At 40.2% G+C, this 144,179-nt stretch overlaps 2 protein-coding genes across 2 annotated transcripts in view; one reads left to right on the top strand and one right to left on the bottom strand.

Annotated features, from left to right (window-relative positions):
- The window catches only part of GPR65 (G protein-coupled receptor 65), a gene marked incomplete at both ends in the record, with an annotated part of 1,038 nt that extends 863 nt beyond the window's left edge, over window positions 1–175 (top strand). The window contains one exon of the mRNA XM_080345493.1: window positions 1–175. This exon is cut by the window's left edge and continues 863 nt beyond it. Within this exon, the coding sequence (XP_080201619.1) occupies window positions 1–175 (175 nt within the window).
- A 69,782-nt stretch (window positions 176–69,957) lies between these two features.
- KCNK10 (potassium two pore domain channel subfamily K member 10) lies at window positions 69,958–131,989 on the bottom strand (the record flags this gene model as incomplete). Its single annotated transcript, XM_080345238.1, has 7 exons — window positions 69,958–70,587; window positions 72,607–72,749; window positions 75,844–76,030; window positions 96,342–96,502; window positions 99,709–99,826; window positions 108,447–108,775; window positions 131,938–131,989. 7 exons carry the CDS (start codon window positions 131,987–131,989, stop codon window positions 69,958–69,960), a joined length of 1,620 nt encoding a protein of 539 aa, XP_080201364.1.
- Between the last annotated feature and the right edge of the window lie 12,190 nt (window positions 131,990–144,179).

The raw sequence follows: 144,179 nt of genomic DNA, 5'->3' as shown, positions 1-144,179 counted from the left end.
TGTGAGTGAGACTGCACAAACAGACATACTGAATTTGCTCAGGTGTTGCTTGTGCCTACAAAAGCGTGAGAGAGACCAAGAGAAAGACCATGCTGTGTGCAGTTCTGCTACAAAGAGCAGTGCACTGATCACCTACAGAACTTCCTGTGAAATGGAGACTATCAGAAATACCTGAGAGAGCATGTTCAAAGAAAAATTGGATAACCTAAAGGGGAAAGAAAGAAAAATTCTTCCAGTGTGTACCTATAAAATACCCCAGTAGTCACATATACTAATCTAAGTGAAAAAGGTAGCTGGAGCTAATAAGAACATATTGCAGGGTCAACGAAATCAATGGAGCGTCAAAGTGTATCTTTAAATCAGGCATGATACATAAATCAGTGTCAACAAACAAATGTACAGTCAAGAAAAATGACCATGGTATGCTGAAAAAATTACTGAGGTTCCCCCTCAGAACTGCCTCGTGTCGCAGCGTGCTGGGCACGCATGTAACCCAGCTGTAGGAAGGCTGAAGTCCTCTTAACCTGGTCATTTGTTTTGCAGTTTTAACAGAAGCCTAAAACTTAGCTGGGAATGAGCCTTATGTGTGATTTGTTTTGTTTTGTTTTGTTTTTAATCAGTACTGTGAAAGAAATTAAAAAAGTACGCACACACGGAGATCACTCAAATGATTGACAAAGGAGTGAACAGAGGGTGGTACATATTCTCTCTAATATCACGGTGTAATTTATGCTGCTGTGATGGTTGCTGTGTTTCAGTAATGACTCAAATTTTCCTTCAGCAGACCCCTGACATTAGCCAGTTCTTAAAATTGTTTACTTCATGTAGACAGGTACTTACCTACTCTTAATATTTCAGCTTTTGTTCTCTGTAGTAATTATGTGTTCTAATTGTATTGAGTTTGTGTGGCATGGTTTTGGTAGCCAGGGGGCTACTGTGAGAAGCTTCTAGAAGCTTCCCCCATATCTAATAGAGCCAATTCCAGCCATCTCCAAGACAGACCTGCCCCTGGCCAAGGCCGAGCCCATCAGCAATGGTGGTAGCACCTCTGCAATAACATATTTAAGAAGGAGAGGGGCAAACTGTGCAAGACCAACGGCAGCTGGAGAGAGGAGTGAGAATGTGTGAAACAACTCTTCAGACACCAGGGTCAGTGAAGAAGGAGGGCAGGAGGTGCTCCAGGCGCTGAAGCAGAGATTCCCCTGCAGCCTGTGATGCAGCCCATGGTGGGGCCAGCTCCTGCAGCCTTTGGAGGTCCCTGGTGGAGCAGAGACCCACCTGCTCCCTGGGGAGGACCCTGTGCCAGCAGGTGGATACCCAAAAGAGGTGTGACCATGTGGGAAGCCCACACTGGAGCAGTCTCCCGGCAGGACCTGTGTCCTCATGGAGAGAGGAGCCCAGGCTGGAGCAGGTTTGCTGGCAGGACTTGTGACCCCATGGGGACCCAGGCTGGAGCAGTCTGTTCCTGAAGGACTGCACCCCATGGGAGGGACCCACACTGGAGCAGGGGAAGTGTGAGGAGTCCCTCCCCTGAGGAGGAGGGAGCGGCAGACACCACGTGTGATGAACTGACCACAACCCCCGTTCCCCGGCCCCTGTGACACTGGGAGAGAGGTCAGGAAAATCGGGAGTGAAGTTGAGCCCAGGAAGAAGGGAGGGGTGAGGGGAAGATGTTTGAAGATTTGATTTTATTTCTCATTAACCTACTCTGATTTGATTCATAATTAATTAAACTAATTTCCCCAAGTCTGTTTTACCTCTGATGGTAATTGATGAGTGATCTCTCCCTGTCCTTATCTCAACCCATGAGCCTTTCATCATATTTTCTCTCCCCTGTCTGGCTGAAGAGGGGACTGATAGAGCAGCTTTGGTGGGCATCTGGTGTCAAGCCAGAATCAGCCCACCACACTAATGTGTAACCGTGTGTCATGTGGTTTCATTACAATATCAATATTGGGTGTCAGACCGTTGAAGTTTCATTACCTCAAGTATACATAAAGAAGCAAATTCTAGCCACAGGAGTTTTAACTCGGATGGGGAAAGGGAAGGATTGATAGGTGAGGTTTCATGTCTTCACAATTTCAAAGGACCCACTGTCAGCCTTGCTTATTAAGACTGAAATCTGGAGTGTGTTTACATTTGCAGAGCCAATTGAGCAACGAAGTTTCTATCCATTTTCTTAACTGCACATAGAGGCCTCAGCTAGAGAGGTTCCAGGGCTCTCAGTCTGACAGACTGACAAAACAACAACCAACTAACCAAACAAACAAAAAACCCAACCAAACAAACACGCAAAACCACACAAGCCATACTAACAAACCAGCAAAGAACACAAATCTACCAACAAACAGTAAGAGTGGCAGCAGAAGAACCAACATTTGAAAAGGGTTGAATTTAGCACAAAACAAAAGTGTATCTAACTCAGGGACCTGGTCCTGCACAGGCTCTGAAGAGCTGCATGGCTCCCTGAACAGCTGCAGGCACTCTGAAAAGAGTTAAAGCCTTTTCACTTCTGTTCAGTTGGCAGTAAGAATCTTTGTTTGCCGTGGTTGTCCAGTTTCATAGGGAACACATTTTATTTTTTACATCAAAAAGTCCCGCTGTACCATGTCTGTTTAGAGGAGACTTTGACCAGCACTTTCTCAGCACACTTCTAGGTCTGACATAATACTTGAAGGACGAGCACACAGTGGTTACAAGCATTATGGAAGTTCTTATGAGAAGATCTCTCTGTGTATAGGTTGTAAATTTCTCCATTACAAGCAGCCGCTTTCATTGTTTTCCCGAGTTCCCGTTTGTGTCTATTTATACTTTCAATTAATTTCACATTCTGAGAGGGGTACTTGAAAGGGTGAGGGGTCTGGGCTTGTTCAACTTGGAGAAGAGGCTTTGAGGGACCTAGTGTCAACCTTGCAGTACCTACAAGAAAGATATTGAGAAGATGGACCCAAGCTCTTCACAAGAGTACATAACGGGAGGAGAAGAACTCATGCACGTAACTTGAAGCAAGAAGAGTCAGAGCTGATATAAGGAAAACTTTGAATTATGAAGACTGCAAAGTAGTGGGGCAGGTTGCAACAAGAGGTTCTGCATGTTCTGTCCTGTCAGGACAGAACTGGACAATCTCCGAGCAACCTGGTGTCGCCTCATAGCCTTCCTTCCTACGATCAGAAGGTTGGACTAGAGACTTCCTGAGATCCATTTCAACCAGAACTGTCCTGTGATTATATGAACTCTTATAAATGTGTATGTCACTATTCTGGTTGTTGCCTTCTCCTCAAAAAAAAGAAAAAAAAAAAAACAAACAACAAAAACAAAACAACGTATTGTATGTTCCCTTCCCCTCTTTCTTTCCATTAATCCACTTTCTGGATTTTGGTTTGGTTTTTAGTTTTTGGTTTTTGTGGGTTTGTTTGTTTGTTTGGGTTTTTTTGTTTTGTCTTGTTTTGTTTTTTGTAACACTTTCTTATATATTATGAAGGAAAAAGTATGCAAGCAGCAGCAATGCAAATTACATCACCATAGATTTGTTCTCGTGCTGATCTATGTATTTTGCAACAGAATGTGAAATTTCACTGTACCACTGGAATAAAAGCAGAACCAAGCAACACTGTAACTTCATGGAAAAAAGAATTCAGTGGTGTATTTCTAGACCTTTCATATGCCAGGAAGATTGGAAAGTTAATTCTGTTTGTTTGGGGTTATTAAAAAATTTATTTCAAATAAAGAATAATGAAAAGTAAAACTAAGCAACAAAAGTGAGTCAAATGTAACTTGTATGTCAGAGAGTGGTGAGAGGTTGCTGCTCTGCAAGGAACAGGGAGCCAGGAGCTATGGGTGACAGGCATGCAGGCTGTGCAGCATCCCCACCAAGAAGCCGTGCAGCCCCACAGCAGCCCAGCAAGGCACACAGAGCAGGTCTGGAGATGGTAACCAGTGTTGGCCAACAGCTCTGTGACCACCAGTCAAATCCATATTGACAAAACGCTTCTGAGGTCAAGCCAGGAAGCCCAGTCAGCAAGGCAAGGTCAGGATCAGTGCAGTACTGTGTCGGCACTGGCCTCTGCACAGGTGGCCAAAGCCCCAGGAGGCAGAAGAGACCACAGACTCTGTTAGGAAACTCAGGGCTGTGACTCTGTGCAAAGAGCTTAATTTCCACAAAATTTCACCCTAAGATTTTATACTTTTTATTTTTCCACCATTGCTAATGAAAGCCTGAGCTTAGATCGGTTTACATTGGTATGTGAGGAAGTTCTTTTGACAGCATCATTTCCCGTAGTACCTGCCTGCATTCTAGGGTCCTGTCACTTTATGATACTAAAATGTAAGTACCTAATCCTTTAGACTGTTCTGAAATGCTCAGTTTATGTGTTGAAATCACAGCCCTCTGCAGAAATGAGGAAGCTTTTAGTTTTGAAGACTGCAATGTCTTGTTATTCAATCATTTGTGTATTCACCTCATTATTCTTACACAGCTAAAAATTTACACTTTTTTTCATTCTCTCTCCAAAGTTGTTTGTCCTAGCTGGACCAAATTTACCATATGTAAGTGAACATCTATGTTATTTTTAAAATTACATGGTTTTACAGGGGACATCCTTCTCCCTAGGCAGAAAAAACATAGTGAAAAATAAATGTCTTCATCCAGGCTCCAATCCACACTGCATTTTACTATTGTTGAATATTCCACTTAGGATTCCTGATGGCTCTGCAGGCAAAAAACAAGTGCAAATTCACAGGAACTCTTCCTAAAGAAAGGGCATTCCTTATAGAACAGAGTTTATGAAATCCAATGGTCTGCTTAATGGCAAGAAGAAATGCATGCATTCAAATTCCAGTTTTCCTCACAGACAATGCTTAAAAGCATTAATGTATGACCTAAGCAAGTCACTGTAGTTCCTGTCTTGCTTGCTAATCTATACTACAAGAATATGGATAATTAAAAGGGCTGTGATAATAGTTTAGTTAATATCCACAGAGTATGAAATGCTAGTGCCAAATTATATTGTTGTCAGCATAATAACAGCAGAGGTGAATTTATATGTTAATAATTCACTTACAGCAGAATCTATCTTCCAAAAATCCAGCGAAGATACAGATCAGCTTCCTAAGTTTGGAGCTTTTCATTGAACTGTGGTGACCTAACTGGTGGAATTTCAGACTTAATTGAATCTGTTTTTTTCTAGAATCTCAGCCACAATCTGCATCACTGCATTCATGATGTGGATCATTATTTTTTTCTGATGTAGCTACACATCAGCTTTGCTTTCTTAGTGTGAGTGGGGTCGGTCCTGACTCACATGGTCATAAAGCTAACAGACTCTTGCCTAGCCTTTTTTTTTGAGTCTCTAACATGTCTGACTTCAGAGCCATTGAGATTGCAGAAGGGAAGTGTGAATTTGAGTTATAAGGTCAATATATTCCACTTCCTGTTTCCATTCAAGGAGAATGAGACTACTAAAATAATTCTGATTAGTGACGATCTTTAGCAATGTCACTCCTAATTGAATGCCAGTAAAGAAGGGAGCATTTGGGATAGTTTAGCCATGTGCCACTTTCCGTATTACTTAACAGTGTCATCAGTGTCATCATCTGTCTAGTTCTCTGTTTTCTAAGGTGGTAAAAGAACAAATGGTTCATTTGCTCCCCACCTCCTTACAGCATAGAGAGAGAACACGGGTGGGAGCATTAGGGCGCTTTGGACCAGCACGACCACAGCAGCAGAGCTGCTTGCACACAACAGGTCTGCAGGGAAGGAAAGCACAGTGCGGCTCTGAGCTCAGCAGGGGTCAGGTCAGTGGTATCTGCGTAGCTGCTGCTCCCACAGGCCAGGACTGCCAGCTCCTGGGGTTTTCCTTCTTCATGAGATGGCAGCTCCTCGTGGTCCCACAGCCCTGTGAGATGACAGCTTCTTGTGGTCACAGAGCCCTGTGTGATGGCAGCGTGTCCCTGCGAAAGGCCACCTGCTCTGCCACACCTGTCCCCCATGGCACTGATCCAACGTACCATCTGATAAGTGGTGCTCTGGCACTGATAAAGGGAAAGAGACCAAAACACCTTGTGCGTATCATAAAAGTTTTTATTTTATTGCTGCACCACAATGGCTGTGTTACTGATAAATCACTAGCCTAAGTCAACACAGGTTTTGGCTGCTCACCTATGAATTAAAAGTAACCAAGCAATTTCACCTGAATCTTCTAATATCCTAGAAAGACATAAAGTCTATTCTGGACTGAGGCTTTCAGAAAAAAACAAACAAACAAACAAACACACCACCAACAATAAGAAAAAACAAACAGGAAACAGTAAAGAAACTACTGTACCAAATGACACGTTAAAAGCCTGATACAGGTGAATGACAAAGACGCTGCCCCGGCCACAGTCAGGTCCTCACCTGTGCCAACCCAGAGGCACTGCCAGCAGAGTGTGTCACCCACAGCCTCTATCCAGCCTGTGTACAGCAGAGCTGGAACATGTGTCCCATAGCATCTCTCACTAAACATCAGAGTGTACACATATATACTGGTCACACCACTAGTGTGGAGTGGGAATGACAAAGCAGTGGGAGGTGTGAAACTCCTGACAAAAAAAAAAAAAAGTGGGAAAATAGGTCAAATGCTTTTTTGTTCTATTTTTAGATTAACTTTGAGTATTTTAGTGATGGGAGTACAGGCTTCTTTAAATGGAGTACAAGAAAATTTGAAGAAAAAAAAAAAGGCTTATAACAGCTGAGGTAGCTCTCAGGACCTGTTACTTTAAATATAGTATTTTTATAAATGTTATTGCTATAGCAACTGCTTGGTTAAGGAAAAAAGATTATTTTCCATTGTTTTGTTTTCTTGTTAAAGTCAAAATCCATTGCTAGATGAACAATTGAGGTGGTGACAGATTGGGTAAAGCACACCTAGCTACTATACTAGTGTACAATCATATATAAATATTTATATAAACATCACATTTAGTTTTATCTTCATTACATATGAAAGTAAACAAGATAGGGGTGCAGCTCATGCTTTATCATGGTTTTCTCTGTGGCTCTTCAGATCATCTAGATGTGTCACATTACCTTTCAGATGAGATACTGAAGTTCATTTATCACAAGCAATGACTTTCACAAGCTTTTCCCAAGAGCTGGTCCTAATATCCCCAAATTCGTGCTATATTCCATCCCAGCTGAAGCTTTATTTTGATTTCTTGTAGAACCTTGACCTTACCTGTCATTTCTTGCTATTTGAAAGCTTCCTCCCTTTTAGCAGCAGATGTTTAAAGTAATGCCTGGCTTTTTCCCACCCCACTCTACAAATACACCCAGGAACAATATTATTTCAAATTTCTAGCATTTTAGCACAGTTCATTTGTGTCTCAATCCCAGCCCTATCTCAGGAGTACTGGAAAAGAGAAGTATTGGAAAAATTGTTGCCTCAATTTCCCTCATCTGATAGCTGGTACGTTAGCAGATGTCACAGCAAGTTCTAAATCCAGAATGTTACAGTCTAAAGGAAAGGTCTGTACATTGTCTCCTGTTTGACATACTTAATTATACGTGTGAGGAAACAGTGTGAGGAGAATGCAGTTCATCCCGTAAACATAGCATGAGCAGAGTCCCTTAGGCTCACGTCCTTAAATGAAATAAACTGATTGAGGAGACGCAACTGATGAGATTGTCTCCTCCAGGGAAGCTGCAGAGATTAGCAACTCCAATGGACACAAAGAGAGAAGGTAGATTTGGAAAAGACAACTCCAGTGAAAATGTGTCCTCCCCTCGCACTCCCTTGAACAGGCTGCCTCAGATGGAAAACTGAGCCAAAGCGGTACAGCACCCACCTCAGGTCACCCTACTGGCTCCACAGCTCATACAGTCTCTTCCACTTCAGCTTTCCACAGTCCATCCAGACACACAACACATGAGTTCTGGGTGTGAGAGTGGGCAGCCAGTTGCCTCAGGACACAGCTCTTCCCTGCTGTTTTCCTCTCCTTCCCTTGACATCCCACTGTTCCTAGTAATATGCTAGTTTGAGGCACCAGTTCTCACATATGACATCTCCAGGGTCCCACGAAGTGAGCTGGCTTATGGCGACTCCTCTTCTGACATATCTTTTCACCCTAGGAGACTCAAGGACTTCTGAATGGGAAGATAAAAAGCCCTAATTCATAAAGGGCAAGAGGAACTCTAACTATGCTAAATATCTATAAAGCAGTTCCTGAGATTCACTGTGAACACATGGCTTCACCCATCTTCTTTGCTTGTCCTCGTGGAGTGCAACACAATAAATAATCCTCAGTAAACTAAAGTTTCTGTTCCTTCTCAGAATGCAGCACAGCAGAAAAACCCAGAAAAGGTCAAACTGTTGATGACTGCCAACGTATTTGTGATAATCTCACGCAGGCAGAAGTGAGATTTCCTTCCTGGCCTGCAGAGAATGAGCACATGTTGCTGTCAGGCAGTTCAGTCAGCATACGCAAACCTACTACAGGTTCTGTGTAGTGTAACCAACCTAAGAAAATGCTCCATACTGAGATGTTGTGCAGGGAAACAATACTGCATCGGTAGTACCAGAAATGTGTGAAATACAGAATGTAATTTCTTGGATGCCTGTTTTAATGTGGTCAGTGGCCAGTCTTCCTTCGCCACCTGTATGGCTGTTGTTGCACAATGCAGTCTCTCAGTCCAGTCCCCGCAATACTGTGGCACATCATAACGTAAGCAGTAAAATACTAAAATGTATTCTGAAGGCACTGCCAGTGACTCAAGATTTAATGTTGCATTGAAATTTGCAGCTGTTGTAATTACCTATGTTCTGTTTGAGAAGCACATTTCATCACTAAGTCTAGTGTTCACACTTGGAGAATGATTTACTTTTGTGGAAAGCAGGAAATAAATTTAGGCAGGAGCATTTAGCAGTTTAAAATTAGCTCCATTTGGAAAGGAAAAAAATCAGTCCTGAAGATTTTTGATCCGTATTACACCACTACTAGATTCAAAATTGGACTTTAGATAAACATGGCATATGCAGTTGCAAAAAGAACTAGAAATGTTTGTAAGCAGTAAGCCATACCAAGGGAAGGCAAGGGAAATAACTTTATTTGAGAAAAAAAAGATTCTTCCTGTCTCACTGTTATTTATACATGTGATTTCTTCAGAATTTTTTCATGTGGTTATTTGAAAGTCACAGCTCTTGTATCTGGAGGTTCTTATGTATTTTCCCTTACCCGTTCTTGGGTTTATGTTTCACTGCACAAAGTCTTGGCAAATTGAATTTTACACGCCTAAAAGTGGGAGAGGGGAAAAAGGATCTAAAATACAGTATCTTTTAAATGTCATTATTTTTATTTAAAATCTTAACAGTGATTTGCTATGCATTTTTAAAAGTTAATATTCAGTTTGCTTCTTCACTGTAACAGAAAACAACCCATAAAGGGTGTTAGGGTAGAGATAATAGAAAAGTGTAACTTCAACAATGATTTGGTAGCTATGAAAAGTTTTGCAGACTACAAATTCCCGCTCAGTCACTCAGGTCAAACTAAAAGAACCTGGGAAATGAAGTTAACTGGAAGCCTTTTGCAAAAAAAATTGCTAACTTGTACATGTAGGTTTATCTTTTCTTTGTTATGCATTCATTTTAATTCATTTCAGGCGTATTGCAAGCGAAACCACTTCTGGATATTTCTTTGGTTTTTATCCAATTATGTAATTTATTTATTTTAGCAATTCATTCAGAGAAACCAGGACCAAGAAAAAAGTGAACACTTTAATGACTGCAGTGAGAGGTAATAGGAATCCCTGTGCTGGATACGTATTATTTTCTGGAAAATGCCTGCCTTCCTGTCACCTCAGCAAATTCATTTTTCCTTAAATGCTTGATCTTTTCTCTTCAAGTATTATGTAACATTTTCACTCAAAGAAATGCAGCAAAATATTACAGAGACCATTCAATTGTATTTGCAGTAGTCTGAAATGGGTGAGCTGAGAGACTGTCCTCACTAGGTGGCGATTTTGGTCTGTTTAGCCAGGCTTTGTGGAAAAGCAGGAAAAAGAAAAAAAATCTGTTTCTTACACAGAAGAAAAGGGAGTCTGGAAACAGAGGTGGCAATTGGGCGCCGAGTTTCCATGAAGCTGGGGCGAGCTGTTGGGCAAGACAGCCCAGAGCTGCAGCAGCTGTTGGGGGGTGAATCATCAGACCCAGGAGCTCGAAACAAAAGCCCTAAAACCCCTGTGAGCTTTCTTGCAGCCTGCATTTATTATCAGCTGGTTAGTCCTTACTTTTCTTTGTAACAACTTTTTTTGTTTAATTGTGTCTCCTTTCTTCCCAGTATTTATTCCTGTATACATGTGTATGTACACATGCAAGCAACAGGCATCTATATTGCTAAACAAAGCAGGCTCTTCCAGCCTCCAGCCTGACGGCCCCTTCATTCCTGAACTCCAGCCACCAGCCTTTTTCTTCTCATGTCCTAGCCAAGCTCTGTTCTTGGGACTGGCACCAGTTCCAGGCTACCACCCTGCTCAGAGCTGCTGCAATGCTCCCCTGTGTCTGCCAAAACACCATATTCGCTTTATCACACCAGCATACATATGACACGTTTCACGAGCAGTTCACACTCATCCAGTGATCAGTCAGCTCCTCTCCTTGGGCATTTATAGCATAGGAATTCCTAAAGCTACAACTCTCTAATTGCCTGACATCGGAGTACTCTTTGTATTACTGAACACCCCCCTACAAAGAGATGCATGCTTTACCTTTTTATTTCTTTGCAGACATTTACTTCTCTGCAGTAACACAAATTATTTTCTTCTGCATACCCTGGTGAGACCACACCTGGAATATTGTGTCCAGTTTCAGAAGGACAGGGAACTGCTGGAGAGAGTCCAGCACAGGCCAAGGAAGATGAAGGGAGTGGAGCATCTCCCTTATGAGGAAAGGCTGAGGGAGCTGGGGCTCTTTAGCTTGGAGGAGACTGAGGGGTGACCTCATTAATGTTTGCAGATATATAAAGGGTGAGTGTCACGAGGATGGAGCCAGGCTCTTCTTGGTGACAACCAATGATAGGACAAGGGGTAATGGGTTCAAACTGGAACACAAAAGGTTCCACTTAAATTTGAGAAGAAACTTCTTCTCAGTGAGGGTGACAGAGCACTGGAACAGGCTGCCCAGAGGGGTTGTGGAGTCTCCTACTCTGGAGACATTCAAAACCTGCCTGGACGCCTTCCTGTGTAACCTCATCTGGGTGTTCCTGCTCTGGCAGGGGGATTGGACTAGATGATCTTTCTAGGTCCTTTCCAATCCCTAACGTTCTGTGATTCTGTGATCAGACATTTCAGTTGCTGCACTAGAGACATGTTCTTTCACATAATTTCTTTAATCCCTGCAGCATCCAAACTCATATCCTAAACAATACTAGTTCTTCCCCAATCTCACCCAGGAGCCCACATTAAAATAAAGTTTTTTCAAGTGCTTTATTTATCCTGCTTATCCTGTTAACTCCATTACCAGCTGTTGTGGGTTAACTCTGGTAGGCAGCTCCACCCCACGCAGCCAATAGCTCATGTTCCCCCAGTGGTGTGGGGAAGAGAATCGTAAGGGTAGAAGTGAAAAAAAGTAATGAATTGAGATAAAGACAGTTTAACAGGGAAAGCAAAAGCCACAGACACAAACAAAGCAAAATAAGGAATCCATTCATCAGTCCCCATCAGCAGGCAGATGTTCAGCCATCCCTGGAACAGCAGCGTCAATCATGTAACAGCCACCTCGAAAGACAAACACCATCACTCCAAACATTCCCCACTTCCTTCTTCTTCCCCCAGCTTTATATGCTGAGCATGATGTCATACAACCTGGGATATCCCTTTGGTCAGTTGGGGTCAGCTGTCCCAGCTGTGTCCCCTCCCAGCTCCATGTGCACCCCCAGCTGCTCGCTGGCAGGGAGCTGTGACAGCCAAAAAGGCCTTGACTGTGTGAGCACTGCTCAGCAGTAACTTAAACATCCCTCTGTTATCAACACTGTTTTCATGACACGTCCAAAACCTGGCACCATACAAGCTCCTGTGAAGAAAATGGACTCTATCCCAGCGCAAACCAGCACACTAGCCCAGTTAGAGTTTCAAGCTGATGCCACTACATTCTTCTCCTCCCATAACAACAATCAATATTTCTTTATCTTTTGCTATATTCATGGTTTTCTTCTTTCTGCCTCTTAAAACCACAAAGAAAAAAAAATACAAGCTTCTTTCATTACAACCCCTAGTTCAGTACCCCACACATTTGTGTGTCCTCAGATTGCTTAAATGCATCTGCTCCTTGTATTTGTGTTTTCCATAAAGCTTGCCATTGCTTTAAAACACAGACGCTATTTTGTTTTATTGCTTTGTCATTACTACCCGCAGACTAAACCCGTTTTCACATTTTCAGACAAATTAAGGAAATCAAGAATTAAAACAAGGAAATAGAGGCTTTTTGAGTTCTTCTATTTATTCTTCCCCTTCAAGGACTTTGAAAAATGTCCTTCATCCTTCCTTTTTGCAATCTAGGAACAGTAATCTGTGCCAGAGCGGAACACAAGAAGGATGCATGTTCTCTCCTCAATTAGTATTGACTTTGTTGTGGTCTAGAATTGTAAACAATGCCAACAACACTTATCAGCAACAAAAATAGAACTAATCAATCATGGGTCAGGAGGACCAGCGGTACATTCAGCTTCTGGGTGTATAAATCCTTCGCAAGGGAACATGATTTCAGCTTCAGGCTCTGTAACTGCAAGACTCTTTGAAGTGCTGGAACTAGGTTTAGTTTTTAATATCAGAATATATTTTGGTAATGTTCTCAATAGCTCCCACCAACACTTTTATAATTATTATTGTCATTATTATTATAATCAACATCATCACCATTATCATTTCCCACTAACACAACCGTTTTTCAAGAACAAGTAGTTTTGTAATTCACCAAAAGAAAACCTGACATCCCAGTCATTTTCACTCTATGCCATTGAAGATGGAATGAGAAAATTTGTGCCAGAAAGTTTTGTCAATAAAGGAAGCTATCTGAAATTTCTGGTGTTGTAGGAATATGATCAAATGAAACAGATATTTAAGTAAAGTACAGGCTTGATCCTGTGGAGAGCTGTCTGTTTATGTAATTAGCAATAGCAATAGCTGTAATTGCTATTCATACTAAGCCACATACAGGACTTTTCATGAAGGTGGAGTCTTATCTGCTAGGCCAGAGTCATTCTGTAATTCTGGGATGTTGTTTTGCCCTTTTCTGGTGTCAGGCATCACTTCTTGAGGGCGCCCTGCACACATTCAGCAGGAGAACAGCGTGTGCAGATTACATGCACAGTCACAGACACCTAAGACTACTGGAAGATACTTTGCAGAGAATCACCTCAGCCAAGAAAATTCCTGAATTATGGGAAACCATGACTAGATAGATTGTGTATTGCATGACCAGCCTTACCTAACCGGTATTATGTCATCTTAAACATCGGTCAGCAGCACAGTTTCTATTTTCTAATGAATATAAAAACATAGATTGTAATGGCCATTCTTTCCCAAATACCAATTTTTCTACTATATTCATTATTAGCAAGCTGCTGCCATCAATAGCATTTGAATTACCAGTGACTGCACCAGACAGTAAAGAAAGGCTATAGCTGTGCTAGTCAGTCACCACATGTGGATATAAACCTCCCATAGCAAATATTTGAATAAGATTAGTCTGGATACAGTGCAGTGAGTAGTCCATTTATATGTGCTAAATATATGATGCTAATACCAAGTATTACAGAAAACCGGTGCCAAGCAGATGATACAGAGGTCTGAAAATAACCTTTTTGTCCCAAGATAGTTGTATTTCTTTCTTGCTATCAGCCATTTGTGGAAAAATATTAAGTTTACTATGAGGTGCTAACCCACAAAGGTGCTTACAAAGAGGGAGTTGAAGGAATCTTCATCTTAGCACAGAATGAGAGAGTACCATTGTCTTCAACCTGGCTTTCATTTTTCTATTGATGCCACTTGAGAATTCACATAAAACATTGCAGCTATTAGAAATTATGAGTACATAGTGACTTTAACTATAGTGTGCACCAGTTCAATAAATTATTTCAGCTAAGTGTAAAAATAAAATTGTGTTTCCCTTGGGTGTGACAAGAGTGCTTGCCTTGCAGGGATTCATCTATCTATAAAAACACTCTGTTCAAAACTGAATATGAATATACAATGTTTCTTAAAAAAGCCCAGCATATTCTTATTCTAAAAAGACCTTAACTCCCTTGGTGATTGCTGTATCTTGTGAAAAAATAGCAGGGTGTCTGATCAAGCCAATTGAAGACATAAATTATGGGATGAGAGGAAATCAATATTTTATTAGAAGCTCAAGGCTTACTATGATGAAACTTGCAGACATTTGCCTTTCTGTTTATAGGTAAATCATTAGATATCCTAAAATAGACAAGGTTGCTAGACAGCCGATTTTGTCAGCTTGCGGCAATGGGGATAATAATGTAGCCATAAAGGAAGAAGGTACAGAATGGGGAATGTAGCTATAAAAATTCCCTTGAAAGGAGAAGGAAGAAGGCACAAAATGCGACTATACAACCAACATGCATCTGTCTCCTGCTTTCAGAGCTTATACTACTGTTGACAGTGTGCAAAGGTATTAAATATAGCCTATTTTACAGTGCTGTTTTTAATTACAAGCTGGTTCTGAGTGGTTCTGAGCATCTGAGACTCCAGCTAAATTCTGTTTTCCAAGAAACTGAGACATCCTCAGACTCCTGTTAAGTCATTAATTATAGCTTATCCAGAAGCTTTGAAGAGCAGGATCCAAGACAGCATGGTGCTAACGGGAACTGAGGCTGCTGGGCCCCCACCGACAGGTGCTGGAGACCTTGCAGGAGCGGGCTCATGCTACCTGCACCGAGGAAAGCACAGCTCGTGAGCTCTTTCTGTGAACCTTAGGGAAAGAGATGTCAATGTGCACAAGCCCTGTGCCAGACTTAAGCCTCTTAAACCACAGTGTACCCTTGGGCCCCAACACAGGCTTCTGCGGCTATCCTTTGGGTGCAGGTGTCTTTTTAGCCATATTCCAAATATATTTCTCTCTTCCCTCAAGCTGTCTCTTTGCAGGTAGATACGGTGGTAAAGAAAAAAACCTCGTAGGGCTCTGGAAGGCTGTTGAAATGACCATTTACATATTTGTCCTAACAAACCCCCACTGTTGATTGAAATACACGTGATGAATTCTGATATTTCTCACTTGCAGATCAAAGGAAAACAAGAAAATGTAATTTTAAGTGGAAAGACTCAGTTAAGGGGACTTCCTGGAAACTTACACTGTCACCCAGAACTGAATTTTACCTGAAACCCCCTGCAGAGGGTACATCAAGAATATGTCTTTCTCAAACCCAGACTCATCTATTAGTGTAATTTGTAAATTGAACAGAAATCAGATTAGAGAAGTGATTAATAGTAACTGTAGTAAGGTATATTACTTATTTCTTTTTCTCATCTTGTCTCACCTTGTAAATTTTTTTTCATGGAGCAACTTCCTTCCCAAGATCAATATCAGTGTACAAAAGGCATAAACTAGCTCCTGTCAGACTGTGAGGAAAGATTCCTGGTGACCTTGGTTGAGATCTGGGCTCCATCCTGTTTCACAGAAGGAGTAGCACTTATGTTATTTGTAACAGCAAGTTCAGATTTAAATAGAAAATAGTATTTAACCAGCGTGATTCACTTTTCCAAAACAGTGTCATTGTTAAAGGTTTCATTTGGTTAAGCTTCTTTTTTGAAGTACGTCAAGTATTACTACATTGTTTTGAAAACACTATATTGCAAATCTAACTGTGATCTTCAGCATTACCAAGAGCTGCCTTCTTCATGCAAATTCTGGCATTCCCATACAAATCACCACTTCTGCAGATGATACGGTACAGCACATTCTGCCATCAATAAGCTTGTCACCTCACTGTCACTGCAGAATGACTTTTTTGACTAGTAACTGTGGGCGTCTGCTAAGCCATATCAGTCAACCCAAAATAAACATAGGCACCATAACCAGTCATACCTGAACACTTTACATAGTTTGACACTCTGGCATACTATTCTGCAAGTAAATTGCTGCCCTGGGCTACTCCTGTGCAGCCACAGTGCTGGTGCTCACTCCAGGATACGCAGCGCTGAGAGCACACCTGCCTTCCCAGCTGAATTATTTTGGTAATTGCTGGTGATTGCTCAGAGGGCCAAATTGCAGGCTGTTCCTGCTGGCGAGAAATTAGCCCCATTGCTCTGTCCCAGTGTAAACCAGTGTGCGTGATGCGAACCTCACCCGAATCCATCTGCTTGGATGCATCTTTTTCCATCTGCCACCATGCTCTCTGTGGGACATTGTCTCAGAATTATGAATCATCCTCTCTAGGCTCTCAATATCCAACTGTAACAGATGGATGTAACATATATTCCATAATAACCATTCTGGATATGGGTGCCCTTTGTTATGTTAATGAGTTAATAAGAAAAGAGCCAACAAGCTGACATTACTAGATTACTGACCTTTCAGGTAAAAAAGGCTAAAGCCTAAGTCTGCATTAGTAACACAAGAGAAGGCAGACCTGTGAAATAATGCATTTCCTCTTGGTTTGACTGGAAATCAATATGGGAGGTATAATCCAAATCTTTGTTAATACCACTAAATATGGCAGAGTAATTCTGAGAGAGATCAAGTCTAAAGAACAACACTAAGGCAAATAAATGGGATGTTCAACAGCTATGACTTTTTGGCAACACACCAGTGAAGGGAGAGATTTTAATTTATTAGTAAGGAAGCACAGATGAGCCCACAATAGGACAGAAGCATATCTCTGCTGCTTGTTTGGTATGATAATATCAACTCCAGGTCAGGTTTTAAAAGAAGTGAATTTCTTTGAGCAGCACAGTCTAAATTTCACAGAAACTATCTAGGGACTACAAAACTATACTGTGTGTCCCAAGGATTCCTTATATTTGATTGCTCCAAAAGAAAGCTGAAGAGTAATTTGATCACTTTCTTAGGTGTTTAGACATTGAAAAAGTGTGTGCAACAGCAGGCAGCTTCTTTGTCTGGCTAGCCAGAAAGACATTGCAGGACAAGTGGCTCAGAAGGAGCAGTTTGACAGTCACATGTGAAAAAGGCCAACTTTTCTTGTGACAAACATGTATAAACAGTGGTAAGTTTCCTAGGTAGCAGCACCATCACTTGGAGTCTCTAAAATTATGTGACAGTTTCAAAAAAATCTATAATCCATCTTTTCCATTTTTTGTAATACATTATAGGCTGAAAGATAGGGGGGCTGAGGCATTTCAGGATCAGAGAGCACCAGGGGGATCCCAGGCCTCTGACTCATTGTCTGAGCTCCCAAATCTCTGGCAGTACTGGCAGCTGCTCCTTGGGCTACCAGGTTTTCTCTCAGACTGGATATTTCTGTTGGATGTGACAAGTTGGGTTTGTACTGGCATCCAGATATGTGCCGTGAATATAACAGTTTTCAGTTCCTTTGAGGATTAACATTTCTTCAGTTACTTTGCTGATATTTTCATTGGTGATAGGATTTTTCCTGTCAAGACCCCAAAACTTTCAAAGGAACCGGTTGCTGTACATTTACTTGATGGTTTCTATAACACTTTGGTGCTGGTAGTGGCAAGGCCGGTCTGCATTTTATGTAAGCGAATTATTTCTGAAGACACTTGCCCATCTAACTTCAGAGGATGGAGGACATTGCCAGACCCACAGCTTCCTTGCCGTGTATGTATTGATGGCATTTCCATAAGAATCTACAGTTTTAGGTCCTTGCTTCCATGCAAACACAAAACCAACTTACTCTGAATATTGAAAATCAGGTCTAAAATGTGCTTTTGTGCTATGACTGTGGTGAGACCTAGACTCAATTAATTTCTTATTCTTTATAAGTGAGAGAGTTCATTCTCATCATTTAACAGATTGTAGCTAAACCATTTATTTTGTTTTCTGTAATCTCTTGTTTGCTTTTAATTCCACAGTGGCTAATTAAGATTCATAAGCAAATTCAGAAATGAGACAAATTCAGTAGAATTAACTGATACAACAATAATAACAGATATTTGTACAATGCCCCTTTTAGTTATGATTATCACTTACACTGTGTAATTCCAGGCTATTAAAAAATGCTTGCTATGCATTTATTTAAGACTTGTACTAATGGCTCTAAGCACTGTGTCATCATTAATAGCAATAATAATTAGATCTATGAACCATTAAAGGAATCACTTCTGCAGTAGTTCATGTTTTTCCTTCACCTGTAAATCTGAATCTCCCTATGCTTTGCCATTGCTGGCAATTAGCAGCACTAGCTAATTAAGCAAACCCAAAATACAGCTTTTGGCTGACCCATCAGTGAAAATCTGCTTTGTGGTAGAAGCCTAGATAGTGAGGGACCTTGTTTCCTTTGAGATTGCTCTTAATGGCACATGGGCCCAGAGAAAGACCTACCTTTTGTAAAGACACTTCAACATCATAAAGCAAAGGGACATATGCTGGCAAGACAGTATCTCTCCTTGTGTTCAAAGTACTTTCTCCTCATAATTCATCTATTAGGACACAGAAAGAAGCAGCTGGTTGCTATCAATTATATACTAAAGGAGAAGGAAAAACCTGGCTTTGCCACTATTTCCATTACCTACAGTCACTGTTCTTCAAATGTATTGCGCATGTGCAGGTGGTAGGAGATAATTGATCTTCATTTAGTTTCAAGGTAATAGCTTTCAAAGTTTCCCTGGAGACAGCACTATCGTGATGGATTCGTTCATTGAACAACCATGAGACATGTAACATGTTTCAATTAAAAAAAATTCCCCCTTAACCTGCAGTTCTTCACCCCTCTTTCAAAATCCAGTGAAATATCTTTTGGTAGAAATAAGGTAGTTTCATACATGTAGACATGTATGCACACATCTGTTCAACATTTGATGCAAGACCACCATTAGTTAAACTATGCTGGACATTAAAGAAGTAAAAGAGTCAGTTTCAGCCTTGCTGCAATGAGATGTAAATCCAGATCATGTTTATTCATGCTCTGAATTTGCTTTGAGTACTTCAAGGTTTAGTCCTTGTTATTTGTAGGATTAATTTTGAGATATCCCGTTGATGGAAAAGGGTGTTAATTATTGTTATATCTTACTATATTTAGGTTTACAGAAGAAAGAAATATAGTTGATATTAACCTTAAAATGTGCAAAGGGACAGAGTTGTTTTAAAGTTGTGATGTGAAGGCCAAAAAAGTATCAGCACAGAAGTATGTAACCCCAAGGGAGTTTGGGAGCATGTGTGAAATTCACTGCAGTTTGAAAACAACTCTTGTAGCAACAAACATTTCAGGACACTGCTATGAGTTTAAAAAGGAATTTCAGTCTAACAAGAAATGGTGTTACTATTTCTATATATCCACGTTGACAGACTTGAGCCACATTCAGCTTTTTTTGCCCTATAGACTCCAGCATAAATGCATCAAAATTCTTTATGAAAAACAATTTAATTATCACTTCCACAAAGTAGATCTGACACACTATAGACAGACAGATGAAGATTTCAGGACTGGAAAGACTAAGAACCGGAGTCATTTGCAGTACCTCATTCATTATCTGTATTCAGAAATTCAGTCCATGACTCAGATAGTTAGATTTGCCCTGATGCTCTCAGGCAATGGAGAGAATGGAGACTCCCCCACTCCAGGCTAAATGCTGCTGTTCCCCTGTGCCCCCGGAGAGGCAGTGAATTGGTGACATGGTTATGGGTTTGTTGCAAAGTTTGTACAAAATCTGTAAACATAATCAAAGCTGACTGTTCTGAAAAGAGAATAATTGCCAAATTGAATTGGAAAACAGATTGTTATAATTAATTCACTTGGATGATACTTCAGTATATAAGCATGACAAAATGACTCTTCATTCAGGAACATGGATGTGACTGTGTCTTCCGATTCTTTATCTGTTCCACCGTAACTGAGCATGAATAATGTACACTGGAAGCCAAATGTTACCCCAACTAATGGCATTAAGAATGAACGAACGTCTATTTGTGTAGCTGAACTATTGCTGAACCCGCAGACTTACGTAATTCTTGTTGCTAAGAGGCCCATTAGCATTGTATAATGACATGCAAATGGGTAAGACTTGTTCTGAATGAGAAATAGTAGACAAAAAAAAGCACTACATATCAAAATACACATCTAGAAAGCTCTTTGATTTCTGGTGGGGGGTTCTTAGCCAAATCATTGTACAAGTCACTTCATGTAACTGTGCCTCTGTCCTTGCTCCTTTCTTTTTCTGTTAAGGCAAATAATTCTCCCCTGTAAATTAACAAAATACATAGTTTGTATTTGATAATGATTAGGTAATAATGATTACTAAGATGAACAAGACTAACTTTAAAATTATAGATTGGGTCAAAATGAATCTTTACATTTTTACATCAACAGAAGACAACAATAGCAGGTAACAAGGCTCCCTGTTCTACCTCTCTCTCCTTGCCCAGGACAAATATTTAAAGATCCCAAAATGCTCCACAGAATGAATTAATCATTTCCATTTTGAAGAGGGAGAAACTTAAGACACACTAGACAATTCATGTAAAGTCATATGGTCGATCCTGTATTTCAATAATTTTCTTCCAGCATCATATGCTTTTTAATTTCTAGCTTTCAGCCCTCTACACAGCTGCATGGTCTTTTAATCCACAATTATGGTTGTACACACTCCCTTTTGTATCACTCATATCCACACACAAATGTATATTAATACTTCATTTTCTTCCTCTGCCATGTGTGTATGCAGATAATACTTAGTTTTGGTGAGAAAACTACAATTTCATAATGTGAAATGTTTACAACTTTCAAATATATAGACAGAAAATTATTCACAACCCTAAAAGCTCCTGACTATTTTTAATTAAATATTGAAAAGCAGAGTTATAGTAATGCTACTAAGCAACCTAGCTAACAAAAACAACTATGAAAAATCCTTCCAACACTTTAAAAATTGTATTACTTACCCTCCTTATTAATAAGTGTTGATTATTAATTTTAAATAAAGCAATGGAAGGGAAAGAGCCAAGGCAGCCTGCTATCAGCCTCTTTACACTAATGGTTTGGAAGATACTGTTAGTATGCTCATACCCCTTCACTGAAGAATCAAATTATTTCAGCTTTCATAAAGATAGCATTCAACTAAATTACTGGAGGTGCCCTTTACCGCTTGGTGCATCGCCAGTTACCAAATGCCATTACTTTCAAATGCAATGAAATGTTTTGGTACCACAAGGTTAAAGAGAAAACCTATTTGCAATGAATGAAAGGGCAGAAAATGTCACATATGGAAACAGAAAGACAGATTGAATAGTTACAGCAGAAGTCAGAGGTTCAAAGCATAGATGAGCTGTTTCCCCAGTAAGGTTGCTGGCTGTGAATTAAATGGGATATTCACCTTAGATTCAGGAGAATCTGCACAGTAAAGGATTTTGAATTGTGTGCTAAATATTTTATGCAGGCTCCTGTGAAGGAGAGGAAAGGTTAAGTATTACTTTTATATGACATTATGTTTAAAACATGTCAGAGCAAAAACTTTTAGTAGAAAGTGGTGTGCTGTGTCAGGTCAATCTTTCCGTATCTAAATAATGCCCTTTAAACGTATGGATATTATTGGGTTTGGGGGGAGTGTGAAACAGCCATGATCTGTCACATTCACAGGTTTACATTCAAATACTGTAGTCTATAGGTAAGAATTACCTTCGAGAAGAAGTCTGCCTTCTGTTATTTCACGTGTCCTTATTGTAGTAGGCATTTTGCAATCTAAACTAAAATCAATTCAGATTAAAAGCAGTCATAAAGTCTAAAGTCAAGTTTGCATGAAAAAGAGTCCCAGCTTGAAATACAGATGTAAGTCTTGAGTACACAACAACAGAACCTACTACAAATGGTCATCATCTTAGACAGAATTAAATTATTATGTGTATAGAAAATACTGGTGGTTGTACATGTATACACTTTGCCTATCAAATCCAAGAAACTCCACTGACATCAGAAGAGGCTTTCCAAGTATGTTCTCCATGATCTGTCTACAATTGTAACCACTAACAAAATAAAAGTATCAAGTGCATAGTCAGAAATCAACTGTTCAAATCATTAAAAACAATTAAACCAGGTTATCTTATTTCTCATCACCCTCAAAACTTGGGTCTGTAGGACAGCTGTAGATTTTCTCCTTTATCGTCATTTTAGCTGTACAAGGGCCTACTCCTCAGCACTCTCATCCATTTGTCATTTCATTTTCCTCCAGCTAGTGATTTATGCTTTCCCTTCTGGCTAATAGTATCTGATTTCAATTACTTTACTTCCTTGGAAGTCCAGTTCTTACAATGAACTGAGAAATTGCCATTTTCTTTATTACCCTGGTCATTTTATTTTAACACAAACATCTCTTGTATCATGGCAACTTAGAAAGGCTTGTACCTGCTGTCTGAAATTGCCTCAGCTATACATTCCACCATTCACATTCCCTTTTATGTTAGTTTTCTTCTTTTCAGACTCCTGAAACCCTTTTAAAAACTCTACTTCCAAAGACAGCTTTCTGTGACACATAAACATGTGAAAACCTTTCCATGTCAGTTAAAAAAATGTCAGGATAGTAGAAATGTACGACCAAAAGAGAACATACGAGCTCCAAACCTTGGCTGAACAGTAGGGGATGCAGAAACAGCCATGGAGTACCTATTCCCTCTTACTCCCACACACCATAAAACATCTCCCCAAACTCATCTAACAGCCTCAAGCCTTTAATAAAATACCCACAGCCACAACTTCAACAACAGATGGAGAAAGCAGGTGAACTCAAGGACATTCTTACTGCTCCAGGTCCTTTCCAAGCAGGGAAGTTGTAAGACAGAACAGATCCAAGGCTGTGATCCCATCCTACGCAGGCTTTGGGGAAACCATGAAGACATGAAGCACAGACCAGCCAGCTCCTGCCACTTGGAGATCGAGAAAACTTCCCATCAAACTCCAGCCACAAACAGGATTGTTCAATCAATTTGTTGTGGGGATTTTTATTTATTTTTTTTAAGTTTGCAGCACATTTCTAATTGTGTATATGAAATGTACTAATTAGAAGACTTCATCATCTTATACACAGTATCATATGAAACCTAGTTCCCCTGCAGGCAGTGCTGGTCATTATTTATACCTGTCAGCACTGAAGGTGTATTTTATTAATATACAGTTAAATGGGAGTCTCCACTGGAATAAACTGCAATCGCTTGCCATATATCTGGAAAACCCGTGACCCATGTTGGGAGGTGCTCTACATTCAGGTTAATTTACTTGACTGAAAGAGCATGTTCAAGCAGCTCCACAGTGCTACTTACCTACAACGCAAAAAATTCATGAGGCTGCTTTCATTCAGAACAAGGTAAGCTGACTTTGAATGGCTGAAGTCCTTCAGTGTCCATCCTGAATGACAGCTTTTCCACCAAGCGGGACAGCTTTTCCACCAGGCGGCACAGCTTGCTATGAGAGGATATTTCAGCACAGAAAAGCAGATAGAAATATGGAGACATGGTAACTGAGGGATCTGCAGTAGGGGTATTCAAAGAAGAATGAGGAGAGGCCAGTCCAGCCTTGCTCTCCAGTTAAACATGTAATGAGGGTGTATCTTAACCAAGCAAATCCTGCTTACTAATACATCACTTAACACAGCAAGCTGAGAGCTTATTTTTTAAGCCTTGTACCCATAACAGTGGCTCTCACAACCGAAGAAAAGAGGAGTGGAAAAAGTGGCCAGTTTGCCGAGCTATGAAGAAACAGATACAAAAGTACTGCCTCGTATAAAATCCTCAGATGTACAGGTAAAAAGGCTTAAAACAGGAGAGGAACATTTCAGAAGCAAAATAATTTGTCCTCTTAAATCCTTCATATGCTTTTGACAATCTCCCCAAGAAGACATTTCACACTCTAGAAGCAAAAGAGATTTATGCATGTGTATAGTTTCGATAAAGCTTTTAAGGGTGTAGGAGCAGCTAATATTTTGAGACTCGAACTGAACAAAAATAAAAATAAAATTAAAAATAAAAATAAAATTATTAACATCATCCCTGCCTTTCTAGAAGGAAGAAGAGATAAAACCAGTGGGATGCAAACTGTACATGTCAGAATTTCTCTCTATAAACAAAGCTACTTGTGCAGAAGGCTGGGCTTCATCCCTCTCAGAAGTCAGTGCTTAGTATTATTAATTATCTACACACTAAAGATAGGCTTTATGTGATTAGAACTGAAGTCCAGAATCAAGCAGAAAGTGAAGGCTGTCAGTGAGATGCAGATCTATTATTAAGTGCTCCTGAGCTGCCTGCCATACCTCTGAGACCTGCTGATGTTTCTAGCCGCTCCTCCTTCCCCAGGGATGTAAATCTGGGATATGTTCCTGAAACCAGAGAAACAGCAGGAGAGCTAAGGCTGTACTATGGGCATGGAGAATCAGACCTGCCTTTCAAAGAGCTATTCTGGAAACAGCAACCTTGAACCGCAGCAGATGAGGTGATAAAGTACAAAACCTTCAGCAACAGTAGAGGGAACAAAGGAAGCTACAGACAAAGCACTTTCCTCTTTCTGTAAGATTACCAGTTTTTTATATCTGCTTTTATATGAAAAAAAAAAATCTTCTTTTGAATTATGAATTTTAAAAACACGGTGAAAGATAGCAGAATTTTTTGCTTTTACCAAAGCCAGTTATTTGCTCCAGCTGGATGTTAGGTGATTTCAAAGTCTCCTTTACAAAAATATTTGAAAGGATGGGGAAAGCACCTGTAAGTGAACCAGAGCTTCGAACCAAAAATCAAAACTGTAAGATATAATGGTTTCCTTACATATACAGCCATCATTAAAGGGATAAGAGAGTTTGCCTATTGGAAGACATCTGATTTCTGTTTTACTCAAAGGTAATTTTTTCAAAGAATAAGAACTTGTCATATTTGCTACATCAAAATAGAGACATCCTATAACACTTCTTTTCTGTATCTATTGAAAAACTAAAATCCATTGGAGCCAGTGAGAATTCAAGAAGAAAGGAGTTGGGTATAAATCTCTGAGTCTTTTCTTTCCATACTCCCTGCTGATATTGGTGGTCATTATATATAATAATTCTCTCTAATCTTTGTAGTGTTTTTAAACAATTTCAGAGGGTTATCTCTGCCTGTATTTTTAATAAGGAAGGGAGATCATCACGCATGAGGAGACATATCTTTAAGTAACCAGGAAAACAAAGGCACCTGGCTAGGCACCAGTTAATTGATGGGAATATAATCTGTAATTGTTGCACAAAAATTCTAATAATTTCCCTTCTTTCTTTCCATCCTTCAGGAGAAGGGCAGCCAAACAATCTGGCAATCCCTGGGTGTATTAACTGATGCCCTTGGAAGCCCAAGGACCTAATGGCTGTGGCACAGAGAGCTGGAACCATTAGGCCTTACTTTAATAATATATCACATAAACCTATAGCATTCCTATTGCCAGATCACTTCAGCTCCCTGTGCAGTCATTTATTTGTACATTAATTCTGGGACCAAAATGGGAGTAAAATATCTCACAAGGGGCACCGAAACTTAATTCATCAGTGTTTATAAAACCATTTGAGACATGGAGATGAAAGCTTATACTTTAAGTGTATAAATACATATTATTTTCATAACCATTCACAAGGACTGATTTCCCACTGCCTCTTCTATTACGCTTGTATTTCAGTTGCTTTGTTAATGGTCCTCAGCAGATTCAGTCTCAGCCTTTTTCCCATGTGTGCCATGAGAGACACTTAAATACTGGATATTTTTCCACGGACACTAGGAGCAGTCCTTTTCTTGATGCATCGTATTACTGCCATGGAGCTAGATGGTTAATGTTATTATTGTAATCTTTCTGCCAACTACTGATTGACAGCAGCAAGGGTTGTGTTCAAATATAAAGGGATTACTAATAAAATGCCAGCTGGAGTATCTGCACGGAAACCCAGGGAAAAGAAAACTCAGTTTTCTGCCTTGACTTTATCTTAGCCAAGCAAATCAGTTGGCTTAACAATATTATCTTAAAGGGAGGAAAGAAAGAAAAAAAAATAAATAAGAAAGCAATGCACAACATCTAATTCCTCAAGTATGAAAATATCAGGCAACCCTGCTCACTAGGGCAGGTGTTTGCCCAGCCCAGTGCTTTCCCCTGCAAAGACATTGCAGCTCCAGGTGCCTATATTCACAGCTCTTGCTGCAGCTCTCATAAGTGTCAAGAGCTCAGGGTAAAGGCATTTTTGGCTGCCTACGTAACGACTGTATCCTAGTCTGCCCGTGTCCCAGAACAGGTGCAAGCTCAAGACAGCTTTAACTCACTATAATGGAGAGTCCACTCTCCGGGTCCTACTATTTTCACAACCTTTCTGCTAGGATAGATAATAAAAATGCCTAAATCTATTCTTACTCAGTAAAATGCCATAATTTGCAGGGTGAGGGGTGATCCTGGCATATATTTGTCTGATGGTGAGTTGCTGTGCCCCAGAATGTTCATACATTCAGTTGAGGAATAGGAAAGAGCAAATGGTCGACAGAGATAGGTGGACATAATCCTTCCTTGGATTGTTTTGTCTGCCTTAACTTGATTTTAAATCTGTCCTGAGGTTGTTGGCTCTTTCCTAATTCTTCCACACTTTATCATAAAGTGACACAACAGCCAAAATAGTATGGGCAAGCTTATTTCACATGGTACCTCAAGAATTCATTGGATCTGATTTCTGGTCCATCCTGGCTCAAGCTGCATCTGAATCAGCAAACTGGAAGTCAAAGTCTTGTTTTCTAGGCATTACTAGTCTTTTGAGTCATCCACCTCCTGGTTTATCATGGAAAATAATTATTCATTGTCACTATGATTGTTCTGATCCATAATCAAGGAAGATCAATCCTGACAGATGGTCTGGGACTGTCTAGATACAGATAAACACCACACAAGATTATTAAACTCCCTGTGCTGTACCCTTTAGTATTATGAAAGGATTATTCAAAACTATATAATAATCCAACAAACAAGAAAGTGAGACTCACCTCAGCATTACTTGCTGCCAAAAGAATATGTTAAAGATATTGAAGAGTTCAGACATTCTGAAATTACGGAGAAAAATTACACCTTTCTGGACCAGTATTCTTCAGAACAAAAAGGCTAAGGGACCATTTCTTAACAGGGCAAAAACTCATCAAGAAAAAAATAGTGTTTGAACAAAGGCTATATGGTGCTACTAGGAGCCTTTTTAGTGTTTTGAATCGTGATTTGTACAACATGCTAACACTTTATAGGGGTCTTGTTTGCCTTTCTAAAGAGTAGCCAGGAGACATCTGGTCAAAATTAACTACAGTCATCCTTAATTTAGGTCTGAGGCAGAAAACCACCATCAAAAATTACTGAAAAATTTTTATTCCATCAAAAGAAAAAACTAATTCCTGAGCTGTTGAAAATCCTATCTACTTTTCTCATTTCTCTACAATGCAGCATTTGTGTTTAATATGACTAGGTTTAGTTTGTGGTTGATATTTTTTCATGAGTGTCCAGAGCTCCAGCTGGGCTCCAACAGAGGTGCAGTATCCATCCTTCGTAGAAAACAAGAACTCATTTGAATCAATTGTGCGTCATCACTTCTGTAATTTCTGCATTCCGAGTAACCTAACCTTCGTAGTTAAACCCTGACGCCCTCAAGGTTGCACCCATATGTTACTGGAAAGGCAATTTACTCTGGATTAGGAAAAAGGGTCTCCTATTTCACCTGTGACCCCTCCGTCACAAGGTGTTAGTACCGGCTGTGCAGCATTCATGATTGCGTGGAGCTGGAGGCTGAGCAGGTGCCTCGCAGCTGCTCCAGGCCCCTGAACATGCTGACGGGCAGGGACAAGATTGTGGAACAGTCTTTTGCAAAAAAGCCTCAGAACATTTAGTGTTTTAGTTTTCTCCTCACCATTGTGCTGAAAATCTGTATCTTTAATTTTCTGTTTCTGTGGAACAGTTATAAAGCAGGCAGGTGAAAGAGTCAGAAATCAGATACCCTTTTAACACACTGCTGTGGAAACTCGCAGGCTAGTGTTTCAGATCTAAATTATATAATGAACTTAAATGGTAAGAACAAAATAGCAGCTTTCAACCCAGCAAAACACAAAGAAAATTATGTTTATGTGACCATTTTGTTTCTCCACAAAGCTACCACTGGCGCCTGACTGGAAGGTGAATAATATGCTTAAATACTACAGTGACGAACATGGGGAGAAACCTATAAAGGATGGAAAAAATGAAGCACAGGCCTCCCAAGAATGTGCATGCAACTCCTGCCCAGTGCAATAGAAGGTTTCATAGACTATAAGAGATGGGTGAGGGGATCTCCACCTACCTTCTAGACCAGATATCCTCATGAAAGAGCCCATGGCATCATTCAGAATTATTACCAAAATGAAAGAACAACTTTTTATTACTGCAAGTATTTCTTCTGCTTCAAGAGTAAGACCAGTGGAAGAAAGCAGATGTTTGTGCTGTTTACCATGCTTACCTGCATCTGTGCTGCCTGTACTACAGGTAGCCAGTAGCTGAACCAGAATTAGGTCTTAGGTCTCTTGACAGCTGGGTCACCCTCCAAGAAAGCCCATCTCAAAGATTTTCCAGATATGAATGGTCACTTCCCAAGGGCTGAATACTTGCAGATGTTATTGAAACCAGGCCTTCACATGTTGAATATTCTTATTTGGATTATTCCAAATTTGCTATTGCATATCACTTCCCAGTTTTGCACACTAAATATGCTGCACTTTGCAAAATTGAGACGTTGAGGAACTTTCTACACTTTGGTTTGTAAGAAATACAAAACTACATTGATTTAACATATCTGCTTCAGCTAAACAATAAAATTCACTTTTCAGTTTCACCCATGGCTAAGGCTCATTTTTGTGAAAATTCAATAAACATGAAATTGATACTATTTTGCAGAAACATTATGAAGTGGAGAGATGGAAATTTCACACCAAAAGCTACTTTCATGGTGAATGTTTCACCCAGCTCTCCTTTCAGAAAAACAATGTATTACTAAAAAAGTGTCTAAGGGGATCCAGGAAATTGGAGGATTTTATTCCTCTTAAAAATAGGGGGCAAAAACTCTCTATAAAATGTTCATAATTCTGCATTCAAGCATTTTTGACAGAATCATTCTTACTGCTTCTTAGACCAGTGGATTAAGTGACTTCCAGTATCCCTTATAATTATGTTAATCTTATGCAATTTGCATATAATAATGCTGTGATTACTAATAATGCCATGAAAACAATTACTAGTTTGGTAATCTATACAGGAATCTACAAATCTGATTATCTAACAAATGAAAGTATTTAGCAAAGCAACCTGATAGGCTTTTCAACTTTAACCTAAAACTACACCTTTTTGTCTCTTACAGAAAGAGAACTTAAAACATTTTTCCTCTTTTATTCTAAAGTGACATCTTCAGAATGTGCCTCTCTGGTGTCATGTACCATTGAAGTCTTGATCTCACATCTGTTAAAGTTAATACTTGTCTTACAACTGATTTCAATGAGATTTGTCTCTGATAATCTATAATGATTGTTACTTGCTAATTTTTTACCAGTTTGTTTAAAATCATAAAGTACTGTGCTGCCAAAAGTATCATTAAATGTAAAATAAGCTTGATTTCCCTAATACCACCACCAAAATGTCTCCTATAAACCAGCAACCATCACACACAAACTCAGATATTTGTCTCCATTTATCACATTTATTGCCCTTAAACAGAGACAGAGAGAAGGGCAGACAAAGTGATGTCTATTATGATCTTTATGTTTCCTGCAAATTCCCTGCTTCCAACACTTAAATAATTTATCTCTGTGCCCCAGATATCGTGAAAAATCTCCTATTAAAGTCTATTGCATATTTTGCCAAGGACTTGAAATACTATCTGGAATTACACAGCTGCAGGTGAGGATGGTGTTGTTCATTAGTCTTCAACTGAGCCCAGGGGCACTGAAGTTGCTGGGAAATCTGCCATCAAATTCAAGTGGGCAGCTTCACCCCAATGGTTTCATAAAGCTTCTTGCAGAAGTAGGGCCTATTACTGCTTAACAAGTAATTTACATGCAACTCATTTGTAATTGTGTGGCACACTATCTTCTAGTCTATCAGACACTTCCTCCCTTAACAGGATTTTCCCCTCAATTTAAATAGAGACAAATTGAATATTACATTAACTTTTTTTTTTTTTTTTTAATGACTTTTTTTGGGGGGGCAAAGAAAACTGAATTTTAGTCTATGGAACCCAGACAATTGAATCATCTGACAATTTCAGGAGAAAAAAATGCTGAACTAACCCTGCTGTAGATTGTTGAGCTGAGTACTTATGTATTTGTAGGTGCCAGGACGATAGAATGTATAATGCAGCATTCAGATTTAAGGATTTTTCTTCTCTTTAAGCATTGCTATAAGAGGATCTCTTGTCTATTTAGTGCCAGGAGTCTACTTATGAGTGGTCCCCATTTCCATGCTCCTTTGAACCTGTCTTGCTGGCTTTTTGCACTGGCAGAAGACAAATGTATACAGAACATAAATGGAGATAAGAAGAGGGCAGGAAAAACACTGAGCAATTATGGGAATTTTCACAGGAAAAAACATTTACTTGCATGTACCTACCAAAAATATATTTCTGCTCTTGCTTACACTGTTCAGTTCCCTGTAATCTGAGCTTCACATTAAAAACATTTCAGCTTGGCCAGATGTATTTTGCCATAAACAAACAGCCACCGTGACAACCATGTTAGTTATTGCAATGCTTTTAACTTTTAGAGATGGGCAGAGAAAGCTTCATTTGCCTTTTACAATTGATTTGATACTTCTTCTATTTGGTTTTGCAGCCACTGAATCAAATCTTTGGGACTATTTTCATTTTAGTCCAACTTAACTGACCATGGTCCTACCAGAAATTAAATTCCGTCTTTTGTTTTCAATGTGCAAAAACAAAGCAAAGTATTACAAAGTAGGAGGCATATAGGAGGTACATTTAACTACCAGATAACTCTTTTGTTATTCTACATGAATAGCATTGATGGTCCAGCTTTAAGCAGCGCTCTGGTGCTGTGGCTGTGATTCAGAGGCAGCTTGCATGGTGAGCAGCATGGCGATGGGTCACTCTCTGAGGGAGCTCCAAGAAACACCTACATGGTGCAGAAAATGGTGAGTCAGATGTCAGCAGCTTCCCTCTGAAATACCACAAAACAAACGCCTTATTATGGTGCAAGACCGATGGATTAAAAGTTAAGTAAAAGCTTGAGCTAGATTATTTCAGATCATATAGCTGTTATACCCATTGCAGCCCAATGTTATAACTGGCCTGTACTGTGAGCTGTTATATAGCGTTTGGCTCAGTCAGAGGTTATGTCCAGGGACTGATGATTCTCAAGCCTTTTGGATGATGGGAATGCCCGCTGCAGGTATTGTGTGAGCACAGTGTGCTTGGGTGTCTTGCTGTGACATGGTTAGGCACTGGTCTGTGTGTCATCACCACATAGCACAGGAGGGAAACAGGATTTCAGGATTTTAAACTTGAGGTTTATGAAGGTGTGGTGTGGTGGGCTGCACCATTCCCAAGGTATAAGGTGAATCTGAGGTATGAGCACCTTGTTTTTGAACAAAGATTGTTTTGTCTAATATCTCTTGCATTGTTTCACATAACATGGATGCACCCGTGGGCACGCCTGTCCCCTGCAGAAGCAGGAATAACAAGTGCAAATGCCTGGAGCAAGCTCCCACTCTAATGACTATGTTATTCCACAGATTGCCCCTTGTAGTCTCAAACAGTTGTCTCCTTGCTCACAGCCTGCCAATTGTTGGGCCATGTGGCTGTTTGTCCCAACTCCAAACCACCTAAAAATAGGTCCAGCATGAAACTCAGTTGCAGGGTTTTGAGACACCACATTTCACAGCTACTCCTGCCATTACAGATGTAGAAGAGCCATCCAGCTTGGTTTCCGTCATGAACTTCATAGACTCCCAAAGTGGGGGTGGCAAGAAATATTATTCATCCATCTGAGGGAAATGAGGGCCTAAATTTCAAGGGTCTTTGACACTGACAGTCTAGGAGAATCCGGGCCCCATCCTTCACACATTTCTGCTCACATAACCTGCACACTGTAGCTGTGTTTACTGTAGTGATTTTCTTATGACCACTGAGGTAGGATGAGAGAAAGGAAAATAAAAGATCATGTTTAAGTGTTTGCATCAAATAATCCAGCTCTGTTTTAATTTGCTGGTTTACATATGCCTACTAGAGACTTTTTGGTGGCAAACACTCCTTTGGACAGGCTGCAGTCTTGACCTCTAGTAGTGTTTGTAACATGTGAAAAGATCACGATTAGCCCAAGTATTCTCCAAGGAGATTTTTTCATATATTGCTGCTTTTGCTTGCACTCTGTGGCAACCTACACTATAAATCTCATGTAACATATGTACGGACAGAATATGACTCCCGTAACTAACTTCACACACTCAGCTGCTTATTTATTGCATCACACATAAATTGAAGCCTGAAAATTATTCAGTAAGGAAACCTACATATCTAATAATTAACAGGCCCATGACTTTGCAGTCTGTCAGTCAATAATTCAGGGAAAGTGGAACTCCTCGAATTATTATTCAGTGAAAAGCCTGTTGCCTTCACTGCATACAGGAATTTTTTAGTGTCACACAGCTTGAATGGAGGAGTAGACATTTTTACTCCTGTTTTCTCTTACACAGACTCTTCTCCTGCGCTCATTCACAAGGTATTTCTGTAAGCCAGTCTCAAAATGTCTGCAGGGAAAATGTTTCTTCAATAGCAATGTTTTTTTGCTGTAAGACTATACCAAATTAATTTGCAGGTGACAGTGGGAAGGGTAGATCAGAGCTGAAACAGAAAAAGCAACACAGAAATGTAAGTGCCTAATATTTGTAAATAGAAATTATTCAAAGTAATTATTTTTCTAGCAGCTTCTTACATCAAGAAAAGAGATTTAATAAAAAGACCTGTAACCAAAATAAAGGCTTTTACAGCATCATCCAGCCACTGGCTATGCTTTCTTTTCTGTGGTGAGAACACGCATGAATAGTTTAATGTGCCTGTCACAGACTGTTTGTGTTTAATGTACCTTTGAAACATACTGCACGATTCATTCATAAAGTCAACACATTCATGTGGACTTTCTTCTGGGTCTTTCATTACCTGAATCTGGTACATCTTGTCTAAACATAAATGTTGTGTGACACTTCCATTTAGAACTGAAGGTGAAACTCCTCTTTGCTTCACCAAACTCGCGTTGCATTTCTGTCTTAAAATAAGCATAGCTTTTAGTTCACTGCATTCTATCTTCAGGCAATTATACTTAATGATTTCAAGATATTGAACTGCATTGATTCAAGACATTGGTTTTGATTTTGCTCTCCATGGAGTGCCTGTCTATATCCAGTTGTGCCGTAGCACCTGGTAAAGGGATTTCCTGCATGCTTACTGTTCTTTAATGACCTTTAATTAAAATTAATTTTCAATTTTTCAAAATACTGCCCTGTCTCACAGACCCTGCCATTAGGATTGTTGATCTCAACGATTCTGCCCATAGTTCAGTCTCCAAATCCTAAGAAAGCACCAAATCTGCAAAGCATCGTACAAAAATGGAGAAAGACAAATGCATCTCACACTCTCATTGAAGAAACAAAAATGAAATTATGGGAGCCAGAACTCAGGTTTGTTGAAGTGAGCAAGAGAAAAACTGCTCTTTCAGTATACCCATTTGTGTATCAAAAAGACTTTCAGTTTCCTTTGAATGGATTATTAAATTATCCATTTGCCCAGCATCCAGGAGGTTCTCAGCTGGCTACCTTCAAGTTGGCAGAGGCAGGCATGTACAGGCTGTTTCCATAGTGGTCTTCCATAAAAGAAATTCTCACAATAATCTTCCTATTAATCAGGATTTTATTATCTCACAAGTCATACAGATTGTCATCATTCTAGACACCAGAAAGATTACAGATGACACAAGATGTGAGTGGGCAGGATGGGGACAAAACAGCTAGAATAAAACAGAATGAACTTTGCAAACCAGACATATTTGGCTGCTGTACATTTGTGCTTTTAATATTTGTCAGGAACACAATTCAGCCTTCTACTAAATGTTGGCAGTTTGGTATGTGGAGTCTCATTACAGCTTCAGTCATGACCCAACTGCTTTAGTCATGCAACAAGTTTAGATACATGCTGTTGCTCATTTGTTTTCCTTTGACAGCAATGTAAAGAAGGTATATAGGCCCAAAGACATCCTTCTTCTTTCACTGCCTCCACAGTTTCCTTTGTCAGGAAAGCCCAAGAACTGTTCTGATTCATCAGGTGCTGAATACTCTGTGTGTGTGTGTCCTTCAAATCATTATTACATTTACACTTGACAGGGAATTAGGTGGTACAAGGTTCACTATCAGTTATAGGTCCTATTATGTTACAGGAATCCTCATCTGCTAAAATCCCTGTTGACCAGCATCATTACCTCTAGTAGTACTTTTCCTCTGTGCAAGTTAAATAACTGTCCATTGTCTGCCATGTATTTTTGCACCTTAGGAAGTCATCCACATTATTCTAATTCTCTCTCTGAGAGTACAAGCAAAAAAGCAGTTTCGATGGGCAACAGAAGCTGGACAAGCATTCCACTAAATCAAAGATGCCACTACTGCATGATGTTGAAAAGCAGAAAATGGTTAATTATGATAATATTTGCCCTGATGTGCAGAAGAATTAGAGTTATTCATTGAAAGTGGGTGAATAAGTGTCTCACACTATAAGGCTGGGTATTGCAAAACTAAACTATTCAAAACAAAAGCCAGGCACTGTATGGGAACAGTTCACGGAGGGACTGTTTGTTTTTATTAAAAAGGAATTAGTGATAAAGACATCAGGCATCACACAGCCTTCAGACCAGAATAAAGTAGTAAAATAGTCACCTAGCAAATAAGAGGTAGCTTGATTTAATAACAATGTATCAATGCAATACATAAGTGACAGCGAAGCCTGTGGACAAGATATACAATCAGTCGATTTTAGGAAAATATGACCTTCTAGACTCAAGCCAGTCAGCAAATATCAACAAACTCTGGACTTCATGCACCCCGTCCCCCAGCCCCACCACCATTTTCAGACTGAATCCAGCTTAAAGTGTGCTTTAAAAAGGAAAGTGAGGTCCTTGGAATTTGTTTTTCCCTCCTACCCATTGTTTTGGATTGTTCCTTTATGTGGGAAACCTACAATTGATGCAACTGTGACAGACATGCAAAATGCTGTATCTGCAGGGCAGGTACCTGGTATTGAGCCTGACCCACCTTATCCACAAGTCTTCTGTCTGTGTCACTGCACACTGGAGTGGAAAGGAGGGTCTTATCAGCAGATGTTGACAGACCGTCTCCAAAACCAAAACTTTCTATAGAAGAGACTGGACTCAGTCCAAGTTCAGGCAGCTACTGCTTCCCAGGAAGATATCTGCCATACGTCCTAGAAGGAAAGGTGGGGTAGAAGTTGAGGAGCTGCTCACTATGGGGCCTTGGGCGCCTCCATCCCTGTTAGAGGCTGTTCCCAGCAGCAGCCGCAGTGCAGTGGGGACACAGCCTGAGCGGATACAGTTGATTACCCATTTAATCAGGTCTGCTGCAGAAAGACAGAGAGCAACCAGTTTCATTCAAAGCAGGCAAATGAGGCTTGACCAAGTCCCAAGAAGGGCACACGATTAGAAAAGCAAGGTTGAGCGGACCAAGCAGCACTATAAATGGTGGATACGACACGTGCTTGGCTTTGTGAGAGACGGTGACTCTCAGCATACGGTTTGAGTGTGTATGAAAGACGGTCCTTAACACATGACGTAAGTGTGGAAGGCTGAGCTATTGTGAATTATTTGTCTCAAAGCTTGCTCGCTAAAATAATATGCTTAAGGCTTGCTTGTTCAGAAAAAATGCTTGCTCATGCTGCTTGCTTAATTGGGCCTGCTGTAAAGGCCTAAATACAGTGAATTAAAGTGCAAAATGCATGATGACTGTGAATTGCTAAAACTCAAAGAATGCTTGAAGCTTATGTAAGCCCAAGTGAAGCTCCAGCGATATCAGCCGCCAACATCTGCAACGAAGCCTTCAGTGTGCTCAGGCAACACCTACCACCAAATGCCATAAAATGACCAAGTTATGACTTGCAAGTGTGGCCATCCACCACCAGGACCAACACCTGTCACCTGGGACTGGGGCACCTGAGACCCGAGCGCTGCCAACACCTATCGGGAACTGGACTCTGATACCGGCACGACCCGAGACCAGCAAACTGCCCAGTGTTACCGAGACCTGAGACCTGCAAACTACCAGCACTACTGAGGCCTGAAACCTGAGAGCTGCCCCACAGGAGACAATGTTTGGATCCCTGGCGGTGAGTATCTCTTGCTTATCTTCTTGCATGCTTGCTTAACTTTCCTCCTAATTTCTCCCCCTTTGTCTCTGTTGCTCTAGCTTTAGGTGTGAAAATGAAATAAATTTACTCTGTCTGTTAAAAATAAAATTAGATTGTTTAGCGGCAACTGACCTCGTTTGTGTCTTAATCTCACTCTTGGAATAATTTTTGAACCTTCCTGAGTCAAAATTGGACCGGGACCCCACAGGCTTGCAATTGCAGGTTGAGGCACACAGCATTTCCTAAGGCAGTGTAAATACAGCTTCCAACACCAGCAAGAGTTCACAGAGTACCCAACCCAAGGTATTTTTATTCTACATTGGCATTACAGTTCTTCAGAGCTGCGATTTTATGATTCATCTAGATTGACTGTTATAATGGCAGATCTTTTAAATTAGTACAGTTTGTTTGCACTGAAGAACTGGGAACAGTCATGTGAAGGAACCTACAAGCACAATATGTGATTTTTCCTACATTCATGCCAATTCAAACAGATGTATCCATCCTGCGCTACCCATTAACATTTTAAGTGACAGAAAATATCATTTGCTGACATACAGAGAATATATAATTAACAGCTGGCTAGTAAAAGAAACAGCTCACTGAAGAACATGTTGAAAGTAAACTGCTAATAAATACATTCAGAAGCATACAGTAGTATATTAACTCATTTATGTGATCCACAGGGAACTATGATTTGCCATAATGAGATACCTTCAGGATTTTTTGTTTGTTTTCATTTACCTGGCACACTGCTACAATCAAATGGCAATAAGGAGGACTTCAGAATATAAATTCCTGACCAGTTAAATGGTGTTTAAATCATGAACTTAACCACGCATTTATTAAAGTTCTGTCTTCAGTGCCCCAGTGCTGCAAGCTGGCAAGACAAAACCATATTCCATCTCATATGGTTTCTACTGGGAGACTTTGAATATGATTATTAGGGATTGGGGGAGGCACAAGAATTAATGCTGTAATGAAATCCACCAATTTATTATAAGCAGAGAAACAAAGATCTTTTTTTTGTTGTTTTTACACTGAGGAATAACTTAATGGAAATATCTATTCCATTTGCAGTGTTTTCCATTAGAAAGTCAGCATTTATGTTCAGATATTTCACTAAACCTACAGGAGCTGCTGTCAGATACTGTAAGGGCAGAGGAACATACAATATAGGTAAGCATAGTTTTATATTGTGGATAGCTGTAAAAACTTGCTGTAGTATTTAATTCTGCAAAATTTTAAGAACATATGCTTGCATTTTAAATTTGTAAACATGAAAAACCCTCTGTGTTCAGCAATGCACTGATCCTAACGTACCGTTGAAAGATTTCCATACACGTAGTTGCTTTCCTACTTTGAACAGCACGTGTGTTCTCCAGCAGTAAGCCAGGCCCTACCTTACTGAAAGAGCAATAATAGATTTTTCCTGTGTTCAGTCTATGTTTAAGAATCTAAATCTTAGTGACATTTTCTAACACAGTTGCATTCATAAGGATTAAACTGCAAAGTATCTTGTAAGCATGTTATAGACATGAACAGTAATTTAACAGCTAGAAACAGGTATTTAGAAAGAATTATAAAAAACAATAAGCAATTTATTAGATTTCATAAGCTATCTCAATATGAAATGTCACTGAAATCTCCTTGATCTTTTATCTTTTTCTGCTAGCTATAGATATTTAGGAATATTCTCCTGTCTTTCCTTCCTTTCCTTCTGGTTTTCACAAAATTAAATCCTTCAAACGAAAGTAGCATGAGTTATAAAAGAGTGATAATTATTATTCACAAGAAAATTGTCCCCTCACATAGTATGTATCCACTTTTTGATGTGTAAACAGGGAACTTTTAAGGTTTGAACATCACTGTAGAAAGATGGGAACCTAAGTATCTCTAAACTTGCTGTCAGTGGATCCAAATTCTCTGCAACTTGGCCATTGTGGAAGTATTTGCACACATTGAAACTAATAGCAAACCTATTAAAACACGCTTGTCCAGTGGTCTCCAAGCAGAGCTCAGAAGGGTGAGGTAGTGAACAACCATTCTCTACACATCTGCCATGTCAATGCTGGTGCCTGCTGAAATGGCTGTCTTTTGATGGAGTTAGAACAAGCCAGAAAAGGTGAAACCTAGGAGAAAATGTCAGAAGCCTTCATTGAGAAGCTAAACACGGACAAGAGTGTGTGTAAAAATGGCACTAATAAAAAACGAGATTCAAGTATGTTCAGCATCCGAGGACATTTGCAATTGCTGCTGTGCTACAAAATACATGGTTCAGGTTCATCTTGCCCTGAAATGCAGCTTCTCTTGTGTTTCCTGCCTTTGCTGCAGATTTTGTTTTTCACATAGCAGATTGTGTTGATCTGAAGAAACCAGAAAGCATCTTGAAAGAAGTGGTCACAGCAAAAGAAAGCTGCGGTGTGGAAACAGACATCAAAAAAAGACTTTAAGACACGTTTTCTTTTCTCCTTTCCTGTACAGTCTCAGCTGAAGTTACAAACATGACAAAAAAAAAGCAGGAGCTTCCAGTATCTGTTTTCAGAAAAGGGTGTTGGCTGCAAATCTGGATTCCTTTGTTCAGAGAAAGAGAAAATTTAGGAACAATCGAAGCATCACTGCAATATTGATTATCAAATCATCCATCTGAAACATGCAGCTCTATTATGGAGTACTGCAGAGAAATGGGCTTACTGAGGGAACAACAGAGGCAGACGGTCAGTGTTCAGTGATGGATGGGGAATGCAGCTCAAGAAGCTGACAAAGAGCTACCTATTGTCATAGTCAACTACTTGATTCTTTACCTGACAATGGAATTATTTTTCAAAAAGAAATTAGGGCAAAAAGGAGCCTTGAAATACATACTGTGCATTTTTTTAAACTGTTAATTTTACCTGATTCTAGATTTTTTCTTTTAATCAACAAACTATTGGCTTAGGATTGCAACTGAAACAGCCTGGTAAAATATGTCTCCACAATCCACAAAGATCAATGGTTAAAAGGACTGAAAAACTTCATTTTTCATCTACTTCTTCTGGCTAAGAGAAAAGAAAAATCAGGAAAGAAACATCACAATCTTCCTTTGTACCAAACTTCCATTAAAGTCACTGTTACCTGCCAGTAACAAGACTATTACTACTGATGCTTATATTTAATGTTTTCTACATTTCTGATGTTGTTTCAGGCCTGTATTTTTTTACTTATAGTCAGATGCTCCTTCTCAATGAGAGCTCAGAGTAGAACAGTGCTGACCACATGTCAGCAACATCAGATGAGAACGTAGTCCTAAACAGATTCATATCTCATCATGTACATACATATTATAAGACACATGCCCATTTTAGGATTGACAAATATGAGCACAAATAAGCAGACAACCTGGTGAGTACTTCTCTTCAGAGAGCGGAAGATCCTTTCTTTCTAGTCATGGAAAGTGAGAATTCTCAGTTTCTGCTTCCAATCCAGATGAAAATGGCATCACACAGAAGGCTGTTTAAAATTTGAACATCTGAATTGTTTGGCAAAAAACCTGAACTTTCGGAAAATGCAATATATTTGCTTTGTATTTACCTTGTAATTTCATGGGCTTTTAAAACATTTGCTATAAGACTGTAGAATTCCTTATTGATCTTAAGAGGGATTTTTTTAGTCTCTTTAGATGTTGCCTTAGATGCATCTGAAATAGTTTATAGCAGATCAAAGTTATCAGGGTTCTTTAAACAGCCCCTGATCACGCAGACCTGTTTGAACAACCTTGCCAGCTACACTTATGCTCAATCTGGGACCTTGATGACAGAAAACCAGAAAGCAATGGTGGGTGGAAGAAGAAAAGAAGTAACCTGCTCCTTCACCCAGTGAAGTGGTTTTGTGGGACAACCTGTTCTCTGCGGTTAAGTGCAAAAATTCTTAGGAAAGGAAGTATCAGACCCTGCTCACAGAAATAAAGCAATTTGCGACCTAAGCAAGTCAATACTAGTGGGGCTTTCAGTGCTTGCTGTGCTGGTTTTTCAGCTGTCTCCACGTCTGCTTCCTGCTCAGACAGAAATACCTGCAGTTGCTGCAGTGCTCTTCTAAATCAGCCTTGTGTCAGCACACTGGTGGTCCAGAGCTGAGCTGGGATTAATCTTTCTTCTTCATTCTGCAACAATATCCCTCTGTTCCACTGGAAGGAAGCCACAAGCCATTTTTTTTCTGGGTTGTGAACAACATAACATTATATAATGAGAAGTGGAGAAGAGAGAAGCTTATGTGAAGAGCAATGGGGTGTGATATCTACTTCTTTTTTTGGGTAAAAGAAAAAAGAAACTGTACAGGCAACAAAGAATAAACTTTTTGAAGAAGGAAGAAAGAATCAGTGTCCTACTACTAGAAACTTTCCTTTAAAAGGCAAGCAAAACAGGCTTCACGGAAAAGGAACCATGGAACAACCATGCATCCATAAAAGCTACACAAACTTCAGAGGTAGTCTTCAAGAACTGCTATGTAATATCTGCCACTTAAGACAGAGACTCCTTTACCATATAACCTCAAAATATGAATTTAGTATGGTGTTTTGATACAGCTAAAAAGCCATACATGACACAGAAGAATATTAGCGAGGTCATTGCAGGAGTGTTTATACAATACAGTTCCTGCTGGTTGAGTTAAGTAAGTGTAACCTGTATTTGAGTTCTTGCAACACACCAAAACTGGCTGTACCTGATTGCCCTAAGATTTTAAATTTATGAAAATGTCAGCCACAATAACAAATCTGTGGCTTTGCAGGTATGCCAGGAGTATGTGCTCATAACAGGACTTTTCAAATGAATCTTCAGAATGCAGTTCAGCTGGACTTAGCCTAAGGGTAGAATATTCCCACAGTCAATTATGTTGTATTAAGTTTCGCAAGTCATTTCAATTTAAATTTTATATGACTACTGTTTAAGTACTATGGATCCACTTCCTGGGAACTAATTACCATCTTAGACAAATGGACGAATCATCATCTCCACAAAATAATTAATTCACCCCAAAACCTCATTTTCCTGATCATTATTAAAACCAGAATACATTATAATCAAAGTAAATATAGATATGAATCACCATTCAGGAAAGGCTTGGGAAGTGGGTTTTCTGTTTGTTTTGGTTTTTGACTGTGGTCTTTCAAGCACTTGTTTCATAAGAACTTGGTCAAAACTGTTGTTAGTTGTGCAGTAAAATGGTCATCTGTGCAGCCACTTGATTAAATTGGGGAGAAATAACACCAATTTCTGACTTGTACACTTCTACATAAACATTAATCCACAAAAATACCATAAATTGGTTTTAATGTAATTTATTACATACATAAGAAACATCAGTTCTGCATATATCCACCCTGCTGGCAGCCCAGTCCCTATTTGGATCTGAAGAATAGCTTGGAAAAAAGGATGGGCAGGACTCAGCTGCTTCCATTAAGGAAATACATTTCTGCCCACTTGCCCAAGGTCTCCTCAGATCTGGTTTGTATGTCAGAAGCTTTACCAAGAGCCCAGGACTAGGAGTCACACCCAGGCTGACACTCTCTTAGGCTGCCATGTACACACACAAACCTATCTGAGGAGTGTCAAAGGGAAGTCCACAACATATTCCACCAAATAGCAGAAGCCACTTCCAAACACCTTCAATTAAATTAAAATCTGTGGTAAAGACCAAAAAAATCACAGCTATGGTGTGCCACAGGAAATTATAAGGAGACATCAATGGCATAGCTGATGCCATAGGTCTGTAATTAAGTTGCTGCTATTATAAATCAAGCTGCATCTTGATGTCCCCAAGCACCAAGGGACACAAAGCACTCATGTAGTTCTTGAGTCAGTAAAACTAGTGCTCTGAAAGAAGTTCACACAAAGGAACTGATTCTAGAAAATAATTTCCATCACGTGGTTTTTTTTCCCCATCAGTCAGATTCATCATCTGTGGCAAAAATGCTTTTCCTTTATAAATTATTCTCCTTCCATTACCCCATCTTTTGTCTGAAATATACTTAAAACAACTCATTCTAACCATGTCTTTGGCAAATTACGCTAAACAAACCGTGGTGTGCTTCAAATAGCAGTTCCCCAAATCATCCTAGTGGACTTATTTGCATCTATTCTAATTTAAATCCCTTTATTGACAGCAATATGCAGTATTGCAAATCAAAGCTTATTGAATGGCAAAAGCAGGTTCACATCAGCTAAAATTCCTTTTCAGAGATGAACCAGCTGAACATTTCTTAATCATCATCCAGTCAACCCATCCACCCAGACTTTTCTCCTATTCTTCAAAGTGGCAAATCCACAGTTTAGAGCAAAAATTGTATTTCTTAGTGCAGTAAGCACATGACCTGGCATTTTATGCAGGTGAGCTCCGGTTAGAACTTCATCTAATTCTGATTATAAAGGAATTTAGTCCTTCTGTTGAGGCCAAAAGCTCTTTACAGGGTGTTTCAAAGAGATGGACCCAATTTTGTGGGTTGAATTTGTCCCAAATGCCTCTCAAAGTGTCTTCTTCCACTGAGGAATCACTATCGTGATTCTGGTTTTGAGGTCATCCAGATTAGTCACTAATGGTGACTGTGTTTAATGTATCCCTACAGGAAGAAGTCACAAATTGGGTCCATCTTTCTGAAACATCCTGTACTCTTTCCTCCTGTTTCTTTCCATCCTGTTTCTTTCCTCTGTTTCCTCCTGTTTCTTTCCATCCTGTTTCTTTCTTCTGTTGACCAGCACAGTTCCAGACAAATCATACACCTAGCAAAATTTATCATTCTTGGTCCACCTTTTCTTTTTATTTTTTTAAAGAAATCATTCTGTAAGGCTAAGAATCTCTTTTATAAGAACTCTGCCCATTTGGCTCTGGAAAGCTAAAGACTATTGGGATGTAGTTTTTCATTCTGGGGAGACAGACTCAAGTTCAGGGCTTCTGAAGGAGAAGCAATGGGTAATGGGTTTCAGAAAGTCCAACATCCCCTCCAAAGATGACGTACAGAGGGTATCTTGCCCTAGCTGTGTTCTTCCCCTCAGGAAGGATTACAAGAAAGCCCAACAGGAGTCAATCCTTCCTCTTTATAACCCTTTGGCTAAGCACTGAACTATGAGTTTAGTGCAATTTTTCTTGTGCTTTGGTGTCAGGAGGCTGGCAGTTTGAATGTATTATTGTGAAACAGTATTTTATTCTCCATAGTTGAGACTAAAAATGGGTACATTTCATCTGCATTTCTACCCAATTCGTTCTCCAATCCAAAGAATAATGGGGCTGAACTTGCCACAGAAAGGCTCTCAGATGAACGCAACAAACAACAATGTAAATTAAAAGTGATTCCCTAGCAGTGAGCCTGGGAGGATCCTTAGCTGCCTGCTTCTTGTTTTTTAACCTATTAAAGTTTGAGAGTAGCATGAAAGGGTGGTTATTTTCTTCGCCTCCACCCTCCAACTGAAGGACCCTTGATGGTGGGAGAAGAAATAAACAGCAAAGGATGGGGAAATACTGCAAGGCTTTTCAGGTTAATAAAACAAAGAATGGCCTCTCATTCTGCAAATTGTCCAAGGTAATGTTAAGATTTGGGAAACCTAAAAGATACTTGGTAGATCTCAGTACATTTTTTAGTTTAATTACCAAACCTCAGTTTGGTAATTTTTAGGTGACAGAGGCAAAAAGAAGATGTCCTTGCATTGGAATGACTCAACATCAAAACATGAAGTAAAAACAGCAAAATTGTCCGGTCTCCTTTCTAGTAATTGCAGAAAACTTCAAGTTTGTTATCAACTCAATGTTATGGGAAGACTTGTGTTGGTCTGTTTGATTTTCGTGCATTATGACATAGATTTACAGTTCTTACAACCTATGAAATTTATGTCCCGCAGTATAGACACAGCTTGGTATAAATCAGATACCTTCTTGCCTAAACAGGCTCTGCCTGTAATGTGAAGACACACCCTGAATAGTATTAGCAGAGAAAAAAAACCAAACCTCTGGGGTCTGCACTTACTCTCCACCTGCTCTACAGTTTTGGCAGAAATTAGGAGCCCAGGTCACCGGCTGGTGTTTTGTGCAGCACTTCTCTAGGAGAGTGCTGCTCCTAATACAAATGAAGTAGGAAATACCATAGGTTATGTAGCACTGACTTTTTTAAAGTCTCTTTTTTTTAGGTTGCTCTGCAAACTAAGGCCTAATAAGACCCTTAGCTTAAGCTTTATCATCTCCTTTTGACCTGAGAGGAAGGGAAATGTTCACATCAGAAATGAACTTTTCACCTACACACTAGAGAGGATCCCAGAATGAGATCTGATTAGCTTGGGTAAGCACAGATACAAAAATAGCCTGAAGGTGAGGACTAGTTTGCTTATCTACACTTGGATCATTTAGTTGCACCCACTTATACGTGTATGAGCTCTCCATTAGTGGTCAGCTAACAAAGGTGGGCTGTGCCCAGGCACAGCATTCCTGTGGTCCCAGACTCATGCTCAGGCTCCTGCCCCTGCTACCTCTCAACTTAGCAAGACCAACAGCCTCGGTGAGGTTCAGCACTAATGGTCTAGTCAGATATTAGTATTTCTCAATGTTGTAAAGTTTATAAGGATTCCAGCATGAAGATGCTTACCTTCATGTGTTAAGTATGTATGTGATTGTACCTTGAGCATTTCTTTAATGCAATATCAGCTTTACGGTACCTCAATTTGCCATTTTCAATTATTAATGTTTTCCATAGATTTCTCATAAAATCGGTTCTATAGGATACTTGGGAGGAAAAGGGAACTGGTTCCTTTCATTTTGGTCCCCAGTTCGTATCTGGGATCAGCACAGTATTTCAATTTTGACAAAAAGAAAAAAGATGCTTGGAGGTGGATTAATAACTGCCTGCAGACTAGGAAAAAGAAGTCAAAAACTTTGAAAAGCTGTTTAGTAGTCATGAGACAAACAAACAAATTAAAAAACCCAGAACAAATCTTGAACATCACAGCTACCAACATGAATCTAAAACTATAGGCCCATAAATTCCTTTGGGCAGGTTATCCAAAGAAAATGGGTGATATGTAGGTGACTTCAAGCGTATTTTTTTTTCTTCATTAGTTTAAACTAAAGCCAAATGCAAATACCATTTTTTGCTTGTAATGATCATACTCAAGCAGAATTCATCTGCACTTTATTTTTTAAGAAAGATTATTTCACTACACAGATTTCCTCCATAATGATTCCCTCTGCCAATAAAGCGAGACTTCATTACATTTCCATATTTCTCTCCAGAGGAGTTTGGATGGTTTTTTCTTTTATAATATAGTTGTACCTGCTTCTAATAACTTGCAAAACAGCTAAATTCTAGCTACACTGAGTTTCCCCAAATTGCGTCACTGGCTCTCCTAGGAGAAGACTCAAATAGGTCTACTGAAAATAATTACTGTTTACAATGAGTTTCTATATTTCATAAAAAGAGAAGTCTTATTTTCTGTTTATACAAAAGTCTCACTTGCATGAAAAAGCAGAGATAAACAGTGTTTAGCAATCACAGGATTAACTGTTTTCGTTAAGCAATCACAGGATTAACTGTTTTCCTTAAAGGCATCTACACTCCTAATTATATTTTGAAACATAAAAAATATGATGGGAGTTTTCTCTCCCATATTCAAATATTCATGTTTTGAAAAGTCAATTTATTACACATTGGGAATTTTTGCATTTCAACCATCAGACATGTTTAGACCCCAGCTGTAACATTATCTCAATTTTCAAAACAGGTGTTTATGACTTTCCTCCATCACCTCTATGTCTAGCAAAGATGAACATGCCAGTATTTACCATTTCAAAGAGACCAGCCTTTTATCTCTGTTCACAGTGCTAGAACTCAAATCCCTCATAACTTCTAATCTCTTGTGCACGGGTCATTGCAGAACACAGTTACAAAATCACTGTTCTCTCTGGATAAAACACTCAACCAAAAACACCCACGCCCTTCAGTATGAGTCCTTTGTGCCGTAATATCTTCTCAGATGTCACCTTTCAATCAAACAAAGTATAGTTGTCTTTCAGCCTTACCAGCTTTGTCCCTCCCCAGTTATCTCGCGTAGCACACTAACCCACATATGGGCACTCTTCCCTCCTCCCTGCCACCACTGCCAGCTCATCCGTCTATCTGATTTTCCCACACCCATATACCCTTTCTGATCCACATCACCCATACACGGTAAACAATTGAGGACTGTGACAAAATAGCCCCTAAATGTTGTGAGGAAGAACCAAAAAAATAGTGAAAATAGAGCAGAGAAATGTTCTTCATTCACACCAGGGGAGTGAGCCCAGCTCCCTGAGGTCAGGTAGACCTGCCATTCCTCCTCCATTTGCACATGTGAGCAACATGGTGGGGCTGGAAAGGTGTGTTCAGATCTACTGCAGCCATCCCTTGGTGAACAAGGGCCTGGCCACACACCCTGCTTTTGGAGAGCACTTGGGAGAGCTGTCTGGTCAGGGACAGCCTGCTGAGCCAGCCTTGATGGGATGTGAACTCTCAGACAGTGGGGTCCAATCAGGACACTTACCTTTAGGTGTCTACTGGAGCACTAAACACCAGCCGTTGGATACCCAGCAAGCACAGGCAACAGAACAATTCATACCACTGAGCCTAGGCAGACACCTACTGACTTCTCACCTCAGTACTTGCCATAGCGTGGAACATGAGCTGAGTGTCTAAACTCTCACCTGATGAAGGCTTCTAATCATAGATGTCCCAAACTCAAAATGAATCCCCCACTTCACTTCCCCACCTCTCAGTCATCTTACACTCTTATACTGTCCCAGTCCTTGTAGTATCTTGCTGTTTATAACACCCTGGTGGAAGTCAGAGACATGAAAAAGTAAAGCAAAAAAGTTGTGGCAAGGCAAGAAATTGCATCCAGATTTACCCAGTGTCACGGTTAATGCACAGATCCGAGGACTGTCATTTGGCCACTGCAGGCTTTCTGGGCTGGAGTCTGTTCAGAGCTGGCATCTCCTTCAGAGTCTGGGCAAGATCTAACATAAACAATAAAAACAGAAGTTTTAGGTGTTTACAACAGTCCAGAGTGATGTAGCGAGATTTCAACTGCATTTTATGTTTTTTATATTATTTACATTCAGTTATGGGCCCCTCACTACAAGAAAGACATGGAGGTGCTGGAGAGAGCGCAGAGGAGGCAACAAAGCTGTTGAGGGGCTGGGAGCCCAAGCCTAATGAGGCATGGCTGAGGGAACTGGGGCTGTTCAGCCTGGAGAAAAGGAGGCTGAGGGGAGACATCGCTGCCTACAACTACCTGAAAGGAGGCTGTAGCATGGAGGGTGTTGGTCTCTTCTCCCATGTAGCAAGCAATAGGATGAGAGGAAATGGCCTCAAGTTGCACCAGTGGAGGTTTAGATTGAATATTAGGAAAAAATTCTTCACGGAAAGGGTTGTCAAGCATTGGAGCAGGCCTGCCAGGGAAGTGGTGGAGTCACCATCCCTGGAGGCATTTGAAAGACACATAGATGAGGCTTTTAGGGACATGGTTTAGTGCCAGTTAATGGTTGAACTTGATCTTGAGGATCTCTTCCAGCCAAAATGATTCTATGATTGTATCTGACTTCAGAAGGGTTCACAAGCAGAGGGAGCTTCCCAGAGGGAAGACAACTTCCACAGAGCAGCGTATTTCTCTGCTCTCACCATGTTTCACTTTGCAAGGAAAAAGCTGTATCTAACCCTGATAAAATCTTGGCCGATGGAAAAAAAAAATGTACTAAAACTGATCCCATAGGTCATTAGAATAGAGAATAAGGGAACATATCTTCATAATAAGCTTGTGCAAGACACATGAAAATTTAGGCCTGTCTAAGCACGTCTGCACACATGGCTGCAGGCGCATGGCAGCAGGGATACGCATCCTGCTGCTCTCACCTTGCAGCACAGGTAACAAGAGCAGAGACAATGCAACCACATGCACTCCCACACAGTTTTGCAAGCCAAGCAGACACAGATTTCCAGGGTTGGAGTTGTTCTCCTTAAAAACAGCTAGTGAATATACTTAGTCTTGTGGACCTGTATCAGCCCCCTTACCCCCACTTTCTAGGTCTGTTCCTATTTACTTTTGCTAGCTGTTAAGAAGCTGCTACTGGGATACCTACCTGTCCTGAAATTGCTTCTGCTGTATTTTTTAAGCACTAAAAGGATCATCATCACTGTGTTACCTTCCAGAGTTCCAGTTCCTGCTAACTGTGGCATCAAAGTGTTTCATTATTAAATCTAGCAAGGAGCTATTTTTTTTGTTGTTTTTTCTACTGCATTTTACACTACTGCCTTGGGCCATATGGATGATAAGTATTAATATAAATGATTGCTTAAGTTATTAACACTGGTGACCTTTGCTAAAACACAGTAAGGTGGAGAAAATCATAGTCAGGCTGCTTTGCTAATAGTAATAATCAGTGTGGAGGCCTCAATAGGAAAGTAAAAATGTGGAGCTATATTGTCTGGTAGTCTGAACAGCAAGGTGGAAGAGAAGCAGCAGCAGGAGGAGGAGGATTTGATGCATGTTCCACTCCTACCTATCTCATGGTACTGTGATGTAAAGGAGTTTAGTGAGACATAAAGATAAGATGGACATACTATCTGCCCCAGCACAGTACTCTTACTTGGCGTGGAGAGCTAAAGCACATTTCTAAAATGCTCTATGAACCCCAAATAGACAACTAGATTCCCAGTAGTGTTCTGCAGTATTTATTTTCCTTGGATTGAAGCTCTGAAGAGTGTACTCCATTACTAACCACTTGGGTTTTGTCAAGATTATTTCAAATGTTTGGATTTATCACAATGTTCAGGCAAGAGACTGAGTAGGTAGGCGATCTTCTGCCCCTAGGGATGATAGCCCTAGTTTGTGCTATGTGCATCTTCTGATTGCAAACTCCATGCTGAGGGGCAGGTGGGAGAGCTAGTGCGGAGGAGACAACAGCAGATTTCCCTCCCATATCCACCTACATTCACTTCACTTTGGGGGTGAATGCTGTTGCTCTGTCTTAAATCTCAGTCAGTGAACAGTCTGGAAAACACCAGAGAGTGAAGATTAGCAAATAAGAGCCCATTATGGCAGGCTGCTCAGGCAGAGAAGCTGCTCAGCTCCCTGGAGAATTTAGTAATCGTAATCTACCATCCAGTTGTTCTCCAGTCCTCAGTCAACTTCAGCTACGTGGTTTCCCCAAGGCCTATCACAGTGATTAATGCTGATTTTCTCAAGTAGAGACATTGCTGCAGTGTTATCACTCAGTGAATGAAGTCCGGAGTGCCAGCTGGAGCAGGAATTGCTTGGGTGAGCTCTGTGCACTCAACCTGAGCAGTCAGGTGAAGGTACAACTTTTCTCCCCTGTGCACAGAGCCCTGAAGCCCTGGTAGCTCAAAGGAGAACCTCTATATTATGTAACATAGGCCTGTGAGAGACTCAAAGGCGTCTTATCAAATATGCTTGAGATTTCTGCTTTGCTGTGAGAAAGATATAGCACAGCAGAAAACTACACCTGCATGAATCCTTGAAACACAGGTGAAACCAGTAGGTTTGGTGATCTTCTAGCAAGGACTGAGCTCTGCTGTACCTGCATTCCTGCTTCTGTACCTCTGCTCAGGTGCTTTGGTGTTTTTTCAGAGATTCCCTTGTTAGTGAGGTAACGAAAATAAATTTCCTCTTTGTATTTCATCCATGGTTTGTGCTTGTTCCTGCAACCTGCCTGTGTTGCCTCACACACTCACCACCAGTAAGTCAGTGTGTTCTCTGAAGGACTCTAACAAATGCCTGAGAAAACACTGTTAATGTTACCCTGTGATGCTTTGGGTTTCCCTCTCCCATGGACTTGTGAATTAAAGAGGTGATGTGTGCCAGCAGCCCACACAGATTCCCGCAAGTACATCCTCGCAGAACTCCCTCCCCTTCTAAGCCCAGCAGGGTCTGTGTCCACACAGAAGTCTGGTGATCAGTGACCGTCCCTGGGAGCAGGTGGCAGCTCTCTCCAGCTGCACTTATGCAGCACCAGCCACTGCAATTAGCTGTAATGTAATTAGGAGTGAGGGGAACTTTGCAGAGATGGTTTGGGAGCCTGAGGCAAAAGGCTTTTGTCCATCAGCTGGTGGGCTGAGTTATTTAAAAATCCTCAAATAAGTGATGCTGAGCTCTAGCAAGTTCCAGATGATCAGAGAAGGAATTTCATCTCTGTCTCATCTGAGAAAACAAACAATAAAGGGAGGTAATAAGAAGTTCCCAGTGGCTTCTTTTAAAAGAATTGTGTCATGAACAACATGAAATAACATCAAAAGCTTGTGTATAAAAATCTACATAATCTGGCACATGTTGACTGTACACATTTTTCTGAAAACAAGATAAAGGAAAAGCACATTAAAAGGAGATAAGGACTCTGAAAGGTAAGACCAAAGGAACAATGGCTTCATTGCTGTGCTTCTGACAAGTCCAGGCAATGGCTGCAGTTTTCCCATAATGACAAAGGAGGTGTTTTGCAGTGACTAGACAAACATCCAATATCCTCTCCCTCCTCATCACAGGAGTCACAAGGACAGAACATGGAAAGGACAGGTGGGGAGGAGCTGCCACTTCGAGAAGGGGCAGATGAGGAACACAGAACAGAAATGGCACGGCACGACACAGCTGGAGGTGCAGCAGCCACCCAGGACCACTCTTGCCAAGGGTTAGCAATAAAGCCCAGAACCACTCCAGCACATGCAAGGATGTATTCACACAAAAATGTTCATGTCATCTTGGTGAGCAGATTCTGCTCTCCTACCATCTGCTAGTGGTGTATTTACTGTACAGTGAAGACTGAAATGTATTAGAATAAGTAAGCAAAAGACCAAGCCATATGGTTTCCAGTAGTCTTTTGAATTATCTGCAGGCTCATCAGGAATCACTCAACCATCTATAACAGCAGAACATCGAGACCTCAAGGAGCCAGTGACACTTTTGCAGACACAATTTCATCTCTTTCTCCCTTTCCTGTGGGTCCCTTGGGCTTAGAAAGAACCCAGCACTTATTTCTTCAGTGTTGGGGAATCTCATGCTTCAGAGCTACAGCTAATTACTGCTGCAGAGCAGAGGGAGTACCAGGCAGCTACACACAGCACTATGCAATGGAAGGCAGAGCAGGTTTGTCATCTCTTTGTTTGCTTAAAACCACTTTTTCGCAAAGCATCTGGCACACGCAACAGCATTGCCACAAAGGACGGCTGGTTCCAGGTGGTATGCTGGAGTCCACCTTCAAATGGGAGAGCTCATCCCCACTCTCCTGGTTTCTCACTGCCTTTGGTCCCCCTGCCAGGCACAGCGACAGTACATCCCTCCTGGGTGAAATGGCATAAGCCTTTTTTTGAAGTCAATCTTCAGTAAAAAATGTATAAAGTCACAAGAGGGGGAGGGAGACAGGCAGCCACGTTGGTCTGGTTGAAAGAGGCAGATGTGAACACCTCTGAATGACATTTGAATTTGGCTCCTTTCATTAACCAAAGTCCTTTGTTGCCTTTATACCTGCTTAGGAGACAGCATAAAGGAGGTATTGTTGTCAAGCCATTCTGCAGCAGGCAGGAATCCACATTAATCACTCCACAGTGGTTGCTGACAATCTCAGGAAAAAAGGGCACATCCCACTTTGAACTAGGGTGACAGTTAGAAGCCACTTGCAAATTAATGCAGATAACCTCGGAAGACTGTGGCTGGCTAACATAAATGCGGTGACTCGCAAAATGAAAAAAGAAAAGAAAAACATAATCAATAATTCAGAAGATTTCCTGAATGAGATATTAAATGGTGCAGTGTGCTCCAAACCCTCAGCTATCTCTTTCTGCTACAGTGAGCTGTAAGCAAGTTAAACATTTTTTGGTCCTCTTTGATGCATATATAAACAGACAATCTCATTGAAGTGGCATGGCATGGTAACATGGATTGATGATACTGGACATGTGCAGCCCTGTTTTATTTATCTATTACCATTAGCAAGGGTCCCCAGAGACATACTGCTATATTGAAATGAAGTCCCCATCCTTAACCAAGACATGACACTATATACTTATACTGGTATGTAAATGCAGCAGTGTCATTTTGGATTTACAGACCTAAGGAGTACCGGAGATAGTCTTTAGATAGTACTCGGGGACCTCGCTTCTTGAAAAGAATAAAAGCTTTTCAAATAGTTCATTCTATAAATAGCAAAGACTATAAATCGTTTTGATTTCTTCCCAGTCCTTATCCATTAACCACATAGGAATATTTTCTGAAACTTAATTTAAAATCCATATTTAATTTTTTTCATTTTGAAATATGCATTTTCCTATCACCATATCTACTTCTAAACTCTTCAGTGAAATGAGTACGGTGCTGTCAGCTGAAGGAATAAGAAAGACCTATGAACACTGGGCATTGTAGAGTGCTAGTTGGTTGGTAGGACTTTTCCCCAGCCGCTGCAGGATCTGTTCATGCTATGCAAGACCCTGTCTTCTTCCCAATTTAAATTAATCTGACTCCTTACATAACCCTGCAGGTAAGCGAAGCTGCTGTGGTTCTCCTTTGGCCTTAATAAGTGTTTCAGAATATTTCCTGATAGGACTGAAGGTTCAATTTCCATTTTTCCATTCCTGTTTGCTCATACAGGCCCACAAATCCCTGCATTAAACTAAAGCAACTTATATAAGAACTAAAACTCCAAAGATATTTACTCCCCTGCTCCCTCCATGTTGTTCATAAATTATTGAAAAGTCTTTTGATAATATTATGCCTAAGCCATTTCCTCAGTTTGAAATTGAACCAAACATTTATCGTATAAAATTTTCTAACCGGAACATAAATCAGAACTCTGGAAAAGCCTTCTCTCCCATGATTAATAGTCTACTGGATACAGAAATAAAGGTTTTCAAAACACAGTCTGTTGGAGCTAGGTGAAAATGCAATCCTTTTTTTCATTTCAGATCCTCTAAGTTACAGTACCTGTAACAGACATTGAAAGGTTACAGAATGAGCCTTACATTTTTTCTCCTTACAATTTTACAGGTGATCCTGGATTTACATGTTCAACCCTCTTCATTTGAGAGAACAAGGTCTTTGCACCTAGAAAGGACTAAATTGATGCATAAGTGATTTGATCTCAAAAGTAGCCAATAAACGTTAAGCTGATAGTGTGGTTCTACTCTGACAAGCTGCTACATAAAACTGGTAATTGAGCTTGACCACTTTGCAGTGTGTCTTCAAAGCCATAGCAAAGCAGTGCCAAAAGTAAATACTTTCTGCTTCTTATTTGTTATCCCAGCACAATTAATGCAGCCAAATGAGAGGGAACTGGACTCATTCTTTTTTCCTGTATTTTACTTGAACCTCACTGAGATCAATGGAGTGGCTCAGCCATCACAGGAGTTTCGGCTGGAAGAAGAAACAGCCTTTTTTAAGGCTGATAGAGCTTTAAAAAACAGATCTTCACTATGGCTGTTGAAGTAAAGAACTGACTCTGTGATGCTCCAGATGAAGGACATCAGGATCCCAGCCTGCAACAGCTTTGTAAAAAGCCATATTTTCTACAGTCACTGGAGGATGAACTGGGGTATTTTATGGTAATTTGGTAATTACAAAACAAAACCAACACCAAACAACAACAACAACAACAACCAAAAAACCAACAACAACAACAAAAGCTGAATTAATCACAGCCTGTAAAAGAAGAGACACATTACATTAAAAACACAGATTGTCACTGGATTTGGAAATAATTATGTACAAAGAGAAGAAAATACAATGTAGCATATGCAAGCGCAGCCAAGTATTACCAGTTTCAAAGCAAAATATTGCTGTACTACTTAAAATTTTTACTGCAGATTACAGAAGAGCAAACCAAATCCAGTGCTCACTGAGATCTGTGATTGGAACTGATTTGGAAGAGAAATATACCATCTACAGGACCTGAATGCCATTTTCTCTTCCTTTGGAGAATGAAACAGCAGAAAAGATACTCAGTTAAGTCCATCTGAATTTATCAACTACCTACAATAAAGGAAGAAAAAGAAAGGGAGACTGCTGCTCAAAGTAAAGCTGTTGCCGTAAGGGTGTATCATCATAAGGGACTTCTCTGGGATGGATGAAGATGGCTAGGTCTAGAAGCTCTCGGGAGAGCTTTGAATATCAAGCTTTGAGGGAGGTCCTCTATCCAGATAGCTCTAATGTGTGTTTAAAAGGACAGCATGGGAGACAACCAGGAAGGACTCCACTTGCTGCAGGATTGTTCCATAAGCATTTTCTCAGGGCAGAAGAGGGACTGGAGATCACTGAAGAGCCCACTCCCTAGCTCCAGAGTGACTGGCCAGATTGATTTGGGATGGCACTTCTCAAAGCCTATTGTAATCTTTTTTTCTGCCAGAAGCTCATATTCTTTCCCTCTTGCCAGGGCAACTGATCATGACAAGTCAAAGTCTTGTATCAAAACCAACAGGTTCCCCCAGCTTCTAAGTCTCAGGTTCACTGCATGGCACAAGTTGAAAGGAGCACTTTCCCTCTGCATTGGTAACATGTGATATTTGCAGAGACTCAGGGGGGAAATAAATAAATTAATTAATTAATTAAAAAAAGAGTACTGCAAAAAACATTGCATTTGGCAGGACAAGAGAAAAAGCATTGGCAAAACAAGAGACTGGACACTTGTGTAGGAGAAGGGTCCTATTTCATGACCTCTCTAGCTAACTACTCACTTCTCAGTTACTTCATTGGTTCGACTAGCCTTCACAGGGCACAAAGGGGTAGCCATGAAAAGATGGAAGTGGTAATAGAGGTGGAGACAGAATGTCAAGAAATGTGGGGGCTCAGTGCATTGACCGTGTGGAAGGGAGTTCACGAGGTAGTTCCAAAACCCAGCCACTGTTTCCACCTTTGATCAAAGAGTAACTCAAAACCCACAAGCAACTTGTGAAACACTTTTGGAAAACCAAAAACAAAATCCTGCTGCTTTCTAGTTCCAAGGGCAAAAAATAAAGCTCTGCTTGAAGGCAGAGGAAAACAAACTGTGCTGTTTTGGAAGCTGATCTTTGTGGATTTGTGTAGATGCTCACTTTAATGTCCTTTTAGAAATCTGAAACCCCATGACTTCCTGAATACTTCAACTGGGAAGTAGGTTTGTTGTTGTTTTTTTTTTTTTTAATTGAGCTTTTAATTAACTAGCAAACATGATGGCTTTGTGGAGCCTTTTACATTCCATTAATAATGCACCATCTACTGTAAATTTAAGATATTATACAAGGACTTAAACTGAACTGCATGCATGAAGCATATTCTGAGGCATCCATGGTCTTATCTATGTATGTGTCACTTTTATACAGAGTTTATACAGCAAACAAGAAGAAAAAGATAAAACACTTGATAAGTGAGCACAGTGCAGAACACATGGCGTGAGACAGAAAATCCATGACAAATATGTGATTACATAAATCAAAGACTGTCTCATAAAGTAGATATAAGAGGAAGTAAGGTGCATAGACAATCTTAATTCTGGTATTTCCTAGTTTTTTGAGTGCCTGACTACAAATTTAACAATGAATAATTAAAAAAAAAAAAAAAGTACATGGGATACTATCAAATTTTAATCCAGCGCTTCATTTATAGGTGCAACTTGTGAGAAAGTCACAGTGTAATGAAGAGAGGGAAGCTGACCTGCTACTAGAACACATAGTACCAAGTCAGAGTTAAAACCCTGGCTCTGACGCAGGACTTAAACTGAAGGTTTCTTTGTAACCTCAGATAGCACATTTCCTGTGCTATGAAGTATGAATAATTGTATTTCCTACATTTATGTGACAAGAATTTAATTTTTATTCGTGGCATATGAGATCTGTCAAGGAAGTTTTCCACTGAAAAAAAAAATGTATGTGAAAGTAAAACATATTAATCATCATGTCTCCAACACCACTGAAATTTGTCATAGATTTCCAATTTTCCCAGTCTTCTTAGTTCTCCATGGAAATTCTATGACTTAAAATACAATGCAGTACTTTAAATGTGAAGCTGAAACAAGTACCCCAAGGAAGAAAACACCCTAAGTTCTACTAGACTTCCCAAGCACTATCTTGTCTTTCCTCATGACTTTGCACCATGCACAGTGGCCTCAGTACCGCTCAGAGATTTGGTGAGCAACGGGAGGGCAGCAGCCTGCTCCTACTTGAACCAGACATGCCTCCTGCTGGCTGCACCGTTTGACTCCCACTGCTCACTTGGCTTGACAAACCAAGTTCAAGTTGAATACCATGTTGAATTATTTCATCTGGAAGAGAAAAATATGACAAAGCCAAATTTTTTTAATGTGGAGTAATAGATGGTTCCTTTAGCTTACAGGGAAAGGTTAATTTTAAATAGAAATGTGATATTTTGGTTCAGATTGAAAAGATACTTAATGCAAATAGAATTTTGCTGGAGTTTTTTACTGCTTTTATATTTCTCAGAGAAGATAATATTTCATTTTTGTTTGACTCCCAAATTACCTTATTGTCTTCCAGAGCTTATATTTGATCTGAAAGATCACTAATTTGAGTTCCAGTTTTACCAAGATTGCATCTCTTTTCCAGTCTGTTCTTAGCCCAGTGATTGAGGTTTTCCCATAGTATTTTGCTAACCTTGTGCAATTTTGCACTTAATGCTTGATCAAAATCCCTGTTTAAAGTCTGATTCAAACATAGTATCCTTTAATCCAATCAATGCCCATTTTTCTTTCCTACTGGGGGGGGGGGGGGGGAATAACAACAACAACAACAAAACCAAACTAAAAACTCATAAAACAAACAAACAAACACGAAACAACAACAACAAAAAACACCATTAAAACCAACCAGCACACCACAATCTTATTCTTTAGCAGAGTTTGCTTCTCTGGAAAACTATTGCTAGTACCCGTCAAGATATAAGGGCATTATTGTTACAATGTAAATGAACTGGTAAGACTTTGGTGATTATGATTGTGAAAATACTGAGAAACAAAGTGTGTATTTCTGCCTCTAAATGGACCAGAGATGCCACAGAAGAAGTCCCCCCAACACAGAAGAAACCCCACATCTGACTACTCTGCACTTTTTCTCATTTACTGTTAGCACTGCAGTGTCCTAACATTTGTCTGTTTCACAGCTGATAACACGTTCAAATAGTTTCCCAGGCAAGGGACACTGACTTATCTGAGTTTACTGCTGAACAGGTTGACATTTCAGCTGATGTTTTCTGACCTTCTGCATTCCGGATACATATTGATTGTGACACAGGCTATTAACAGTCACATTAATGGAGATGAAAACCTCCTCCAAAGAGTCTGCATGTTCTTCCTACAGCCTATTTTCACTTCCAAAGGTCATAGGGCTGTTAAACAAAGCTCTTTTTCTGAGTCCATAAGCACCTGTAGGTCTCCTTTTAACTCTTAGTACAAACTGACCAGTAAACCTACTAAATAACTAAGCAATACCAGCATACACAGAGAGGAAAAGTTTTAACTATTTCCTCTTACTGATCTACATTTTTGCATATATCACATTATGTTTTTTTGAAACTTTTTTCAGCGCCTGATGGCATGCCCAAAGTACTCATTTCCCCATAATCTGGGTGCTCCATGGGAATTTACTATGCATGTTAATAACAGGTAAGTCCGTCTAGGCCAATACATAGAGATCCACACAGTGACTGAGATGGTCATTGCTTAAAACAAATAGCCTCAGGACCAAAAATATGATAGTCAGCATTGCATTTAGAGGGAGAACCTCAGTTTTCTTGGCCTTCACAGCTACCTCTCACACAACAAAAAACCTATATCAGCAACTGCCTTGTAGAGAGCTTGGATTAAAATTACCATAGGTCAGCCCTTGCTAGGGGTGTTAATGAGGAGCAGATGAGAAGGAATAAGAAACCGAGGTGGGGAGTGTGATCAATGATGGTAAGAGAAGTTGCCAAGCACAGCCTGAACCTGTTTTGCTGTTGCTTTAAATTGGCTTGTTTGGGAACTGCCAAATAAGATCTTATGAGGTTAGATTGCTTCATGCAGAATTTCAAGCAGCTGTGGCTAATTTATTAGTGCTCAGCCCGAGAAAGGGAGATCCAGTCTACAGAGAGGAAACCACCTACTTTAATAGACCAGAGCAGACTTAGGAAGGTAGGAAACTTAAGAAATGAAAAGCAGGAATTAAACTATTTATTCAAAGCTCTTGCTAAGCTGTGAAAGGTAAAACAGTCTCCTGCTGAAAAGGAATTAATATTTGCAGGAAGAGATAGTAAGAATTTTACTTACCAGTTTATTTTAAGACAAGCCTAGACTTTCAGGATGGTTCCTCCTCTTTTCATTCCCATGAAAAACCCAGTCATACACCTTCCCTCCATCAGCAAGACTCTGCTGTTTGCTATAAATCATTCTCAGCAGGCAGCTGTGCAGAAGGGTTTCAAGGGAAAGAAGAGACAATTGCAGCTTATAAGGTTTATTTGTGTTTTTTTTAATTGACTTTAGTTTGGGTTTTTGTTTGGTTTTCGTTTAGTTTTGTGTGTGTGTGGCATTGTTGTTTTGTTGTGGGTTTGGTGGGATTTTTTTTGTTTGTTTGTTTTGGTTTGTTTGCTTTTTTTTTTTTAACCCGACGTATGATGCTTATCAAATTGTTTTACAGCAGGATGACAAATGGAAATAAGACAATATAATTAGCTTCACAGTGCAGCATGCATTCCCCTCAAGATTGGCCCTCTCTGGGAAATAGACTGGACTGAATAGCTGAGCAGGCTGTTTTCTTTAAGACCCCTGCAGCTGAAGGATTAAAAACTTCAGTGTAAATCTGACAGCACAACTTGTATCTTTCTGCACCTAAGGCTCACTGGAAGTCTTGTTGTTGCTCAGATGGTGTTTATTTCCCTTGTAATAAAACATGCAGTCATCATTTGTCTGTGCTTAATCCCTCAGAAGCCTGCTGCTGCATTCACACTGCGGAGGAGCATCACTTTGCCTGACTCCAGCCTCTGAACACGCTTTAACAGATGTGACAAGGATTGCAGGAGCTCTTGTTTTTCCTGCTGCAACATCTTGAAAGTCATCCCCAGGTCTGTAATGTGGCATCATAAAAAATGACCTTGTGAGGTTCCTGTCAGTCTTGAATGACTCTTTGTGAAACAATCTCACTTTACACACTGTTTTATTCCTTTTTCAATTCTTCATTCCCAGTTTGTGCTCTGGAATGTGCTGAGTACTTTCTTTCCCACAGACCCTTGTAGGAAGAAATTTGCAGGCCAAATTCTGTCCTTTGTGGAATTTTGCATGTCTCTGTGTTTATATGTATGTTAGTGACCTGCTACACTGGTTGGACACCCACAAGTCTATGGGGCCAGATGGGATGCTGAGGGAGCTGACAGAGGTGATCACTAAGACACTTTCCATTCTCTATCAGCAATCCTGGCTAACTGGAGAGATCCCAGTTGACTGGAAGTTGGCAAACATGACACCCATCTACAGGAAGGGCCGGAAGGAGGATCTGGGAAACTACAGACCTGTCAGTCCAACCTCAGTGCCGGGGAAGGTCATGGAACAGATCATCCTGAGTGACATCACATGGCACATACAAGAACACCATGCAATCAGCCCTGTCAACATGGGTTTATGAAAGGCAGGTCCTGTTTGACCAACCTGATCTCCTTCTACAAAAAGGCGATCTGTCACTAGACAGATGAGGGAAAGGCTGCGGATGTTGTGTACTTAGACTTCAGTAAATCCTTTGACACTGTATCCCACAGCATTCTCCTGGAGAATACTCATGACCTGGATGCGTGTACTCTGCGATGGATAAAAAACTGGCTGGAGGGCCGAGCCCAAAGAGTTGTGGTGAATGGAGGCAATCCAGTTGGTGGCCGGTCATGAGTGGTGTTCCCTGGGGCTCAGTATTGGGGCCAGCTATGTTTAATATCTGTATCAATGATCTGGACAAGGGGATTGAGTGCATTCTCAGTATGTTTGCAGACGACACCAAATTGGGTGGCAGTGTTGAGCTGCTGGAGGGTAGGAAGGCCATACAGAGGGATCTGGACCCACTGGATCAATGGGCTGAGGCTAATTGTATGAGGTTTAACAAGGCCAAGTGCCTGGTCCTGCACTTGAGTCACAACAAGCCCAGGCAGCGCTACAGGTTCGGGGAAGAGTGGCTGGAAAGCTGCCTGGCAGAGAGAGATCTGGGGGTGTTGATTGACAGTGGTGGGATAGGAGCCAGCAGTGTGCCCAGGTGGCCAAAAAGGCCAACAGCATCCTGGCTTGCATCAGGAAAAGTGTGGCCAGCAGGACTAGGGAAGTGATTGTGCCACTGTACTCCGCACTGGTGAGGCCCCACCTGGAATCCTGTGTTCAGTTTTGAGCCCCTCATCATGAGAAAGATATCAAAATACTAGAGAGTGCAGAGGAGGTGACAAAGCTGGTGAGGGATCTGGAGCACAAGTCTGGAGCGGCTGAGGGAACTGGGGCTGTTTAGCCTGGAGAAAAGGAGGCTGAGAGGAGACCTGATCCCTGTCTAACTACCTGAAAAGAGGTTGTAGCATGGAGGATGGTGGTGTTTTGTGGTTTTGTTTTTGTTTTTTTTCCCCCAGGAATTACAATACTCATGTTTTTTCCTGATTCTGGTTGAACATAGAAATCAGTTGTCCACTTCAAGAAAATCTCCGGTGTCCTGCGTGGAAATGATCAAAAGCCTTTCTGGAAAGCAGCTTGACACTTGACAGACCAAGGAACGTGCTGTGAAATCTTTGTGAGATCCTCCTCCCTGTGCTATTCAGTTTTAACATGTTAATTCTAAATTTATCATTTTTAATGCAATTTTAATCTTTTTTCTACCATGTAACGATTTGTTTCAAAAATAGTTGGTGTTACACAAAAGAGCAGATTGGACAGAGAAAATTGTGTTTCTGCAAGAATCCTAGTGCAACCCTTATTATCCTGCATACAGATTTTGGAGCAGAAAAAGTATTTCACAACATGACACGTATCCACCCTCTTGCTCTTTTTTTTTTTCCATTGTCTTTTTTAGTCACCTCTAGGGACAATTACTTGGGTCAGCTGACTGGATAGATTATCTGGCTGGAGGACTCAAAGTAGCCTTCTTCATATCCCAGGCAATGGGTCACAAAGTCAGAGTAGACAGCTGTAGGTAGATAAGGACAGACTCTGGATGTGGAAATCAAGTGAACAAGCAGAATGAGAATGTGCATAAACTAGAAAATGCAAATAACCATTGCAAGAAAAAGCAAGGGATATAGAGTAGCTAAAGTAGGTCTGATTCAGAGACACATGATCATAGGGAAAGACATAATTTGGAAATAGGGGATGTAGGGGATAGGCTTTGAAGACATTTTTCTTGACCTACACAATTAATACACAAGTAGCAAGTATGAGCTGTGTAGCAGAAACAGCATATAAAGAGTAGCACAGAAACAGGAGGCTTTTGCTCAGTCCAGAGAATGTTGTTGTTGTTGTTTTTTTTCTTTCCCCTCAGTGCCAAGAAAAGGCTCAGCCATGAGGGGTCTTTATATATGCTATATAGAAGTAACAACCATGCTTGCAGAAATTTTTTGTCATATCCATTTACTGAAAAAGGAACTGTAGTTGAAGGGTTTGCATCCTCTGTGAGTGTACTATGACTGGTGTGTGTTGCAGCTTCCCAAGTTGATGGAAAAACAAGGCAGCAGGGGAAACTGAGGCCTCACATAGAAAGTAGTTAACATGAATACACCAAAAAAGCTGCAAAACGACAAAAATATAACAGTAAAAGACAATCTCAACCTTGTCTGTGCTTCCCAAGTTCCAAAAGCTTCACCTCCTCCCTCCTCTCTGCATTAGTAAACTTTTCCAGACATCCTGGCAAATAATTTCTGTGGAGAGAGACCAGCAAAGAGAGATGGAGCCTCCTGAAAGCTCCGCTTCTTCCTTCCCTACTCACTGGTAATCATGTGCAGAACCACAGCTCCATATGAGCAGGTGTATGGCTGGAGGTTTGTGACTCTCTTTTGAAACCAGCCCAGCACCACCAATTCCCAAATTAGAAGAGAGAAAGGGGAAGGGGGGAAAAACCAAACATGAATGTCCATCAGTAGTGAAGCAGCAATGCACTGTCTTCCACAAGTATACACAAAAGGGAAGACTAATTACAGCTCCTCTGCCATTGCTGGATAACAGGACAAGAGAAAGAGATAAAACAAAACAAACAACAAAAACCCAAACAAACAAAAAAACAACAACAGGAAAAGAGTTTTCATCAACCAGGTCTTTGTTGCAATTTTTTTTTTCCATCTTTGTAAAACATTACATCATAAAATAAAGACAATAGCAGCAAAACTTATCAAGATGGTACAAGCACATTCTGCTCTGTACCCTGGTAATGACATGTATGAAATTGTTCCTTTTCTGAAAATGCATTTCTAAAGCACCATAAAGTCTTAAAGAGAGAAAGAGAAAGAGGGACAGAGACAAAAGAGTAGATAGAACATCCTGGCAAGTGGATTTACTGATTGCTTATAATTTGAAGTTAATCAGGAAGAAATAGTAGGTCAGCATGCCACTGAAATGTTTCCCCAAGTTTTAAGAAAGTTGGTTTTGTTTTTCTTTTTTTCCAAATGCAAGGCTGAAAATGACTAATTATGGTTTCTCAGCCCTGTCCACAAGGTCCAGGTCAAATTCTCTTAGAAATGAAAAGAATTCAGTATAAAACTACATTGGAACACTGGCCTGAATAAATTCAAATTGTCAGGAAGCTGTGATTCAGATACAAATCCTGCCTTTTTCTAATAATAGCTACTACATGACTCCAGGATCTGAGAAACTGCTAAATGGTAGGCTGAAAGCTGGTATGTTTGGCTTACATCTCACAATAGGCACTGTAAGCTTTCCTCTTTAAGCACCCAGCTCTCACAGGGAAGAAGAGTGTGTGTGGAATATATTTGGGAGACAAAAATACTCTCTCACATGCCAAATATCACCTGCCTGTGATTTGGTCTCAAGGAGTTCAGCCAAAGAAAGCAAATCCTATTTGCCTACAAAGGCCACCTGATAGACAAATCCCCGCTTTCCCCTACAAGCAGCAGCACTAGTTTTAACTGGTGATAAGACTCACCTCAGATGTGACCCATACCCAGAGACGATGGAGCATGGAGGTTCACATCTACCTGCATGGGGGTGGAGGGGACATCACCACTAAATCCGTGTGCCAGAACCGGTTCCATGTGTTGTGTGCAGGGTGGGCATGTGCCTGTGTTTGCACGGGGCCTTTTTCCAACCAGTTCCTCAGAACTCACCAGTGTTGTGGCTGGGACCTGCCTTTAGAGTGACCTGGTCAACCCAGCATGATCCAGCTCGCTGAGCATGTGCTGGCTACATCAGAACACCCACAAATTAACTTTTGCAACTGCTTCCTCAGTATTTGATTTCAACAGCATGAGTCAACAGAGTCTAACATCATTATGTACTTCAGTTGCACTGGCAGGAGGAAAAAAATATGGTCCCACTCAGCATTGCTAATAAGGAGGGTAACTGCTACTGGTAGCAAAGGAGATGGGGACCTTGGGAAGAATTAGGTAACCAAAAGGAATTAATATCTGCAGTTTTTTGGATTACATATTTCAGGCAACTAGTTTCATGCATTAATCTACAAGCCCTTTTTTGAGCTTCATAGATTTGTGTTCATTTGCATTTGTGTTTTCATTGATATATAATTGCCTAGGGAACTGTTTCTGAAGCTGGGCTGATTTGTATTTAGTACGGATATAATGCAATCCCACTAAGTGTAAATGGCACTGTAGAGATGAGTTAAAACAGCAGGTCTTTGCTCTAAAAAGCTTAAAAATAACAAGCTAGCTCTGCTTTACTGCACTGACTTGATGGGGGCAGATTTCAGCCTTAGGTTAGAAAAAAACACCGTTCAAAACAAAGACATCTACAGGAAAGACTGAAGCAGTTCCCAGTCACCTTTTAAACTTGCATCTGTTTAGTAGAAGACTATTAGTTCTAGGTTAGTATGCCACATAACATAAAGCTAGGTCTTTGCCTGTTATTTCTTTTTAGTGAGAGCAGCAGACATCATGCAGCCTGACAACACAAACAGGCCCCTGAGAAAACCAAAGCCGGCAAAGAAAAAGCCCATGTACAGTATAAACACAAATTCTTCAGGAAAATACAGGTTTTTTAAGAACAGGGTTTTTAACACCCTGAACTCACAGACACACTTCCATTTATTATGGGTTAGAGAATTTTGCAGCAAGTCTCTGGCGTTGCCCATTAATGGTTTGGAAGAAGCAGATTTGTATTAGAGACATCATAAAGCCAAACAACAGAAGCTCAGATGATTTATAATTTCACAGCAACAACCAAAATCAGACTTAATGAGTATAAACCACTGGGGGTTTTTATTTACTATTATTTCTAATAACACTTATTAGAAATAATGTTCCCTATTAAAGGATGACGACATTCACAGACAGACACGTGGATGAAGCTACAAACCTTTTCAAAACCACTCATGCAAAATCTGCACAAGCTCAGTGGTTAATGGTTCAGGAGGATCTACAAAGAAGCATCCCAGAATTCTCCTGCACAAGACAGTAGAAAGTGGGACTGCAGAGCTGAAAGCTGTAAGAAAACAGAAACTCAGTCTTTCTCTGTGTGTGAGGAATGTGCCTACAGAAAAAACATGTTTCCTTTGCTCTTTCAGGTCCCAATTTCTATGTCAAGTCATGTAATGCTCAGTGCAGGATCTGAGAGCTAAAGTCAGTAAGTCACCATTTTGTTTGACATTTTACTTTCAGGCTGCTGTGAAAGGTGTCATTTAGAGCAAGGAATTTGGCATATGGTTCAGACTCCCTTTTGCTAGATCCTTCATTAATGGTGGAACAGCCTGACTGGAAATAATATCACAAGTTTTTAATAGGTATTATTAAATGCCAAAGGATGAGAATTTTAGCCATAAAAACACTTGATATTTGAACTGAGATTCACTCCCAAGCTGTTGCATACAACTAAAACCAAGGGATGGCCTTTACAAGGAGAGAAGCAATTTAAGATATTAAAATGTCATTTTAGTTGTCAGACATTTTTGCCTGGCCCCCTATGCATTACACCATTTGCACTTCCTGTATTATAATAAAAATTATGTGTACTGAGGTATTTACTAGGCAATCATAAGGGAGAAAATATCTACTCCAATAGCAGATGGGCACCTTTCTCAGCAAATCTCACAGACACAGGAATGGGTGGAAATGAAAGAGAGCATTTTCCTTTCATGTGAAAGGTCATCAAAGACTCTGTTCAATATCTCACTGGGAGTTAATTCAGCATCACCCTTTGTCCCTGAAACTGTCGTATTCCAAACCAGCAGGTGCTGAAGACACAGCTGACAAAATGTCAGCCAGGGACTCATGCATGACATGGCCATGCAGAACCTAGAGATACCGACACTGTCAGCGAGAATCTGGACAGCACATAGATAGAAAACCCAAAACCTTTAGAGATGAAGAATATGTCAAGATTGCATTGCCCTTCTATCACACCAGTTCTGAATTTGGCCACCAAACTTTGCTTCCTCAGTCACTTCGTCCATGTTGACCTGTTTTCCATGATTTGCCTTCTCACACAGACAAGTCCTACAAGACAGTGACTTTTGCCTTCCTGGACTGTAATTAGCAGAAATGTCATGGCTGTGACTAAGCCTTATATTTCACATACAGGAAATGCATCTCCCATATCCTTACAGCTGCCTGTGCATCTGTGTAGGACTCTTCCACTATGGGCAAGCATTTCTCAGAGAACAACTCAGTTGAGGAACAAATAACACTGCATGGATGATGTTGGTTTGGGGATTTGGTAACCAAGGAGACTTGTTAGCCCAGTCAGTATATACTGCATGCTTTCAGAGTCAGATGAGATGCTTTAATGTGCTTGATCCTTCACACAGGCAAAGCACAGTAGTGTAACCAGGCACTACTTTAGTTCCCAGGACTCAAATTGCATGTCTGAGGACTTTCAAGCCTTGTCTGGAATTCAAATGCAAATCAAAAGGTACTGGAGAGCGTCCAGAAGAGGACGCTCCACTTAAATTTGAGAAAAAACTTCTTCCCAGTGAGGGTGGCAGAGCACTGGAACAGGCTGCCCAGGGAGGTTGTGGAGTCTCCTTCTCTGGAGACATTCAAAACCCACCTGGACATGTTCCTGTGCGACCTCACCTAGGCGTTCCTGCTCCAGCAGGGGGATTGGACTAGATGATCTTTTGAGGTCCCTTCCAATCCCAAACATACTGCGATACTGTGATACTGTGACCACAAAGTTGCTGAAGGGTTTAGAGCAGGAGCCATATGAGGACCCAATAAAGTCACTTGGTTTGTTCAGCCTGGAGGAGACTGAGGGGAGACCTCATCACAGTCTGCAGCTTCCTCACAAGGGGAGGAGGAGCAGCAGGTGCTGATCTCTTCTCTCTGGTTACCAGTGACAGAACCCAAGGGAATGGCAGGAAGATGTGCCAGGGGAGGTCTGGGTTGGACATTAAGGAAAGGTTCTTCACCCAGAGGGTGGTGGAGCCCTGGAACAGGCTCCCCAGGGAGGTGTCACGGCCCCAAGCCTGACAGTGTTGAAGAAGAGACTGGACAACACCCTCAGACACATGGTGTGAACTGTGGGGCTGTCCTGTGCAGGGACAGGAGTTGGACTCGATGATCCTGATGGGTCCATTCCAACTTATGACATTCTGTGATTCCATGATTCTATCATCTAAATTTTAGCTTTTGCTCCTAACTGCCCACTAGGCCACAGTAAAACCCCAGATCTGAACAACATAAAACCTTAGTGCATCCATGCTGGCACTACAGAATTAGCACAACATGATCTGCTCTATTTCTGAGTGAGACTTTAGAAGATTAGTTCACAAGTGGCACTTGAGGCTAAACTTCATTCCACACCTGCTGAAAACCAGGAGCATCAGGAGGGCTAAAGGACTTTGGTGCTCAAACAGACCTGCATCTTGCTGGTGTCTGCCCATGGCTTGAGGACGCCGGGATCTGAGGATGGCCTCAAGCTGCCACTTGCGTCCCTGTGAAGCCCAGCACAGGGCTGGGTGGATCAGAAGCCTCCAGGAGCCACAGCAGCTCTTGAGTCAGATGAAACTTCCCACGGAATAGGGCTCACTGCCCTGCCTCCAGTGAGCTAAAGCCAGAGCATAGCCCTGCACCTTAAGAGATTAATTGGTGAACCAAGCACAATTCAATTTCTGTTGGATCTTACTGACTTAAAGCAATCCCAAATCGCCTAAAATATTTCAGACTTTTTTTTCATCCTTAATGTTCGCATAACAAAATTAGAAAGATGATATGATACTTCAAGTGAAGTGAACCAGCAGACAGAACATACTAAGAATTTCTTTCCTCCTCTGCACTAGTGGTATTTGGCTTGCTCCTGCAAACTGTGCAGACAATTAGATATGCAAATATGTAACTCCAAATCTGCATTTTCATTGCCATGCTTCTATTCATAGCCATGGCAATCATGTATTCCAGTGACCACTTAGATTTTGAGTTGGTAGATTGTGCATAAAATCTCAGAAACTATAACAGAAAATGAAGCATGCATTCTTGTGTATGCAGAGATGGGCATGCAGTTCTAAACCTCTGTGTCTGGATGACTTGTGAGTGTCTGTATGTTTGACCAGCTTGTAAGACTTGGTATGTCTCTGCCATCTACATCCACGCTTACTTTACCTATAAGCCTACAGTTAGAACTGCAGGATATTTAAGATCTTGTGAAGGTGCCGGGAAAGCATCACTGGTACATTCATGTGTATCTCATTTCCAGCATGCAAAATCTTCTATCTGCAATGGCAAACACAGTAGCCCACAGGCTGAGGCTACCAAAATTAGTGTGTCTTACAATTCCCATTAATTATTTTGCAGCCTTTTCTTTTAATATTTATTGTGAAGCCTAGGGACATTTGTACTTCTTATATCTGTACCTCCTATTTCTTATATCCATATATCCAGAAACTGCAAAAGATTTTTTTAAATGCCCACAGTTTGGTTACATTTCACTTTAGTCTCAAAATGCAGAGAACTCATGTTTAGATTTTATCAAGAAATAGCAAATGACAAACAAAGATAGTACCTAAAAGGAAATAAAACAAATAGTTCCAAATACCTGTTTAAAAACTTACAAAATATGACAGCATTAATGGCACTTAAAGCTATAAGCACTTAAAAGATTACCACCATATTTTTTTCAACTTCTTTTCACAAATTTCTGTTTCTTCTTTTTTCTGAGATTATGACTGCAGCTCATGTCGAAACCCACACTCAGCAAAAGGCGCAGAGAGCCCTGAGATTCAATGGATACTCTGGCCCTCATGTGAATAGTGTATATGCTCTTATGTCTATTTTTAAAAATTCAGATTCAGCTACAGAGAACAGCAGTTTGCTGACATGCAAGAGCTATAGCTTTCCTTCTGTCTTCATAGTCTTACAGCATTAAAATTGAAGATTTTTTCCAGTGGTAGAAAGTGTGAATGAGAAATTTTTAAAAATGGTTAGCCCACTATTTTATACACCTAGTTAATATCATTAATGTCCTCTTCTTTTAAACGACATAGCACAACATGTTGCATTTTCTTCATATGCACTTCCTTGCTGAGTTTACAGTGAATCATTGAATACTTCCTACACAAGAAAAAAAATCCATTTGTTTTCCTTTTTTCTATGTCACTGGTTAAGATAAATACCCACCAAGGATTTTTCTTTTTTTTTTCCTTTTTTTTTAATGAAAACAGCAATCTAAACCTTAAATATGTCTGCGTTGATTTTTCAGACCAGCACCTAGCTGGTGGCTGTGTCCATGGACATTCTTTTGGAGTTTAGAAATATAATGCATCTGATTCAAAAATGGAAAAAAAAATCTAGCTTGGATCACGTGCCAAAACTTAAACTAAGCCTTACTGAAAGTTTCTAGTTCACTCCAATCATTTCTCCTATTTTTTATCACCAGGGGAAGGATTTATGAATGCATACTCCATGACAAAGCTACAGTCTTCTTCATCCCTTTCAAAGGCTCTTATTACATAGCTGCCTTTTGTCTGATATTATGCCATGATGGGAGCACCCTGGTGATATTGTCATGGTTCAGTCTCTTCCTTTGTGTCTTGCCCTGGTAATCTTATACAGGTTGAAATTTCCATGTGCGTAGCTTTCTGTTGCCATTTTGCAGTGTTGTGTTCCTGAATTGTTTTGGCAGAGCAAGCTTGAGTCTTTATGGCACAGTGAAATATTCTTCAATGCTATATAATTCAGACTGAATAAGGAGTCTGTATAAGGCACGTGTCTCAATATATATATGTGTATATAAAAACACTAACATTGTTAATTCAAGTCAAGCATCTTTTACATTTGATTTCTGTCTTCAAGTAACGCTTTGTTTTCATGTTCCCTTTCTTTGGTTTTATTTGGGATCACTCCATTCTCCAGGTCTGAGTGCTGCACAATGCAGTTGGTCAGGACTGCAGTGCTAGAAGAGTTCTCAGAATTGCACATCTTCTCTGTCTCCTCTTCCTTCTTTTCTTCATCCAAGGAGTAGTTTCGGAAGGTCTCGTAAATTTTACGCACATCCTCAGGGATGGTCTTTTTGAGGTCTTTGTTTTTCCTCTTGGTCATCTTAGCAGATGATCCAAATTTGTTAATGATGTTGTCCTCAGATGCCCCCTGCCCATGCTTGTTTAGCTGATCTGACCCTTTAAGGCGCAGGTTGTTAGGCCTGTTATTGATGCTTTCCTGAGATGAGGCCTTGAAGCGTCCTGATTCCAAGGCATTAAAGACAGACCGCTTCTCTGGAGAGAGCATGTCTAAGGAGTGGGCTCGCTGGTCCAGGCCCAGGCGCCGGCGCTCCATGCTCCGGATGGTGGCTGCCCGCTGAAGTTTGTCGTGGATCTCCACGCTGAGCCGCCTCCGTGTCTCTCTGAACTCTGCCGTCACATTTGCTTTCCACTCCGCTGCATGGGCCTTTATTTCTCCAACCTTGACAACAACAAGGAAGAGAAATGAACAAAAGAAAAAATATACCAACATGAAGTGACAGTCTTTCCTACAGAACAGCAGCACAAGCACTTTCTTCTCTGCTGTAGAATGAGAGACCAGTCCCAGTTCCTGTGCATACATCTGGGCTCAAAAGTCAGCAGCAAAGTGGTTATAACGGGCAAGTTCTAAGCACACCAACTAGTGACTAGCTAATGGCTTATGTGGCATATGACTTGTCTGCCTGTTTCACGTTTTGCCACCCCGCACATTTTATAACTGTGTTACATAAGGGGAGGTGTTCATGCTAATCTGCCCTTGGTTAAGAACAAAATTCCTTATTTATAATGTTAGTGGTAGATAGTCAGGAGTGAGCAAAATTAATCACCCATAGTTATATTAATATGCTTCAGAACAGCACAACGACCAGTGTAGCAACAGAGTAACATATTTTCCTGTATTGCTCATGGATGGAGCTGTTCAGTCCCACTGAAGGTTCTGTTCAGTGCCACAGAGCAATTAACATTGGGAATATCTATCAGATAATTTCAAGTGGACCTCTGACTGATCCAGTATAGGGTCCATTCTCAGAGACAAATATAACTGTCTTGAATGGAGATTTCCATTGCATAACCGTCCAAATACCACCCTCTCAAGCCAGCTGGGGAAGTTTTCAAAACACATCAATGTTCTCTGTGGGTACCATGAGCATGTCCTTAAATGCCTCACTGTTTTGTTCTAGTTTACACCTTTGTACCTGAGAACAGAATAATGACTAAGAATAAAGCACTGACATGGCTGCTGTATTGAATAAATATTTATTCTGAAGTGAGAAAAAAAGAAGATAAATGACCAAGCAATATCTCAGGCAATACAGGTCTTTTTCAAACTTCAGCTAAAGGAGAACAGACTGAGGAGCACGATGAATGCAGGAGCCCACCAAGCTCAATTGTTTGCTTGGATTGCTGTAGTCAGAACTCAGTTTCTGCATCCAGTGGTCCACAAGGAAGTCATCTTTTGTTCCTCAGGCTAGCTGAGTAGATCTGTATTCAGAACAGTATTACTTGTGGCAGCAAGCATCTCACATCCACCATGACAGATCAGATTCCCACCTGTGGGTGCCTGCTGATGATCAACTTGACAGCCAGACCCCTCTGTGAAGACCCCTTCATTCACAGAAATGCACAGGGGATGCACTAGGCCTCAGGTAGCACAGCTGCCTTCATAAATTATAAACAGTGGTACTCCTCTGCCAAACTTTGTATATGTCTGCTCTTTGGCTAACCCAGTCAGGTTAGCTTTGCTAGTAATGCAGGAGATTGACTTAAAAATTGAAATTATATTATCAATATCCTCCACAGTAGGCTTCAACTCTATAGTAATGGAAATTGCCTTCTGTTTTCCACTCTTATTTGAGTGAAGCATTAGCAATACTGTCTTTAAATCACAGAGGGCATGGTCTGAGTGAATTTAATCATGTTCTTCCTGATGCTGACTACTCAGTTTCTTCAATTTTTCATAATATGGTACTCAGTAAGGGGCCTGATTCTAAAGTCTTATTCAGAAACATATTCCCCGACGTAGGGAAAAGTGAGAAAACTCAATATAAACCCCTGTTTTAAAGGCAGGTTGTTGTTTCATAATGAAGAGAGCCAACTAATGTCTTTAAAACCTATGCATCTCCAATTTTTAAAGGGAGAACACTGAAATTTTTATTACAATTTTGTAGACAGTTTCAGAGTGAAGGCTGGCTTCTCTTATTCCATAATTGCAATCCTACTGATGTGTTCTGTATATTTGGTAGTACTGACAGAGGTGTAACAACCTAGGTTGCTTCAGCTGCGTTTTTTCCTCCCTTTGTGAAGGAGCTAAAGTTAAGAGCTAATTGGATACCAAAGGCAGCCAGTTGAGCAAACTACAGGGAATACTGAGCACTGGTTATGCAGAGGAGCATCCTTCTTTAGACAAGCACTCAAAGCTCTCTTATAAAATGACAAACGACTGCGAAATTACTAGTCATACCTCTTCTTTTGTCTTCTTGGATAGGACTCTTAACCAGTCTCCAATCATACTCAGCACAGCAGCAAAATAGGCAAGGCCAACAAGGATCCAGAACCACACTAAGGGTTTATACCACTCCCGGTAATGGATGTCAGCATTTCCTCCTGAAATAAGCATATACTTATGCTTAGGAATTATGAGATGTCAAAATTATGACAAAATATCTGCAATTCTGAGAAATTTCTGAAAGTATTTCTTAACTCTTGTCAACAGTGCTGTAATTCTAATAACAGATGAGAGGCCTGTCAGATGGGAGAAACACAGTTCTTAATTTAAAACTTTCTAAAATTACCTGTCATTCTGCTGCTATGTCACCAGAGCACCTAGTAAACACTTTTCTTTATATTGCTCATACTCTGAAGCAAGTCTGAAATTCCTGCTTTTATCAAGCCGCATGATCACATTTCCAAGAAAGAAGTATAATACAGCTAGCCTTCCTTATTTTCAACTTCCTGAAGCCTGGTAGCTAAGAAACTTTACAGTTCAATCCCCTCACATTATAGATTTTCTAGGGTTTTTTTGGTTTTAACTACAGGATTCAGAGACCTATGTGCAAGAGAAAGAAAAGCAGCTTTGTCTTTCTCTACAACTTAGGATATCTGACAGGAAGCCAACTCTGCACCAGCTCTGATAATAAGGAGATATTGTCTGCTTGGGTATCAGTTATAGGGATGCATTCTCTGGCCAGTGACTTGAGAGGAGATATAGATCAAATGAAGCAACAAATATTCTATATTGTTTTCATGCAAGTTTTAGGATGAGCTGGTAAAAAAAAAGTATGAGGCATTTGGCAACTCTAATGGACTATAAAGAGCCTAACATAAATGCAGCAGCAGCCAGGCTGCTACCTACCATGGAACAGAATAAACTTTTCTGAAAGACAGCAACCACAACCTTACTTTTGAGACTCCTGGTCCTCTCACAGTGCTATGTGAACTGTAGAAGAAGAGACAGTGAGAGGCAAGCATGACCTTGAGCTGAAGAGAGAGCGGCAAAGGGGCTGCACAGTCATGTCCCTCAATGCAGGTGAAGAAGCACGACCCTTAGTGGTACCTGTGTAAATTTCTGTCTCAAGTTCAAGCCTACCAGGGCACTCAGGCAGAGGACTGCATATTTCCTGGACTACAGTCTCGGTTAGACAAGAGCTAGACACCAATCTGTACCTCTGTATAACTACAGAGAGCTTTTAGGATTTTGCCCCATTAAAATCACCAGACAACACAGTTCTGAGCTCCCCCCATAGCTTTTGGCAATTGGAGACATTCCTATGACTCTAATTTTATCTAGACTTTGTATGAGCATACACACAGTAAGCGAACATCCCCATGGAAGCTCAGACATTTGAGAATTGGCAGGGACCCAAATATTGGTTTTGATGTTAATCTCTCCCTATGCACCGCATGAATCACTCTCTTTTTTCCAGTCTTTAAGAGTGAGAAACAACGGGAGGAGGGACCTGCTGTTGCTACGGTACAGCAAGGCTCTTCTGATCATACACGTCCCTGAGGAAGCTTGCTACGATGCTGATTGTCTAGGTCTGTCTTACGGAGTAATCAGGCGACTGAGAGAGTATGAGACCACTTTTTTCAGCCTATCAGAGATTGGTTTTTTTCCAGGTTGCATCCACAGTTGTATTTCCCACAATAGTACAAAAATTTTCCCAGTTTAAGAAGAGCTGGGACACGTTCAAGGTGGAATAAATCAGCACAGCTCCATTGATGTGGTTTTACCCAATGTAATGTAGTATTTTCCCTTTGATGTTGAAGGGACAGAGATATGGAGAGAGTGAACTGACAGAAAATCAAAGCCACAGAAAATCTGTCCCAAAACCAGCAATAAACCCCAAATCTCCTGGTGATCACCTGCCTTAAACTCTTATGAGAGGACCTCTGAAGTTTGCTCATTCAGGGTCCGCCATTTTTGAAAAATTCTGGTCCTCAGTAGCCACCAAGCTGTGGATTATATTCTCCTAATCATGTTGGATTTAGACCAATTTAATGCAATATTAAGGGCTTTTTTACTATTATGTTATTAAAGAAAACAATATTGAAGTGTGATATGCTTAAGAAAAGTATTGTGAGACAGAATATTAGTGAGATTCTCTTCACATTTAAGTGGTTAAAATGGACCAAGCTCATACAATCACTTCTGTACCAGAATGCTCAGAAAATGCTTCTTTTTCATATCTGGAGCTCCCTTTGTTCAGTGCCTTTTTTTTCTCAATAATTCATGTCTTCTATACCACTGTGTCATTAAAAGGGAAGATCACAGTGTTGTCTACAAAAAGACTTGTCTACACCTCTTCAGCAAAGAAACCTTTATATATCCCTGTAGTTTCATTTCATGTTTTTAACTCATTCATATTTCACTGATTTATATAAAGTAACAAAACACTACCATAATAGGGCTGTTTGTAACACAGGCATCTTAATGCCTTTAGTTAGGACCACTAACAGGAATGAGGAGTAGGGGTCATGCGCTAATGGGAAAAAAATCCACTTATTTTAACCACCTTTTTGTTAGCAAAGCAGTAGAATGAAAAAAAATCTCTCATCTCTCCAGCCAACAGTCTTAACTCACTCTTCATAAACTGAAAAGGATGGATATTTATAGTTCCTGCTAGTACTCCTAGCACTGAGATGCATACCCCATTAGTCCTTCTCTTTCTACAGCAGTTTTCCTTAATAGGGTACCCGCAACATCAAAATTTCTGCTAAGGTTAGAGAACAAAATTCAGCTTCTGAAATGCTGCAGCTCATGTAGTAGCAGCCCATTACTGCACGGAACCAGAGGTTTCTCCAGCCCTATGGCTCAGCCCTACTTTGTAAAAGCTTCATCCATTCATCATTTTGGCTACTTGCTTCAGGAATCACCCTCAGTCTGAGACCTAATGCACTAATACAAATCTTGAATTCAATGGGAAAGTCATTTAACTTGTGCATAATTCATTGCACAGTGAAGTATAATCAGTATTTTCCAGGCTCCCGTTAGCTACACTGCTGAAAGCTTGCAATCTGCAGATGGCAAGGCACCTGGACATTAAATCAGCCTGGTGTCCTATTGCACAGCAACCCCAACAGAAACACCAGGCATCATTTCACTGGAATATAATGCACTGTAAAAAGCCTCCTCCCCACAGTGGATAAATTCTAAGAGCCAAGGCCTTCGTGCACAGCACCTAGGCTCAAAGCTGCTCACCTGCTACAAAGTCACCGAAGCCAACAGTAGTCAAAGTGACAACCACAAAGTAGGTGGATTCCAAGGCTGTCCATCCCTCAATGTGTTTGAAGATCACTGCAGGAATGGTCACAAAGACAACGCAGCCTGCCAGGATGAACAGGATGGTAGAGATCACCCGGATCTTCGTTTGACTCACTTGCTTTTTCTAGAAAAAGGAAATAGCAAAAGAAAAACCTTTTTTTGAGTGGATTTCTGGGACTGTATACCTTGTGAATGGAAGACTGATTGTTCTGGTTTCACTCAGTATTTCTCTTTCTGCCTCTTGTGAGCTTATGAGGTAGAAAACAACCCTCCCTCCCCATTAATGAGAGCCCCCCCCAGGTGATAGAAAACCTCTATGTCTGGGCCCAGAAAAATGGCGATTCGCATTTTCCATGCACTATGCAGTTACTAACCTACCAGCAACACAGCCTAGAAAAACAGTTCTGAGCTTCAGAAAGGCTCCAGTACACTCCAGTTGGGTTTGATGTGTAAGAAAAAGTGCACATTCACACCTTCATAGATGTATATGTACACCCACATTGCCTCGCCTCGCCAGCCTCAAGCATTCAACAAGAAAGCCCAAGACTGAAATGAAAATAAACACTTTTTTCTTCTAAAATCCTGAGATTTTATGTGGAAATAATTAATGCTTTGGGTTTTCTAGACTTCCCTCTGACTCAGGATTTCCAGCTTTCATTCACAAAGGTTAAATCATTTTCAAAAATAGCTATATTATTGGCTCAGTCCATAAATAAAGGATTTATGTCAAATACCTAACAACCTGAGATAAAATTACCTACGCAAATCCACGCTGGAAAGCTCTTGAACAAAGAGCATGTGTGTTACCAGCTGGTATAAACCAAAACCAAGTAGTATAATTGCAACATTTGACACTCCTAGATCATATGAACTCTCCCTTTATTTAATATCAACTTACATTTTGCTTCCAATAATACTGATGCAAGCCTAGATTAACACAACTGATGGATTTGTTCCTGGTTTTCTGTGCTGTAAGTAAACTCAAAATTCAATAGAGTTTCATGAGAGAGCTGGAAATTACTAGAAATCTTACTATGGATTAATTACAGTGGTGGTGTAAATTCTGCATTTATCCTGGAAAAGGAATGTGCAGGTCACTGCAAGTCACATATTTCCAAATCAGTTTTCCAAATCAAGCATCTCCCTTAACCCAGAAATGAGATCTCATTTCAGATTAACACATTGCCTAGACAGGAAATGAGGTCTCAGAAGTTATCATTCTAATATATAAAAGGGATATTGCCTGAACTGGTTAATATCTAACCAGTCTGTGAGCAGTACTACTGATTCCACTAAAGCAAGAGAATTTCTTTTAGAGGTGCAATGTCAGACCCTAATTAGCCACTCATCTGACCTGGGATGCTCCGCAGTTAGAATGCAGGTAGCTGCATAAATACACCAAGTTTCAGAAATCCTTTTATTTCTGAAACTGTTTGAGACAAACTGTGTGCTTAATTTCTTTTCTTTTTGCGTGTATATGTTGTTTTCTGTGTCTGGCTGAACAAAAATAGGTAAATAGAATTAGTAATATAATCCCATAAATAAAGATTAATCAAATACAAGATGTGGAAAAAACTGCCACTGAAGTACCAAGAAGAAAAACACCACAAAAATATAAAACCTGACTTGACTTTTTATTTCCTTTTTTCCTGTAAAGCCATTATAAGCAGATTGCTAAACTACTAAAGGATGATCTAACTTCTTTAAGAGTTATGGACACACATGCACAATGCCAGGATTTCAGAGCTACTTATGTGTAGTGAAGGGAAAGCAACTGATCACATGGATGTTATATGGTGTCTTAGATTGGCACATGTGCTTTTTCTTGTGGAGGACCAGGCTTTAACCAAGTTCTTGTTTATTTTATGATTTGGCCAAGGTGACTTATTCAGTTCTACTAAATGTTTAGTTTCCTGATACATAAAAATGAAATGGCAGATACCTTACTACAGTGGAAGTTATAAGGTACATGCAGTGGTGTATGGCACTGGGAATCCTGGGACAAAATGTACTTTGAAACTGTCAAACACTACTAGTAAAGCAAAGTTATGCATAATAATCCTTCCTCCAGTCCCCATATAGCAACATTAAAATGCATTTCAATATGTGTCAGGATTGTCAAATCTCATGGTAGAAACAGGAGTGCAAAGAATGGCCTTACAAATCAGTACCAAATGTTCAGGACATCCACTTATTCATGAGTGACAAATTCAGCCAAAGTTTGTTGGGTTTTTTATGTAAAAATGGAAATGATGTTAACAAGAGGCTCTGCAGACAGGCCTGACTCATGGTTATTGTGCACCTCAGTTGCTTGTACAAGAGCAGAACAGCTGAGGGTCTATTTTTTCCTTATTCTTCCACTGGAACAAATGAAGTCAGAAAGCAAAGGTGAATCAGGCACAGCATTTTCAGAGCTACTGAAAAGAGCACAAAAGCAAGACGCAGAAGCAGAATTACTTAATGGACAACACATTCAGCATACATGTGAAAAGGGGGTCTTTTTACAGTTAGACATGCATTCAGAAGATATTCACATAGTAGAGCAGAACTGCTAAAGATCAAAAAAATGCTAAGGCATAAATATCGTTATTCGTGGAATAGGTACATTGTAGTAATCACACATTACAAAAAGGCTGGTTTGCGTGTTTTCTTTGCGGATGGAGTTGGCCTTGCTGTTTTCCTACAAAGAAAATTTTTTGCTGCCCAGGTTCTCAGAAATAAGGATATGCAACTTTTACATTCCAGTTTTGCCACAGTTGTATCAAGACAAGACTAAGCCACTGCAATAGCACACTGTACCAAGTCATTATTAAAAGAAATATAACAAATATATATTATATCTATATATGGTAGAGATATAAAAATACAAGAAATGCTGAGAAATCTGAAAAGGTTAATACAAACTTTCCTTTTATATAGTATTTGCAATCTGGAGCAGTACACTGGCAAGTAGCTGAGCAACTCCAGCCAGGCTAACACATCCTGTGAGCCCATTTTGTGGCATAAATATAGAATTTCTATACGTGTCAAAATGAAATAGTAAGAGAGGCCTTTCTCCAGAGAATGTAGTTCAACTCATAGCACTTTAAGTAAAATGAAAACACTTTTGAAATAAATGTTTTCTACTTATTTTTATTTTTTTTTTAATTTTGTTTTACCAACAAGTTCTCTCCAGGTTGATGAAGCAGGTAATTCATGAGACATTCATCAAATTAAAATAAATTAGTGACTGCTAATGAGAGAGGCCTCAATTTAAATTCTCCTAGAGCTAATCTGGAAAAAGACTGAAGGAGGAATCTTAGAATAAATTAATGGAGATTCTTCTGTCATATGTTATAATAACCTATGAAGGGTCATTTATAAATTTTTGAAATTTCTAAAATTTCTAAAAAACTAAAAGAGGGTAGATTTAGTTACATATAAGGAAGAATTATTTTACAGTGAGGGTGGTGACACACTGGCCCAGGTTGCCCAGAGAGGTGGTAGATGCCCCATCCCTGGAGACATTCATGGCCAGGCTGGACGGGGCTCTGAGCAACCTGATCTAGTAAAAGATGTCCCTGCTTATTGCAGGGGATTGGACTAGGTGATTTGGAGGTCCCTTGCAACCCAAACTATTACATGATTCTATGCTTCTGTACTTTTCATTTACTAATGAAGAAGCTGATTTTACTTTCAAGGTGGTTAAGTGCCAAACGGGCAATGTCGTTGCATATGACACCATCTTGCTCTTATTAATTCAAACAACCTAATGTCAGTCTGCTCCAGTGCCAAGAGGGGTGAGAACATTCTGACTGAGACATCTTTATCAGTGGAATTCAGTTCCTATGCATCTTTTCCATCAATAATTGTAACCTTGCTTCTCCTCTCTTTTCTATTACGTACATGGTGGTCTTATCAATTTTGGTCTTACACAATAATTTCAGGAGTTAAAATAAATCTTTTTTATTGTTTTTTTCCCCTCTCTCTCATCCTACAGATCAAAGCTCATGAACTGGATTCTTTCATGGCTTCTGCCACTTTTCTGACCTGACTGATGACAACAAAAGGACCAAAGTTCCCAAGTTCCCACACTGAGGCCACAGGGATGAAACATGTTCCTTCAGAAAGGGAGGAGACATCAGGTATACGATGCTAGAGGCATTCATCAGAGTAGACTAAAAAAATATATGGAGCATATTCCCATGAACATCATATTTCAAATATGTTTATTCCAATATTTTGTAGTGTCACCTCCCATTTCACAGAAACTCCCCCAGTATACAGTACTACTCAACCAAAAATACCACTGGAACATTTGCTGCTTCACAGTGAGCTCAGATGGTTCCTTTGTCTTCCAAACATCTTCTTTTCTGAATTCCTGACAAATATCCTCAAGACTCCACGCAAGTTGTTTACCTTTTTTGGCTAGATGACCAATGGCATAATGTTAGTGCTCATATAGTGTGTTTTCATGGAACATGCTGTTGTCATCTCTTCACAAGGCTCTGTATTTTGGAGCACTCCTCCAAAGAAAACATATTTCTTTAACATTTCTTTTGTCTCCTTCAATTACTCTTAACTTAATGACTTCTCTGATGCTGCCAGCTGTTCTTGGAACAGATTGTCTCTGCCCATGCACTAATTAAACAGCTTCTACATCACTTTCTCCAGATCAAGATATTTCAACAAGTAGAAAGCTAGTCTTTGTACTCAAAGCATAAAACAGAGTATCAGATATATCAGTCCTACTTTTTTCTCTGCCACAAACATTAGGTATGTCTTCAGTCAAAACATTTATACTAGGCAAGTGCAGACAGTGCAGTTAGACACAGGGTCATGCTGCTGTCCTTTCAGACCAGTCAAATGCAATCCAGCCCTGGTCCAGAGCCTGGCACACACCTCAGTAAAGAGCGATGCCCATCTCAATGGGCTGTATGGAAAGACTGGCCCAGCACTGGGTTGACAGGGCTCCTCCGTGATATGGTGGCATCAGCCTCACTACTGCCTATGCCTGTCACTGTGGATTTCTTTCTAACTTCTCCTAGCTCCTTCACATTCTAAATGAGACTGAAATTAAATGTATTTTGAATATCACTGGCTTAGAGATAACATCTAAGAACAATACATGAATCTTTTGTTCTTCTGTGTTCTCTGTATGCAGCTGGTATCAGACAGCTCCAACACAGCCACCACAGGATACCGAGCCCCTCAGCCAAGACGGTGACACCTCTGGGAAAGTATTTAAGAAAGTGCAGCAATGCTTGACAGGCAGAGGAGGAGGGGAGAGAGCAGGAAGAGCAAGGGCAGGGGATGGGAGGTGATGGATGGCAGAGCAGGTACTTCACTGAATGACTGTGGCCCATGTAGGACCAGTGCTGGGGCAGAGGAAAAGAGCTGAGGAGGAAGGAGCAGCAGAGAGAATCCGCTGCGTCCTGACTCCAACTGCTGTGCTGCTGCCTGCCACACTGGGGGGACCAAGTGTGACCCGCAGCAATAACATGGGCAGAGATGTCTGGGGTGAAATGAGTCTCGGAAAGGGTGAGGAAAGGTATTTTGAATTTTTGTTTCTTTCTTTTTTATTTCCAAATACCCAACTCAGTCACTAAAATTTTATACCAATTAGCAATAAATTAAATACCCAAGTCAAGTTTGTTTTGCCTGTGACAGTACCCGATAAGTGATTTCGCTGTCTTTATTTTGACCCATGAGTTTTCTCATTCTTGTTTTTCCTATTTTCTCCCCATCCTGCTGCAGGCAGGGGAGTGAGCAAGTGGCTGTGTGGGTGCTTGCTGCCAGCCAGGGCCTATTCACCACATCCATGAAGCATAACAGCAGAATTTTAAATAACATGTTTTAAAATACATACATTTCAGGCACCTCCATGGGTTAAGAAAAATGATTTGAACAATTCCACTAGAGACAGGCTTCCCCCACTCTAACCAGCTTTCTTGGTGCCTCAGTGCTATTTTAGTTCTCATGTTTTATAAAGAAAGCTGCTATTGCTGCATAAGAAGATGCAAAAACCATCCCCTATTTCTTAACTGTAGTAAGTACCATAGGGGAGTCAGATATATAAAAAGCTGTAAGTTCTCACATTTGTTACTAAGCTTGGGAGAGACAGTCCTGAATATATGCAAGGCACAGGTCAGAGTAAAGAATAATTTTTTTTACATTGCTGTTTTTCCCTATAAAAGCACATTTCTGCGGGGTGTTTGTCTAGACCCAGATGGAATATGCAGCAAGCTTCTCACAGAGCAGCAGCCCTCTCTAATGTTATTTTTATAAACCTCAAGACATGGATCTTGCTGCAGTCATAATGTGAGTACTGATACTGCGTTAGGAAAATACAGAAACACTGGCTCAGAAATTTTCTAGGCTTGATATACCCCATTGCAATCTTCTTCCTCTCTCTAAAAAGCACACACAGGGCTTTCTGATATGCATCAACTAATTACTGCACATTGTTTATTATGCTACTGAAGAAACAAAACCAACAGTAATGATCCCAGAACAGAGCTCTGTTCTGGCTAGGCTGTATTCAGCCCAAGAAAAAATACATGTGGAATGAGTGGGATCCATGTATATATGTGCTTTTCTCAGACAAAGCACAACAGAGGCTCATGGCACAGAGCAATTTCAAAGGATGCTCTCAGAGGCTGAATTTGGAATGTATTGCTACTTCCTTCCTTCAGTTCTCTTCTGAGTCACACCTATATTCCCCTCTTCAGGGAGTGCAATAATGGGTTAATAATACATGTTCCACATCACTTCCCTGTACCTGAATGGATTCTACCTTGCCATTCCCGATAAGCCTGATTTTCATCAGTGTTGAGACAATGCTTTCATCAGTTAAAAATAAAATGCAGTTATGATGGTGCAAAGTGCCACAAATCAGCAAGACTAGATTTATGAGTGCATGCTCAGCATCTAATTAACGAATGCACTGAGAAAGAGAAAGACAATTAGTGTAGCTAGATCAATGAGAGATCTAGTTATCTGTTGCATGACATGGCCACACTCAAAGTCTCAGCAAGAAAAATAAAACTGAAATTCTTGTTAGAATCATTTCCACTTAGCAGGGCAGATAACTTCAGTATTCTTTCTTTTTTAAATCTCTGCTTGGACTTCCATTTTTTGTTCTATTATTTTGTTGTTTTGTTTTCTTCCTCTCCAGTGGAATAAAGCATCCAGATTCCTTCATACTGTTGAGTTTGCAGAATGTTTCCCTAGTGATTAGGAATGCACCATCAGCATTTGTAAGGTTAGAGTGGAGACTTTGTTGGACCAGATATTGAAAGGTTTAACAGTGGCCTTTGGAAATCAGGAGTAGATCTTCAGGCCAGACTCCTTGTATCTGTTTCTGGCCTGCAGTTTTCTATGTCTGCTTAGTTTGGAATAACTGGCCAAGCAGCCTTCTCTTTTCCCTTCTCAGGTACAATAACATACATCACTCTCTACAAGAAATTCTTGCAGAAGCCTGCAAAGCAAATTTTGTATTCACAGTGAGATTCGACATGACTATTAACAGTATAAAGATGGCAATATTGCAGTCTTTCTACAGAAAAAGTCTATTTGTGACTACCCAAGTAATGCAAGTGTATTCTATCAGATAACTTGCCCACAGGGAGTGAGTTTTACTCTAGGTGGGATACAGATTCCAGAGAAGTGCAAGGAAAGTAACATGTGGAAGACAGAGCAGCTCCTTCCAGGCAAAAATGTAGAAATAGTGGAAAATGTCTCAGCCCTAGAAGTCTCCCTCCACGACATAACTTTCTCCGTGCTCCTCCCAGACTTCTCCAACACTATAGAGGAGCTGCCACTGCTGCCTGCTTAGAGCTTCTGTGTCCAAAGGTAAAAAGAGGGCAGTGTAAGGTGAAGGATGCATCAAATACTTTGTCCCATGGCTCAAAATAGTCCGTGTTGCCCCAATGGCATGTGTATGTGCCGAGGAAAAATATGAACATATAAGTTAACGTTAGTGGTTCATATGATAGCTTGACAGTCCTGAAAGGTGAAGGCTGAATACATAAAGCAACAGAGCACTACATTCAGCCTGTACCAAACCTTGAAGCAGCATGTCTTGAGTAAGAAAGCAGCACAGTCATCATGCCTGGGATGAGGCACCACATACAGATACCCTCATGAAGTAATTTCTACCTATTGCTTTCCAAGATCCATTGCCTCCCCTCACACTCAGTCTCTGATGCTTCCCCAAAGGTTGCCCACAGGAGTCCTGGAGGATACTCTGAAGAACACTAACTAGAATGGCTTTGTTTATTTGCTGAGAGAGAAGGAAGATCAACAATCACTGTATGGTGAGTGATGTTGTGTTGCAGCTGCTTTTCTGTCTTGCTTTTCCTTTACTCCCCATATTGCAAATCTAAACAATCTTGAGTTTAGGATTTTCTTTAGGATATAAAACAGGTTTTCAGTTATGGCAACACGCGACACACAGGATTTGGTATTTCAGCACTTCACCATTCTGTGGGAAACTACAGCGGGTCTGTGGAATCCTTGACAGAGAGTATGGAAACAGAGATCAGCCTTGAAGATATTAAGGTTTGCCCTTGAGAAGGATGGGAGTAAAGGAGTATCCAGAGACAGTAAGTTATATTTGTGAGAGAGAAGGGATGTACCCGTGAGATAGAAGGGAGTAGAAGAGTAACACTGACGATAGCAAAATTAGCCAATGAGATGTTCCTGCTGTAACTTGTAACCAAGAGTGAAGAGACACATGAATTGGTAGAACTGTATAAAAATGCACTTGTAGCAATAAATGGCATCTACTACTTCCATCCTGGAAGAACTTGGTCCATGTCGTTTGTCCATCTCAACTGCGACACCATTCATTATCAGGAACATAAAGATGTTTCTACAGCAAGATGACCAAAACTTAAGGCAATATTGAAAGGAGGATATTCACTATCAGTGCTTCGGAAGGATCTCAACTTCCAGACTGATGGTTGAAAATTTCACATGTACTTTGGCATTAATCAGCAGCTTCCATTGAAGTATCTTATTTTTAAGCTTCACACAGAGTATTGAAGAAACCCTAGCTGCTAAGCAAACTCTTAGTCATGCTTTCAGCTCCTGTTTGTCTTGTGTTTCATGGGATATAATTGTTGGAGACTCAGAGGGTTTATTTCCAATGCACTTCACTGCAATTAAAAGTTATGTCACTAATACTAATTTTAGCACAAGGCAGACAGATATAGTTTTAGCCCTTAGAATAGTGGTTCCTGAACATTTCAAACCATAAAGAAGGGCTGTTTAACTTCTTTAATAAGAAGACTGGGATTCAGTTCTCCACGAAAATGCAACTCCTTGCCACTGTTTATATTCAGATCGTTCTGCATACTGATCTGGTTTCAAACTAAATGAGAGGCAGCAAACACTGGGCTTTGATATAGAGAAAGAAATAGTGCTCATCTTTTTTCACCAAAGAAAACAGAAAATAAGCAGATAGAAGGAATAATAGAATAGCTGGAAAAGGACAGAGATCATATTCCAGAAAAAATCCATGATGTGCATAAAAAACACCCTGAGCACATTTAGAAAGGGGGTGGGGGGGGGGAGGGAAGTGGAAAAAAATCCCTTCCTGAAAACTTACTTCATCATTACTCTATTGTTTTTATGTTCTTCAACCACAGATTGATCCATCATCCATAGAAGGGTTTGGAAACCCATACACTCAGTGTCATTTGCCAAATATTCTGTTAACTTGCACTTAAATCAGTTTTTTAGCCACTAATTGCCTCCTACACCTGTATTCGGTTTATTAATTAATTCTGTGCAAACAGTCAAACAGGTGAAAAAAAAAAAAAAAAGCTAAAGTAGATGAAGAAAAACCCTGAACATAACACTGGATCTTGGTTTCATATACTACAATAGCTGCAGTCTATCCACGATGAGAAAGTGATGCAATGAAAATTGTTTCCTAAATGAACTATTGCAAATTACTGTAATACAGACAGATACCTGAACAGTGATAAATAAAGCATTTATATTAAAGCATTTATATTAATCATGGATTCCTGTACTAGGTTTTGTACAATGTTCTAAGAGCTGTAAAATATTATGAGCACTGCAGTTCAGTGACAAGAGTATGAATCCAGTAAGAAGAATTACTGAAGGTTTGAACCTCTAATAATTTTAAATAATGAAGAAAAAAATAATGAAAATACATTAAAAAGCCTCTCGTAAGCAGGCAAAACAGTACAAGATTCCATCTGAAACACCCTGTCATCAACAGCTTAACACCCACAGGAAAAGGTACTACAGGAATAACAGTGATAATTACTTTGGGGGATGGGCTTCAACCCACATTAGGTTTCAGTTTCCATGCACTGAAGCTGACTTCAGATTTCCAGATAACAGTATACTCTAGATTTAAGCTAGTTTTAAAGACTAGTTTTGAAACAGTGTTTGCTCCTCTGTTTATACTATCATCTTTTTAGTGAGACTGCTTTGATTCTAAAATTGGAGCAATTACTATCTCTTCCCGGTGTCACCATGTTATACGTTCTTACAGCTGCTGCCTTCTCTTTCTAGCAACCCCAGGAATGCTCTTTGAGCTGCTACCAGGCTCAACACCTCCTGGAGTTCTCTTTAGAGGCAGACTCACCTCAAGACCTTCATGATCCTCTCTTTGAAGTTGCCTCAGGCTGAGGCTATACTTCTGGCAAGCCCTTGAAGGCTTAACAGACATTGTTGATAAATTGCTTAAAAGATCTTTCAGAGATGTCCAGATCTGAATTTAACTGTTCAGGTTAATATTAACCCCTAAATTACATGCCAATTTGCAAGAGGTTACCCCTTGCGGGATTAAAGAAAGACATGCTCTACAGACAGCACATGTAGCTTTAGACTCCAAACTTGTTCTCAATAACAAAGACCAGTAAATAAGAACAAATCAGCAAAATGTTTGCTGCATGTGAGTTAATGTCTCTAAAGCAGATTAGCTGTAAGCATCACTAACTGAATTAAATACCCACTTATTCGAAAGAAAATGCCAAAAGCTGGAATCCATAGATTTTGTCATATATTTTTTAACACTGGCTTACTATCTCGGCACTGTGCAGCAAAAAGATACTTTCCTGCATCTCAGATATAATGGAGGGGGAAAGTGATCCTGAGGGTAAAACCAACATATTGAAGGCCATACCATAAGCCAGTGGTTGAACCTAAAATAGAATCCAGAGACAAATTTGGCTCTGGTGGATGAAGAGTCACTGCATGTAATGAAGTCACAGCCTGCACCAGTAGCTGTTTAGTTCACCCATAGGACTATCATTTGCCAGTATCTTCTACTGAGCACTGGAGCACGAGGACTACTAAAGCTTTCACCACCTGTGCATTTTCTTCTGGCTCTTCAGTTTGACTAGCAGGTCTCAACACAGATGTGCCAGTCTCTTGCCTTCCTTTCCCGATTTCTTACACCTGGTGATTGAGAGATCTTGTGCTCTATGGAAAGCATCTTTAAAGTTCTGTCAGTTCTGTTCTGCTCACTTGCCCCTGATGGCGGTTTCCCAGGGAGTCCTGTTGGCCAACTCCTTGAACAGCTGATCGTGGGCTTTCCTAAAATTCAGGCTCCTGACTTTACTATTTAACTGACCCACATCCCTCAGGACTGCGAACTCCACCACTGTATGATCACTGCAGCCCAGGCTACCAGCTGATTATCATCAGCTAAGTTACAAAAAGCATGCCTTCAGATTTAAAACAGAAGAACTGAAAATGAAATTAAAATATTTGCTACATACATAAGGCACTATGGATGTATTGCTGGCAAATACTGGAGTGTGTCTAGATTTTTTTTTTTTTTCCTTATGTTGTAAAGTCCATTTTTAGCCAAATATGCTTTATGAGGATTATGAAGGATAACAGATTGCCTGCAGATCTCTTCTGCTGGTATTTGACTAGGCATGCATCCATAAACTCAGTGTTAACTGCAAAATTCAGATCTGGATCTAGGTTTTGTTTTAAGTCACTCCTAAATTTCATGATACTGAGATCTGAAATGTACATTCAAGTGCAGACCTAGTTGAAATAAAGACCACATAAGTATCTATATACGCAAACCAATTCTCTGCTGACCTACAAGCACCCCTTTTTAAATCTCGCTCAGGAAACTGTGATTCTCAGGTGCACCTTTAAGGTATTATAGGCAAAAGAACAGATAGTAAGGTGAGATTGTTTACATTAATTTCTTACTGATACTACTCTGGGTTTGTAAATCATTGCTCTAAAACACCTCTTCCTATCTGTACAAGCTCTCACTACACATGGTATTTTTTTTCCTGAGCAAGTTATTCTGCTGCAAAAAAAAAAAAAAAACAGGAGAAGCTTCAAAGAAGCAAATTCCCAACTAGTGAGAGATGCAGAGAATCACAGGAATCAAATGAAAAATGTTTCAGGTCAGCATACTTTTTAGTCTGCATAGTGTTTATCTTCAAGGCTACATCACCTTTGCTCTTCCAGTAACAAAGTGATCTTGTGTATGACAAAAGTGTTTGCATCATTTCTTCCTCAAAGTTTTCCCACAGGTAACTTACCAAGTATGAAACATATGAAACATTATTTTTGCTGGGGAAAGTGAAGTAAGGGAATTGTGAAGGAAAATTTCTTCTGCCATGTAGCGAATGGCTGTTTGCTCCTGCTCACCCTTTCTTATCACAATATCTTCATGGTAGCTTCACTTATCATCCCTAACTACTTCTTTCACCCTCTCAGCCTCACTTTAATTTCCATCTGACTTCTTCCCTTCAAAACTTTCTGTTCCAAAATCAACCTGCTATTTGCTACTGTCACATCATTTTCCTGACCATTTAAAAACACTGCTTACAAATCAGTGTTTCCACAGTCTTCGTGCACTGAGATCCTGTTCCTGGGAATCAAAATCCCTGTTCTATGGAATCAAAGTGCTAATAACCAATAACAGAATGTAATGATCTTCATTGCAACAAATAGAAATCCTTACTGTATAAAGGAAACGTAGGATTCCTTTCTGCTGACTGATTTTTCATATTTCTCAGACTTCTTTTTTGGTGGAAATGACCCAGGAAATTGTTTGGCCAAGCTCTGAACACTGAAAATTCAGCTCATAAATCTTCTGTCATTTTGGAATAATACCGTGTATGTGCACCACTAGGTTGAATTTCATGCACCATCCTGACAACTCTGTCCAGAGACAGGATTCCAGCAGATGGCAGATTGATCATTGTGCTGAACTGTATCCTTGTGGAAGTTCTTGAGTGATTTTTTTAAAGTGGCTTTTTTCCTTACAGAAAAGCATAATGAATGGTATTATATTAAAAAAATAAAAGACAGAGTATTAATATCTTGAGTGGGTTTTTAGCAGCTGGTATAATAATACACTGATGTTGGCTAGTAACGAAATGTAATAAAATAAAATAAAAGAGATTGTGTTGATTTTTGATGTATTTTCATTAGCTAACAGGAAGTAGAGAGGAAGCTTTTCCATCGGTCTTCCATTAATTGAATCTGCTCAGAAATGCAGGTGTCACATCATATATTCAGAACTACAAATAGCTAACGTATCACCGAGGTTATAACATATTTTCCTGTTAACTGTGTGCCAAATTTTGAATTCAGTAGCAAGACTGCAAATCCAGCAGTGTACTAGATTTGAATGTCTGGCTCTGGAAATGGTCTCACCTGAAAGTTTGATTCAGCTGCCAAAAATTAGAAGATGCAATGCTGAGGCGGGGCTGGAGGAGAATGTGCAGGGTGGGGGCTGCCTGGCAGGAAGCAGATGGGGTCCCTGAGTATAGCATTGCCCTAGGGCAGCAGAGGTCAAGGTGGTACTTCAAGGAACCTTCGAACAACTTTGAACAGAAAACTTTTGTTGAGAACTCACTCACCAATCCTGCACTGGTATCAGGTATAATACCACAGGTTTGATTTGCGCCAAGGGAAAGAAGAGGAGGAGAGAGAGGAAGGGGACAGATAACAGAGAAAATGGATAGACAGAGGGGAAACAAAGAAAAAAGACTGTATTTTTAAGTATTCCTCCTCTGCACCACTACTCTCTTATACGAAGTTTCTTTCCCAGGATCTGCTTTCCACTTGTTTTCAGATAAGGAATCTGTAAAGACAATTCCTATCATTTGTATAGCAACAAAAGAGACCAGAGAAGACAAAAATCTCTAAAAATAAGTTGAATCTTTAAGAGAAAGAGTAGCTAGGGTAGATCAGATGTATTCAGAAAGACAAATAACTAAGTTTAGGAAAGGTAGAGCTTTGGCAGCTGCTAAAATAAAGCTTTCCACCAGCTAAGTGGGACTTCTCTTACTCCTGCCCCTGCTCCAGCCTCCCATTAAGAACAACTTTTCCTAGGATTGTATCAAAGTTAAGATAATGCCTACTGCTTTCTTTCAGAAAAAAAGAAAAAAAAGGTGTATGTCATTTTCATAACACTTACTTGTCTCTCACATCTAAAGCAAAGAATTTCTCACGAGATCAATGGCCAAACAGGTTCTCTAAGCTGAAAACATGAAAGACAGGTAGCAGATGTCTGTTCTGACAATTCCCTCGTTCAGTGGAGTTGTTTACAGAGGTATTGCATTTCTGCACTAAGCAGTGTCAATTTTTGAGAGCTGAGCTCCAGGGGCACAGCCATGCCACCGGCCATGTCTCTGCCTGCTTGCTCACATCCCGTATTGTAATGCACACCCTACCAGCTGTGTTGGAAGACCTGACCTCAGCGTCACACTGTAAGCCAGAGGAGTGGAACCAGTAACCAAGTCCAGGAACTGCTCACAGTGGCTTCACCTTAGAAGCCAGAAAATCCTGGAGTGCCCTCAGAAGCACGTTGTGCAAAAGCTGAATGCCTGCGTCTGTTCTGAACTGCAAGATGAGGGAAAAGCTGTCAGATCATGCTTATGCCATCAACTTCCAGTGAGAATGTAAACACTCATTACAAAGTTTGAATAAAGACTATCTGAATCTAGCTTATACTTAATTCACGCTAATGACAGATCCTGCATTCTGTAACTCTGCACTCTGCCTATGGAGTGCTTTCCTTTCTGTCTTTAGATGTTCACAGTCTCTGTGCATACAGAGCAAGCCAAAAGAATGGAGCTTGTTTTGCTGTTTATTATAGAAACAGTCTCAAGTTGTTCATAGGATTCCTTTCATGTGTGAGATAACAATTCTACTTTTATGGTTTTAAGTCACCTTGGAATGCATATTTCATTTCTGTAGTGTCTGGAAATCTTTGCCAGGTGAAAATAATTTGTAAGAATTATCAACTTTTAAATTAGATTTAGAGTGCATACGTGGTTTTCTAAGATGGGCTTGGATAACTGATCCATTACTGAACTCAGATACTGAATGCCTGTGACCAGTGCGTATAGTGAATCTGGTGACCCTGTATATATCCATTTTCTGGGGAATCACACTTGTACAGATGTGAGAACAGACTAGTAGTCAGGTTCTGCCCAGATTACTGAAGATGACACATACAGGAATCATCAGTAGCTGAGTAGGTAGGGCTTGTGTGGGGGATGCTTTGGTTTACGTCTCTGACCTGGTTGATGTTCACTTGTACTACACACAATTACTCCAGTAGGACAAATGGCACAATAGCCAATGCATGGTGTTTGGGATACCTCCTCGTATCCCAGGCAGCATCACTCTGCCAGTGACTCCCTTTCCTAATAAAATACATGAAAAGTTAGTGTTTTTACAAAGCCTTATGTTGCAATTAAATACTTCCAGTCCTACTTAGTCACAAATGAATAGCTGTTTCCTTGCTTATCTACACACAGAAATAGGGGCAGCACTTTGGATTACAAGATGAGCAGTGGTATGTGTCCAGCTCTTCTGCTGAAATATTTTGTCAATACAGTGGGTAGTGTGTATTTGATACGAACAGATCTCTTTCCCCCTTTACGGAGTTCAGACTGTTCTTAAAATTGCCATAGAGTGAGTGGGCTGATCACTGCAATAGATAAAGGAGGCATTCTCAGGCTCTAATTTGTGCTGCTAGTTAATGCAGGTTCGGTGGGGTTCCACACAGGTCATGTCAGAGGCAGCAGAAGTGCACTAGCACAACTCCTCTGGGAAGAATCCTCCTTTCATCTTCCCAGCTATGCTGGAGGATGCCAGGGGCAAGCTGTCCCTCGCCTGGTGTGGGCTCATGCTTAGTTGCGCTGCTGAGTGGAGCATGAGACATGAGTTAAGGACATGAGTTGGGTGAAAAGACCGCTGTGCCAACAGAGACTCCTTCCTCTCCTTCCTGGCTGCCAGTGTATGCAGACTGCCTCTTACCTAGCTCCAAAAACGATCCTAACCACAATGCAAGATCCAGTTGCCTTCAAATCCCATCTACCTGTACAGATGGTGAAAAAGTTGCAAGGATTTCAGGAACTTTCTGCTGTTCTGACACCAGCCATGTAACATCCCTAAGAGTGAACAGGATAAACAGAGGCAACTGGAGACAGGCACAAGCAGAGTGTTGAGGCATATGCATATGGAAACTTGATATACTATGTCGCAGACTCATGCAAAGTTTCTTCCCATTCCCTTTCCCAAGGGTACAAGCTGGATTGTCCCAAATTGCACTTGAGGACCCACTAGAAGGCAAATAATACAGGTAGCTAGTGAATGCGGTCTTAGAGACTCAGCTACAAGGCCCGTGGGGGCAGACCTAGCACTGACTTTCATTTCTATTAATTGCTGTTCAAAATGGGATAACAAGAATTGCATGCGATATTCATGGTGCAAATGCACAATGGAATTGTGTGATGGTAAAATGATCTTTTGGTTTTCAACCCCTTTGCTGACAGTCTTTCTTCCTTTTGTAACTGCTGCTAAGTTTTGCAGTGTTATTTCGAGAGAATCATCCATAATAATCCCAGGTCCCTTTGTGAGTAGTGAAATTTGATACCATGCCTGTATGAATATAGTAGGATTTCTTTCCTCAAACTCAAGAAATATGCATTATTTTGCATTGCCAACACTGGATTTCATTTATCATCTTATCACCCTTTTGCAGCTTCCATTTTTGCTATCTTGAAACATCTACGGATGTAATTTGCTCTGTCACCTACATACTCATCTTGTTGGAACCATTGTAGGCCATCCCTATCAAAACAGTAAGACCCCAGAAGGACTTGAGTAGAATCACACTGATAATGCTACCATCTATTCCTAATCTCCATTCACCCTTTAAGCACATACTAATGCGTGACACCTTCTCTCTTACCTCATCAGAGTTTAATTTCCTTATAGTCTTTGATGACAAAACCTGTCAAAAGCTTTTTGGAAATTCAATTTGTTACATCACTAAATGATTGATACACACTCAATGACCCCTTAGCTAACTCCACAAGATTTGTAAGGCATACCACACCACCTTGTATTTTATTACCTCTGTCAGTGTCTTTTTAGCCTACATTTGTTCCTTTTATTTTCCTCCTAACTATTCTAATTTTTATGTCCTCTGTATAAAGGTTGTAGCAGGTTGCTTACACCCACAAACATACTGAATTTGAGTTTATTATGGAGACAGTTACAAAGTAAGAAACAAGAGTTACACATTGAACTAAATTTTGTTTACTGCTTAAGAGTAAATCAAAAATTATTACTTGATTTTTGGATTCTCTGATTAAGTCCAAACATTTATGAAGTCTAACAATGTAAACACAATGTGATAGTTATTTATGTAGTTACTAAAATTATTATTAAATTCTGCATGAGAAAGTATATATCATGTATAATGTATTAATGATCACTTATAATATGTCAAATATTATGTAAATAATCATATAAACTGAAACCACTGATACTAAGACTAGCTACTACAATGCATGTAAACTGTAAACTATATCATGAATATTTCAAATAGCTCAACCTCATTACTAGGAACATTGAAGGAAATTATGTGTAACCTCATCAACCAAATCACAAAAAAAATGTACACAATGGATTTATGAGAATCAAAATAAAAGGAATAAACCTGTATCTTGGCTAAACAAGAGGACCACAGATCTCTAAATTGCTTTGGAAGCTGATAAAAGGCCAAGAGGGAAAAGAAACAATTTAGATTGTTACAAACAACAAGCAACTGCATTAATTCAAGAAAAGGAAGGAATCTTTTAAACACCAAAAGAACTCCCATTACGTGCCAAAGGGCTATAATCCGTATGAAACAGTATGAGCATTCATTTAAGAACCTTGAAATATTTCAAGTAGAACATGTTTTATTTTATACATAAACTATCATATTGACAGGTTAAGCCTGAGATACTCCCTATGGCTGGTCTGGGACACTTCACAGTAATTTAGGTTGAGAGAGGTTCTCCTCCCCATCTACTCTGCCCTGGTGAGACCGCATCTGGAACACTGTGTCCAGTTCTGGGCCCCTCAGTTCCAGAAGCACAGGGAACTGCTGGAGAGAGTCCAGCACAGGGCAACAAAGATGATGAAGGGAGTGGAGCATCTCCCTTACGAGGAAAGGCTGAGGGAGCTGGGGCTCTTTAGCTTGGAGAAGACTGAGGGGTGACCTCATTAATGTTTATAAATATGTAAAGGGTGAGTGTCACGAGGATGGAGCCAGGCTCTTCTTGGTGACAATCAATGGTAGGACAAGGGGTAATGTGTGCAAACTGGAACACAAGAGGTTCCACTTAAACATGAGAAGAAACTTCTTCACAGTGAGGGTAACAGAACACTGGAACAGGCTGCCGAGGGGCGTTGTGGAGTCTCCTTCTCTGGAGACGTTCAAAACCTGCCTGGACACATTCCTGTGTAACCTCATCTGGGTGTTCCTGCTCCGGCAGGGGGATTGGACTAGATGATCTTTTGAGGTCCATTCCAATCCCTAAAATTCTGTGATTCTGTGAATCAAAGAGAAATTGCTCATATTCCAGTCTAATACTCAATTACTTATTTTCAAAAAACAGTTACAAGTAATTTGCTCTCATCTGTGCAAATGTTTTAGAAATAGATGCCTATTAGACTAACCAGCTTGGACAGCTTTCCATCCCTAGAAAGACTTATCCCCAGTTATGCCACCTCTGGGAGAACCTCACACAGGTCACTTCTGGAAGTTCTGCTTCAAAGAGAATCCCTGAAGTGAACCATTGGCATATTAGCAAAACAGCATTTGCCAGGTCTGTGGCACTGCTTGTGAAGAATTGCTTACAGGCTCAAAAATGGGGAGTACTGGCAACATGAGGTGAAATGACACATGGGGACACCTCTACAAAAATCTAGTGCAGGAGGTACACATGGTAGGTAGGGCAGGTAAATACCATGAAGATGATTCCAGTAAGTGGCCTGTCCTGGTTTTGTTAAAAACAAGTTTTCTTTTAGTGAATCTGCCTGACAGCTAAAGCCTTCATATTAGCTGCATTTTCCTGGAAAACCAGATACATGTTTTGGTAAACATAGCAATGGAATGCGAAGTTATTGATAAGCATGGATGGACATCTCACGAGAGGGGCAACGAGAAACAGGTGACCAAGAAACTGACAAACAGAGTATAACATCCCATTCACATGAATACTTCATATAAAAGTGTGAGATCACGAGGATCTCGTCCCTTTTTCTTTATGACCGACATTAGGAGAGGACCTTGCTAGTCGTCCCTGTAAACTGAGGCCTAGTGACAGACTGAATCCAGCTCCGTCTGGCTGGAGAGTCCAGTCCAGGACTTTGGGTGCCGGCTCTGCAGTTGCTGGGACTTTCAAGATTGGTTTTGTATATTTTGTATTATTTTCTCTATTCTTATTAGTAGCATTAGTAAAACATTGTTAATTTTTCCAGCTCTCTTCTCTCTGTCCTTCTTTCCCTCCCAATCGCCTGTCCTGAGTGGGAAGGGGAGAGAGGGAGGGGCTGGTAGGGAAGAGGTGGGGGAGAGGAGGTTAACAATACATCTGCCAGGGTTTTATTGTCACCCCGCAATCAAAACCTCAACATGGCCTTATGCGAGTTTTTGCAGCTGTAGGTCTACTCGAACACATCAATCCTGTCACAGTGAAGGTAAATCACTCAGCCATCTCTCTTCCCAAGTTCACATTCACTCCAGTAACACCTCTTTCCAAGTCTTTTACACTTTATTAGTAACACAATCAGGACCTACTCTGGATACCTTTTCCTCCAGTTCTACTATCTTCTCTCTGTTTTCAGTGAATTGACATATATGTTTTGCGACCAGTCTTTGTAAGCAACCCAGCTTAGGATATACATTCTCCAGAGATAGCCTCAAGAAGGAAATTTAGAGCTTGATCTATAATCCCTGCAATCACCATCTAGAGAAGCCTATTTCACTTCATTGACTAGAGGCCCCTAAGAAGACTAAGCATCATCTCAACTAGGCATGTCAGTATTCCACGGTGCCAAACATGTAAAAAGGACTGCAGACAACAGCAACAGCATTAAAAGCAAGTTATACAACACAAGCAGAAAATTGACAGTGAGCTTACTCTGAAAACTTTTTCCACCCTTGCGATACCCTTCCCAAAGATTGTTCCAAGTTGGTCTCCAACCCCAGCCAGCAAGAAGCCAAACAGTGGAATCCCGAAGATGGCATACAAGATGCAGAAAATCTTGCCTCCGACAGTGCTTGGGGCTATGTTCCCATACCCTGAGGAGAAAAAACATTGTCAGAACCTATACAGGACTTTTTAGAAAAACTAATGGGTTTAGAAGTAAGTACTGGTGTTCCTGCAGGCATATCTTTTTTCCACATGTAATTCCTATTTCCAGACTTTCCATGGCATGATGTCATTTCCTAGGCAAGCTAGTCTCTGCAATTTGGTTCTTCTTGCAGCCTCAGTTACCCATATTTTTTATAGATTCAGGTCCTAACTAAAGTTGTTGTTTGATTAATTAACCTGGCTTGATTTATCATGGCACAAAAATCCCCCTGTGCTGGCCTGGTGCCTGCACGCTGCTGCTTTTCTTGGGCTGTGCCAGTGACCTCCTGATGGGAGCATGGTTCACCTGACAAGGCTCATTTTCAGTGGGTAGCTCCTAATTTCCTCAGCCTCTCATCACACTGACTAGTCACACTGTGAACACCAAACTGTACCCACATTCTGTGAATCTGGCCTTGAACTATTTATTCAGTTCCTCCTTCAATGTGGTAAAAAAAGAGCCTAACATTTGTATTTCATAAGTGTTTTCAATATCTTTTAGAAATGAAGTTTTTAAGTCTTCTCTCTGACGATCCTACTCCATTTATATTTAAAGGCATTGCTGATCGTGTAATAAAGGCACATAGATGCCTGTCTTCCACCCTCTGTTAGGATAACTTGGGGCTGTCAAACTGATCACAGATTCTGACCAAGATGTCTGACCAACTGCACATTCTGACAGAAAACACTTATTTTGTCCCAAGCATGCCTGGCCATGTTTGGTGTCAATTCCCAGCCTTGTAACTCCATATAAAACATTGGGAATACCCGATACTGGCAGAAAAGGCCTAATTATCAGCACAGGGCATATAAAAGATGGACTCAGAGGTCTATCATGGACAGTAAATCTTCTGTTAACTATTCAAAAATACTGTAGTCCTCTTTACCGTGATGTTTCTATAGCTAGAGAGCAAATAAGCAGCAGATCAGGCAATCTAGGGAGAGGGAGATGCATGAGCAATGGGACCTTTGCACCTTGCAAAGTAGCAGGAATCTTGTTTGGAGCACTCCTCTGGGGTATTCTTAAAAGCCTAACATACTGATGACTGCACAGGACAGCTCTCCACCTGTCCTATGCAGTAATCTACATGTAGTCACCCCTGTTTGTTCAGATACCTCTTCCCTTCCCTGCACCACCTGTGTGAATTTAACTGTAGGAATGTATGCAGAGCACTATGACTGGCAGCCATGGTAATGCTGTTAAAATGTTAATGTTAAAAAGAAGAAACAAGAATTGTGGTAGTAATATTTACACCTTTTCATTTCAGTCAAGGTATCTTTACTGAAATGTTATAGAGATTTGTATTTTGACTATACATAATTTCACAACCCTGTCTCTCTCCCAGCCCACAGCCCACAGTCCTTTTCATGGTTGCATCCATGATCCCAGATCCTCAAAGTCCAACTAAATCCAGGCTCCACAGGCCAGTGGACTGAGGTTGACTAGGCAATCTGTGGAGTGTCTGTGTAGCCCTAATAGAGCTCTGGTGGATAAAATAAAATCTTTTTCATGCCCATACACAATACGAAGACTTTATGCAGTGTATGAAAATCTAATTCATGGAGAATTTAAAGCAAATATGGGCAGAAATCCAAGTTCTTTTCAATAAGTTATTTAAGTAGCAGATGTCAATGAATATGCCTACATAAACTATGCCTACATAGTGGCATTTATTTTAATGAGTAATTTAAAAGCTTGTAACTTGGGTTTACTGAGTAAACAAATATTAAGGGAGGGTTTTTTTACATTTGATTTAGAAATGATCTCTTTTTCTCCGCCCCCTGGTTTTATGCTACCATTGAAAGTAGATGGTAATATATATGGAGGAAAACAGAGGGGAGTACGCTCTATACAATCTCTCCTTTGCCCACACACAGAAAAGGCAGAGCCAAAGGCACAGACTCCACTGTTTGAAATGATCACCACAGCAAGTCTTGTAACTGCCGCAGGATTTTGTTGTTGTTGTTGTTGTTGTTGTATTACGTGCATAAAGAAGTTGCAGAATTGTCAGATTCTCACACTTTAATGAAGGAGTTATGTGACTGTGAGATTATTTGTTTATATAGTCACCAGTGTCTGCATCACAATTGTAATACAAAAAAGCAATTTATCCCATATTTAAATGACAATAATACCCAAAGGCAATGCAAATAAAAAGCAACAATTTGCCAGTGATTTCCAAATAATCAGATCTCTTGACCGCTAACCATGACAGCACTGAAATCCAGCTTGTAATTATCAAACCACTGTATAATTATCAGCAGATTAACTTTATCATCAATGTTATCAGTTTATAATTTTTTACCCCTGAGACCATGTTTTGAAATCCCAGCTGCCTGGAAAAACTTCAAGAGAAGAATTGGCTCACAGAAAAAAGGATAAAAACCTCAGCATATCTAAGGAGAGAATTCAGAGATCAAGACACTAAGTACATTGGACATGATGTATAGGGGGGACAGATGATAAGGGCCGGAATAATGGAATTACTAAAATTAGTGATTCAAGAAAAATAAATGGAGCCATTCAGTATACCCTTCATCTAATACAGAGAAATGTGTAAATATTTAAAGGCCATAAGTTCTAGAATAGAAAAAAAAATTGTGGAATTCTTTCCAAATATTAGTATGAAAACAAGCAAGAATTTTCAAGGAAGAATATTTACGTGAAAATATTTCCGGTTACAAGCAGTAGCGTAGGAGAAAAATTACTTATATTAGACTAAAGAGCATAACCCAAAAGTAACTGATGCACTTAAGAAGAAAGTTACCCTTATGGGTAAATAATCTATAATATTTAAATCCAAATTCCCAATGACTGGGGAACAGCTATTTCATTGGGTACTGCTGCTTGGTTTTTTTTACTGAAAATTAGGACCAACTGTATCTACATCAAGAACAGGGTTATAAAGCCTTTAGCCACATCAGTGCTACTTGTTTTCAGTTCAGCATTGCTATTCTACCCTGATACGTAAACAGCTTCTGATATTTACCCAGAGGATCAATGCCCTTGAGACATACCAGAGGCATGACTTTTGAGAATTGAGAGAAATACAGTTCAGCCACTTTATTTCTTTGTGATCTACCCTCCTCAAATCTATTTCGTAACCCTGGTCTCAAGTGACTATGTATTTTAAAAGATAAACAATACACATACCTATTGTTGTGATGACTGTTCCAGCAAAGAAAAAGGCACTTCCGAGGTCCCAATGACTGCTGTTGTTAGAAGAATTTCCTATGGGACTGACTCCTGCATTATCAGCATCAATAGCGTGCTGCAAAGAAAAAGACAACAAATCAGCCTTATGCACACCTTACCATATCCTACACAAGTCAGCATAGGCTCCAAAGGCAAATTTCCAGAGAACTTAGATTTAAACTTTTTAATACCTGCTGAAATGATAGTAGCATCCTCCGTACACAAGAGCTGAATATATGACTGAACTAAATAGCTATTAAGGTGGAAGAAATATACAACACATAGACAAATGATGAAAGATACAAAGGAATTGCGAAGTAGAGGACCGACACCACAGAGATCCATTAATATCACTCTTGCAGCAGTAACTGCCAAAGGAAAAATTCCCCAATGGGTACAGCTGATGTTAGAAGCAGCAAGAAGGGTGGTAAATACAAATAATGTTTGTGAAGCCAACTGAAGCTAGTCAGCCAAGGATTTTAATTCCCAGACAATTAATAATTGATGAAGTTATTTATATATTATACTAACTAAAGAAAAAAAAAAAAAGATATATCTATATGTCCCATTTGAAATTAACAAATGGGATAGCTATGGAAACACCATCAAACAGCTTTGTGATCAGCTAGGACTTCCCAGTTCCCACACTGGACGTGGTCACTTGTCCACAAATGTACCATGGTACAGAGACTTATAGCTAGTGCTTGAATGAACTAAATCCAGAAGAGAACCTGAGGTAGCTGTACTGCTTCCAGTTCACCATCTTATGTCTCACACAGCATTGGACCAAACCAGGCACACATACCGGTCAGCTGCAAGTTTTCTTGGAAATTTCTAAAAATGCACCATATTGCATCATGGGGACATGCGTTTGTCTTTCATTGCAGCCTCACAGTCCAAAGGAAGATAGAGCTAAACACACTAGCCTCCGAAGCTCAGAAATAAATCTCTTATCAGCATCTGGCACATCCCACTGCAAAGGAACCAAGCTTCTTTCTGTCTTTCACCATTTCCACCTCTTTGCTTTTCTCCCATTCTTTTCCCACCTCACTTCTTGTTGCAGTTATCATGCTACTCATGCTGTTGCCAGATCTTCTCCTTCTCTCTCACTCTGACATTTGCTTCTCCTCCTAAATATTGCCACCAGCCTTTAGGCTTGTTTATTTCAGTTAACTTATTGCCAGGTTCAACAGGAGAGGCGAAGTGCTGCCTTTTACATCCTATCTTTCTCAGACTTACTCAACACAGAATTCCCACCTATCAATCTAAGTTCATTTAGACTTTTCCAATTTTTTAACCACTTGTCTTTTCCTTCTAACTCTTATGAACCATCAATTGTTTCTCTGTGACTTTTAACTTCATCTTTTCCTATACAGTTCATGTACAAAGCAAGGTTAATCATCCTATTTTACCATTGCCCAGCTTCTAATCTGTTCCTGCATATGATTTCTCTCCTGATCATCTCTCTAACCTCATATTTCCTTGTGCTTTTAGCATTGACTTTTAAATTCATGAATTTAACACCTCTTCCATCCCTGGCTTTCATGATACACTTTTCTCCTCATTCACCTCTTCCCTCTGATGGCTCATTTATCACATTTTTTCTTTTCTTCCCCTTCCATCTTGCACTTTTCCTCCCTTATTTTTGCCTGTATTTCCAATTGACTTCATCATCACAAATGTTCCTCTACCACTTTTTTCCCTTGGGCTAGTTTCTGCTAATCTGCTCTGCAGTTATTAGTTATTCATCACATTGCCCTACAAAAAGGGAAAGGAGTGAGGAGAAGAGGCACAGTGGCAAGAACAGAGGCTGGGTGTATATAAGGAAATTGGTACGCTACAGCCTTTTTTAATGGCAGTGCTGCTACATGCCAGGCTCAGTTGATTGTGAAATTACAACATGAGCAAACTCCAGACTGGACTGGTGTGGGCAGAAAGCCAGGGTTCCTCAGCACCCATCGATCACTGCAGAAACAGGGATATAGAGAGAAGTGTTGAGGACCAAGCTCTTTGAAAGGGCTTCTGTACTAGTTGTTGGCATATTACAGGTGGTGTGAAAGCAGAGATCATTTTTTTTGTTTATCCAGAGGAGTATAAATCAGTAAAACAGACAGGTTGCTTGTTTAAATAGGCCATGACACACTGTCAGCTACCCCAGCATGGTACTTCTGCCAAGGAATGCTGCTTGCCTTCCCCATGAGTGTGTGAATGTCAGCGAGCTAATTACAACACTTTAATCACATTTAAGTTTCCACAGTTTAGCAAGCCTGTTAGGGCCAAGCACTAACCCCTGAAGTGAAGGATCGTCCCGTTGCCTTAGGTAGCTTTGGGATTTTCAGGTTCCCTTCATATCCAGAACAAATTAATTTTTTCTTTAAAGCCTGACTGACATCATTCATATATAAATATCCAACTATCCCAATGCTATAACTTAATACACAGCATTTTGCATACAGTGACAGAGGACAGAAAGGGAGCAGTACGAGGAGAGCAGCCCTGTAGTTAGCACTTAAATACGCAATTGTGTAAAGGATGCCTTACCACCACCGCCCCAGATGTATCCTGCTAGATGAAAACTGACACAAAACTCAAAGAATGACACTATCAATTGCAAGACTCTCCTAGTTCACACAGATCATGAAATTTTACTTTTTCCCATCTGAAACTTCAGATGATAGGCTTTGCAGCATGATCTGAAGAGCTGCTTATTCAGGTTATCTTGGAGTTGGGAAAGAACTAATTTCCAGAGTGCTAACTGCTGTGTTGGCAAACCCTTCACTTTTATTACATTTTAAACTAGTAGTTTCAGGTATTTTCACAGTTGAAGTATCATCAAAAGTAACAGGTCACCAAAGTATCCATAGCTGTTTCACTTTTACTCCTTTCCTAATCCCTTCTTTTCAAGAGGAACTACTTACACAGTGAACAACTTTTAAATTTTTTTTTTAATTTAAAAAGCATTCTTCTTTAATGAACAGCTGTGGTAATTTATATTTTGGATGTCAGATACACAAGGAATGTAATAACTTTGAATATCACAAAGGGCTGAAATGGTCTTTCTTTCTGTTCAAGTAGTGGACCTAAAGCCAGCATGCAGCCTACCCATGGGCTGATGTCCTGACCGAGCCTCAGCCTGTCCCTGTCCCCAGGGAAGTACCTGACAGTCTGGGCTGGGGGATGGCCCCAGCTGCCCCAGCCAGTCATGCTCCCTGGCTGGTGGTGGTGGGGTCTGCAGCTGACACCTCCCTGTCCCCTGGTGTGCAGGTCGTCCTCACCATGCCCCAATGCTCACATATTTGAACCTCCTGGGCATGTGAGTGAGTATATGCCAGCCTTCACTACTGTATTAGGTGCCTTGTTCACTAATTAAGACAATTACATCCAGAAAAATCTAGAGTCATGCCCACATGCAGCAAGATGGCTTGGAGCTAGTGCAGCTGATGAGGAGACAGGAATCAGACCTTTTCTCATTTCTCTGTTAAGAAAGGCTTTATCTAGTTCACTTGTTCATGTTTCTTTAATTTCTCCAGTAAGATGCCAAGCATTAAGAAGACAAATCTTTTCCAAGGACAAGCATAATACCCTTCTTGAATGCTGAGCTACTCAAAGGATGCACCCCATGTGTAACCAAGGATAGGAATTTGATAAGAAAAGAAAATTCTTGTCATCTTTTTTCTAGTTGCATTAATTCCTCTCCATACATCATGCTAATCCAATAATTATTATCTCCCTCTACAATTCTTTTCCAAGCAGATTACTATCAAGCATACAAAAGGTTGTTTCAATTGCCTTTCATGCTCAGATGTTTCTCTATTACAATTATTAAGATGCTTCTCGTTAGCAGGCAGCTTTTAAAGACTAATTCCTTAATAACTTTTCTCTATACTCCCTACTTGTCTCTTTATTCTCACCACCCCTCATACAGTGATTAAGGGATGCTCATTATAAACTCCCATTTACTCACTTTTCTACAATAGCATTTTCAAAGGACCGAGGCCAGCAATTGTTGTTCAGGTATAATAAAAATTAATAAGCTTTGAAAGCCCATCCCTTAAATATTTCTGCCTATCCCATAAAGGTCTTTAGATGATAATTAGCCGGACAGTGATCAACCTATACTTATAGTGATTTCATTGTCCTGCGTGCACTGTGTCTGAGGGCAGACCTACAGCATTCAACAAGGGACATGCACAGAGATCTAAGTCCACAGAGCTGAGTTCCCTGCAGAAGTCTTAGCTAGGTTCTGGGAACAATGTAGCTACAGGACAGCTGCAGACTTCTGCAGCATTCCTGGCTCAGTCTGCCTTCTACACAATTGGAGTATTTCTGGACTGAAGCTACAAACCAGGGTGTCTGCACCAACTTAGACAGGACCCAGAAGATGTCAATTATTTTTTCATATACATTTAGGGAGAATAAGGTAAAACAAAGATAGGGGTGGATGAGAAGTTGGGACATGGAGAAGACAGCCTCCAGAGGCAAAGTAAGAAGGTTCAATAATCAGGTATTTACCATTGCTTTTCTCTACAGCCCAAATAGACTTTTCCTGTCTTAAGCAACAGGCAAGTGTCCCCCATAGTTAAATCAAAGTACTCCTATTTTTCCTGCTCCATCAGAACTTTCTTCTAGTACATGAAAGCCATCCAAGTTCTCTTCATTTTACAAGGAAACACCCTGTAAAGACAAGCTGGCTCATGACACTAGTAAACCCGTCAAGCAGCTGAAAACTGAAACATCTTTACAGGATGTTCCCTTTCTTGCTTACCTGCAAAGTAGTTCAGAACACTAATCAAAAGTGCCTATTTATGGTATGAACTCTTACTAACATAATTAGCCAGTAAAGCCTGACTAGCTTATTTTCATCTCTGCTTCCTTTTCAGCTTATAGGCTAACTCATTAGAGTTGCTGTAGTCATTAGTGGACATTGATAATACAACTTGGTTCCCAGGTGGGTGATTTTTTTTTATATACTATAATCACTCACACTCCTAAATTAAACCCTGAAGGAAAAGGAAGAAGAAAGCAGCCTGCCAATAACCTAAGTAACTTCTTACAGTAGTGAGCCACCCTATCTTACATCACTGTGCGGTGCTCATTACGTAAGTTTTTACTCATACACAGTTCATAGGCTACATAGACACCAAACATTAATTACTTTGCCAAAACACATTGATGGTCTTCTTGCCTGCCTCTCCTAATGACAGACATCATCTGATCTTTCTGATAGGCATAACCTCCCCACTATGCAATCTAGGTGTGTGTTATTACCAAGGCAAGGTGACTTCTTTTTGACCCAAGCTACTAATAAGCTTATGCCATGACATACGAGAAAAAAAAAAAAAAAGTAATATCATGTTAGCACATGTAACTACCAATGTTATTTCTGTTTTCAACTGTAGGTCCAGTCACTTGAGTCCTGCTGCCTTCTGCTATTTGTTCAAATGGCTACGATACAGCTAAATTCACTTACAGCAACTGAAGTTTCATTGTCTTCTACCATATTCTAGATTGCACTTCTCTCTAACTCTGAAAATTCAGCTTTAAAAGCGTCAAGTTAAAGCATCTGATTTTGTGATTTTCTTATTTCAGCATTCATCATTGTGCGAAGTTGTAGATCGTATAAAGAATAAATAATGAACTGGCTTCACCACAACAAATGTCTTGAGAAGCAGAAATGGGCTTTAAAAATGTACAGATAAGAACTTCCACTTCAGGTGACTTTGGACAATACAGAGTGCACATGTTATTGCTAAGAAAATATTATCTGCCATTGTGTTAGTATTAGACAGGCCTGAGCCAAAAACTAAGAGAAAAATACAAAATTTAAAATACTTTGAATCTTCCTAGGGATTTGCACTGCTTTCATCACTTCTATAGTCTGTGAATGATCTTCACAGTCTGGACTCAGCAATTTGCACTACCAGTGCCAATATTTGCAATGAGTTATTGGAGATCAAGTTGGAAAGGATATCTCATCCACACTAAATTTTAACAGCTTCCTCATATAGTGCTGTACATCTTCCTTGTAGGTTTTTCAAAGGAGAATCCTTTGGGAGACTGAAATTTAGGCAAAGGGGTAAATTTTTCCATCATTAGCCTTGTAAAGACCATGACACCCCTCTTCTCCTTCAAAGATTCTTCCAGAGCCACCCCCACAGCAAAAGGATACAAGCCAGTTCTTAGGTCTCCCTTTTTGTACTTTTTCCATATTCTTCAAAGCACAGGGACGAATCAACATAGTCATTCTGGAGAGTATGACCCGGCTTCATCAAAAGGCCTTCAGGTAGTCAAATTACATTAATAACAAACAGCTCCTCTGGCAGTAGCCAGGTGCTGACGGCATGCAGCACAGCAGCCAGGACCCATGGAGGCTGCCACATCAGTCCGAAATCACAGTGGTAAAGGCAGATGCAGCACGTGGTGCAATGCAGAAATGCCTTATGCCAGCCAGGGAGATGACACTTTTGAGTTCATTGACATGAAAGCATGAAAGCATAATATTAACCTCCAAATTTTATCTTTAAGCAGTGGTTCACTGTTCTTCTGTTCAAGTCAGTTACAATCAGAGTTTTCTGTATCAGCACACCCAACTACACTCCTGGAGCCAGTTTCACCTCTAGACATTTAGAAGAATCCAAAGGAACTTGTTCTTTATTGACAAATCTGTTCCAATATTTCACATCACTTGGCCTTAAGACATTCACATGCTAAGTTGCTAAACACATTTAATTTACCTTTGCAAAATGATTTCCAGTTACCCAGTATAATGCCTGAGGACATACTGAAATCTCAGGAGATTATAAGATTTATTCAGAATATTTGCCTTCTAATCACACAGTATGACTGTTTTTTATTTTAGTGTCACCACTGTTGAGGTTAAAGAAGGAAAAATGTGTAATATAAACATAGCTTAGGCTAGAGAATATGGGCTATTTAAAAATCTTGGTACTGCAGTCAGTATGCAGGAGTCTACCATCCTGTTGAGGTGCTTTGCTTGCTGCACCTATTACGTATTCTGCTTCCTGATAGAATACAAAGCATTTACATATTTTCTAATAGTTATATTCCCATCAAGGGAATATGAATTTCTTGCTTTTAGTATTTTTTAAAACTCCTTTAATTAGCCAGCACACAACCTAAGAAGCTGTGAGAAATACAGATCTTTGCAACGCTGCCGTGAAACACATCTGAGCCAGTATGCCTGAACAGAATCCACTCTGCCAACCAAACATGTTCACCTGTCTTTTGCAGACAGATGAAGGATGTGATCCAAGCCAGGCCTGATCCAAAAGCTGTATAGTCACATCAGCACAATTCCGCTTCCTGAAGCAGTTTTGGCTTCCTAGCTACAGTACCAGGCTGCCCAAAGGTCTGGGTACACAGCTTCTGACTCAGAACTGACCTGTCTCCTGTGAACACAGAGCACAAGCAGGGAGAGCCCACATCTATCTGCAAAGAAACAGAAAGATTTTGTTTTGCTTGGGAGAAGCAGAAGAGCGTTGCTCTCTACACACACAGGCAAGGGAGAGGAACCAGCTAAGCAATGGGGAGGGGTCTGTGGAAGAACAACTAAAAGGAAACTGAATGAGTTTGGGCTGAAAACTAGGAGAATGCTTTTGCCATCACAGCAGTGAGATACTCTAACAGCTTCCTAAAAGAAATACTAAGGTTATAAGTTTGATTCACTTACAGAAAGGGCTTTGTAACATGGTTGGGTAGACGGACACAAGGATCCAGGGGATAACTTCGTGTTCTTTACAGCCTGAAATCACAGGGGAGCTCTGGTATTACACCGCAGAGGGAGACACAATGTGCTCTTGGAATGCTCAGACACAAATTCAGGTCTGAAATATGAGGCTGAAGTTTGACTTTGGAATATATTAATTAGGTATCTCACATTTCTCATCTAATCACCATTTTCTCCAGGCTAAGTTACAGGTTTCTACATGGTATCCTCAAAGATTACTGAAGTCTCGTAAGATCCATACTTTCCTTGTGTAGAGTAAAACACAATTCTGACCTTGATAGACATTTCTTGCATGTTATTCCTCTCTCCACTGATAAGAGATATCTAGATAGAGATCACTGATACAGATATCTAGACATTTGATATTTATTTCAAAATTTATTCTAAAGCTTTGCATATTAGACTGAACTAAAAGTTCACTACTTCCTAAATGCCAATTATTTTCTATTTTTAATTGTATACTTTTGTCATCATTCATTTAACTAAGATTCACAGCAGTAAACCGTAAACTAAAGTGCCATTAGGTTCAGAATTCTTGGCTGAATATTTATTTCAAAATTCTCACCTATCATTTCTGTTGGCTGTCTGGGTTGCTGTGTTTAATTTTGGAGGAAGAATTAGACTTCATATAATTTGAACATTTGCAGAGACAGGCAAAAGTCTTGCAAATCTGTCACCTCTCACAAAAAAATATTCTAGATTTAAAGTTCTTATTTCCTTCGCACACATTTTTCATTACTCTAGTTAAGACATTTGACATCTATTTACAATGTTCTATTTACAATGTTTTGGAGATATAGTTTCTGTTTCCAGGGCTTCAAAATGACTGGGAAAGAGCCTGCTCTTCACATTACCTATTGCAAGGGCTCTGAACAATTCTGTTCACCTACTCAGCTGATCAATGAACTACCAAACTTCCAAGAAATGCTGTTTTCATCACATGGCCTACCTGAATCAGTGTCTCCAGCTCCAGCTGGGTTACACAAACGTGTTCTCGAAGAAAGACAGCCTTCTCTAGCGCAATAGTGTTCTTCTGCTTGCTCTCAAAGGGCTGCTCCAGGGCACGGAAGACAAGTCCTCCGGTCACCAGGTAAACCACCACCACGACAAAGATGGCCACCACTGTTTTCCACTTCATGACTGTCTGCAGACCCTTAGAAGGAGCTTCCATGGTAGCGACAACAGTGGCTCGGGAGGCAACAGAGAGTCGTGGAGCTGGGTAATGCCCGTTAGTTTTGGGCTCAGGTTCACAAGCTGGCACTGGTGAGGGAACAGCCACTGAAACACAAAGTAAAAACCCTTATTCAAAATCAAATCCCTAAGGGTATGACTTTGATCTTCATGTACAACTTTCCTAAATACCATTTTCAAGACAATTGCATAAACCATGTTATTCACATAGATGCATTTTTTTTTTTATCTGGAAGATTCCATATGCATTTTGTCCATCCATACACAAATCACCTCAAGGGTTTGCTTCACCCATTACCTCTAGAACTGGACAGGCCAGCTGCACAAGCGAAAATTTCAGAAGGATGCAGAAAACCATTTATCCAATAAGAACATGAACATTTTTACTATTTTGAATATAAATTACACAAGATTATGTTTGGTGAGGGATCCTGGCAATTACTTATGTCTTTAAATCATAATACTCATTGTATTAACAGTGTTAGGAAATTGAACTGTTAATGATCAGTAATCACCACCTGGCCTGGTATTGACGGGAAAACGTTTGGCTGTTTGGCTCATCAACATAAGCAGGGCCATATTATCGACATAGATTCACAAAACCATCACTTCTGAAAATATTCTTAAAGCCTGAAAGCTTCACAACTTTCAGCATATATGGTTCTTCAGCCAAAGCATACTAGATATCTGAGGTCAAAGTCACTCAAATGTCAAGCACAACAGCAAACCTCCCAGGTTTGGACTGAGACACTGTATAGCCCACGTGTCCTCAGCAGCCCATCAGAGCTAATAAGCCCTGACTTTCAGCCAGACTTATTAGCCTGACCACTGCGTAAAGCTACCAAGGCATCCAAATCAAAGATGGCTCACCTCCAAATAATTCAGGTGTCTCAGCATCACACTTCCCCACGCTCTGTTGCCAGTGTTAGCAATAGCAGGATGAGGCCGGGTTCCTCAGCATCCACTGGTATAATGGTACCACATGCAGGCTTAAAGATGCTGAATTCATTTTAAACCAAATCCATGCTGTAATCTTACCACGGTGCAGCTGTCACTGGCCTGTAATTTCTTTGAAACTGGATTGATTTATTTCATATCAGACCTACATCAGATTACAGTTAAAATACAGTCACTTTAGCTGCATTCTCGGAACTTATTCCAAAAGTGTCTTTGCTGTTTTGCTCAGAAATTAAAGCAAAAGAGTTTACAACATCTGATCAGAGTGGCACCATAAACTTACTCTATACAATCTGAACATACAACTTGATTATATCTTGAATTTGAAGTGGGCTACAACTCTTTCCCAATGGAAATAATTTTATGCTATTGAATAATTTAAGAACTCAGCTGTTTACTATAGACATGTTTTCCTAGAAGTAATGCATCTCTGAAGCATTGTATCAAGGATAGAGCTTCCAGCTTAATTGCTAACCAATAAACTACAGAAATCTACAGTTGTTTTACACTTACAGTTAATATTTCTTTTCATATGTGACTTGGAGGCTCCAGATACTAAACAGATTAGAAAGGATTCAGGATCAGAGGAAAAGCCTCTGTGGTTGATTCCCTTTGTGTGTATCTCAGTTTTGCAACACTCTGTGCTGTTTGAACATCAAAAGATCATTATGGTTCCCAACACTTATCCACCAGGATGGAGTGACATAAAAGGATACCTTCTCTCACTTCCACATATATTTCACATAAGTTCTAATAACTTGAAGTGACAACAGGGAGAAGAGGGACAGTATTAGAAAGAAGTCACATTTTTTGTAAAAGAAATCAATTGTTTCATTCTCTAAATCTCCTGAACAGAATATTGTAATAGATAACGAGTTTCAGCACGAAATATCCAAAAAGTGTTCAGAAGAAACATAAAATAGAGAGGTTGCATGAAGCAGTTAGAACCTTCCTTCCTCTATAGGCAAATATCTTAAATCTGAGTCATGACATCTTCTTACCAAACAAAATAAATCTGAGTATTCCCAAAAGTGGCTCAGCTGATGTAAATCAGTTTCACATAACTTCCATGGATTCCATGGAATTCAATTAATTTAAATTCGAGTCTGTAACTACTGTGTATATTGTTAATCAGCACCAAATCTGCAAGCCTGAGGGCTGATTTTATGACCTTGACATTATTCAGCAAAACAGTCCTGGTTTCCAAGGCTCACATGGTAAGAAGGGTGCAGAATTCATATGACAGAAACAGCATGCTACAATTTTTTTGCAACAGCCATCTACCTTATCATGACTGGTATAGTCCAGTGTAGGCTGGGTGAGCCTTTCAGTAGAGAGAGATGTCCGACTTCAATATCCCACAAATGGTAAGCCAAGAGGAAGAAAGTAAAGAGCTAGTAGATCTAAAACAGCTTTTGTGACGTTTCCTCTGTGCTAGTATAAATGTTGTTTCTTATTGAAATCATATTTCTGGCAAAACGTTAGTAACAGCTTTACAGTAAAATCATGGCCTGATTCATTCTGTCTTCAAGGGAAAACATACTGATTTAAGAACAAGATAGGAAGTTCAGGGTAAAGAACATAAAATGTTCTTATAAATATTGTGTCACTTAAACAGCTCAGTGAATTACTGTGCTTGGTTTGCTTATCTATCTCTAAAATAAAAGATAACTCTTTTCTTAAGAAGAACTTCGTTAAAGTCTTTCATTTTCTGCTATTAGTAATGGCTACCCTAAGTATATCTAGAAATGTTGATTCTAAAGTATTTTATATTATATAAATTAATACAAAGGAAGACTCTACTAAAGTACCTAGTTGAGCAACAGATGTATAACAGAGACAGTCTTCTTACAAAGGTGATGCAGAAGGCACAACTGCAGTCAATACCCCAGAGATGTTTCACGGTACATTTTAAGCAGCAGTTAGGTATTGGAAAACCAGTGTAGATACTCCATCTAGCAGATATCTCACTCTTTACAACAAGAGGGCAGGGTTACTGACTTGAGCACATGGTGATAAGTCAGAAATCCCGATTTCTAATTGGAACTCTGCCTCCATGAACGTGTGCTCTCAGAAAAGTGCCACCAACAGCCTTTAAACCATGGTGTCACAAACTACTAATAGAAAAAAAAAATAGTGTTAACATGAGTGCTCTGTAAGAATCCATGTCTGTACAATTTTTGAACAAACGTGAACATAAAAGCTATATAAAATTCCAGAATTTAAACAAGAAGTTTCACTAAAATCAAATTATGGACTACAATGGCAATTCAATAATGTGCACAAGTAGACAAACAGTTTAAGAAAATGACAGACTATATAAATTCTTGGATTTGTAGAGGTAGCTTAGACTATAGTTTAGGACAAACAGAGCAAAAGAGAAGAGGATGTGTTTAGAATAAATGCAGAACAATCCTTGGTTTATTGATCCATGTTGGTTCATAACAAGCTTCTGGCAGAACAGGCTTTTCCCACAACAGAGTCTCTTCCATGGGTGCTTGTTACATTCTATCAAAGAATTAACCTGCCTTGCTGAAAGCAAGAATGAATCTCCACTCGCATGTACTAAATCAGTGCCCAGGTATCCTCAAAAGAACACAACAGTGTTTTGACACAGGCCTCACCCCAGTAAGACGATGCCAGTGGGGAAAGAAAGATGAGTTCCTGTTTTGATAAGCTTGAAAATAAAGCAACTGAAGATATCGATGTTACAAGTCAAATTAAAATGTTTGGATCTGTACAGTTGTTCCCCCCCAAGAGTACCGAATTACCTGCACCTGAGGTAGTGACAAACAGTACAGCCCGGCCTTCCACTGATATGTGAGGAGCGTAAATACCTGAGATTTCTGCTAATATTGATGAGAATTAAGGAAATGAAACTGTTGCTGACCATCAAGAAGACTGGAGCAACGCTTAAGCAGCTTAAGCCACTGGCTGTTGGAGCAGGTGACCGTTGCAGGTTCCAACTGAAACTTTCTGTTCTGAAGCAAAACGCTGTAATGTATAACACTGGAGCTACTGAAACGATGCAAAATAGGGCATCGCTTCAGATTAAAAATTGTGCTTTATTACTGCAGGTATGCTTTACTTTAGGACACTAATGTTACTAAGAGCAAGTTAGGCTAATTTCTGCCAGAAATATTTAGGTATAGTTAGCCCTGCTTTGCAGCAGCAGGGTGAGCTAGATAACCTGTTATGATTCTATGAAAATAATAGTTCTAATTTAAAGGGAAAATCTCCATACAGAGAGGTTCAAAGTACAGTCGCCTCAGAAGGAGTGCAGAAGCTGTACAGAAGAGCTTCCAAGGACAGCTCCAGGTCAGAGCCAAAATGCTGAGGATGTTCAACTTGAAAATGTTACGCATGGCTTTGCCACACTGACCTATATTCTGGCAACTATCTTATTGCATATGCCAGGAACATACAAGATTCAAAAAAAAAATGGTTTTAGAGGAGAGTTTCTCGACTGATTTAAACCAAATTTATTTATTTATTTATTAAATTAAGACACCCTCCTATGTAGTACAGCTGCCACAATTTCTCTCTTACAAAAAGTTTAAGTCAGGTTTAACGGAGTGTCTTATTTAGTGCTTTCTTTTCTTCCATATTTTTGTGTTACAGGAGCACACAGGAATGTATGTACATTTTAAGGCGACTATAATTCTTGACACATCTGATGCAAGTGTTGCTTTCACAGGATTCAGCACAGAATTAGATTGAGGCCATATATACTCACACATTCATAAACTCAGCAGCTGGCTTTACATTAAATACATGAGTTGATAAAAAATGAAACTGGACATTTCATCTCCCATTTTAGTGGGTTCATCCAAGGAAGGCAGCAAAGTACTTTCAGCCCAAGTAAAAAGGTTCTTTGACGTGCATCTGAACACAACTACTGGTATGTTTCCCCAAAACCCTCATAATATGATGGGAGGTTTTTCTAAAGAAAGGCAATTATGCTTTCTTCAAACAGTTACATATTTAAGCACTCAAAACTTCCCATGGAATCTTCCTTTGTCTTAAAACTACAAGATGAGTTTGAATTATAAAGTAATCTTACCACGCAGCCCATTTTCACTGGGAAAATGAGCAAATCATCCTCCCTACAGCTTCTGCAAGATCCTACACTGCGTTATCAGCACTTGTACATCCTTCATGTAGCACTGCTTAATAAGCCAGCATCCCCTTCTGAAGTAATTTAGAAATACGATATTTTGTCAAGTGTTTAAAGTTGCAGAACAGAGACCTAGAGCACGAAGGCTCAGAAATGTCTGTGAAATGGTAGCCAAGTCTACTATGGCTTCCCTGAACTGGCCACCAAATGTGAGTGGATCTCCCTTATCTAAATTGGGTTGTAAAGCACTGGGAGGTGAAGAGACTCCATGGGCCATGATTGTTTTGGCATCCTAGCAGGAGCCTCATTTATTTTGTTTTCAGTGGACAGAGTATTCTAATTGTTTGGGTTCCTCCCCCACCCCTCTTCCAAAATGGCCACACACTGAAGTTAAGATCAAAAGGCTTCCTGATTGAATGGTGTGGAAAGGCAGGAAAATGAGCAGCCCACCAGTGGATAACATACAATCTTGCACTCCACGGCTCTGGCTCATCTCCAGCCTGAAGTTCCTGAGGGATACGGCCATCTAGCATTTGCTTCCAATCTCACAACCTTCCCACGGACTCCCTAAAGTGGTTTCAGCTACTGGCTGCTTGGGTTAAGATAGCATGGCTGTGCCTGGAAGTCAGAGCAAGGATAAGAGGCATGTTAGAGGAAAAGCTCAGGCAATTAGTGTATTAAGCTATCAGCTATATGAACTTCTCATGAATATGTCACAAACATGAGTTTATGGATGAAGGGAATTTCTACGTCCAACAGGAAGTGGGTGGTTCCTATTTGCATGATAGAAGTAATGAAACATGGAAGTTTCTGTCCATGTGTAACCAAAAAATCATTATGCCATTAAAATTTTGCATTATGAGGACACAGCTAATCATTTCCACCACCTGCTTTGCTTGCTATTCTAGGAGCTTCCCCACCCCCATTCTTCATCTCTGTCTGTCGTGGTTCTTTAACAGGTTTTGTAAAGTAGAGAGCACCCATTTAAACAGCACAATGAATGATGGACTTTTACACACTCAAAAACCTGATGCTGGTTTAGAAAGTCTGGCTTTTAGAGTAAAAATCCCAGTAGATAATGATTGTGTCTGCCTTTGTGTTTGTGCAGCATCTTTGCATGATGTGGGCTAATTAACAGGTGACACTGCAGCTGTGATCAAGAAATAGTAGACAAAATCCTGCCTGCAGGCTACAATTACATATGGGCCAGAACACTAGTATCCCTGTGGCTGTTGCTCGGGATTGAGGCATAATAATAAGCACTGCTGTCTGGGGACCACGGGATCCATACAGCCAAGGATCAAGAAAACTGCTCTCAGCACTGACACATTTTACACTGGTCCCTCTGCATATCCCCAAGGTGTTCAACCACACGGCCTGAGCAGTGGAAGTCATCACAAGCCTGCCACACAAGGGGAATTTCACCCTACTGTTTGTACAGCATTTTGCTGCAAACTGCCATTGAAGTGAAAAGCACTGCTATTAGATTTACTGTTTGTGAAAGCAAAGCCTGACGTATTGTTTGTTTGGAAAATGCAGAGAGTGCCTTCGAGCACATAGCTTTTCACTGCAGCAGTACCCCACTGGTTAAATCTAACATTGTTTTCCCTGAAGTGGATTCTCTAATGCAGTATTAGCACTGCTGACTTCAGCAACATCTCAGCAGTGTGCTGCAAATGCAGTCATCAGCAGCAAGGCGTTCAACAAAGTATGGAAAGAGACACAGGTAAAGGCAGAAAGGGCAACATGCATTCAACCCACAAGACTCCATGTGCTCTTAGAAAGCAAGTAGCACTGATTGCTCCCAACAGCTCCTTTCCCTGAGTGGGGCAGGGAGAAGGGAGGAGTATGTTAGGTTACAAAACTGCATATGGCATAAAGTCACTGTTTGCTTCCAATTATAGGATAATACTAGTGAAATAGAGTAAAAGTTCACATACTGAGTTATCTCTGTTGGTGGGGAAAGAAATGTCAGTAATATGTACTAGAGGGAATTATGTCTAACCATTGCTTTGCCATCCCTGGCAGCAGCTTTGAGGAAAATGTCAAATAAAAAGGTTTCTGCAATTTTTGTATCATTTGTCATCTATTCCCAGCTAGTGCTCAAAATTATGATTCTCAGTAAATTTCAAAAAAATCTACATAATTCTGCTTCATCAGTTATAATTGAAACATACTAATTAATAGCTCTTGTTTATTTCATTTGGAACACAGTGGTTAAGAGAAAACAAAAAACCACCATTTCATAACATTACTTTAATTCTTCTTCATTAGAAAACTATAGTTTAAGCAAAAATTTAAAAAAAAAAAAAAATCTAAACAGCCTAAATTGGAAGATGGTAGAAATTAAAAAATCAGTGTGGTCTGAGTTACAGTCTCTCTGTAGAAAGAGCTTCTCAACTATAAGAGTCTTCACAGAGTGGGGATGCTGGTGCCCTGGAGATCAGAAGAACTAAGGGGAACTTAAGCCTCTTCTCAGTTCCTGGAGAGCTTCCTTAGTGACAAACAAGAAACTTTGCCATACAGTAAATCATCAGAGCGAATCTTGCCTTCCACTGAAGGACACTGTCATTCCTATTGGACAGCAGTTTCTTCCAAAGGACAAATCTTGTGAGAATCTTCCCCAATTTCTGCTGTCCATCCTACCGGAGTATTGCTGCTTCCAGAGTACTGCTGCTTAAGTTGTTCAGCAAGTGTCTGACTGAAACCAAGTACCTGGCTACCTGATCTCTATGACAGGGTATTTGGTTTAGGTGCCAAGGTGGAGGTGGCTACAGTGGTGGTGTCTGCGAGAAGGCCGGGGGCTGCCCCATGCTGGACACAGCCAGTTTCTGCTGACACCAACAGACCCACCACAGGACACAGCTCAGCCCATCAGTGAAGCTGGCCACACCTCTGGGAAAACATGGCTAAGAAAGGGAAAAATGTTGTGTAAGAATGTAAGAAAGGAGGAAAAAAAGTGTGAGAAACAATCATGAAGACACCAAGGTCGGTGAAGGAGAAAGGGATACTCCAGGAGCTGTAGGAGATATTCTTCTGCAGCCTGTGTGAGTTTTGGAAGAGACCACGGTGGAGCAGGTATTTCCCTGCAGCCCACAGAGAAGACCACATCAGAGCAGATATCCGCACTGCAGCATGTGGAAGACTCCAGACCAGAGCTGGCTGATTTTACTGAAGGACTGCTGCCCTTGGACAGACCACGCTGGAGGAGGTTTATCCTGAAGGACTGCAACCCACAGGAAGGGCCTATGCTGGAGCAAGGGAAAAGTGTGAGGAAGGAGGTGAAGCCTAGAGGAACTGTTATGAACTCACCACAACCCCCTACTCCCAATCTCCCCTGCACCATGTGGGCTGAGGAGGAGGAAGAGGAGTCTGGAATGAACGAGTGAAGCTGGACCTAGGAAAAAAAATAAAGGCAGGGGAAGGTATTTTAACCTTTGTCTTTGTTTCTCACCATCCAAATCTATTTTAATTGGCAATAAATTAAATTTCGTCAAGTCAAGTCTGATTTGCCTGTGATGGTAATTACTAAGCGATATCCCTGTCTTTATCTCAACCCACAAACCTTTCCATCTTATTTTCTCCCACTCTCCTGTTGATGAGGAGGAGTGAGAGAGTGGCTATGTGGGCATCTGGCAGCCAGGTAAGGTCAGCCCACCACAGGCAGTTTGCATGGGGGCAATAAAGGTGAGGACACAACTCAGACTTTGTTGTTCAGCACCGTTTTTCCTCTGAGTCTCACCATATGGAGTGCATATGGATTTTGGTGAAAAAGTAATCACACTATTACAATCATGCCCTAAGAATATCAATGTATAGATCAGGATTTAAACTACAGTGATGAACATGAGTTAGCTACAGAGAGAGAAAGCAGCCTTCCAACAATAATGCCTTTTTCTCACTCTCTATTGGAGTTGGGTCAATATGGAACAAAAACATTAATTTGTCTTGTTCAGTGAATTTGATTTTTTCACTTTTTATCATCTCTCATTCTCATTTTTCCTTCCCACAAACAAGCGTTTTATTTCACTCATTTTCTATACATATTTAAGTAAACACGTATTAGCAGCATCCATTTTAACTTAAAGCTAAATGTTAAATTTATTAAATATTTCAGGCTGGCAGGAAGTGTATACACTCTTAACCAATGAAGAAAATGCAGCAACACAATGTGATATCTCTGACCGACAATTTTTAAAAATATAAGAAAATCACAGTCTTGCTTGCGGATGTTAAATGGCTAGAAATTGGGCTCTGGGTAAACTTGGCTGGTTGGATTACTTATTAGTCTAGTTGTGATTAGTTTTACAAGGGTGTAAAAGATTGAAAAGTCTAAGCAATTACCATTCCCCTGAGCTATGCCATGTCCCTTTTCTTTGTTCTCAATGGATTTTGTGAGTCTGTTGAAAGACTCTCTGGTATTCTATCATTTCACTTCAGCAATTCTGAACCTAGTCTCCCTAAAGAAGTAGAAAAGATGTACAAGCTAATTTAATTTTAGTCAAGAAAGTACAGTGAGAGAATGAGGAGGGTCTGAATACCACTTTTATACTTATTGTATTTCTGAAAGGTACTGCCATTTCTAATTGTAAATTCTTCAAAGCACAAAAGAATGGCAGTTCAAGCACCCGTCTCACAAGGAGCTTTCAAAGTTGACAAAGGAAAAACTCACAATGGCTGCTTAGGAAAATAAAAAGTCTGCAGGACTAAAATATCAGTGCCCTTAACCATATAAAACCCAGAGAAATCTCATTATGCCAACAAATCCAATCCTGATTATTAGTTACATATTATAATTATTTATTTCATAGAGTAAACTTTTCAGAGCTGGGGCCCTAATGTCAGCAATGTTTAGAACAGGAGTGTCACTGCCTTGAATATATTACAAATAGCAATAATTACTGTATATCACTGTCTTTCAAGCAATTCTGGAAAAGTCTGATGCCGGACAACAACAATTTTCTTTAATCTTTCGTGTGACGAATTCAAAAGTATTTTTAGGCTCCTTCTTGAAGACTGATCCAACCTTCATTAAGATTGCACAGAAATCAGGCTCAAGCCAAGAAAAGCTGGGTAGCTTTGTTAGCATAGTGCTGAGCTTCTGATCATAGGCCTCGCCACTTAGCAGGACATATTTGCTTCAAAACAGTGCTATACTACACAGGTTCAAGTTCACAGTTTCCTTGGGCTGCCCTAGCTCAGGCAGCAGCGTTCAACTCTCACTGAATAGAGCTGTGTAGGTACAGCCTAGACAAAAAAGAAATTGCTTAACCAAGATCATGCAACAAATGACAAGGCCAGAGTAGAAATCCACTCTCCTGCCCCCAGACTTGTGTGTTTTAAGACCTATCCAAAAAGAGACACTCCTATTTTGGACATCTGTACTTTACTTCTTTAAAATTTTGTCCATTTTTTGCTCCCACACAGCTTTTCATACAACTGCATATAGTTGGCAGCCAGTGAAGATGAAGATAGGTTTTTCTTTCTTCAGGCTAATAGAAAGGGGAAGCAAACTCTGAATAGCACAGAAAGGCCTGCTCTATTCAACATCTTTCTCTGCTTCACTTATCACCAAAATATTGAATGGTGACTAAATAATGACATGCTTCATTGAGAGTACAGGAATAGAGGAGAGAATATGTTAGCAAACTACAGGAGGCAAACACTGGATCTGCATTTAAATATGGGAAATATCAGTCTCTTCCTTCAATCAGTTTTGACAGATCTCTTATCTTGGTGTGAACCACAGTAAATCAAACTCCACCATATATTCAAATGTCATTTGTCCATGACACAAAATCAACGCAGTCAACTTTTCAACATCCCACCTTGATTTTCATTTCAATTTTCCAAAGTAATATCTTAATATAAATGAAGATGTTGTTTGGACTAAGTGCAAATATGTGAACTGTAGTCTTATGAACTAAAATAAGACACTGAATAACTGAAGACAATGATAAATTCTTCCCTAAATCCCTTAAAAATAGGGCAAGAAATAACTGATTTATCTGTACCAAGGAAATAGGGGACTATATATTAGGAAAAAAAAATAGCTATTATTATTAATACAAGGATAGTTAAGCATGGGAACAGCAATTGAGATACTGAAATCTCCTTCCTTGGAAGTATTTAAGAACAGGGCAAAATCATCTGCCAGAAATCATTTAGATCAGTGTTTTCAATTTGTGCCCTGCATACTCCTATGGACCCAAGAAGAAAAGCTATAAGTGAAGGGTAACAAAGAAAAACAGCCTAATGTTGTAGGGTTGTATTTGTCATCCAGAATCTGTAAACAAATCGGTGAAATGTTAAGGATATTAAAAAAAAAAAAATCAAAATAATTCATCTTGATATTCTAGTCCTGACTCACAGCAGGAAAATGCTCTTGAAATCCCTTCCCTCCCCTTCTATGTAAAACAGCTAAACACAGCTCAGCATTCCTCTTTGCATCAGTTGTGCCAAGTCTGTAATAATCTTTCATGATTATCTAAATATCTCAAAGCATTTCACAAATAATACATAAACCCCTGTGACATTGAGGAAAAACAATACTGTATGTGTTCACAGTTTGTCTCAAGTAAACACTGCCACAGAGATGTTAGGCAATTAATTATATTCAAGAGTACTTTCAAAAGTTGATTAAAACAAGGTCTTTTTCATATGTACATCAAACAAGTGCAATGATTTGTCACCAATGTATTAGCAAATCTTCAAGTTCTTTTAGGGGACATGCTCTTTTCCACTACACGTGACAAAATGCTCGCCTGTGTGTTATAAGATTAATAGATAGCCATAAATCACACTCCTTTCTTTTGTTGGTCATCCAGGAAAAATAATGGTACCCATGTGTAAGCTGCTCTTGCTCATCATTTACAAGAACTTCCAGATTCTGACCCAGCCTCTCTGCTGTCAGAACCACAGTCAGAGCCTGCCCATGAACCTAAAATGGACTTCCCAAAAGTTATTCTCCTGCAGTCACAGTCTCAGAGATCCTGCCTACTGAGGCTGTGCAAATGGCAGGGAAACAAGAGGAAGCCCCAGGCTGGCTTGTGCAGGTATCAGCCAGAACTTATCCATTGACATTAAAAAGTCTCAGCAAAAGTCACGGTCATGGGATGCTGGGATATCTTCCCCTCCCTCCTCCCTCTGCCAGGCACTGAACTTTTCTAAAGCATACGTGACAGTTCACTGGTCGAAAGAATGGATGTGCTAAGACAGGACATGAACTCCAGGAACAGCTGAAAGCATCTTCGTTTTTTTCTTTCTGGACTGGCTTCAGGACAGCAGTCCTCAAGCAGTTCCTATCTAACACTTACTGGCACTAACATGAAGATGCACTGCTACTGACACCATTTGTAGCACTACTTACAGAGCTGCCAAGTCGAGACGGATACTTGAGGGAGATTTGTCTTGTGCTGGAGTGAGATTGTACACTGCTGGAGGGCAGTTCGAATTTTGTTTCCCTTGGTTTGCTTTCTCTTTCTCCTGACCTCTCTTCCACCCTGCCCTCCTCCAAATCCATCCATCTGCTCTTGTCCCTCACTCCTCTCCAGCCGCGCTGGCAGCGTGGGAGGCAGCAGACTCGTAACTCACTGCTCAGTTCCTCTTGTCGGGACCTGGCACTCCGCTGCCCTCCCCACTGCCTCTGACACTTGAGCCCAGAGCAAGGAGCCAAGCACATGTTCACATGTGACAGGACTCGCCAATGAACTCCAGGTACTGGAAAACGGAAAACAGAGCAGAAGAGCATTACAGTGAGGAGTAGGAAATGTTGAGGGGACAGTAGAAGTGATTGCCAGGGGAAAGTCCCAAATAAGGAGCCCTCCTGCTTCAAGATCAGTGACTGTGTTTGTTCCAACACACTCACTGGCAGCAGTGCTATCATCGGGTTTATGAAGCTATTTATAGAGAAACTGACTACAGAGAAACCCAAGAGAAATTCTCACCTTTCCCTTTCTGAAATAAAACTAAAAAAACTACTTCCCTGATAAAAGAATGTTTCCCTAACATTAGATTAGTATTTCTTGCTCTTGCTAAAATTGGGAGTACTAGTTCATGCAGGTGTCTGCTCTGTCAAAAGCCAAACAGGAAGCAAGTGCTTTTGGCTCCAGATCTTGGGGTTTAGACATGACTTCGCTAAAAAGAGTTCCTGTCAGAAGAGAGGAGCATTCCATTGTTTATCCTTATTAGGTAATGGCTAGAAACACTGCTTTCTTGTGAGAATGTCACAAGTCTTGAGTACAAGCACCGAGGAATAAATAGCTACTCTCTGGTTCTCTGCAGACTTCACCCTTCAATGAACAACAAACAGGTTGAAGCTGCTGCTTATCCATTAAAACAAACAAACAAACAAAAACAAACAAAAAAATCATTGCACCATGACATGCTATTGGACTAAACGGGTCAATTACATTTTCCTCACCAGAACGTATCCCTGGATTCCAGTAACATTTAAGAGGAGCCTGAACTGCCCACCACAGGACTTGAAGTTCTGCTTCAAAGTGCTCATATGATCATGTAGTTTTAGTTGGTGTGCTGCTTCTAGAGCAGCTGGACTGGGATCTTACAAATATCCTATCTCTATGATTCACAAAAGAAATTCAGCTAATGGTCTTATGGCCAGACCAACCACTGATGGAAACCTAAGCCTTGCAACAATTTAGCCTAAGAAGGCCTGTGTACATTCTTACTGACAGAAACCTAGTGGTAAGCCAAGCAAGTGGGGAGACAAAACCAAAGCAAGGCCTCATGCTGATCTTCGTAGCAGGATCTACTCTACATGTGAAATGTGATTGATGCTGGTGTCTGCCACGGGTACCACCTAACAGTGGAGTGACAGAATCTTTTGATCACCTCAGTCACACAAAGGGGACTTCAGCAGCACCATTGATGACATTGCAGACTGGAACTGAGAGACAATACATTGCTCAGCCAGGGCAGTACAGTATCTCCTACAGGACTCTCTTAGGTTAAAAGCCAAAAGTAGACTATGTGGAGTAGACCTTCCACATAGGAGTAAGGCCAGAAAACGCACACAATGTGAACTCTGACCCCCAAGTAAGAATAGAGTCAGCACTAATTCTTCCCCTTCAAAGATTTCTTGGGTCATCCTTAGGATTGTGTCTGCACATTACTGACCCTACCTACAGAGCTCAAACTGATGCTCCTCTGTAAAAACAAGAATTAAGAATTTCTGTATCAGTCTAGTGGTGTTTTCCCCAATCTGGCTAATGACTGGAATTTACAGGAAAATACTCTGAATTAAAGCAAATCTCAGTAATGATCTACCACTTTAATTAGGTGATAATTTCTCAAATTTTCTGGGCAACAGCTATAAAAGTGTATCTTTCATCACGTGGTAAGGGTCAGATATCTTGCATCAGTTGCAAGGTTACATGTCATTGTAAGCCGGTAATGAACTCTGCTTCTCATGAAGGCAAATTAATACAGTGGCTGTGGCATCATAAAGAGGCTCTGGTGTTGTTTCTGTAGCTGACATGATGGCTGCTACACAAGGCTTCTCTGCACAACCCTTTCTTGTGCAATTTAAATTTGGCAGTCTTAACATTTAAGTAATCGGCGATGGATCAGAGTTAACCTAGAGGAATGTCTTTGAGATGTGTGAGCTGCTTCTTTCATTTCATCTGGGAGTTTCTGCACTACCATTTCTTTTATAATTCTTCCATCATTGAGGTTTTTCACACATAGCAGCTAGTGACTGCCTTTTGTTTCTCTAAAATGGAAAGCTGAAATTTGAGAGCATAAAAGCCCCAGACAAGCTGTCAGTATTTATTTGCTGTTTGCACATCATGCCAGTCCTATTATATCACAGTGTTGGGTAAGAAAGAAATAATTCAAGCACCCTTGAACAGCATATCACTGAATCTTAAGAATCTCAGTGGCACAAGTTTAAGGTGCCAAAATCCAAAATCCTCATCCAGTAAAGTCAGCAACATGTTGTCTTTTCTTCCTAGGGAAGAAAAGATGAGTCAGTCCTGCTGAGATACGAACATATGGCTCTAACAAATCTAGATACTCAAAGCCTGATACTTAAAGCACTGTGATGATACTGTTGGATAGTGATACCAAAATAACTTGTACTGCTTTGTAAGATGGTTTTAGGGTGTTAACTTTTGTTATTCCCTACTAGTTAAACAGTCAATTGTCTACAGCAAACAACAGTCACACGGTCATGCATAATCTATGGGTTATCAGAAAGACAGAGAACTGAAGCAATTTAAAGATCTATTGAATGCATCTCTCTGGGGGCAGAATTGAAGAACAAATGGAAGAAATGTAAGCATGCTTCTCCAATGAAGGACTAGCCAAATAAACAGATCATCATCTATTAAAGACACTTCATGAGATGAAAATATTTTGTAATATGTCCATAAGATTATTTATACTGTGTTTTAGTTTTTGCTCACAGAGGAAGACCCTGATACACACCTGAGGAACCAACACAGAACATAAATTTACTTCATTTTTTTAAAATATGCCCTAGGTTACATGTTTCCTTCTAATAGGCAGGAAGAACATCATGTGCTTGAAAACAGTGAATTCCAGTTGGAGGCAGCCAAACTTGTCTTCATGTCCACTCTTTTTATTTTTTTTTTCAGATCATTTTCAGCCTTACCACAGGTACACTCTTTTCATTCTGCAAGTTCTGCACTGCCAGAAGCAGATTGGACACTCACACTTTGGGTCCATTCTTTTGTAATCTACATTACCTGAAGCAGCTTTCCTTTGTCTCTCCTTGTTAGGTTCTCTTAAACAGCAAACTCAAACAAAATACTAGACCTAACTGTGTCTGGACTTCTAAGAAAAACTGAACACACACCCAGACTTTGCAGCTGATCACTTACCCCTACTCAGGACACCAGATCCTAAGTGTAACAAGTTTCAATCCCTTTCATATATTTTATATGTCATGTCCCTTGTCACAACTCCAGCTTTCAGCAGGATGTTCCACTAACATTTTAAAAATAGAAAAATAAAATTAAGCCAGGCTTGTGTATTGTCTTCCACCTTTTTTTTTTCCCCCTCTATACAGGTTTTTAATGAAAGATTCTATCTCCTTACTGACTTTCATTTCCATTTCCAACACCAAGATATGCCCACACTGAAATTTCCAGTCGAACCTCAAAATCTTACCAGTGATCTCCTATGCTTATATTTTGGGACATCTGAATAACACACAGTAAAGCACGCATTTGGAACACTTTGCCAATAATAAGATTTGTAATAGCATAAGAACTGTATTAGCAGTTAAAGAAAAAGAAGAAATCTGAATTATTGGTCTCAGCATTCCCAGACCAAGGAAATATTCCCTAAATTCTGTGGTTCATTAACACGGTAAGAGATTCATAGTTCACTTCTGAAATATCATTTTGTTTAAATAATTTGACTTAATGTTTGATTATAACTGTGAAAAGCAGCTCAGAAAGTATGCTGGGAGAATAATAATGCTCCATGGACTAAAGAGGATTGGTACTACCATCCTGAAGTACAAGGGTATATGATATATGCTGTTCTCATTTGGTTTATCTCATTTGGGTAACCGGTGAGAACTGCATGGTAGGTTATTTATGAAGATCAGTGGGTTCATCTTAGAGCACGTTTTCCACTAAAGTTAAAATGGGGTTTTTTATATACATGCTTTACAGACAAACAATAGAAGCATAAGCAGTGTCTCAGGAAGTAGAATATGAACAGCCTGTCTGACAAAGGTGAGGTCCCAGGAAGTTTTCAGTTTCTTACAGAAAATAAAGGAGAGTCATTCCTATAAAAAAGGTATTAAAAAGGCAGTATTTAGGATTTTCCTGAATGTCACTTCTTTTACATTAAAATTCTGTAAAAAACAGAGCACTGTTCAGCCTTCATATTCTCTGCTTTGCCTTTTGCTGTTACACTGAAATTATTACAAAATAAAGGTCAGGCATTCTCATCAGACTGAGTTCTGAAATATTCTATGTTGAATCCCAGTGTGTCTGTGACCCTTTTCTTATCCTGACCTCCTCATTGTCCCCTCTTCATTTCACTCCAGGTGCTCACCCTATTTACAACACAGCACCCAGGGCCCCTCTTCTCCCAGTGATTTCTGGCACCACTTTACTTTTAACTCAGTAAAGCTTGTGGGGACAACATAGGTCTGATACTTTAAAAATGAAGAATCTAATGTTGCTCATGCTGAAGTGAGTGGTAAAATTCATAGCTCTGGATTAAATCAAGACAGTAAGAACTAAACTGTATCACCATATATATGCACTCTTCTGTCTGAAGCTACAGAAATCCACACAGATGCCAAAAGCTGAACCACAGCCTACCCAATTACAGCTGATATCATGTATCTTTCTCCCAAAAGCAAACTCCATCACTTCAGGTAGCATCAGTTTTCAAGAGTTGCCCAAGGGACTGTTCAGTCCAAAAGCCTATTAATGGATTACTCTTCCACAAATGTAGAAAAAATAGCATTGATATTCTTCACTGAAATAATAATTCTGTCTTAGCTTCTCCTACAGCTGACAATTCTACTGCACCTCCCTGTCTTAGATTTACAGCTTCATACTGCCTTTGATTCTTTTCATTCTCCTTTTCTCACACTATCGATGACATCTTAATGATACCCTATCTGCCCTTCATCTTCCTTAGCTTGACTGGAGTTCAGTCTTTCCTCGCTATTACTAAGAAAGCTGCTGTCCAGTCTTCCACTCTGCCACTTTTTATTACTAATTTTAAATTTCTGAATCCTTATTGTTTCCTTTTCCAGGGCATCCTAAAGATGATGATGATGAAACCAATAGCTCTCCACTGTCTTTTTCCTCTTCTGCTAATTCTGTCGGATCTTCCTATGTCTTTCCACATTAGGGTCCACAGTATTTATCTGCCTCTCTTGCAACCTCAACATGGCCTTTTGTAAAGTTCTGATTTCTTCGTTTTCTTTTATTTGTTTTCCAAACTCTTCAAATTTTCCACCTTACCGTATTTTTCATTATTGTGTCTATATACCATGCACTTCCAGGAGTGTCTTCCTGTTTATCCAGTTTCTATTCTCCTTCAAATCTGGCTTCAGAATAAAATCCTCACAGTTGTTCTGCAACCCATGCTTATTAGGCACAGCAGAGTCCTGGTCTATCCGATGGGTCAGTAATACAAGTAGCACATGATCAGTACTCTGCTGAGCATGGGTCATTTGGTGGGATCAGAGCTACTTTTCAGCAGATCACAGCCTTCCATAGCAGTCTTCTTATACGAGCTACTAAAAACTGACTTCATAGTGCAGAAAGATATTGTCTAGCCCACAGTTTCACCTCACTTATTTTCATATATTTCTTGAAAACAAAGGACAGAAATTGACACCCTCATTCTAATCATCTAATCAAGTCTACCTTCTGCATCAGTCTCTTTGAACAAATGGATAGGAAAAGAAAGAACGTCAGCAGTTTGTAAGACTCTGCAGGCAGTGTCAGTTTAATTTATACTGAGTAGAGGATGCTGAAGATTTTTTCCAATAGTCATCAAGGGATGATCCAATCCTGGTATCTGCATGAAATCATTTGGGACTCAGCTCAGCTTTCCCACATATAGGTGTCCAGTGCTACTTGAGGTGTCTCAGCTGAAGCGAGAAATCCTATGGCAGGTGACACAGGATTTATGGAAGACTTGAGCCCCTCTGGAGCAGCAGCTGGGGAATATCAAGGGTCTCTAGATACCTCTAATGGGAAACTCAATTGAGCCTTCAGTGTCTGCAAAGAAGTGCAGGTAATACTAGTTGCAAAGTGCAGAGATAACCTTATTTCTTAATTGATGTGATCTGTGTACGATGACAGGCTGTTTTGCTCCCTCCTAATTGTTTTAGCATTTGATTGCAATACATATGCTCTTCTTTCAATAGCAGATCTTAGATTGCTCTAAACAAGTTAATTATATTTCACAACACCCTTGTGCATTAGGGAAGTATTAATATTCTCTTTTTGCAGTCAGGGAAAAAAGGTGGAAAAGAAAGTGTAAGTGGCTTACTGAAGGGTAATCAGTAAGTCAGTGGCAAAATCTGAAGAGGAACTCCAGACTCACAACCACAGCCTGATTTCCCCATAGAGCACTAACTCCCATGCTAAATGTAAAGATGATAATAAATGCATGATTTTAGGGTTCCAAGCTGCAGAAAGTCATCCTACACAAACAATGGCTTTGTGAAAGGACGTGGGAACTTGTATCAAAACTTTAGAGTTCCAAAAGGTCAATATAGAGATGAAGATCTATCTGGAAATTCAAAAGGCATTGACAATCTGTATCACTGCAATGACAGCAAAAAACTGAAGGCACAAAGGACAGAATGAGACTGAACTCCATTTTCTGCCTGCCACCATGAAGATGGCCATCCTTCCCTTGGAAAGCACTTCTCACCATCATCTTTCAATAGTGATTCCCAGGGATAATATCTGAGTATACTGAAAAGTGCCTCATCTACCTTTCCTTTCTACAAAGAAATGGCCATTTTAAGCAGATAATTAGTAGATAAAAAACAATTGTATTGCTGTAACATCCAGATATCTCAGTTAGGATGAGGTATTCACTGTGATTTATACACTGTATAAAAATATATGTGCAAAGAGTTTATAAGCCAATTTAAGCACAGAGAACAGGTGGGTGGAACAAACAGCAGGAGGAATGTTGGAAAGAGGAGAGATGAGAACAATTACACAAATTAATGCATTCATCTGCTGCTATAAACCCAACCTTATATTCTGAAAAGTTTAAATGGGAAAGTATGAGAGTATGAAACTAAAAATGTGGTCTTTCACTCATTTCAGTTAGTATCACATTACCTGAATTGTACCAAATGGAAGAAGCAAAAATCAGTGATAGGTAGATCAAATGTTTTATGATAGTGTAAATTCAGGCTGATTCCACCAATAACACAGGTTTTTTGTTGTTTTTTTTTAAATGAGAGGCCAGATAGTATGAGACCCTGTACCCCTCCTTAATCAATGCATCCAACTGTCCCTAAAACAAATATACTCTTGAGGTGCCTGCTTGGGTTTTTTACTCATTTATTACCCTATTCACTCACTGTATATGAACAGTATGTTTTTTAATCAATATATATGAGATTCTATGACATATTTCACATTGGAATGTTAGGGACTTTTGGGATGGAGTTTGATGTGTTTATTAATGGGATCATATAGTTTGATTGCTTGGACTAGTAGGGGACTTGACTTGGGGAATCTGAACCCTGTGTGGTTCCAGGTTTATGAAATATTTGGTTTATCTAGAAGACACACTCAGCATTTGCAGGGAACGCGCAGGTATGCTCCCTACCCAAGGCCAGGGAAGATACTACATGACAGGATAAAAGCACAGTTTAATCTCCATGCCCTGTTTATTCCAGTTTAATGGCTGAGACATCAGTGTCCGATTAGCTGTCTGTCAGACACCATCCCTCATGTCAATTCTATTCTTCTAAACTTGTTCTCTCCATGAAATCTTCCTATGATATATTGATCTTTGCTGGTGCAAACTGAGAATACCAGTTTTATGCCAGATGGAAGTTACCAGTAGACTCTAATCTATTTATGTATGTAAATATTTATAGTTCAGTCAGCATTAGGAGTCTGAGCATCAATTCTTTTCAGTGACTATCATTCTGACCTGGGTTTAAACCAGCAATATCATCAGTCCCAAGCCAGCCATATCTCCACAGCAAGAGCCCTGGGCTTTAGGAATGTGCATAGTTTCTAGAAAATATTGCCTGGAATAATCAGATCTAAACAATCTTTGAGATACCATAGCTGTCACTTACATCCTTGGAGTGCTAGCTTGCTTGCCAGGAACATCAGTTGATATATTTCAAGTACAGTTAGTACAAGTTAGCACAATTCCTACTAGACAAAACTGTGGAAACTGCACATTCTCTGTCTGATGACTGCAACAGGGCACGATCACACAATACGCACTGAAATGAGCCTGGTATTTGAGTGTAAACATTAAGTGGACATGAGCTCTGCTTTTAATACTTAGGACTCTCTGTATTCTTGCACCGCCAGTGTTTGACATGTTGATCCTTATATGTGAGAAAGGCTGCTTCAGTGCTTAACTCCAAGAATATCACATAGGATGGAACACTTAACAACATTCTTCACATATGCGTGCAGAGAACTGACTACATATGTGACTGTAAATCAAAATAACTTTAGGGCTCTAGGTGATTTTGTGTAGATCTTTGCTAACATTTATATTTACATAAATAATTTTTTGTTTACAAAAGAATGGAATTCTGATCTACCCTGTTTCAGACCCATATCACTAATTCTTCAGTGGGACTGTGTGAGTACGATGCCATTGCATTATTCCTGTAATGGGTAAAGGATTGGGTCTTAGACAACTTTTCCTTACCACTTTGCCTTTTTCCATTCCATCAATTTTCATCTATTTCCTGAGTCCCTTGGAGAATTAGAAATTAACATTTTTTGCTTCCTTCCTGGCTATACAATTAGCATCCTTGCTGCCTGGTTAACGAAGTCAATAAACTGAGGGGTAATAACAGGTAGGATTCTGCAGTCCTTAGCAGGGATTCAGCTTGGCAGAAAGGAAACCTGCTGGGTTTATGGTCTTTTATCTGTTCAGGTACTCTACAGTTTTGGAAACATTAGTAAATTGTGACCAACCACCTGTTGAATCCACATGCTTTAAAGCCAACTGCCAAGCAAAGGAGCTGCATACAGAATGCCATGGGTACAGCCTCCCGCTTGCCTTGTCAGGGGAGGAGGGGAAAGGGGTTTTTTGCAGCAAAAGGCATTTTGCAATATACAAAATGAAGCAACAGCAAACACAAATTTAGCAAAGCACCTGGGAAGAGCAAGTTTTAACCATACAGAATTTTGACCATAGGATAAGGAATATGCTGTTATTAAAATAATAAAATCTCTTGTAGCACTACAATCCATTTGTTCATTACGAAGCTAAGGGTGGAGGAGGTTGATTTCAGTCTTCATCTAATTAAAGATGTAGTAATGCTTAAACTAAAGCTTAATTGTGTATACTACTCAAACAGCATATCAGATCTGCTCAGCAGAAAGATGTCTATTCTGCTGTGTTCCTCCTACACCAAGGGAAACTGTTTCTAACGTTTCATTTGCAGACATGAAGACACAGAGGATGACAGACAAACTGGCCACTAAAACCAAACCTGCGGAATAAAGGTGAATAATCAAAGCCCAGGCAATCACTTCATACTTCCTGCACGCACTGCTGTACAGCGACTGGCTGCCAGCGGTTCTGCTGCAAACCTGAGCATAAGGCTTCAAGTTGCTCTGCTCCTGTACTGATGCACAGAAATACGACACACCAGTATACAAATTACCAGTAGGGTTTTTTCAGTCACTTCTTCTGTAGGTTGCATATGAACCTCCTCTCCATGCCAAGAAAAAAGAGCATTTCATTATGATTTATTTTAAAACACCACTTGGATCATTTTATTGAAAACCACTGCACTGGCGTAAATCTTCCACCATCACACAAGCACACTCCCCAAGACAGACTCCAAACCTAACTATAGGGTTAATCAAACTATTCACTTGGGCTGACCAATTGTTAACAGGACAGAGTAAAGAGTCTAAAGGTCCCTTTGGGCTCCATTAAATAATGTGTCTTTTTATACCATCCACACTATGGCTTATATTGCAGTAGCATTTTGCTCCAGTTACTTAACAACATACATTTTCCACCAAGGAGCCCTGAGCAAGCAGTCACATCTGTGTCCACTCCTGTACCACCCATTTAGCAGAGACAATGATCACTAGAAACAACAAAGGAGCCACAGATAAAACAAACAATGCTGTGAGCCAGAGATCACTGCCATCCCAGGCAAGTTTGCCATGGAAATACTCAGGAAAAAGGGAGGGGAGCAAAGAGAGGTATCAAATATAGAACTAGAAAACTTACACCTACAAGAGGTTTTACCCATACACCCACCCAACTCCACATCTGAGGAGCATTTTCTAATGCACTGTTAGGATGGAACAAGAAAGACTGAGCAACGCACATGGGCAGCAGACGAGCATCATACGTCTCCTCCCATTTGGAGTCAAATAGTCTCCTACGAGTCACTAGGCACAAGGAATAATAATAACTGTTATTATTATAGTAATGATAGTAATAGAGAATCACCAACCTTGAGGATCCCAGTTCACCTGTTTTCTTGGAGTCTCGATTGGAAATTTCATCGCTTCCTTTTTGCACAGGGAGGAAAAACAATTAAATAAATTCCCAACCTTCCTGTCTCAGTGCTGCAGTCAAACAAATTAATTTCAAATTATAGGGAGCCTGCGCTGTTTGTCTGAGGGGAACTGGTGGTTGCCAAGGAAAGAAATACACAAATAAATCAAAGAAGGTGGGGAGAGGCGGGGAGTGGAGGGTTTGTACCGACGAGGTGACTGAGGGGTGCAGGCACCCCAGCAGAGAAAGGGGAAGAAGGGATGGAGTGAGGACCAGGGAGGGTCTGGGGAGGAGCGGGAAAGGAGCCGGCTGAGCTGAGCAGAGCAGCGGATCCAGGATGCTGCTGGCTCCTGGGGAGGCTCCGCAGCTGGTTCGCCCGCTCCACCTGCAGATGTCAGGGTGGCGGGGTCCTCGCTGCAGCCCGGCCCCTCTGCTGCGCCCACCTGACGGGGCACCCGGGCTGGCGAGCCCGCAGCCTTGCAGAGATGGGGGAGTCGGCCAGCCCCCCCGCACGCCCCCAGGACACCTCCCACACGCACACATGCTCAGCCACCCCCCAGAAATGAGCCCACCTCAGTTCAGCCCCGGGCACTACAGGGGTAACAAAAGTCAGCCATAGGCAGTGAGCTGCAGCGGCATGGCTGGGGCGAGGCTGGGGACCACCCTCGTCTGAATGAATGCACCAGCAGCCTGGCTCGTCGGGGAGAGCCGGAGTAGGAAAACAAGACGGAGGAGGAGGAAGAGGAGGGAGCCACCCTATAGCTTTGGAGGGAATTCACGGAGCCCCTCTCTGCACTGGCTTTAAGAGAGGGTGGGGTGAGGAAGCGAGGGGAAGAGGCTGCGAGTCCCTTTGTACGAGGCGGCGGCGGGGTGCCCTAGGGCGGGGGCGGCTCCGGCTGGTACTTACTAGGTATCTTTTCCCGGAGGAGGATGCAGGCTTGTTTGGTGGAGTTTGCAGCCGGAGACACGCTCGCGTAAGCTACGAGCAGCGGCAGCAGCACATGGCAGGAGTACGGCAGCATCCAGAGGCTCTGCAGCGCAGGGGGAGGGGAAGGGCAGGCGATCGCCCGAGCCCCCGCAGGCTCCGGGGGACCAGGACCGAGCAGCCCGAAAGCCAGGGCACTCCTGCGCCCCTTTCTGTCCGCGCTGTGGACGGGGTCAGACACCTGGCATCAAGGCAAAGGCTGGCACGGCGGAGCTGAAAGATGTGGCCAGGCTGCGGGGAGGGGGTGGGAGGGCTAGGAGGGGACATTTGGCTTTACCTCGTGCAATTACCAGACCCTCGCGGTTTGCCAATTCTGCATTCTTTTCCTGCTCCAGGCTTTCCATCAGACCCAGAGCAGGGTGGTAGCACCAGGAAGGTCTCCAGTTCCAGTTACAGTGTATGCCCCAGCTCCCCTCCCTTAGCCGGCAAGACAAAACCCGAGCCCCTCTAGGGGCCTGAAGGAACACTGTGCGAGGTTAACCCTGTCCTGCCTCCTCTCTTCCACAGTGGAGATCAGCTCCTTGTGTGAAGGGGATCATTGGCTGGGGATGGTTTAGGGGAGAGATCCACAAATTCACATGGGTCGTGGGTCAGAGACAGAATCACTGCTGAGGTCCATAGCCATGATCTTCTGAATTTTCAAGACACATGGTTGTGGCTGGACTTGGTGCCTGAGACAATTTGTCCCTTGCTTTTTGCCTCGTACTTTTTTTTTGTGCAACTACCCTCTCTGTCTTGCCTTTCTATCTGTTGCTCAGATGCTAGTTAACCAAAGAGATACATCTACCCAGGTGAAAAAAAAAAACAACAACAACAGCAAAAACCCAGTCTGAAATGTGTGGCTCTCCTCCAGAAACTCTTATTGTGGAGGCTGGCACACTCTTTTCATATCCATATTCAGGAAGCTAAATAAATAGACATGTTCACGCCTGTCTCCAGTCTTTGTTCAGTCCTAAACTGGACGGGGAAATCAACATTTGTGAATCCACCGCCTTCATTTAGTGGTGGTGTGCGAGGTCCTGGAAAGCAATATGGTTTGAAGGAACTAGATGGAAGTAGTGCAGCAAGTTTTCTTGGGGGGAGGTGCTCGCTGTCTCTTCTTTGCCTAATCCAAGCGCCCCTGTGGCTCTTGTTTTGTGCTGTACAGGAGGAGGCGGGAGAGGCTGCTCTAAGAGGGGACATGGTGAGAATGATAATGAGCCTGCTCAGTCAGACTTGAATTTGAAAGTATTGCAATGATGACATCAGGAGCACAAGGTATTTCCTTTGCAAGCAAACCACGATGCATTCTGAATAGGCTTCGGGATTCCCGTTGACGTTACTTCTGCAAACTGAATGGAAACAAAAGTGAGAGTAGGCTTTGCTAATTGTACTGTGAGATGACTTGAATCATGATTAGGAAATCTTTTCAATATTCTAATAACCAAAAAGGCTTCAAAGAAGGCTTCTGAGCCCCACAAAAGATCACTTATCAAATACGTATCAATAAAAAACTACTTACATATTTATACACACAAATATATCACCTATATATGCATGTCTATAACTTTTCCTTTGCATTCAAAACAGATGCGAGTTTACTGGCATCTTCCTTGTACATTACTGGGAAAAACTGACCCAATTGTGATTTGGAGCTCAGTCACCCTCACACAAGCACTACTTTGTCTTTGTGCCGTAACTGTTCACTGATGAGGTTAGTATTGTGCCACAGACACCTGTTCACTGAGAGCTCACCTAAGATCACCAAACATCAAACAGGTTACTAAAAGGCCAACAGCAATAAATTCCTGCTAACATACACAGGAAGTCTGTAGCCTAGAGGTGAAATCTTTAGGCACTTCATTACCAGAAGCAGATTCTGATTGTTACTGTCTAAAGAAGAGGAATTTTCATGTGGCCATATGAATCCTCTGTTATTAAACTGATCTTAGAGGGACATCTCATATTTGACTTATAGTAACATTAAGTAGAGAATAATGACACAATACCGTATTCCTGTTTCTTGTATCATCTTAATGTTCCCATAGTATCAAAAAGTTAAAAACCTTATGGCAAATCAGTTGTGATCTGTCAGGTACATAAATGCATGACATCATGTAATTGTTTCGCAATTTTTTACCATGTTGTGTTCATGCAAATCTTGCTCAATTATTTCGATGCCTCAGACCTGCAGTTTTATCTAGTGGACAAATTTATTCCCAAAGTAACTCATTTGAAATCAATAGGGTTACTCCAGAGATGGATTTGGCACAATGAGCGCATCTTTCTCTGACAGCACAGCTGTTGCATAGAAACGTAACTGTTATCTTATGCAAATAAAAGGCCTTTCACCCCTCAGTGATGTTGAATTCTCATAATAGGGAGAACTAGTGCCTTGAAGCTATAGTGTTTCAAGCTGTTACTCTGTCAACTTTTATAAATTAAATGGATTCAGTAATGTTTAATATTTAACTGAAAGATCACCAAGAGAAAAAACTAAATATACTATGATCAATCTACTTTAGTACCTGCCTAAGAATTTCCAGGATACAACTTCATATCAGTAGTTTATCAAACTGGTCTGCCTTTTCATTTACGGTTTGTTGTTCAGACTTAATGTCCTCCGAGTTGGTATTAGATGAGAATAAGCACCTTAGAGGACTGGGCCTGTGACAGTCACAACAAAATAGACAAGAGGCTTTCTAATACAAGCAATCTCACTGAAAGAAAAAATAAAATGCTAACTGCCCTTTTACCGTTCATTAATAATATGGCATGAGTGACTTAGAAGCTGTTCTGATGTAACTCAAAGAAAGACACAGCAAAATAGATAAATAAATAGTTCTTATACCGACTTAAATCCAGTGAGTAGAAATGGAAAAATGCATCAAGTGTAGACAGAAATCATCTGTAACTTGTATGTTCTATTTTTTGAATGCATTGAAGAGATGAGACATGGTTAGATGAAGTCTAGAAAGTCTTTGTGTCATCACTTTGCAAGATGCTCATTTGTTTATATAACTATTCAGTTTATGGTGAACTATATGGTTGTTTGAAATCTGGTATTTCTGATTGTGAAGTTCATTCTTCATTCAGTTCATCACCACAGGACTTTTGGTATTTACACTCAGACCAAGAGAGACAGAGAATAACCCAAGTGAAGTGCATCCTGTTCTTTATATTCTATTGACCCATCCTTCAGTACTAAGAATTTGGACAGGATCCAGCGCAGAATCCTTTTATAACTTCTTTACTCTCTAGGAAGCCTTTTGTCTAGGAGGACAATTAAAGCCTTCTCTCTAGGACAACCTGAAGGCCTTTTTTTCAGATGGTTTTCAGAAACTTTAGTATAGTTAGGAATCAAGTTAACTAAGAATCAGGACTACTATATACCATGTAAGGAAAAGCAGCTTACTATTTTTATTGTCTTCCACTGCATGCAGTTTCTTAGCACTTTTAAAGTCATAGGATGCAGTGCTGTGTCTTTATTCATTCAGGGATTAATCCACAGAATAGAAAATTTGTTTATTGGCAGAAATGGTTTCAATGAAACCATTGAGTCTACCTGAGGCAACTACACCTCAGTACCAACCTTTGTCATGATGCTATCTTCTCAGATCTGACCTGTTTGAGTTACCACAGACCGTCTGCAGGTTCCTTTGGTCAGTGACACTGAACAGAATACACTATGCATCTTGCCTCTCATATCCTTACACATCATTCATATCCTCAGACCCACTTTAAGCATCTACCCTCTAAACACCAGGAGAGGAGAGGGGGTACCTGGTTCACAGTTTGTAATTATCTTCTTCATCCTCAGTTCTTTTCTGGTAGCCATTCCTCATTAGCCAGACTCCATATTTCAGACACCTGCTATATCAGTCCTTTTGTATGGCCAGCAAGAACTACAGTACAGTAGTTTACCTCACTTTGTTATTCTATCTGAAAAAGTACAGTACATGCACAGTATTAGTGTAATACGATAATGTAGCATTTTTTTCAGTTAAGATCTGGCATGTAAAAAAGTATTAACTCAAGCTACATAGTATTGAGTCTCTGTCTGAACCCACTTACATCTCTTTCACATTAGTTTAATTTGACTTCAGTACAATCACTCCTGAATCATAGTCATGGGAGAATTACAATCTGGTTCTTAGTTTTTTCCATGATGTCCCTGAAGAATCCTCATAAGATCAAAAGCTGATATCTGACAAAAATAGCAAACCTGATTAATAAAAACAAGCCACCAATTTCATTTTCTAGCAGGACTATTCTCTTCCCACGTGTCATTTTTTTTAAGATTTCTTACTAGATAGATACATGATGCTTTACGTTAGCAGGTTGATAACTTTCCTCTATATTAAACAGGAAATTTGGAGGCTAGCTTTCGGAGATACCCATTTTTCTTTGACATTCTCTCCGCTAAGGGAGGGTGGAGGCGAAGCCAGCCCAGGCTGCTGACGCCGTTCAGAACCCTGGCTAGTTCCGCTCCCGGGCCTCCCCGCAGCCGGGCCGGGCGGACCCGGGGGGCTGGTCCTGGGCCAGGAACAGGGGATGCAAGAGAACCCGGGTCTGAGCCTCCCTGGTGCGTAAGCTTCCTGGCCCATGTGAGAACCTGGCCTGCCAAGGCAATGCAGTGTCAATGCAGTGACAATGCAGACTTTGGAAAGGAACATAGCAGCAGGCTCAGGGGAAGAGCAGCACACAAAACAGCCGAGAGGGAAAACGAGGGGCAGCAGATGAAGGGCATTCAATGTCAGGAACATATTGACAGAAATACAGGCAGCCATGCTAGTAACAAGGTAAAAAGGGAACAGGAAAACCCCAACCACAGTGATACAAACTAAGGAGTGAAGAATAGATGGCCTTGACATAAAAAGGGTAAGGGTAAAAAGGTGGGACACACGCTCTTCAGCTTGAAGGCCGAATGGGACATAAATAAATGGAAATGTATAATGCATGATGGAAATACATTAAACCACACCTGTACATATAGGAGTCATTCAAGGAGTGGTATAAAATTGGACTACTTCAGTATCAAGGAAGATGGGGCCAAACAGCATGGTTTTATGCATATGCTGGTAGCTCTAATGCTTTTTTGTCTAATGCCTCCAAGTGTAAGAAATACACTTACAAAGCTTTGTAATTAGAACATGTCGGAATCTTAGGCAAAGACTTTGGATTATTTTATGAATTGCTGTAGAGCCTGCCTATTCCCTTCTTAATCTGCAGGACTAGTAGAACTAATCCAGCTACCTGGAACGATGTTTATCCTGTACTCTGACTTTACTTCCTACAGATATGACAGCAGCCTTATCAGCCAGTGGGGCAGGGTCAGGGGCCATACACACCGAAGACTTTAATGCTGTCCTTAGCAGCATTGTCTTGTCTTAGAACCTATTTTACTGAGAACTTTCATCATTTCTTAAAATCGAGTATGGCCCTAACTGCAGCTGTTCCTGTCAGTGTTTTTTAATGCAGGGTATCATCTCAGCAGCCTATTAAATGTGAGGATTAATGCAGCTATAGAAAAGTTAAAGTAGGGAGGAACAATCGGCACAGACACAATCCACTGTGACCAGTCCTCCTATAGCTTTTAGTCATGCCTGTTTCTTTTCTACTCTGAACTGCAGGGGAAGAAAGAAGCTATACTGAGCATTTAAAGGGCTGACTACAACTCTTGCATTAATGATTGCTGTTACAGTACTTAGAAGAGCCTTACTACTTTCTAAATTAGGTAACATATTTCTCACACGGCTTGTGTAGTAAGAAGCTGTTCCCAAAATACGGAATATTAGTATGCAGCTGTGGAATAAGGAATGAAGCTTCCTATTCAGTTTGACTACGAGAATTCTCCTGCACCTTCCCTCAGCTTTGTAGCTCAGGATGTGTCTTTTCAGCCACACAGATGTGTAACTTTTGCAACCAATAGTTTAGCCACTGTTTGAAAGGCTAACATGCTGAACTGCCTGAGTCTCTGTACTTGCACACCAGTGACACCTCCAGTGCTGGATCTCTCAGGGGAAAATGACTTTGAAATAGGATGCTATTTCAAGTAAAATCGAAACAATAAATTATTATTCTGTTGTAGTAACAATGTTCTCAGCTATGTTCTCAGTGTAAATTACAAAACATTAGCATTAATTATAGGAGCAGTGTGCCAGGTACTGTAATAACAATCAGGAAAACAGTTTACAACTGCATGTCTTAATGTAATAGCAAGGAAAAAGCTATTCTTGCATTTGTCAAGATGTGTAGCCTAACACTAGGTACATCCCAATTTGAGTTTCTACACCAACTATACACACACACACACATATATAGTCATGAACAAGAAAAACAAATACAAAGCTGTGAGTGGAATCTAGTGGACTTGGTAAAAAATAAAGCAATAAAAAGACTGAATCCATCCTAGTACATAGGATCACCTTCTACAACACCTACCCTGATTATCATATTCTACATTTCATTAACTGTTTCATAGTATTTTGTGGGAGCAGATATAGTGGAATTACAACAGTTTAGATGCAACATGGCAAGAGACTGCAGTGTTATTCACACATGACATACTCTCAGCAAAGTGAGAAGCTCACTGTGAATCAACCCATAGGCAGTGGCTTCTTACAGTTGGAAGATCTGCTACAGCCTACAAACCAACAGGTGACATGCATTTCATTCTGTTACCCATGGAAAGAAATGTGTCGCCATATATAATTCTAGTAAGCTTCTGGACTATATGTAGTCTGGGAATATAAAGGCAGTAAAGAGGTTATGGGAGCTGGGAAGTGTACTGAGATAACATATTTATATATTGAATAATGGAAAAATGTATTATACATTAACTTCGTAAGCTAACTGTTGCAGAGTGTCTACAACCAGCCTCTTTTATCTGTTTACATTTTGAATGCACACATTCTTTAAGCCATTTATGGAGTAATTGAGGAATGCATCCTTACAGCTCTAAACCAGCTGGATTTACTTTTGTATGCAAAACATAGGAAAGTCTTGGGATCTTCTTTTCAAAAGGAGCAATATAAATCATTTTATATATTTTACATCTTTACATTGTATTTGTCCATAAAGATCCTGTTTATAGTTCTATACAAAATAATGCTACACGGATTATCTCTAGTCCCAGTGTCTTAACATGGTTGATGAACAGCCAGATCAAAATAATTTGTACCACAAAATGCATGTACAACTCAGATAAGCACTCTGTGGGTTTGTTTTTTGTTTGTTTGCTTGTTTTTGGTTTTTTCCTATTGTCACAAAGAAATAGTTTCACAAGGCTGTCTATTAAGGGAAAGACCTCTACATCATTTAGAGCACTTCTTTGAAATACTAAAGAGTACTGGGGATTAGTGACTATTTTTGCTACAGAGGCCGTCAACTAAAGCTTTCAAAAGTGACAAGTGATTTTCCATACCCAGTTGAAGACATCTTGAAAAAAAACAGTTTTCAAACAGTGCTGAGTATTCATTCTGAGAAAAAGTTTAAATCATTAAATCATCTCCAGTTGACCACTCAAGAACTCAGGGATCCAAAACAACTAGTCCTGATCCATACTTATAAATGAATGTAGCACAAGTTCATGAAGGTATTTAGGCAAGCAACACTGAATGAGTAAATGGCAGTTAGGCACCTATGTACCTTGTGGATCTCATTTTAAGTACACACCACTCAATCCAACAGTATTATAACCACGCTAGTGGAATGAAAGAAGAAAATAATTTAGCACAGAACTATGTTGGTGAGAATTTTGGGTGAAGAAAGGCAATGGAATGAATGATCGCCATCATAATTAGCTGTCTGCACAGACAGCGATGAAAATGGACTCCATCACAGAGCTCAGAAGTAGTGCAAATGTGTACATCTATGGTGCAAGTTTTCTGAATGTCAAGTTGGAACTCAGAGCAGCTATGGTTATAAAAATGTTGACAGAAATTTGACTCTACTGCCATTAGATGCTGCTAAATATATAAACAGGTGTGGAAGTTTGCCATTACATGTCCTTGCTAGATAGATCAATAACTTGCCTTTGCCAATGCCTGTACTTGTTGTTTCAAAGAGAAATATAACACAGCTAATTGTATTTTCTTTAGAATCTTCCAGCTGAGTATCTGAAAACACTCTGCTAGCAAAAGTGAATCACGGAAACCTTTTAGAATAAATATTATTATGGCCATTTACAGATGAGGTAATTGGTGTATAGAATGGTCTAGCATCTCATGTAATTTCATGAGAGTCCTGAATACAGTGAAAAATGAAAATGAGATTTTCCAAAGCCCAGCCACTTAATCAGGAAAAAAATGGTAATTTTATGATGTAAGAAGCCAGCCTGATATACTGAAAAATATTGCTGTTAAAGAAGTAATATAAGAATCAAGACTTATACATATCTGTTACTCTCATATTGCTTGGTAAAAATATACCTCTTATTCCAGTAGTTTATTCCCTAAAAATCTTTGCATAAACCTTGTATGTCAACTTCTGTTTTCTCACTCCTGAAATTCTCTTTATCTTTTCAATCTTTATTCTGCTGTCTTGAAAAGCAGCGGCCAAAACCTGAATGAAATAAAGATGCATTCATTGAAGATATATTGCAATTTTATTTACAAAGGAAACTTTTTAAAATTATTTTCCATGTTTTTCAATATTGTAAAGCATTTTATTTCTTTCATAACTAGGTAAAGACATATATTCAAGGTAAGCTACAGAAAGGCTGAGATCCTATTGTTTCTTTGTTTCTTGTAGGAAACTCATGTTTTTTCTGCTTCAGAGGTGTGGCATCTTCATGGAAGACAGGACCTGGTTTGGTTTTGGTTCACTGTGATTTAGGATGGATATTTAAACAAGTGGGGTTTACAAAACAACAGGTTTGAGATAGAGTGGACAGGTGCTTTGTGCATGAAAAATCTCTAAGATTGCGGCTGTTCGTCATGAAATTTTCCAAAATGAATAATATTTCAGTTTTGGATTTAGGAATGATATCACTAAAACAAACATCTATTTTTGGCTTACTTTATCCTCTACCATGACATTCATTATTCATTAATCAGGGGTTAGTAATAAAAGGCAGTCAACTTCCTTTTGTTAGCAGTTGTTTCTGATTCACACATAGTGGTAGGAGGAAATCCAGCTGTTGCAAACATTGGATACACAACAGTCTGACAGCCCATAGCATCTTTAGAGCTGGAGAGGCTGCCATGGGAACCAACAAAAGTAAACCAATGTAGCTATACATTTCATTATTTTGGAGAAACAAGTTTTCAGATCAGTGACAGTGCAGCAGCCGCAACACAGCAAGCATAAGCTCGTTAGCAGTAATGTAATCCTCAAAACCTACAGAGATCCAAAAGAAATGGCCACTGAAATCTTCAAATGAAAAGAAAATTATCAGTAGCCAAAAAAAGGCAGTCTAGCTCTCTTTTCAGCAAATGAAATGGCAATCATTTTCTCTTACAAAGAAAAAGGAGCAGAATTGATGTGTCTGAACTACCCCATCCCCATTGGTACTTTGTAAATGGAAGATTGTTGATACTATCTCAACTTCTAATAAAAGAAACAATTTATCTTCAGTCATTTCCAAAGCAACAAGGAAAATATATCTCCATATCTGCAAATCCAAAGACAATGGTCTCACCGGGTGCCTTGCCTTCACCTCCTTTTTGTTTTAGTCACGAGTGCTTTGTTTTACATGTCGTCTTCCTTAGAATCATAGAATCCTTCTCAGACAGTTTATTCCACCTAAAACCAGCTAATGCTGTTAAGACCAGGAAAAACTGAGGCTATTTAAAACTTACATTAGGGTTTAATCAATCAAGTAACGTGTCTTAAATTGCTATCTCCTCAATCCCTAGACTTAGAGATATGATTAACAAACACCATTAAGAATCATTTACTACACTTCCAGTAAATTGAACAGAAATTCCTTCCCCATAACTTCTGCTGAGGTGGAAAGAGTCTGACAATATTTTCTAACTCACGGTATTAATTTATATTTGACTGGGTACTTGGTGAAGAGCATGTTGCCTCATGGTTGTCAGGTGTGCCAGTTGTGTCGGTCCTTTACAGACAAAGGTGAGGACACTGGTCCTTACTTATCAGACAGTGTGAGCTTGTGAAGTTTCACAACACAATGAAGTTTCTCAAGAAATCCTTCCACAGTTCTGAGAAAACTGAAAAAAAAAAGCAAAAGATAATTGTATGGAGGTGAGCATGACTAGCCATAACCAAGTTACCAAGTTCAAGGTGACACCAAATAACTGGAAAATTGTGAACATAGTATCTGTAATCCAGAAAGGAGAAAAATTTTTCACGTAGTGACAGGCCTGCTAGTTTGACCTCAACACTCTTCAAGGATGTATTTTCAAGAAAGCAGAAGCCAAGGGCATGTGGAGGTAATTCGTAAACGCAACAAAACCTAATAAGTTTTATTAACCAAACAGAACCTGAGAGTTTCTTGAAATGCACTTAGCTAAAAGGGAGACAAAACAGGTTTTCTTGATACATAAACTACAAGGATTGGAGAGAGATTACTGGCGATGATCATGGAAGACCAGTCTTGGAAGACTTTTGATACTTTCACAGTATGTTTTGTAAAATAGGTAATTGCGCATATTTATAATATATGGGACGTAGGAATGGCAGAAATTGGAAGGTATTGCCAATACTGAGAAGGGTTGAATTTATGTTGAGTAAGCAAATCAGTTATACAACGCAGAACTAAAGGAAAACAGGACTAGGAGGGGAAGAAGTATTATATATCTCTGCTTAAGTCTCACCCGTATCACGTAATCTGCAGTTTTGATATTTATTATACAAAGGACAGATGTCATTTCCATTGCTTTTGATGATAAGCACAGTGCAAAAAGACTCACCCCAAAAATGCAAGCAAGTGCACTAACTCTTTATCCATTTTTACTATCAATCATGAATCACATTAAGGTGATTTAGACTGCAGCCTACTCAGGCACCTGAACCAGTGTACATAAGGTCACAAAAGTCACTGACAAAGCTATAAACAGACCCTGAGTATCGTGACGCTTGGGCCTGTGAAACATCCATCAAACTGAAGTCCCTTTCTTTTCTGATGCATGTCTGCAGCAAGGGGGGAAAAAAGCCCCTAAACTTGTATACCAAATTTTAAAACAGTAAAATTCAGGTTCTCTGTAAATCTGAACATGGATATTCATGAAGTTTTATGATGTCAGCACCAACATACACATTTAGTA

Source organism: Nesoenas mayeri (assembly GCF_963082525.1).
Source record: "Nesoenas mayeri genome assembly, chromosome: 5".
Classification (NCBI taxonomy): domain Eukaryota; kingdom Metazoa; phylum Chordata; class Aves; order Columbiformes; family Columbidae; genus Nesoenas; species Nesoenas mayeri.
Note: the sequence above shows the minus strand (reverse complement) of the source record. Positions and strands in the feature narration are given on the sequence as shown.